Source organism: Euprymna scolopes, chromosome 32 (genome assembly GCF_053919585.1).
Source record: "Euprymna scolopes isolate OS-2025 chromosome 32, ASM5391958v1, whole genome shotgun sequence".
NCBI classification, from domain to species: Eukaryota; Metazoa; Mollusca; class Cephalopoda; order Sepiida; family Sepiolidae; genus Euprymna; species Euprymna scolopes.
In genome coordinates, this window is record NC_136513.1 from 67,490,903 (window position 1) to 67,607,023 (window position 116,121).

At 32.8% G+C, this 116,121-nt stretch overlaps 3 protein-coding genes across 4 annotated transcripts; 1 reads left to right on the forward strand and 2 right to left on the reverse strand.

Moving 5' to 3' along the window:
• Positions 1–3,548: 3,548 nt before the first annotated feature.
• Positions 3,549–6,083, reverse strand: LOC145256405 (delta(14)-sterol reductase TM7SF2-like). Its single transcript, XM_080115268.1, has one exon. It carries the CDS (start codon positions 5,524–5,526, stop codon positions 4,177–4,179), a length of 1,350 nt encoding a protein of 449 aa, XP_079971394.1. The 5' UTR covers positions 5,527–6,083; the 3' UTR covers positions 3,549–4,176.
• Positions 6,084–6,141: 58 nt separating this feature from the next.
• On the forward strand, positions 6,142–85,056 carry LOC145256404 (serine/threonine-protein phosphatase 2A regulatory subunit B'' subunit gamma-like). Of its 2 annotated transcripts, XM_080115266.1 has the most exons (14): positions 6,177–6,513; positions 13,673–13,809; positions 49,662–49,711; positions 54,554–54,608; positions 57,163–57,275; positions 62,559–62,727; positions 63,131–63,175; positions 66,083–66,127; positions 72,554–72,697; positions 74,728–74,864; positions 75,525–75,600; positions 76,244–76,381; positions 81,770–81,897; positions 84,206–85,056. In XM_080115266.1, the coding sequence occupies exons 1-14, from the start codon at positions 6,417–6,419 to the stop codon at positions 84,327–84,329; spliced, it is 1,458 nt and encodes a 485-aa protein (XP_079971392.1). In that variant the 5' UTR covers positions 6,177–6,416; the 3' UTR covers positions 84,330–85,056. The 2 variants fall into 2 exon arrangements, with proteins under 2 accessions (XP_079971393.1, XP_079971392.1); XM_080115267.1 differs by lacking the exon at positions 66,083–66,127 and having other exon boundaries at positions 6,142–6,513.
• A 5,997-nt stretch (positions 85,057–91,053) lies between these two features.
• Positions 91,054–102,294, reverse strand: LOC145256406 (glutathione peroxidase 2-like). Its single transcript, XM_080115269.1, has 2 exons — positions 102,011–102,294; positions 91,054–91,787 (listed from the first exon to the last, which is right to left on the reverse strand). Exons 1-2 carry the CDS (start codon positions 102,233–102,235, stop codon positions 91,437–91,439), a joined length of 576 nt encoding a protein of 191 aa, XP_079971395.1. The 5' UTR covers positions 102,236–102,294; the 3' UTR covers positions 91,054–91,436.
• Between the last annotated feature and the right edge of the window lie 13,827 nt (positions 102,295–116,121).

A 116,121-nucleotide genomic window follows, 5' to 3' on the forward strand; every position in this document is an offset into this window, starting at 1 on the left:
TGGATAGGCTGCTTCATTTAAAGACACTGAGTAACTAGTTTTCAGGCTGCAGTTAAAGACCGGACGTAATTTAGTTGTTGATGTGGAATCTGTTTTAAGGACGGGTCGGTGCATGATCCAAGTATAATTCTTGAAAAGAAGGGGAGGCACAAAGATCTCCTCGATAATGCCTTCTTGCTCTTGCTGTTAAAACACCTCCAAATACTCCTGATAAATCCCCCTCTTCTCCAAATTTCGAGCCACACGGACCAAAATATGCAGAGATACTGCATGGTTTGAAGGAACCCTTGACAATTTATCTGCATGCCATGGCAACTGTACATAATACTTGTTGTCTCTCAGGACAATAGACTTTAGGAACAGAGTTATTTTCTCCTGGTCATAATCGGAGAATTCCTCTTGCTTGGAAAGTCCTAAAGACTTTATGCTAAACATCTGGTCAAGTCCCAGGTGAACTTGGCTGTCAGGAAATAAGTCGGCAAGAGGATCCAAGTTACTTCTTTCTCTAAAGCAAAACACGACTGTGAAGATTTTACCTGTGCAGTATTATGCAAAACAGAAAGGAAGGGGAGACGAGCACCCTGAACAGGCAACATCTGGTCAGGACAGCGGAAAGACTATTTTACCAAAGGGAACCATCCCTGCCGAGATCTGAAAGGCTCACCCCTGCAAACAGGACACCAACTGCAAGGAGCCTAAACATCTAATAAGATCAAGCCCAACTATGCCCTTAATGGACATGTTACTGGAACCCTGGTCAAATCTTTTGGCAAGGGAGTAGTTGGCCTCCTGAAATTCGTCCAGCAGAGAATCCAAGTGGGGTACATGAACAGATAAATCCAACGCTTCATCCACCAATACCGGGAAAGATTGTGCTTGGCCAGTGCCTAAGTCAATATGCAGAACTACCTCTCGGAAGCGCCTCTAACATTCCAGAAAGCCTTAGATCACAGTTAAGGCTGAAGGAATCCAAACATCCCAAGGGTTTTAAAACTTCTCCAGACAAATAGGTGTGTCCACATCCTGGTATCCAACAAACAATTAGCTGAAACAGTCTTGCCGTTTTTACCAAAGTTACACATATTATAGGTGGAAGGTTGCAAAAGGCTCTCAGGTCCAAAGCTACCTGATAAGAAACATCCTTGTGAACATAAGTGGTTCTAGATTTTGGAGGGAGGTTCATGGATGAATTGTGATCGATATCAACAGGAGGCCAGAGCCCCTCGCATCCCTTGATGAGTAATCGCTTAATGGCTTCACAAGTATTCCTTAATATGGAAGACAATGGAGATATCCTTCTCCCAGACAGCTGGATCAACTTCTTTCAATTCTCGGGGAAATTTCGAGAAGGTTATTTTCGCCAAAAGTCGTGCCCCAGCACAAGCAAAGCACCTACCTAATTCGTCTTGTAGCAATCCAGTTTTTGATAAAAATCATCCAAGATCAGAGTACGACCTTTCTCGTTTGAAATATAGTCTATGATATCCTGAAAAATATCATCAATAATTTCATCGATATCCAAGTACTTCCTTTTAAGGATGTTGAGAGCAATCTGATAGTTACCATTAATTACACTCAAATGACTAATCAATAACAAGGGTCTGTCGGACAGGGAACATATGAGAAAATTCAATCTTTTGGCATTTGTCACCATACCTGCCACACAATTCTCAAAGTGCGACAGGAAGTTATGAAATCCCATGTGGTCCTTGTTCATCTCTAGACCACTGAACATTGGTCCCACGATCTGGGGGGTTTCACTATAAAGGAGGAGGACACATGGCTTCCAGACAGGAAATCAGTAGCACCCAAAGAAAAGGTCCAATCTTGGGAAGAATCCACCAGAATCAGAACAGCAGTAATGTCTTCCATTTCCTTGTGGAAAATCATCTGCTTGGCCAACCACTCTTCTTCTATCTGCTCTGCTTCAAATCCAGAAGAAGGAGAAAACTGTAATTTGGTTACGTGAACTTCGATCTCCATCATCTACTCTCGGATTTGGTCCCGTAATATAGTGAACAACTGAGCAATAACCTCTGCTTCATGACACCTCCTTAGTCTGCCGCGAATCTTGGTCTTCAGGAGAGAGATCTGATTCCATAAGTTGTTCACCATGGTGAGTGAGAGAAAAAAAAACAGAGGGGTAACGCTCCTGATAACAGGCAGAATTTTGTAAATGCTGAAATTCTCTGACACTAAAAGAAAGTACATAGATCAGAGTTGTGCCTGGTTGCAAAATTTTGCAAGATTGTGACCCCCAGCTCTGATTAGGAGTCAAGGAACACAAAGCTATAAAACAAACCTGTGCGCGTGTATTCTTGTTATCGGTTACAAAATAACGTTCACTTAAAGTATGCACCCTGCCCCAATGGAAGCAATCCTTTAAGTAGCCAGTAACAGTCATACATATGCAAGTACTTCCATCAGGAGCAGCAGTAGACATATGCAAGAATCAAATGTCAGCAGTTTTGCTCAGTCCAAAACAAACCCGACCCTCCTCCGATCTCCAACCTCCTCAAGTCAAGTGGGTTTAACTTAGTTTTCTCACAAATTTAATCACAACTTTCAGCCAAGTTTTTTGTCTTGTTTTTGGGAAATTAAATTTCACAATTGAACTTTTTCTTTAAAATTTGAATTTTGTAAGACAATAACTTGCTTGTTTTTTGTTTGTTTTTTGAGTACTTGCACAGTTTAATCAAGACATTAAACAATGAAAATATCAAAAAAAAAAAAGGTTATATTGTACGTATCTGTTTTGGACTGAAGATCTCCGGAAAAAATTTTCACTTAATTTGATCGAGTAGTTTTGTTTTTTTTTTTACAGAGGAAAAACACGTTTTTATGACAGCACGTTGAAGGTAGCCATCTTTGAATTTTTTTAACACAGCATAGGGAGATAACAGTTTAAAGCGCTGACACTCCCTCCCCATCTTTAATACTAAAAATCGAAACACGACTAATATCATAAATTGCTTTTTCGCTGTAAAAAAAAAAAAATACTTGATGAAATTATTTTTGGAGAACTTCATTCCAAAACGGATACATAAAATATAACCTTTTTTCAATATTTTCATTTTTTAATGTCTTGATTAAACTGTACAAGTACTGTTTTGTGAATTAAACTTGAAGTTAAAGTTGCTTTGACTAATTAAACCCTTAATTAAACCCTTAACGATTGAAAATTATTTTTTCCAATACAATGTGTCAAATAATTGTCTGTCTTTTAGGATTTAATTAGACGAACATAAAATCGTGTTTAATTTTTAGTAAGCATAATTAGTAAAATCAAGACATGACTAGTTTATTTTTTACAAAGATTTTTAACGAAAAAAGCAAAAAAAGTGGTGGAGAGAATTGGAAAAAAAAAATTGTTTCAGTTTTTAAGGAGTTCGTTATGTAAATAAATACTTATGTATCTATTTACTATCTGCTTTAAGAGAGAATATTTTAAAAAATAATTTATTTTTTGTAAATACTTTTTATATGAATCATAAAATATATTTGTCAAAAAAAAAAAAAACAAAAAAAACAAAAAAAACCCTCTTGACTGAAACTTATGAGTAAATTCATTTTATTGTTTACTTTAATGATAACATAATAGATTTTTACGATATTTTGCGCTGACAAACCCAATAGTTTGTCCGTATCGAAGTTACTTGAATAGCAAATCAGCAGTAGGAGCAAATAATCGTACATAATTTAGTCATACCATTTTAATAAAGCGCCTTATGTACGACAAAAAATCCGGCATGACTAAATGTCCAATTCGGCTCCTGCTGATTCAAGCAACTTTACACATTGCATGATAAAAAGCAGGAGCAGTCAATCGTACATTGACCAGGCATAATTTTGGTCATACATTTTTGTAAAACCCTTCTACTACTTTTTTCCTCAAATGGATAGCCTTTAGAATTCCCTCACTGCTTCTTGACCGTACCAACATACAGAAATTTGAATATAATCTGAACAAACATCTTACTGCACTACTTAGGATGTCTCCTATAAATATAGCTCTTAATTCACAGTAGTCCCTTACATCTCAGTGGTAAATAAATGTTAAAAATTAGTAGTAACTTAATTGCACGCTCAAAATTGGACCATTTAAAAAAATAAAATAAAAGTAAGGCGTTACTTTCATGGCGGTGTGTTAGTAATAAAATCGCGTTTGTTTGAAAATTAGTAAATGTATGGAAATATTCGATACTTCACTTTCTCGCAGTACTTTTGCCAACTGAGTCCATATTTTTTCTGGCATTGCATGGAGTCTCTTTTTTCACGGTGCACAAGGAGGATGATAAAATAAATTGGATAGAAATATGGAATGATGCTACCAAAGCCACAGGTCAACGACCAACAAATGGACATTATGATATCTCCCAAATAGTTGGGTTTCCGGCACATTCCCCACCACCCAGATACTAGCAGGCGTTTTTTACCTGCTGTTGGAATACTTTCCAGGTGTGCAACGGATGGATGCTTGGGATCCTGTCGAAACTGGTTCTTCTGCGAATTGGAAAGCCTGAAGATCAAATAACCGATGCAGTTCACAATTGAAATGCCGATAAGTATCAACAATGGGGTGTCATGGATATAATTCATTAGGTATTTCCCTTGGAGAGTGTAGAGAAATGGAACCCAAACGAGATCTCCAAAGCATAACATGAAGCCAAACCCATCATGGGTTATATCCATTGTGGTGAGGATGGCATCTTCAAACCAGAGGGCGTCGAAAACGTAAAGTCCCTGGAATATGGTGACAAGTAAGTGGGCTGGTGAAGGGCCAACGTTGTCTTTGAAAGATTTTACCACCATGCACAAGTTTATCATCACCCAACCAATAAGACCAGGTCGCATCTCACAAAAGAACTTTAGATCCAAATTTCCCATTTTAGGGTTGAGCTCGTGACCCATAAAAAAATCATAGATTGCATAGCCAGTGTTGCCACCGGGCGCCAATTTCGAAGAGGGCATGCTAAGTGCTTTGATGTAGAGGAACAGACTCATCAGATAACTGAAAACCAATGCTGTTACCATGATCTGAAATAACTTGTTGTACACAATGTCTATCGGTAGATCGTTGTGAATGGCACACATGAAAGCCGCTAGGGAAAGGCACAGGCTGATGAACCCGTTACATCGGTATTTAAGACGGGTTCCATCTTTTAGTGGGAGTCCATAGCGGATTTTACCAACTGGTAAAAGGGCTAAAAATGCTTGGAAAGACACCCAAGAAAAAAATATAAAGACAGCATCCCAGTCAAAGAAATAAGACCAGCCATTGTAGAAGATAGGAAACTGACCAAATTTACACGACTGACCGTTGCACATGAGATTCAAGAAAAGAACGAGCGCTGGTAAAGCAACAATATTAAAGGCGGTTCCCAAAATGCCACCAAATTCCATATTTTCTTCGATTTTTTTGCTAATTTCAGACTCATTTGCGGAGTGATTGTTTCTTGTTTTGGGACAAATACTCGCTATTGACTCATCTTCCTTCATGGTTTCGCTTTCGTCTTTTCTTTTCATTTTAATATGAATAATGGTGTCACAATGACAAAATTTTTAATTCTGCAAAATATTTTTAAGTATTTAATTTTTTCTTCAAAACATTGATTTTTTTTTTTTTTTTTTTACGCACAATAAATTGTCAAATTATGTTTCCTTGTTTCGTTTAGTTTATACTCTTTTGAATTTAGTAGGTCCCAGAGATGCTTACAGTTATCAACAACAAAAAAAAAATGTTACTTTCTTCAAATATTTCTTTTTCGTGGCATATATTAAAAGAAATATCGCGTCGATGTTCTTACAGTGTCCCTCACAAACTGTATTAGAAAATAATTGTGCAATCGGAAAAAAAAAAAAAAAAAGTTAGTGTTGTTGTCACGTTGTTGCGACTGAATGCCAAAGTTTTTGTTGGTACGCTTTGAATACTTGCAAAAAATATAAATGATCTCGATATAACTAACGAGATCTTAAATAATCGTGAACATTTTCTTTTGTTAATCAACTTGGAAGTAACTGTAAGGAATTACGACCCCTTTGACTTGAAAACATGATTGAAATGGAGAAATGTTCTTTGTTTAAGTAACATAGAGTGGTCTCCCCTTTTTTAGTTGAGACCAAGAGGGCGGCGCCACTTACATCCTTTTCATTTTTTTTTTTTTGTATGTTATTTTATTTTTTTAATTCTTCTCATTCTCAACCAATGAAAATTAACTTGATAGGAAATCAAATTCGAAGATGGCAACTCCCTCTTGTTGTTGTTAGTGTTGTCACTTTGTTTTTGTTTCCTTTATGTCATGAAATGCGTTCGTCTTGTTGCCACGGTCGATCCTTCGTCGACGGGCATTCCTGTCCGAACCAGCAGTAGAACTTTAGAGATTTCCTCTCGCCTTGTTGATATTATGTTTTAAATCATGACCCTTACTGGTCAACAGTCGCCCGACAATGTTGTTGGGGAAATGGATTTACGAAATAAATTTAAAAGATGTCTAGAATTAAATAAGAAACTAGGTAAGTTAATTCATGCTTTTTTTTTTTTATTCGAAATGTTTCCTGTTTTTGTTGTCATATTTATTGCTCGACATTTTAAAAATGTTTTCTAATTTTTATTAATTTCAGCGAACAATTCGGACTGATACGTAAACTGTTTTTAATATAATTTTTAGTACTAATACGGACCGTACTAAAATAATGTTATTTAGAAACCCATTCTTAACATGAGGAGGCTGATTTTTTTTTTTCCTGAGAGAGAGAAACATTTAGATATATATTTTAACAGACTTGCTCTTTTTCGAGGAGGTGTTTTGTGAAACTACGTCTCCTTGCTGCCCTCTAAAATGTTTACTTATTCATTGTTATTAATAAATAATAACACGATTAAAATAATAATTATTATCATATCGATTATTCAATTAAACTAAATTTGGTGTCATTAAAGCCACCAAATAAGATTCTAACCATACATATAAATTGTAGGGGAAAGAAGTGTAAGTGAAATTAAATCTCTCTGCCACAAACAAAATAATAATAAAAGGGAATAAAAGAAAATGCTACCTCCTCCTCCTCGTTTAAAAGGCACCGCATTTATTTTTCAACAAAAATAACAAGATGAACAAGCAAAGGTCCAATCGGTAAATGTTCTTGAGAAATCATTATGATTAGAATGTTCAAAGTAGGTGAAAAATCATTTGTGGGATTATTAAGATTAAAAGTCATATTAGATGAAAGTCCTTCGTTGAATTAATAAGATTATGAGGTGAAAGTCTTGTGTGAAAATAATGACTTTATTTCAAGGTTTGTGTTTTAACTGGCGAAGTTTGACTTATTCAAAAGTTCCATGAGGAAAGTAGTCCGTTGTTATTAATTCTTATAGAAAATGTGTGAGTGTGTGCATGTGTGTGATTTTTGAGTGCCCGCGTAGCGCGTATAATTATGGTTTCGACAGCTTTGAAAGCGACGATGAGATGAAAACGTGAGACATGTTCTCATGTCATGTCGGAAGCGAGAAGAAAGAAGGGAAAAAGGAGGGAATGTTTGTTGCATTTAAATACTTTTTGGACCGGCTACAAAACAAGATTGCTACTGCTGATATTTTGGTTTTTGGTTAAAAAAAAAGCATTAAAAAGACAATCTTCTAAATTTTCTCATTGGTCGCTTGTGTCACGTGATACTGTCTTCAACTACGCCCACCAGAAATATGTTCAGTTTACTTTTGTTGTTGTGAGGAAAGCGGGTGGGCATATTTGAAATTATGCCGTTTGCTGGAAGAACTTATTTTTGTGCAAAATGCGCGGGGAAATTGAAATGAATAAACGTTCGTTTATTTGCACGCGAGCGTGTGTGTGTGTGTGAGTGAGTGTGTGTGAGTGACAGCACAAAATACTCTAAAAAGGAAAAAAAATTTACCGGTAAAAAGAATTGGCAGACGTTGAGAGTTCCCCCCCCCTCTAAATTCCACAATTTTCACTTTTTTTTAAAAAAATTTTCCTGTTAATGTCATCAATTACAGACTCCAGTTTCAGATTAAAAAAAACAAAATTGAAATTTTTGTGGATTTCGGTATGCTTAAAAAGAATATGATAACTGTTCCCATCCCAAACACACCATCCCCTCTACCCCTGCAATGTAAACAGAATTTTTGTGAAATGTTAAACGGTACTCTGCTTGATAAATATTGACGCGTTACTTATGGAAAGACGGTTTATCAAACTGCAGGAGCACCTGTTAAGTTATACAAGTTCTATAATTGAATACCCCCCACAAAAAAAACGAAAACCATAAAATGTTTTTTTAAACTGCTTGTGAAAACTGAATTTTTTCAATTAAAAAGCATTAAAAATTATGTAACACAAAGTAACCTAACCCTAACCCACATTTTTAAAAAAACAAACTTTCTTGTTATTTGTAATGTTTGCTAAAGATTCCTCCGCGATGTGACAAGTCACTATGCTCGTGCGTGTACTAACGCATCATGTAAGAAAACGCTATGTGCAGCGTAAACGAAGGCAGTGAAATGGCGGAAAGTAGTCTCAGAGTTCAGGAGTTAATACCACGGAAATGGTAAATTTGCGACAGAATCGGTTATCATATTCTTTTTAAGCACACTGAAATCTACAAAAAAAATGTTTTTCAATACGAATGTGAGACTGGCCTTAAAGACGGGTTTATGAAAGTACAAAATGGTTAAAAGCCCTTTCCCACATTAAGAATTATTTTTAATCTGAGACATTTTCCTTATTTCTGAAGAAGGGATTAATAGGCAGATACGTATGACTTTTGATGCCCTCCCTCCTCCAGCAAAATGTACTGATCCTGAACCATAATCATGTCAGCATCTTCTGACAGTTTACGGTATCAACCGGAAAAGTTGCCATGAATACTGCCAGATGATAAATTCAAAATACTGAAAACAAAACTTTAACACAAAATAAGACTTACCACATGTTTAATTATATGAAAGAAATATATTATTTTTATTTATTTGTTTTTCAACAAATGTTTTAAAGGGACAATATTGACAATTGTATGTCCTATTTTGAAATATAGATAATATGTCCAGCAAAAGTGGACAAGACTTGGGAAAATGCGAAATGAAGTAATATCACTAAATAGGGTTTACAGATCATATGAGAAAAATAAGACATTAAAAATGTTTTTTATTACATGAGGAGTCATTGTGTGTAAAAAGTTAATTTATTTTACTCATCAAAACTCAAGAAATGCACGATAAAAATGTGTAAACATTCAATGAATAAAAAAAATCAATGTGGCTGCCAGTTGCCATTCGTTGACCAAAAAGGAGTCTTAACCTTGCGATTAAAAACCAAGATCGAGTCAAAATAGAACAAATCAACGGGACTTTGGTTAATCTGTTTTGTCTCTTTATGAATGTGGAGAGAGCAAGTGGCACTAATAAATTCGGTGAAATCTTTTGCTGAATCGCATTTGCTGACAATTAAAACAACTTGTATTTTTACTTATGTAAAATAAATGCAAGAAAAAAACATTTAAACAATTTTTATTTCAAATTAGTTTTTTTCTATACTTTAGAATATGAAAACTGCTGAGTCCTTCAGCCTCACACCCCGGAACTCTCTTTTGAAAGGAACTTTTCTCTTCTATCACTGATTTTCTGTTTTGAGCAAAAGCCCCCCCCCCCAATCCATCTGAGCTTGGTCTTTTATCCCTTTGAAGTCTCAGGAATTCTTGTGGTTAGTCTTGCCTTTTTCCCATTAAAACCAACCACGTCTACTGCTTTTTCTTCTTCCAGCCCCCGACAGCAGACAGAGCAGGCCTTCTGTCTTTTAGAGGTGAGGGCATCATTAGAAGAATTACTACTACACTCCCCCCTGATCCTATGATCACACATAAAACACTGGGGGGGGGTCTTTTGCGCCATATGCTTCTTCACGGTGGCACAATCATTGTGTCTTCATAAGGAATAGTACCCACACTCACTGTGTCTTCATCCAGAATGTTATCGAATGAGCTATTATCAGGTTCATTCACATTGGGTGTCCACTCACCCATTGTCTCATTGATGGTCACAAATCTCTCACTTCCACTCCCTGAAGGCGTATCAGAGCAGACCTTTGGTGGGCCCAAGGTCTTTCACATAGCATGGCATTCTGTCAACTGGTATATTCCCAGTCACATGTCCTACTCCATACTTTGTGGTACATCGTCGTTGTGGAGCCTTTATCCACACTCAATCACCCATTTTGAAGACCGTCTGCTGTTGATTGTCTATCGGTGCTGCTGTTTCGTCAATTTCTTTAAGCCGTATGCAGTACTGATAGACCATATTGGCAGGTGCTGTAGCACCTTCGGCATAACGTATACTGTGTCCAGCATGGTACACCATTTTCTGGCTGCAATCCTTTTTACACTTTTATGACATCACTCAATGGCGCCATCACCGGAAAAATTGTAACCTGATTCTCAATTCATCCATGAATTAAACAAGCTGCTCCGAAAGGCAGTGTCATTATCCATTAAAATTAATAAAACGTCGGACCTCGTTCATACAAAAGAGCCTTTAGCTGATTAATTATACTTTTCATAGCTTGCCGAGCAAGGTGTTGCCCAATGGCAAACCAAGCCACAGTCAATCAATGTCTAAAAATGAGCCCCATCGTAATGAGTGATATTCATCGCTATTTTATGTCATGATTTGTTTAACGTTTAAAGCCTCCTTTGACCAGTGTATTGGTGACGGATTGATTGACTGACACTCTTTGTGTTCTTTGATGACGGTTCTCATGGTGGCTTTGAAAACCCCAGCGTTAATTTGTTTCGCAAAGTAGTGTCCGTTTCACATCAGGATGACCACTTTTTTGGTGAACAATTTTGATCTGGTTCAACCTGACTGAGCTCACAGATGCAGTGCAGGCAGGTTTCACAGACTCAGTGTTTCCCTTAATCACATCAAGCCACTGCTGACAAATTGTGCGGAAATTTCTTTAAAATGTTATCTTTTATAGAAATTCAAATCTGCTTAATGGGAAAACGGCTCGCTATGCGCTGACCAGCGCTGAGATGACTAAAGTATTCTCTTAAAAATGGAGAACTGTTTTTCTGCTTTCGTTTTACTAGATTAGTCTTTTTTTATTCTGAGTTTGTCAATTTAAAAAAAATTATTTTCAAGTTTTTCAAATTTTATTTACGAACAATACCGAGCCAAAATTATTTTGTTGTTTTTAACGCTTTTAGTACAATGTACTAAAAGCGTTAAAAACCAACAGAATGTACTAAATATATGCGTTTCTGTTATCATGCTATTTATATTATCTGTTATATATATACATAAATATATTATATTATATATATATATATATATATTATATTATATTATATATTTATATTTATCTGTTATCATGCTATTTATATTATCTGTTATATTTATATATATATATTATATATATTATATTATATATTTATATATTATATTATAAATTTATATTTATTCTGTTATCATTTATTATTTATAACTCCTTACTTGTACTTAAGGTAGAATTGTTTTTAGTGGTCAAAAAACAAAAACAAATATATAACAAATAAAAGGTACTTGTGCACTTATGCTACCATGCTGAAATAATGTCATTATTTAGAAACCAATTCTTAACATGGGAGGGAAGGGTGTTTTGTTAACTATTTTGTACTTTCACCCAACAATTAAATAAAAAAGATATTGTGAAACTTGAATTTAACTTGAAAATACTATTTGAAGCACGGTAGCATAAGTACATAAGCACCCAAATGAATATTACCAAAGGCAAGTTTCTACCTAGTTGGATAAGTTTTTAGTGTATTTATTTAATGTAAAATGTTTGTTTATTTCGAAAATTAGTGTCGAGCGTTACACAAGCACAAGAAAAATACCCACGTGGTATCTCATGTCTTTGAAATCTTGACAAAATATATATATATAAATACTGTTAGAAACCCAACCAATAAATGTCCTCGTGACATTTATTGGTTGGGTTTCTAATAGTATTTTGCATAATTTTTTTATTTTTAACTCATTGTCAAGACCATTTGTTCAAGTCTGTATAACAAAACCGTTTTTTTTTAACTGAGGATATCTAAATAATAACAACAATAATAATTAGGCGGTTCGATAAAGAATTACATTGTGATGTATGTTGTAAATTTTTACCTTGTTTCACTTTAACATTTTTCTTTAAAATGACTACCTTTTAAGATTTTCGGGTATGCTGAAAACAAATATTGCATTTAAATTTTCTGCAAATAAGTAACTTTCCGGATATTAAGTAATGTCATTTCTTATGTTATTGCTGGTGGCCATCTTGGAGCGTGCATTTGCACATAGTTTCTCAGGGTTGCTTTGCACACCAAGATGGCCACCAGTGATAACATAAGAAATGACATTGCTTAATATCCGGAAAACTACTTATTTGCAGAAAATTTAAATGCGATATTCGTTTTCAGCATACCCTAAAACCAATAAAAGTAATCATTTTAAATGTTAAGGTGGAAACAAGGTAAAAAATACTGTTTTATTTCTTTGTTTACATAATTGAATTTTTCAGTAAAACAACAGAATAGAAATGACAAAAATTACCATCAACTGGTGAATATATAGTTGCTCATCAGGATTCCTGGTATCCTGGTACTGTGAAAGTTACATCGAGGATTCATGTAGAGTACGATTTATGGTTGCATCTCAGAAAATAGGGGTATGTTTTGGGCCAAATAGGATTTACAAAATTGGAAATTGGACTGGTTCCAAAATGCATAAGTTCTGGTCGACTATGGGAATTTCTATCTTTTACAGAAATCCAAAATCTATATGAAAAATTTTCTTCAAATTATTTCTGAGATTAATTCATATCTACTCAATTTTTTTTCTTTGAGGGGAATAGTAAAAACCAGCCATGAATGCTCTTTACGCATTCAATGGCTACAACCAAGATTAAGTTCTTTGGTGAGGAGGCAGGAAAATGCCTGTTCTCAAAGCTATATTTAAATACCACTATAATACTTAGTTTTGTTCATGAATAGACACCCACTGTATGATACCATGTGCCAGTTTAAAAACAAATTGCAATTTGTACATCTTAATTTATAATTCATGGTTTATGGTAAAGAAATACATCAAATTTGACTGCATAATCAGAAAGAGCACACAATTTTACATAAGAGCGCCAAGTTTTATGAGAATAGCTTGAAAAATAAATGGTGGCAAAATTACTGAATTTAGCCCACTTTTTCTAAAGAAAAATGTCCATGGAAAAGCCTAAATTTTGGCACTTAAAATCCTCATAACTTTTGAACTACTGATGGTATTTGCATAATTGAAACGGTTTTAAGCATCTTTTACATAGCTCTTTTCATGCAAGTTGATAAAATAACAATTATCTAAAAAGAAAAAAATCAACTTGTAATGGAAGAAGAAAAAGCAAAATTAAAATAAAAAAAGTTAGATAAAGCATAATGCAACAATGTAAATAAATCAAATATTTTCTTTTCGTTTTCTATTTCAGTGACCGGGTTTTCATTTTATGATATTCAGTTTTCATAACTTTTTATCGGCTTTTACTAAGCCAATATTGAAGAGGGTGATCTGTAAACATACTAATATTAAACAAATGGTATAATAGTTTCATCGTAAATCTTGTTTGTGAATGTTTTTCTTTTTAATCTTCAGATCAGCCAGTTGTATCTGATAGTGAAAAGGAGGCAGAAGAAGCTCGGCTGTTTTCTACATATTACCATCTGTGGAAAGGAGAGGATAATTGTTACAACACTGGCACATATCGTATAATTCCAAAATTCTATCATAAGGTAATTCTTCTACTGATATTGCTAAAACTTTGATTTGTCAAATCAAGAAGAAATGAAGAAATGAAATGAGATCAGTGAAAGCTTTATTACCTCAGCTTCAACTACAACGAAAATGATATCCAAACGACAGGAACACGCACGCATGCTTAATGTCTATTCTAATCTTTTTCACTCGTTCCTTTTCACGTTGTTTTACATTTCTTTCTCTTTCTTCTTGATAATCGCTGTTTATTTTTCTTTGTTTTCTAACAGATTTACAGATCTCAAAGTTTCACTCATTTAAAGTAAAAATTTATATTCTGTAGTTATACCACAATTGGTATGGCTGTGAACCTGCATTTGTATACATTCACTCAATGGACGACAATGGTCTATAGGCTATCATCGTCCATTTGTTGTCATTTTCTAAATTTGGTACTTGATTTCAACACTATCCGTAGTGTCAATCATGTGGTCTCTGTTACTCTTGTAACAAAAAGATTTTCTTTCTAAATATAATCAAAACTCAAGTTTAAAACAAGCCACAATGTTTCACTTTGAGGTTACAATGACACTCAGATTTTCCACTGAAAACTTGCAAATTAAAAAAAAAACTCTTTCAACTGAACACAAATATTTTATCAGCTTAAGATCCAAAGGCCTATCTGTCTCTCAGACCTACAGAAACTTGACTGACCCTCTCTGCCTGATACTACTAAACTATATATTTTTATTCGAATAGCAAAATTTTAAAATAATGAGAAATAAATGAACCATAATTGAATGCTAAAAAAAAAAACCATAAATAAATAATACATCAGTCGATTAAAAACTAATCTTATTAAACTATATATAAATTGGTGCCATGTGGTAAACCATACATCCAATCTACTTGAAAATCATGAGCCATTTTATCACTAAACATAAAAACTTATAAGAATGATAACTTTTGTAAGGGTCTATCCTTGGATGTCTATTATTCCTAATATTCATAAATGACCTCCCTGACAAAATTGTCTGTGAGATGGGTGTATATACTGATGACTCCATGCTCTATAACAGACATGACAGGAAAACAAATGAACACATATCTAAAGAAATGGCAAAAACACTAGAGGATGACCTCCGATCTGTAGTGGAATAGAGACAAAAATGGATGGTCACATTCAAGGCTGCCAAGACTAAACTTATTTCCTTCAATAATTACAAGAAACCTTCTTGACCACCAATAGCAATGGCCAATGACTCTTTATCTGAAAGTACATCTTTTAAACTCCTTGGCCTAACGTTCACAGGAAACATGAGTTGGAACAATTACATTGAGAGTATTGCCAGAACCGCTGCGAAGAAGGTAGGTTCTCTCTACCGTGCTAGAAAGCTACTAACGCCCGAAAGTATCCTGTACCTCTATAAGGCCACCATTTGCCCATGTATGGAGTATTGTTGTCATATTTGGGCTGGTGCATCTGCTACTAGTCTCTCACTCTTAGACAAGGTTCAAAAGAGAGTGGCCAATCTGATAGGTCGTGAACTGTCATCTAAGCTTCAGCCTCTGTCCCATCGATGAAATGTTGCATCCCTCTGCCTGTTCTAAAAGTACTTTAATGGTGAATGCTCTGACAAACTGCAAGCACTTGTACCCCCTCGACGTAAATACCCCCGAAAAACCCGACAAGCAGCTAAATCCCACCCCTTCACAGTAGAGATCCCTAGATGTAAGAGAGCCTTCTACTCCAGTAGTTTCTTCCCCAGAACTGCTAGACTTTGGAATTACCTTCCGGGTCCCTGCTTCCCCAACTGTACTGACATTCAGAAGTTCAAGTGTAACGTGAACCGACATCTTGCTGCCCAACTCCCTACATAGTACCCCTGTAGCTTATGTCCCTGATAGTAGCCCCTACATCAAAGTGGCAAGTGCCTTGTTTGGCGTGAAAATGTAAAAAAAAAAAAAAAAAAAAAATCTCAAGTGGCTCACAGCATGGGAATTTTTATCCAAGAAGACAGACTTCGTAGCCTCGTAGGGGATGTCCTTTTCTCTTCTCTGCAGCTCCTTTTTCTCACAGAAGAGATGTTGCGAGTTTGTCTCTGCTTTATCGTTATTGTCATGGCAAGTGCTCGACTGAGCTCCAATCTATGGTCCCCCCCCTCACCAAACTTTTAAAAGAAACACCCGTCTAGCAGAAAACACTATCAATAATTCCCCCCACTCCTTATCTGTGCCTAAACCTAAACGTAGATTCCATGAACAAAACTTCTTTCTTAGAACTGCATGCCTATGGAATTGTCTTCCGTTTTCCTGCTTTCCAGCTGACTACAATATGGTTGTCTTCAAGTCTAACATAAACAAATTTTTGATGAACTGTTCCATATAAGTTAACAAATTTACCGAATTTCCATTACTAACGATTACTTTATTGTCCAATTGTCTACTGTACACTCTTTAACCCTTATCCTCGAGTGGCCTCTTGACCTTGATAAGTGGTGATGCCTCTGTAAAAAAAAAAAAAAAAAAGACAGCCAATTCTTGCTTCTCTGAGACAAACATTTGAACATTTGCAAGCTTTCAACTGTGTACACCACTATTTAGTGCCCTTGCACATGTTTACGCTTCTATTATTTGACGGGGTTATTTTTTGGGGGGGCGGGAGGGGAGAACATTATTCATTCTGTGGACCATCTTTTACTACAAAAGTCGTAAATGTTTGTGGGGATGGGTGAGAAATGTAAGCATTAGGTACATCAATTGTCATGCATTAGTAAGGATTCGAAACTGATTTAAAAAAATTTTTTTGCAATATATCAAAAACTCCATTTAGGTATGCATATATAGTGATGCAAGATGTAAAAACAGCATATTTATCTTCAGATTTCAATTTGTGCCCAAATTATGGCCATTCAAAGTTAGTTTTACATTGCATTTTGTGTGATACTGAATACAAGGTCAACTTAGTGTATAATTGAAGATAAAAGCTTCAGATACGTGAAAAAAATCTTTATAAATAAAAGGCATCATTAAAAAGGAGATAATATAGATGGAATTAACGATTCTTAGAAATACCCATATTACAAGATGAAGACCATTGTGTTCAATGACACATAAGTGTAGTCGTACGTGGTTCCAATTTCGGAACACCCAAGAAAGTTCAATAGTGTGGTCTTGGTCAGTTCTACAATGACAGAGTTGATGCACGACTCCTATATTCCTTGGCTCAACAGTGACTTGCAGGAAAAGAACAAAAATTAATTTTAAAAAAATAATAAAAAGAATAATAAAAAAAACAAAACAGTGTCAACAGCTCAAGTCTTGTGGACTGTAATTCGTGGGTGTTGGGTTGGCCATCCGTCTCTTCTGCTTGCTGTATCCTGAAAGAAATTACTCCAATAGGTATCATTTGTAAGTTGGTCACGAATTCGGCACACAACAAATAATTGAATCCAGACATAAATGTTTGGATTTTCGTTTATAAAGATTAATTATTAAATAAATCCTGGATACAAAAATGTTATTTTACAGTTATGAAAAGGAAGAAAAAATATGCAAAATCTTTTTTAAAATTTTTTTGTTAAACAAGCAGCCTGCTTAGACCATGACTCAACCTCAACAGAACATCTTTTCAACAACTGATTGTCTCCTCTCCCTCTCTTTATCTGATGATCAGTGGACAGAATGGGTTTTACTATGGGAAAATTTGTTTTTTTAAAGGAGTAGTGGCTTTTTAAGGGAAACATTTCAAAAGAAAACAATTTTATAAGTAATACTTAAATGTGAGACTGCAACAGAAATGTTATATGATAAACAAAATAAAGAATTCAAAGACATGTTCACAAGAGATTTTTTAAATAATTTTTAAATGGAAATTTACGTCGATAGGAAAGCATAGGTTTGTTCATATTTTAAGAGTTCTTATGGAACAAGGGATTCATTGGCTGAGATATTGAGGCAGTCAGTCGATAATTTAAGGGCTATGAATTATTCACAGGTCTGAAAAATCATGATCAAAACTTTTGCATTCAATTACAAAATTCACATTTGATTAAAAGTTATTAATAAAAGTCAATGTTCATTTGTTTTGTGAGAAAAAGAAAGTTGTGGGGGGGGTAGAAAGGGGGGAAAAAAGGTCAACACTCGACATTTCCTATTATTATGATGTTCACGGAAGGGGGAAAGAGCGATTATGTTTATATGTGCATTGTGTGTGTGTGTGGGGGGGTGCATGTGAACATGTATATTTTCTACTTTTAAGTTCACTTTTTACTCAACAGATGAAAATTAGACACAACATAGGTTACTTTTATATGGAAGCCATTCAAGAAGTGTTACTAAATTAAAAAAAAAAAATTAATATAATCACATTGACAACCCGGTTCCCATTGGATCACTGAAGTTAAGCAACGTTGAACCTGGTCAGTAATAGTCAGTGACTATTTGGGATTTCCAGGTGCTGTATGTGCTTTCCGCTTATCTCTGCATTGTTTCCAGTCATCCTGGACTTTTCATTACCACTGGACTCAAACAGTGCCGATTCAGGAGAGGTGTGGTTGGAGATTGCGCAACCCTTGCCTCACAATTACAGGAGGCATCGCGACTAAATATTTGATAATTATAAAAATACTGCCTTATACTGTGATATAAGTATCATATTTTTATTAAAATCTCTAAAATTTTATTTATTGAAGTTTTCAACTTTTAAATTCGTTATCAAAATTAGCTTAAAAGTTCTATATTTTGCCTATTAAATTGAAAAATAACATTTTTATGTCATTGAATGATTTTTCAAAGTGCATTAACAAACAAACATTAAAATTCAGAAACATAACAATTTGTTGCTGATATCTTGCATCTGAAGGAGCAATACCAGTGAGGCGGTGCAGGTTGTTCAGGTGGGTAGGCTTCGGACAGCCAGTGATCAAACGGTGGGTGTTGTTCAATGCTGAGTTTAGTTTTTGGTTCCCCGACAATTTTTATAAAACTTTCTGAAAAGTTGTAACTATATAATTTTGTTTGTCTATACTTTGTGATAACTTTTAGGGCACCCATTGTTTTACTATTTTATCATATTTGTCCAAAATTTTCTGTGCATGTCTATTTAGCAGTTTTGCATGGCACTGAACTCAAATTTCAATATGTTTAGGGGACTTTTGGGGCTAAATTGGTGTCGGGGCAAATGGACTTGGTCATTTCTTTTTTTGCATGATGCAGAACTCAAATTTACATATGTTAAGGCCTAAAACTGCACCATTTGTTCATTTTCACCACGATTTGACGTCTCCTGGGGACATTTGGGGCTTAATTTGGGAGGGGTTGGGGCAATGCTAAACTTAGTCATTTTTTTTTTATGCCTTGTTTACTGTGCATGCTTCACTTGTTTTTTTTTTTTTTAGTATGTGTTAATCTCTCCTAAACATGTGTTAATCTCTCCAGGTAAGTACGTTTTGACGGACCGTCTTTTTAAAAATCTACCAAAAATCAGGTAATTATCCGATCAATACGAAATTTTCAGCGATTATTAAGAGAAGAATGAACTTTATAACAGTGTACTTATTTTTCATAAACGATATTTATATATATATATTTTTTTGCTTACAAACCCCCCCCCTTGTTTTGAGGCAGCACAAATATGCTTAAAATAATCATCTGAAACTGAACACAACGTATTGTGTTGTTGTAAGTGACAGAATTATAGATTAAAAAAAAAAAAAATTGTTTGCATACCTTATTTTGACGTCTGAATATCAGAACTTCGATTGTGTTTAATTATCCCGCTTTTGAGTTTTGAAGTGTGAAATTCGGTGAATATGTTAAGTAAAATAATTAATTTAAGTTAAGCAAAACAAAAAAAAAATTTTTTTAATATTTATACGAAAAAAGCCATTTTAAAATCTTTGATAAATAAATTAACAATTTTTTTTTAGCGAGCCGAATAAGGCATGACCATTATTAAACAGGGCATGCTTTGAAGAATCGATACAAAAAAAAAAATTCGATAAATATTGTGCCCTTTGTGTTAAAAATAGCATCATTTTTTCGATCCCGTTTGAAAACGTTTGCCGCCTTTCGACTACGGTGGACCAAACGCGCTGAAATAATTTTTTTTATTCTGCTTTAAATTGCCCCTCCCCCCTATTTTGGGGAGCCTGGCCCCCACACACATACACATTAAAAACCAAACTCATACAAATGGTCACCCATCTGGTACTGGCCAGCCTCAGCGTTAATAATACATTGAAATTTTCGTCACTGAAAAATAAGGGTTTTTTTGGCTTGTTTGGTCTTCCATAGTTTGCTTTTTATCAAATACAAACGTAAACATTGTCGATCTAGACTCTAGATCGACGCAAAGTAACTGGTTACCTATATGAATAAGTGGAATTATTTGAAATCCAGGTACTTATATTATAATATTTTTGCATATTCTCATAGAAAATCATCCTAAATCTTAGTTAGACAACAAATAAATAAATTATTTCAAAAACCTTTTTTTTTTTAATATTTATGTATGTTTTTTGTGCAAGACAAAAAATGTCAATTGTTAACTTTTTGAGAAAATTTAACATTTAAAATTTAATTAAAAATAGTAGAAAAAGTTTTACATTATTCTGTTTTCTATATGATAAAATTCAGGGTTTTATCTTTCTGGAAAAAAAGTTACTCAGAAATAATGGATTTTAATAAATGTAATTTCGTTTTAAAAAACAACAACTTGATTTTTCGGCCATTTTTGGCGGTGCCTATAATAGTATGACAATTTTTTTTTTTTTTTTTTTTTTTTTTTGTTATTAATATTTTTCTTATAGTACTGAGCATTTTATTTTCATTATATCTAAAAGAAAAAAAAAATTAATGTGGGCACATAGACCTTTACAAAACAATGATACCAAGTTCAATTTAACTATTCAAAGTCTGTTGTAGATGGAGGCCAATTTTCAGTGTATAACTAAAAATACAGGATTCAAACAGAATCCTTACAAATGTAAATTGTAGTAAATAAAAATCAATCACAATGGACAAAATAATTATTAGATCAGGCCAGTCAAACATTTTGCAAAATCCGATTATCCCATTGGTCTATAACACTTTAGTTTCCAATGACATTTTTGTCAGTTTTTCATAACCTTTTCCATTGGTCTGTCATGCTTAAGTTTGTAATAACCTTCATTGGTCTGCCATGCTTAAGTTTGAAAAACCTGTAAATTGAATTAATGCCTCACCCTAAATAACCTTTCCTCATTATATTTAATTCAATCTTTCAAGCTTTCATTGCTGATTCTTTAATGTTTTTACAATGTGAAAAAAGTGGATTTGTTTTCTGGCTTTTTCATTGAAAGGCTAATCTCTGTTGGTGGTAATATTCATCATTATTAAAAACAAAATGTCCGATATGTTCAGACAGGTACATTAGGCAGAAGGACCCCCAGCCAAGTTGATTTACTTCTAGAGTTCAGAGCGCAGTAGAGACAGACAACTTGACTCTTTCAATTGTTTTTAAATTTAATTTTGATCATGATCACATTCTTATCATTTTATTTATTTAACTAGCAAGAGTACCTGGTATTGTCTGTGAGAAATTTTTACATTCAATTATTTTTTGAATAATTGCAGCGATTTTGTTGTTTAGTAAGGAGACAAAATACATTTTCATCTGAAACAATTATCCATTCTATGCTTGTGTCCATCTTGTATTGTTTATTTAACAAAGTTTGAAAGATTGAATTAAAAATAATGAGGAAAGGTTATTTAGGGTGAGGCATTAATTCAATTTGCAGGTTTTTCAAACTTAAGCATGGCAGACCGATGAAAGTTATTTCTAACTTAATGAGAACATTTATAAATATTTAAAATCTTCAAAAGTGAAATCAGATTGCCAATTACATTTTTATTAGTGCATAAGGCACATCTGATTGAGTGTAAATAAAATAGTTGTTTTTTTGTTCTAGTATCTTACTTTTTAAAGTTTAATATTAATAGTTTTTGGTAAAATAACTTTCCAGTTAAACATTTTGAACATTTTTCTGTTGAGACAAATCTTTTTTCAAGAAAATACCTAACTTTTTATAATTATATTTATCAAAAACATTAATAACAACAAAAATAATAAAATCTTTATTAATTAATAAAACATGCTCAGAATAACATGAAAAGTATCATCACATAATGTAATATTTGTTTTATTATTCAATAATACAAGAAGTTTTTCCTTTTTGTTTCGTAATAACACAAGATATGTTAAAAATAAAGTATTTTTTAATGAATATATTGTTTTGTTTTTTGTGTCTTGACTCCGTTCCATTCAGTTGCGTTTTACATAATCAACTGTATCCACTTCCGATAGTTTGATTTTTGCTGAACACTGATCTTTAAAAAATATACAAATTTATTTTTTTTTGGAGGGGGGGGGGCTATTTTTAAAACTATATCTACTTCAATATTTTCTTTAAGTTTCTATTTTTGAGTGATTATCGAGATTCCCAAGATGTGATACTCTCATGTCAAACATTTATTTTGTTCTAAAGTAACACTCAACACTACTTTTTTTTTTTAACGAAATAAACGTTTTAAAATAAGTTGAACCATTAAAAACTTACAAAGCTAAGTAGAAAATGAACACTTAGAAAATCGATTTTATATATTTTAAAACAACAGTAAACAAGTAAATATATTTAAAAAAATATATATTATGGGGGTGTAGTCTCTTTTAGAAACAATACCCTCTTCAAGAACCGTCCTAAAATGTGTTTGCAATCGATAGGTATTCAATAATGGAGAATTTTCCTACCTATCAAAAATGGACGAGTTTTCCTAAATTTTACGCTTATTTTTTATTTGTTAAACACGTGGTTAATTAAAATAAAATTATAATCACATCTTTACATTTGAAATAATTTTTATTTGTTAAACACGTTAATTAAAATAAAATTATAATCACATCTTTACATTTGAAATAATAGTGTGATTAAATGCTACCTATTGTTCATTTCAAAATGTACAGAACAGTTATTTACAAACAGCCGAATAACATAAGCATCTTTGATTAAAACGAAAAGATAGCATCAATAGTTCTTACAAGCGATCAGTTAGTATGCATAGTTGCTGCTGGCAGCTATTATGAAAAGTTAGTATTAATAGTTGCTCAGCGTGTTTTGACAGAAAGGTTAGTATAAATAGTTACAGTGGAAAAACAGTAAGAAACAAATCTGTAAAGTATATTTTTCTTTTTAAATTGATATTTCAAAATATATAAAAAAATATCTCAAATAAATCAGAATAACATGAGCATTATTATCATTATTCCAAAGGAATTCATTAAATATTTGGTGAAGAAATTTAAAATGTTTTTTATGCTATACCTTCAGCTTCATTACTTTTCCTCACTCAAACCCCTCTCTCTTTTTCTCTCTCTCCATATCTCTCTCTCCATATATATCTCTCTCTCTCCATATATATCTCTCTCTCTCCATATATCTCTCTCTATCTCTCTCTCTCTTTCTCTCTCTCTCTGTAAAAATCATTGTGCAAGCGATAAGAAAATATAAACCACTTAAAGTGAGAATGAAAAGGGTAGCATCAATAATTCTAGCAAGCAGTCAGTCCGATGCTGTTAGAAATAAAGAGTAGTAGTAGCAGTAATAGTTCCAGCGGACAGTTATTAAATGTTATGTTAGTATGAACAGTTGTCCGGTTGGAAAACCCTTAAGAATCGATTTTGTAAAAAAAGATTTTTTTTTAAATCGATATTATATAAAATAATATTTGAAATGAAACAGAACATGAAGATTATTATTATCACTATTCCATAGGAATTCATTAAATATTTGGCGAGGAAATTAAAAATTTATTTTTTCATGCAGTACCTACGGCTTCATTACTCAATAGTAGTCTGCAAGTAACATTTTGTTTTGCCGAGCAGTTACTTGCTCGACTACTATGTATGTGTGTATATATATATATATATATATATATATATATATATATATACACACATATGACAAAAAGTCTATATTTCAAATTCCAAGATGTTCATCTTATCATTTTTCTATCAGCATGTTAAAATGTTCAATTCTTGACAAGACCTGTTTCATAGCGCAGAAACAATCATATAATTATTATGTAAATTTTTGAATATTTTCCACCCGGACTCATCAGAAGAATAAGAACTCATTAACTTTAAAAAGGAATAAAATAAAGAATTTGGGCTTGATTACATGAATTTGAAAAAATCCAAAGAATAGTAGCAATTGTTTGATAATATATTATACCATTTTTATTTATTAGCAAGAGAATATTAAATAAAAAAGAAATATTAAGTATTCTTTTTGAATGAGTGTATGCAATCATTTTTTATAAAGTGGTCAGTAGGGACCTCCATTGTTCATCATGTTGATGTCATAATTTAAAGGTTAATAAATAGAAAAAAAATGGAAACGTTTACTTAAAATTCTTTGATTTAAACTGAACATTTTGGAAGAATATTTTCCATCATATTTTTCAAAAACTGCATTTTACATATGAATTAATCCTAAATTCAATATGTATACAAAATGTCATGAAAATATGACCAGTAGTTGATTTTTTGGTAGATTTATAAAACATGTATATCTGCATATTAAAAGTGGTCACTACATGAGAAAATAGTTTTAAAGCATTGATAATGTAAATATGATTTTAATGTTGAATTATTTTTTTTTATTAGCAGTTTATTTTAGGATTTTAATGTTGAATGGTACAAAAGTTATGATGATAATATTAACCTACATTGAATTACATCGTGTTACATTTAGAAGTTAATTCTATGATGCGTTTTGGAGGTATCTCATGGTCAGTAATTTAGGAAATGAGTATCCCCCCATGAAATAATAAAGACTTGAAAATAGTAATTTCCCACCTGCATTTGTTATAGAAACGCTTAAAATAAATTTGCTGAGTAAAAACGAAAATGCTGGCACACAAAGCTTTTATAAGGAAATGCACCTCCCACCACACACACACACACACACACACACACACAAAAGATGTTAATGAAGCAATATTGGGAAATGCTGAAACCACTGGTTGTTTGTTTACTATACTCTTTCCATGAACGAGAAATCATTTTAGACTGTGGTAATTGTAGTGAAAAAAATTTGATATGCATCAGGAACAATTGAGTTCTGTAGTGGTGCCTGGAAAAGGGGTAATTTTGACAAGGTAGGAAAATTGTGCAATTATGGAATAACTATCGATTAAAATTGATTTTACTACTGTTCTTGTGGGGATATAGTTTTCAATAGGAGTCACCCCCCTCCCCCCCCCCCCAAATGTATTGTAGTTTTAAATCAAATAAAATCTAGTTTTCTGAATGTTCGTTTTAAGAACATGGTTATCTTTTCCAATTATAATGCATGTTATAATGCATGTTAATAAATCATTTTTATATTTTCTTAATAGTTGAAGAAACTCAATTACTTTGTATGATATTTTGTGATGTGTTAGGTGAAAGTACCAAATAGTTATAATAATCCATGGTCATTTTCCACCGGACTACATATAAAATAAATAGAACTGTTATACTATTAGTAGTAGCATTTAACAATAATACTAATAACAATAAATAGTAGTAGTAATATTAATATAAATAACATTAATAATAATCAAATGTAAAAAGAATAAAAAACGTAGGTTACTCCATGGTCAAGATCAAAGTGTAGTATCTGTTCTTCAGATGCTGCACTTCCATTTCTTGTTCTCTTTCGGTGGAGGAGAAATCCTTCACGACTGAGACAATTTTTATTTTTGTACCTTTTCTCCACGTTAAAAAACGACCCTGGTGTCTAACTCTGTCCCGTGGGGAGGCATAGTAAATAGGTACTCCATGCAGGGCTTCAATAGATATGAATGCTACACAGTATAAGGAGGAAATTTTGCATGTCCTGAGTTTGTCCAAAATAAGTAGGACTGTTATATTATTAGTATTAGCAATGAGAATAATAATAATACAAATATTAATAGTATTAGTCATAATGGCAGCAGCAGTCAATGTAGTGTTTGTTTATATATGAATGCCAGGAAGTGATACAGAATTGTTTTAATGTTCAATGTAATCAATCAAATGTGAAAAGAAAAAAAGCGTAGAATTATGCTGTTCTGTGTATCTGTATTTTCGATGAGTAAATCAAATGGATAATGTAAGGTGTGGTTTTATATTGAATAAAAATAACTAAAGTAAAAGTTGAAGATATGAAACAAAATATAATTTGGTTAAGTATATTCAGAAGCAACATGTTTTTTCTGTGTTCAAAAATACAAACCGTTCATTGGGATTGCAACTAGTAAGTAGAACTGCTGATTGGTGGCTATTCTGTCATTCTAAGAATGAAAAGGAATCATTTGTTATTTCTTTTTCTTTTTTTTTTTTTAACAGCATTTTTGTGGGTTATTTAATGCCGAATCCACTTATTTTGGGAATAGTATTCGATGTTGTCGTAGCTTTTGATTTGGTTGTTTTATAGTGGATTCTGTCATTTTTGTTCTCTGTCTTACAGAATATGATTGGGTTTTGCAATCGGAGGGGGAAAAGGGTTACAGTATTATTAAGTCCTGTATCATGAATGTAGTTATATTGTTGATAGTGTTTTATATTCAAATTGTCCTCATTCTTACAGAAGGTTTCTTGGAGATAAATAACCAAAGGATTAAATTTGGTTTGCAACAATAAAATTTCATTGTAATTTGCTTTCAATCCACGGCAATTCCATTGGATTTTCTTGTAATTCATGAGGATTTTTGGGGGGTTTGAGGAATAATTTCAGTTTCCATGTCTTCTAATTCTGTAAATCCATTTGTAGTAGTAGTAGTAGTAGTGGCTTCTGTTTGTGGTAATTTCTTTATATTATTTTGTTTTTTGGTAGATGTATCTTTTGTTATGTTTTCTCCACCATGGGGAAGATGTATTGCTGACCTGTGTGGTCTTTCTTTTAACTAATTTTGTTTTTCCTTAGTTTTGTCTTTTTCGGCATCTGCACGACGTACTAGTTATTTTTGTGGTCTTTCTTTTGATCGACTTTGTTTTCTTGGATGTTCTGATTTTGGTTGAGAATTTGTTTTATTGGTAACATTAGTTGATGATTTAATGGGATGATTAATTTTTGATATGTTTGGTTTGATTTCATTTATAAATTTGGGCCAGTCGTTTGGTCCCAATTGTAACAATTTGTTTAGTAGTATTTCGTATTTGGAGTCTTGGTTAGTGATGTTGGATGATATACAACTTGAGGTGACTTGAGAGTATGTCTTTTCCTTCATGTATCCATCTACTATTTTCCTGGCTTCGAGGAAGGAGATGTTTTTGGTATGTTTTATTGACACTTCCTTTTCTTTCTTCCAGGTTCTGCACGCTCTAGCATAAGCAGGACGGTTTTCTCCACAATTTGCACATTTGCAATCAAGATTGCAGTCATTGACAGTGTGGTCTGGATCTCTCTGGCAACATCTGCCGCACACTGCTCGTCCATTACATGCATCCTCATGGTGCCCAAACTTCTCGCATTTAAAGCACCAAAGTGGGTTTGGTATAAAGGGTTCAACTTTTTCAACGTTAAACCCAATTTTGATTTCTTTTGGGATAGTGGGTCTAGCTAACTGCATAATGTAAGTGTTCGTATGTATAGTCTGATTCTCTTTTTTTTATTGTAATTCTTTTAACGTTTATTACTCCTTGGTTTTTAAGTTCTTTTGTTATCTCTTCAGTAGTGCACATTGAGAAGTCTTTCTATTTTACTACACTTTTCGATGTATTCAGATTCTTGTGTGGATAAGTTTTGATATTTATGTTGTGGAAAGTTTTCATTCCTGGGAGAAAAGTGGCATGTTTTTCTCTTTTTACATTTCTTTGAGTAATATATGCCGATATAATTTTATGTATAATAAACGATGATAAGTCAGTTATTTTGGTTTCTTTGGTGGATTCCGATACAATAAATTTTAAGGATGTTTGATGTAGTTCATTATCTGAACTATCCGAGTTGACGTGTTGGCGCTTGGAGTTTTTATACTTGGCCATATATATATATATATATATATATATATATATATATATTAAATTCATTGTTTATGCTCCCCACCTACCTCGGAGTCCAATATTGGGGGAAACCCATTTGCCTTGTCATGCCAGAGTTACATTAAACAGTATACATGTTCCAAATGGGAGCCATGAGCACCCATAATCCTTTAGTTACACAATCCAAGTCATTTGTGTTAACTTCCGGCACTATACAGCCATGTCATGACTTTAATCATTTGGCACATTTGACCCTAGCCACCGCCTTCTAACACATGAAAAAGAGGGGAAAATATGTATATAGTTTATAGTGGTACAGGGTAGAACTGTATTTGTTACGGTTTAGAGGAAATTGATAGAAAAGTAGATGTGTTAGGGCTTGACATAACTAGCCGATTGATCGGATCGGGCCCTTCCGACCGCCCATCTAGCCTTGTACGAGGCCAAAGTGGAGTGTTGCAACTGATATCTTTAATTTCCCTAGATATCAGTTGCTCAGCCACCAGGATCCTTTTCCGAGTCTTTATGAGTCGCCACCCACGGCTAACAGGTGGCCCCTTTGAGAGGCTTTTACTCTCTGCAGAGGGACATTCAGTGTATTCTAATGCCCCACTGACGGGGTTGGGAAGTAGGGAAGGAAAAAAAAGGAAGGGGAAGGAGAAAGGGAAAGGAAGCTGTTTTCGTTTTTGCAGAACATAATTAAGTTTTACAAAAGAGAATAAAAAACAAAAACAGAAATTTAATGTAGGTGCATTTCTTCTCGGGAAGCCACAGGGCAGCCTGATCTGGTAGCACCAGTTTGTTATTTCTAGTTTTTAGTCTAACATTAATATGTAGTAAATGATTAAATGTAAGAAGGCAAAAATTTTTCCGTGACATGTGGGTATGTATGACTATGAAAAAAAAGACCCGTGGGTGGACTAAATTTATAGAGGATAAAATATTTGCTATGTGGGGTTATGTATTTGAGAGAATGAGTCAGAAAAGGTAAATTGTAACATTTATGAAATGATGGCGAAGTGTGCATATTCATGCGCGAAAACACGCTGCCATATTTGCTGGAAATGGTGAGTGTGAAAGACTTGCATAAGAATATTTTCCTAAAGTGTTGAACGTTATGAGGGAAAAATCGTTTCCACTTTATTAATATACAGATTTATACTGATAAAACTCTTGTCATTGTGTCCATGTAGGTTTTAAATTGTGAAAGGAAATGCAAATAATATAAATGAGTGCATTATGAGAAGTGGTGGGAGGAATAGAATTATGTAAATAATTAAAAGAGAGAGAGAGAGAGAATCTCTATACTAACATCCCAATGTATTTTGACCTTTTGAAATACTTTTGTGAAAATCTTATCCTTGTGGACACTGGATTACTCGGTCATTAAAACGGTGGTGGGATAACCCTGCCAATGGATGATGTCACTAACAGATTACATCATCCATTGGAACTGAGAAGAGAAGAAATCCTTTATGGCATTTTATTTAAAGAAGGATTATGGATGAACTGTCTAGATCCCTGGTGGTGGATTTTGGATCTTGTTATCATGCTTATTTGTACAGTGGATGACATAAAAAAGGTGACATGCACACTGAGTGACATCACAAAAGGTAAATAAAAGATGATTGATAGAAGTGTTGGGATAGGAAAATAAGAAAAGAAATGGTGAGAAAGAAATGGTATGAGAAAAGGTGGGATACAAGAAATGGTATGAGAGAAGGGAGGATACAAGAAATGGTATGAGAGAAGGGAGGATACAAGAAATGGTATGAGAGAAGGGGGGATACAAGAAATGGTATGAGGGAAGGGGGATACAAGAAATGGTATGAGGGAAGGGGGATACAAGAAATGGTATGAGGGAAGGGGGATACAAGAAATGGTATGAGGGAAGGGGGATACAAGAAATGGTATGAGGGAAGGGGGGATACAAGAAATGGTATGAGAGAAGGGGGGATACAAGAAATGGTATGAGAGAAGGGAGGATACAAGAAATGGTATGAGGGAAGGGGGATACAAGAAATGGTATGAGAGAAGGGGGGATACAAGAAATGGTATGAGAGAAGGGGGGATACAAGAAATGGTATGAGAGAAGGGAGGATACAAGAAATGGTATGAGGGAAGGGGGATACAAGAAATGGTATGAGAGAAGGGGGGATACAAGAAATGGTATGAGAGAAGGGGGGATACAAGAAATGGTATGAGGGAAGGGGGGATACAAGAAATGGTATGAGGGAAGGGAGGATACAAGAAATGGTATGAGAGAAGGGAGGATACAAGAAATGGTATGAGAGAAGGGAGGATACAAGAAATGGTATGAGAGAAGGGAGGATACAAGAAATGGTATGAGAGAAGGGAGGATACAAGAAATGGTATGAGGGAAGGGAGGATACAAGAAATGGTATGAGAGAAGGAGGATACAAGAAATGGTATGAGAGAAGGGGGATACAAGAAATGGTATGAGAGAAGGGGGATACAAGAAATGGTATGAGAGAAGGGGGATACAAGAAATGGTATGAGAGAAGGGGGGATACAAGAAATGGTATGAGGGAAGGGAGGATACAAGAAATGGTATGAGAGAAGGGAGGATACAAGAAATGGTATGAGGGGAGGGAGGATACAAGAAATGGTATGAGGGGAGGGAGGATACAAGAAATGGTATGAGGGAAGGGGGGATACAAGAAATGGTATGAGGGAAGGGAGGATATAAGAAATACTGATTCAAATCATAGGTTGTCTCATATACTAATAAAATTTCTGTGGATGTTTTTATGTGTTTGCCATTGAGCACAATTGATAATTTTTAACCAGAAATATATTTACTTGAAAATGGGTGACAACATAAAGAATGAATGGTAGTTACAAAAAGCAGTGTGACATAATAAAGCCTGAATAGTAATTGCTAAAAGCTAAGTTTGTTTTAAGGCAGCAGCAGTAACTGCTGACTGTTGCTGTTTTATCAACATGTCAGAGTTAAATTATATCTAAAACTAATGATACCCTACCGGCATTGGCCAGAGGTGAAAGTAAAATGTGTGATGTGCATGAATAAACTTTTTTCCAACTCATCCAACTAAGTTTGTCCAATTGTTTTTTTATTAGTTTTGTTTTGTTGTCTTTTGAATATGTAACATCAGTGTTATGTTGCTGTTGAGAAAAATATATATTTAAAATTAATTATGCATAATGCGAAAAATATATATTTAAAATTAATTATGCATAATGAGAAAAATATATATTTAAAATTAATTATGCATAATGCGAAAAATATATATTTAAAATTAATTATGTATAATGAGAAAAATATATATTTAAAATTAATTATGCATAATGAGAAAAATATATATTTAAAATTAATTATGCATAATGAGAAAAATATATATTTAAAATTAATTATGCATAATGAGAAAAATATATATTTAAAATTAATTATGCATAATGAGAAAAATATATATTTAAAATTAATTATGCATAATGCGAAAAAAATATATTTAAAATTAATTATGCATAATGAGAAAAATATATATTTAAAATTAATTATGCATAATGAGAAAAATATATATTTAAAATTAATTATGCATAATGAGAAAAATATATATTTAAAATTAATTATGCATAATGAGAAAAATATATATTTAAAATTAATTATGCATAATGCGAAAAATATATATTTAAAATTAATTATGCATAATGAGAAAAATATATATTTAAAATTAATTATGCATAATGAGAAAAATATATATTTAAAATTAATTATGCATAATGCGAAAAATATATATTTAAAATTAATTATGCATAATGAGAAAAATATATATTTAAAATTAATTATGCATAATGAGAAAAATATATATTTAAAATTAATTATGCATAATGAGAAAAATATATATTTAAAATTAATTATGCATAATGAGAAAAATATATATTTAAAATTAATTATGCATAATGAGAAAAATATATATTTAAAATTAATTATGCATAATGCGAAAAATATATATTTAAAATTAATTATGCATAATGCGAAAAATATATATTTAAAATTAATTATGCATAATGCGAAAAATATATATTTAAAATTAATTATGCATAATGAGAAAAATATATATTTAAAATTAATTATGCATAATGCGAAAAATATATATTTAAAATTAATTATGCATAATGCGAAAAATATATATTTAAAATTAATTATGCATAATGCGAAAAATATATATTTCAAATTAATTATGCATAATGAGAAAAATATATATTTAAAATTAATTATGCATAATGAGAAAAATATATATTTAAAATTAATTATGCATAATGCGAAAAATATATATTTAAAATTAATTATGCATAATGCGAAAAATATATATTTAAAATTAATTATGCATAATGCGAAAAATATATATTTAAAATTAATTATGCATAATGAGAAAAATATATATTTAAAATTAATTATGCATAATGAGAAAAATATATATTTAAAATTATGCATAATGAGAAAAATATATATTTAAAATTAATTATGCATAATGAGAAAAATATATATTTAAAATTAATTATGCATAATGAGAAAAATATATATTTAAAATTAATTATGCATAATGCGAAAAATATATATTTAAAATTAATTATGCATAATGCGAAAAATATATATTTAAAATTAATTATGCATAATGCGAAAAATATATATTTAAAATTAATTATGCATAATGAGAAAAATATATATTTAAAATTAATTATGCATAATGCGAAAAATATATATTTAAAATTAATTATGCATAATGCGAAAAATATATATTTAAAATTAATTATGCATAATGAGAAAAATATATATTTAAAATTAATTATGCATAATGCGAAAAATATATATTTAAAATTAATTATGCATAATGCGAAAAATATATATTTAAAATTAATTATGCATAATGAGAAAAATATATATTTAAAATTAATTATGCATAATGCGAAAAATATATATTTAAAATTAATTATGCATAATGCGAAAAATATATATTTAAAATTAATTATGCATAATGCGAAAAATATATATTTAAAATTAATTATGCATAATGCGAAAAATATATATTTAAAATTAATTATGCATAATGCGAAAAATATATATTTAAAATTAATTATGCATAATGAGAAAAATATATATTTAAAATTAATTATGCATAATGCGAAAAATATATATTTAAAATTAATTATGCATAATGCGAAAAATATATATTTAAAATTAATTATGCATAATGAGAAAAATATATATTTAAAATTAATTATGCATAATGCGAAAAATATATATTTAAAATTAATTATGCATAATGCGAAAAATATATATTTAAAATTAATTATGCATAATGCGAAAAATATATATTTAAAATTAATTATGCATAATGCGAAAAATATATATTTAAAATTAATTATGCATAATGCGAAAAATATATATTTAAAATTAATTATGCATAATGAGAAAAATATATATTTAAAATTAATTATGCATAATGAGAAAAATATATATTTAAAATTAATTATGCATAAGGAGAAAAATATATATTTAAAATTAATAATGCATAATGAGAAAAATATATATTTAAAATTAATTATGCATAATGCGAAAAATATATATGTAAAATTAATTATGCATAATGAGAAAAATATATATTTAAAATTAATTATGCATAATGCGAAAAATATATATTTAAAATTAATTATGCATAATGCGAAAAATATATATTTAAAATTAATTATGCATAATGAGAAAAATATATATTTAAAATTAATTATGCATAATGCGAAAAATATATATTTAAAATTAATTATGCATAATGCGAAAAATATATATTTAAAATTAATTATGCATAATGCGAAAAATATATATTTAAAATAAATTATGCATAATGCGAAAAATATATATTTAAAATTAATTATGCATAATGAGAAAAATATATATTTAAAATTAATTATGCATAATGAGAAAAATATATATTTAAAATTAATTATGAATAATGAGAAAAATATATATTTAAAATTAATTATGCATAATGAGAAAAATATATATTTAAAATTAATTATGCATAATGAGAAAAATATATATTTAAAATTAATTATGCATAATGAGAAAAATATATATTTAAAATTAATTATGCATAATGCGAAAAATATATATTTAAAATTAATAATGCATAATGCGAAAAATATATATTTAAAATTAATTATGCATAATGCGAAAAATATATATTTAAAATTAATTATGCATAATGCGAAAAATATATATTTAAAATTAATTATGCATAATGAGAAAAATATATATTTAAAATTAATTATGCATAATGCGAAAAATATATATTTAAAATTAATTATGCATAATGCGAAAAATATATATTTAAAATTAATTATGCATAATGAGAAAAATATATATTTAAAATTAATTATGCATAATGCGAAAAATATATATTTAAAATTAATTATGCATAATGCGAAAAATATATATTTAAAATTAATTATGCATAATGCGAAAAATATATATTTAAAATTAATTATGCATAATGCGAAAAATATATATTTAAAATTAGATATGCATAATGCGAAAAATATATATTTAAAATTAATTATGCATAATGAGAAAAATATATATTTAAAATTAATTATGCATAATGAGAAAAATATATATATAAAATTAATTATGCATAATGAGAAAAATATATATTTAAAATTAATAATGCATAATGAGAAAAATATATATTTAAAATTAATTATGCATAATGAGAAAAATATATATTTAAAATTAATTATGCATAATGAGAAAAATATATATTTAAAATTAATTATGCATAATGAGAAAAATATATATTTAAAATTAATTATGCATAATGAGAAAAATATATATTTAAAATTAATTATGCATAATGAGAAAAATATATATTTAAAATTAATTATGCATAATGAGAAAAATATATATTTAAAATTAATTATGCATAATGAGAAAAATATATATTTAAAATTAATTATGCATAATGAGAAAAATATATATTTAAAATTAATTATGCATAATGCGAAAATTATATATGTAAAATTAATTATGCATAATGAGAAAAATATATATTTAAAATTAATTATGCATAATGAGAAAAATATATATTTAAAATTAATTATGCATAATGAGAAAAATATATATTTAAAATTAATTATGCATAATGCGAAAAATATATATTTAAAATTAATTATGCATAATGCGAAAAATATATATTTAAAATTAATTATGCATAATGCGAAAAATATATATTTAAAATTAATTATGCATAATGAGAAAAATATATATTTAAAATTAATTATGCATAATGAGAAAAATATATATTTAAAATTAATTATGCATAATGAGAAAAATATATATATAAAATTAATTATGCATAATGCGAAAAATATATATTTAAAATTAATTATGCATAATGAGAAAAATATATATTTAAAATTAATTATGCATAATGAGAAAAATATATATTTAAAATTAATTATGCATAATGAGAAAAATATATATTTAAAATTAATTATGCATAATGAGAAAAATATATATTTAAAATTAATTATGCATAATGAGAAAAATATATATTTAAAATTAATTATGCATAATGAGAAAAATATATATTTAAAATTAATTATGCATAATGAGAAAAATATATATTTAAAATTAATTATGCATAATGAGAAAAATATATATTAAAAATTAATTATGCATAATGAGAAAAATATATATTTAAAATTAATTATGCATAATGAGAAAAATATATATTTAAAATTAATTATGCATAATGAGAAAAATATATTTAAAATTAATTATGCATAATGCGAAAAATATATATTTAAAATTAATTATGCATAATGAGAAAAATATATATTTAAAATTAATTATGCATAATGAGAAAAATATATATTTAAAATTAATTATGCATAATGAGAAAAATATATATTTAAAATTAATTATGCATAATGAGAAAAATATATATTTAAAATTAATTATGCATAATGCGAAAAATATATATTTAAAATTAATTATGCATAATGAGAAAAATATATATTTAAAATTAATTATGCATAATGAGAAAAATATATATTTAAAATTAATTATGCATAATGAGAAAAATATATATTTAAAATTAATTATGCATAATGAGAAAAATATATATTTAAAATTAATTATGCATAATGAGAAAAATATATATTTAAAATTAATTATGCATAATGAGAAAAATATATATTTAAAATTAATTATGCATAATGCGAAAAATATATATTTAAAATTAATTATGCATAATGAGAAAAATATATATTTAAAATTAATTATGCATAATGAGAAAAATATATATTTAAAATTAATTATGCATAATGAGAAAAATATATATTTAAAATTAATTATGCATAATGAGAAAAATATATATTTAAAATTAATTATGCATAATGAGAAAAATATATATTTAAAATTAATTATGCATAATGAGAAAAATATATATTTAAAATTAATTATGCATAATGAGAAAAATATATATTTAAAATTAATTATGCATAATGAGAAAAATATATATTTAAAATTAATTATGCATAATGCGAAAAATATATATTTAAAATTAATTATGCATAATGCGAAAAATATATATTTAAAATTAATTATGCATAATGCGAAAAATATATATTTAAAATTAATTATGCATAATGAGAAAAATATATATTTAAAATTAATTATGCATAATGAGAAAAATATATATTTAAAATTAATTATGCATAATGAGAAAAATATATATTTAAAATTAATTATGCATAATGAGAAAAATATATATTTAAAATTAATTATGCATAATGCGAAAAATATATATTTAAAATTAATTATGCATAATGAGAAAAATATATATTTAAAATTAATTATGCATAATGAGAAAAATATATATTTAAAATTAATCATGCATAATGAGAAAAATATATATTTAAAATTAATCATGCATAATGAGAAAAATATATATTTAAAATTAATTATGCATAATGAGAAAAATATATATTTAAAATTAATTATGCATAATGAGAAAAATATATATTTAAAATTAATTATGCATAATGAGAAAAATATATATTTAAAATTAATTATGCATAATGAGAAAAATATATATTTAAAATTAATTATGCATAATGAGAAAAATATATATTTAAAATTAATTATGCATAATGAGAAAAATATATATATAAAATTAATTATGCATAATGAGAAAAATATATATTTAAAATTAATTATGCATAATGAGAAAAATATATATTTAAAATTAATTATGCATAATGAGAAAAATATATATTTAAAATTAATTATGCATAATGAGAAAAATATATATTTAAAATTAATTATGCATAATGAGAAAAATATATATTTAAAATTAATTATGCATAATGAGAAAAATATATATTTAAAATTAATTATGCATAATGAGAAAAATATATATTTAAAATTAATTATGCATAATGAGAAAAATATATATTAAAAATTAATTATGCATAATGAGAAAAATATATATTTAAAATTAATTATGCATAATGAGAAAAATATATATTTAAAATTAATTATGCATAATGAGAAAAATATATTTAAAATTAATTATGCATAATGCGAAAAATATATATTTAAAATTAATTATGCATAATGAGAAAAATATATATTTAAAATTAATTATGCATAATGAGAAAAATATATATTTAAAATTAATTATGCATAATGAGAAAAATATATATTTAAAATTAATTATGCATAATGAGAAAAATATATATTTAAAATTAATTATGCATAATGCGAAAAATATATATTTAAAATTAATTATGCATAATGAGAAAAATATATATTTAAAATTAATTATGCATAATGAGAAAAATATATATTTAAAATTAATTATGCATAATGAGAAAAATATATATTTAAAATTAATTATGCATAATGAGAAAAATATATATTTAAAATTAATTATGCATAATGAGAAAAATATATATTTAAAATTAATTATGCATAATGAGAAAAATATATATTTAAAATTAATTATGCATAATGCGAAAAATATATATTTAAAATTAATTATGCATAATGAGAAAAATATATATTTAAAATTAATTATGCATAATGAGAAAAATATATATTTAAAATTAATTATGCATAATGAGAAAAATATATATTTAAAATTAATTATGCATAATGAGAAAAATATATATTTAAAATTAATTATGCATAATGAGAAAAATATATATTTAAAATTAATTATGCATAATGAGAAAAATATATATTTAAAATTAATTATGCATAATGAGAAAAATATATATTTAAAATTAATTATGCATAATGAGAAAAATATATATTTAAAATTAATTATGCATAATGCGAAAAATATATATTTAAAATTAATTATGCATAATGCGAAAAATATATATTTAAAATTAATTATGCATAATGAGAAAAATATATATTTAAAATTAATTATGCATAATGAGAAAAATATATATTTAAAATTAATTATGCATAATGAGAAAAATATATATTTAAAATTAATTATGCATAATGCGAAAAATATATATTTAAAATTAATTATGCATAATGAGAAAAATATATATTTAAAATTAATTATGCATAATGAGAAAAATATATATTTAAAATTAATTATGCATAATGCGAAAAATATATATTTAAAATTAATTATGCATAATGAGAAAAATATATATTTAAAATTAATTATGCATAATGAGAAAAATATATATTTAAAATTAATCATGCATAATGAGAAAAATATATATTTAAAATTAATTATGCATAATGAGAAAAATATATATTTAAAATTAATTATGCATAATGAGAAAAATATATATTTAAAATTAATTATGCATAATGAGAAAAATATATATTTAAAATTAATTATGCATAATGAGAAAAATATATATTTAAAATTAATTATGCATAATGAGAAAAATATATATTTAAAATTAATTATGCATAATGAGAAAAATATATATTTAAAATTAATTATGCATAATGCGAAAAATATATCCATTAAAAATTTTGAAATCAAGAAAAAAGTTTCTTCATCTTAAATATATTGCAATAAACAAGTCTGTTTAGTGTTCTCTGAATTAAAATAAAATAAAAAGTAAAAAAAAACAAAATCGCTTGATCATTATATAACTTACGCATCAATTGAACAAGAAATTTATTTAAAAAAAAGAGAAATAATAAGAGACGATGCATACAGATAATTTTATATATGTTTTTCTCACTATACGTACAGCATTCATATTATTTTGCGCATAAAATTGTTAACAGCGTAATCTTACAGAAAGGAAATTTTGGCATTATTTATTATTTTAATTTGTGCATCGTCGGATTTTGAGATTTAATTTTTTTTCTTGACATTGCATGTTTGATTCCATTGTGGAATTTGTGAACTGAGCCTTTTTTGTCCATGTGTCGCAGTTTCAAAATCACCACCTCCATTTTTTCCTTCTCTCTTCATCCCCCGCTGTTTCTCTTCACTAAAACAAAGGACACGATTGGCCAACATGAGCTACACGTATGAACATATCCAGGTTCAGTGAATTCATTCACCTTCTCTTTCTCTTTTCATCATCGATTTCGCTATCAACAAAACACTAATAAAACAGGCAATTGACATTTTTGTTTTTAGACAAAATTAATTTAAATGGAATCAACAAACTCAATCTGCTTTTGATTGCATAAATTTCATTCGAGAATTAATTAGTTTTTTTTTTGTCTTATTGGGAGTGACATCACTAACATCATGCTGGCCAAATGAATACAGCCAGCCTCGGCTCAACCAGATGAGTTTCGGCCAGGTGCCAGCCCTGGCCCGGGGAGTAGGAGGAGGTTCCTGAAGTGACGACTGACGCTACCAGTCACGTCGACCGAACCTACCTGCCAAAGGATTCCTAGCGACACCAGCCATCTCAGTAGCAGTTCAAACAGCTCTTAGCAGGACTAATAAGTTTTTTCACTAATGCGATTCACTACTGCTTGCCTTCTGAGACCCAGTAGCAGAAAACTTCACTCCCAGCATTTCCAGCTCACTCCAACGGCTTCCTGCTCATTCCCGCAGCCTTTCCAGCCTGCTCCAGCGCCTCCAGCTTCCTCCTGCAGCTTTCCTGCACCTCACTCCTCTGGTCTGCCACCTCGTTTGCACCTCGCACCTCTGGTCTGCTACTTTGCTCGCACCTTGTTCCTCCAGTCTGCAACCTTGCTCGACCCTGGCTCCATACCGACCGTCCGCTCCTTAACACTGATCCTCCATTCTCAGTGTCGTCCACTCCTTAACACTGATCCTCCGTTCTCAGTGTCGTCCGTTCCTTAACACTGATCCTCGGTTCTCGGTGTCGTCCGTTCCTTAACACTGATCCTCCGTTCTCGATGTCGTCCGTTCCTTAACACTGATCCTCGGTTCTCGGTGTCGTCCGTTCCTTAACACTGATCCTCGGTTCTCTGTGTCGTCCGTTCCTTAACACTGATCCTCGGTACTCGGTGTCGTCCGTTCCTTAACACTGATCCTCGATTCTCGGTGTCGTCCGTTCCTTAACACTGATCCTCGGTTCTCGGTGTCGTCCGTTCCTTAACACTGATCCTCGGTTCTCGGTGTCGTCCGTTCCTTAACACTGATCCTCGGTTCTCGGTGTCGTCCGTTCCTTAACACTGATCCTCGGTTCTCAGTGTCGTCCGTTCCTTAACACTGATCCTCGGTTCTCAGTGTCGTCCGTTCCTTAACACTAACCCCTGTGTGCTCAGTGTCCACCGTCTGTTCTGGATCGCCCTGACGTCCAGCCGATCGTTCCAGACCCAGCGAGTAACCCTGAACCATGCTACGTCTAGAGTACCTGTTCCAGACCTCCAGACCTTAGCCTTCAGTGACGTGTAACCTTCCAGGCAACCAGCATCCAGATCCTACGATTTTTTGCTTCCTTTGCAAATAAAAGGCGAACCCTCGTCTTTAACCAAACAACCTGTGTCTGTCATTCTTCTTTGCCTTTTTGCTGTTTACTTTTTGCCTGTGTCTACCTTGTTAATTGTTGGGTCGATTGTCTCCGGACGACTGGCTCCACAACACATGAATGAAATTGTAATTGTTGCTAATTTATCGTATAACAGATTTATTAGAATTATCTTTGGATTTACATTGATAATGGATTCCTCTACTGTTAATTTCCTTGTGAGAAGGCGTGATTTTTTTTAAAAGGTGATGTGGAGGCTATAGTAGAGTTTATTAAAACTTCTGATCTTTCAAAGAGTGAGTTTGCCTTACAGAAAGAAAAAAATTAATGAACTTTTAGATTCTATTAACATTGTTAATGAACAGATAATTAATAGGTATATCAGGGAAATGGACAACGATGTCATTTTTAGACAATAATTATTAAACCTTATTTCAGACCAATATAGTCGCCTTTTTAGGTAATATACCCCAGATAATTTGAATTTACGGGACTCCTATTACAATGTAGCTCCCAATTAAAATGTTGGCCAGCATGACGTTCACCTTGTTGTGCATTGCCTACCCCCCTCCCTCCCGATCACAGCACATGCAAATTCGCTCGTGTTTCTTCGCACGAATGGTCCTGAGGCTTCTCCATTTCATGTCAACTGTCTGCCAGGTCATATCATTTTTTTTTTTTTTTTTTTTTTTTTATTCAATTTTCACCCCAAACAAGGCACAGTGCCACTTTGAAGCAGGGGGCTACTATTAGGGAATTAATTTGCGGGGTCATTATGAAGGGAGAAGAGTAGAAAGATGTTTGTTAACATTACACTTGAACTTCTGCATATTATTGCAGTTGGGAAAGCAGAATCCCGGAAGGGAGTTCCAAAGACCCGCAGTTCTGGGGAAGAAACTATTGGAGTAAAAGGCTTTCTTGCACCTAGGGATCTCTACTGTAAAGGGATGAGACTTAGTAGCTTGTCGGGTTTGTCGGAGGTAGTTACGTCGGGGAGGTACAAGTGTTTGCAGTTCGTCAGAGCATTCACCATTAAAGTATTTGTAGAACAGGCAGAGGGATGCAACATCTCGTCGATGGGACAGAGGTTAAAGCCTAGATGACAGTTCAAGACCTATCAGGTTGGCGACTCTTTTTTGAACCCTGTCCAGGAGCGAGAGACAAGCAGCAGATGCACCAGCCCAGATGTGACAACAGTACTCCATACATGGGCGAATGGTTGTCTTATAGAGGTATAGGATACTGGCAGGCGTAAGTAGTTTTCTAGCACGGTAGAGGGAGCCAACCTTCCTTGCAGCATTTGAAGTTTCATCATATGCTCTGCAAAATAGGATAACATTTGTCCAGTGTTGCATGCCCTTCACATGGTATGGGACGCCATCGACAAAAACAACTTGCGAGTTGATCACCTATGTTACCATTCCTTCTTGGAACTTAGATGTGCATCGATAACAAAAGAACTTGACACTTACTGGGTCACCCAAATGGTACTAGTCTTTGCAAAGGCCTGTGATATGGACACTGGGTCAATATTCCTTATCTTAACCTTATATCTGTAGATCTCATTGGCAGGTGCAGTAAACTATGATGTATTGCTCTTGGACGCAACATATCAATATACTGCTGCTTGCACAGAGCACCTCTTTCTTGTTGCAATCCATTTAATCTTGCAATGACATCATTTTGTGATGCTATTGCAGACCAAAACCGCAGGTACACTCCTCAGCTGGTAGAAAACTCTGAATTCCCCACTAGTAATGCAGTGTCCTTGTCAGTAAGCAGTTTCTACAGTGGATAGTGCTCAATAAATATTGATTCGAGATGCTAAATATTTCCAGAGTCCTGCCACAACAATGTCCATGAAATAATAAAATGTGTTGGACTGCAATTGGTGACCGTAGGAAGTGTTTCACATTGTAGGGGGTTATATTCATACCCAATGTTTGCCAATTAGCTTTTATCGCTAATCTTTTTGCCCAATGATTGGAGCTGGATCAGTTGTCTGACATTCTTAAGATACTCTAATAATGGCTTACATTCTTAAGATACTCTAATAATGGCTGACATTCTTAAGATACTCTAATAATGGCTGACTGCACATCTGCTTTGATAGTTATCGGGCGAATGCACTGGGCAAAATACCCTGTATGTTGGATGAGTGGATGTCGACTGTGCTTATATACTTTTATGATCTCACTACTTGTCATTTCATCACTTCTCATGACACAGGGCAGAGATACAGGCTCAGTTGCAGATTTCATCCTCTCCAGCCACTTTTGTGGTACCTGGGTCATGGGATCCACTAAGTTCTGGCTTGACAGGATCAGAGCAACATTCATGGACAGTGCATACTCTTACTCTTCTACCAGTGATTTTATTTTTTCCAATCATCACCATTCACCAAAGCAACATTTTACTGTTAGTCTTTGTGCATATTCTAGTCTTTCCAGTGAGTATCGCTAGTCAGTGATACACACTTAACGAGTCTGTTTTTAAGTACATGACTTTGCACTTCCATTGTAATGCCAGATTGATGCCCTTTAGTACTGCATCAACTTTAGTCAAGTTAATGTGCTGGACGTCGTTTGTGGATCAGAGCTAACATGCATTTTTGAGCACAACATTGTGTTTCAAGAGCACACCAGTCTCCAGAGAACTTGATATTCTGTCCATGCATTGATATTCTGTCCATGCATTGATATTCTGTCCATGCACACAACATAAACCCTGCTTCACTCTGGGTATTGTTTCTCGGACCATTTGTCAAAGTGAGGCATCCTTAATGGTGTTGTTCCATCCTAGGGTGACAGCATCGGCCCTTTCTTAAACTGTTGCTACTCAGAGCCACCCACACACTGGCAAATGCCTGATTAGTTTTCCTGCACAGGGAGAAAATGTCACAACGTGTCACAATCTCTGAGACGTCCAGAATCATACTTCACATTTACATCACAAAGTGCCACGCTCCCTCCAGATTTCTAATCCAAGCACTCATGCACCATCTTTAAGCAACTTTGGATCCTTGCTTTCCAGCCCAAACTAAAGAAAATGCTGCTTCACTCCCTCCACAGGTACCACACTGTTGATATGTATGTCGAACAGCCACATCCTTGGACGGAGAAGTCTGCATAATAGATTGGGTTACATTAAACCCAAATCTCATCCTAATCAGGCAATATCTCTGCCCTTTCACCACCACATTTTAGAATGACCATAAAGTGCACATGCATCTGAAGGTAGGCTTTTCCCAAGTTCAACACACGTTGGATTCTTTCCTATGCCAGTCTCTCAGTTTTGTTTCTTTCCAATGGAAAGTATTGCTTCTTTTACTTTAATAGTATATTCACATTGAATTACTTTTTTCTGATTTAATTTGGTTTCTTACATTTTTTTGTTCGCCCCATTTTATTTTGTAAATTGTTAGGTGAAAGTAAACATTATAATTTCGAAAGCTATTATGATAATGTGGAGGTGTTAAGACACACCTCCACATTATCATAATAGCTTTCGAAATCATAAAGATTTTAGGAATGTGCTCCTATAATAATCCGTTGATATAGGAAACTAATCAAGAATTATTTATTACTTTTTTAATGTTCTTTTTTTCACATGTTTTTTTAAGTGGTTAAGCTGTACTTAATTTTGATTTTTTTTTTTTTAGGCTCGGAAGCTGCATACGATTGTCAAAATTTATACTTTTGGATAATTTTCAAATTATTTGGATTCTTAGCAGTACTTGTGTTCAGTACATTGTTGGATGAGAGTATAAAATAGTAGCGTATCTTGCCTTTGATAAGATTTCATGGGGGGGGGGTGAGTTTATCTTTTTTTTTTTTTTTTTTAAGGGGTTTATGATTTGCGAGTTAACTTTTTATTAGTAGTTGTGTTCATTATATTGTTAGATGAAAGTACAGGATTTCTAATTAGGCACCCATCCATCCTGTGTTAAGAATGGGTTTTTAAATAATGACAATTATTTTATCATGATCCTTGCCTCCCCACAAAATCAAATTTTAACACAAAGTCGGTTCTTAATGTGGAATACATCCAGCTGCTCCGAAAAGGGAAAACTCTGAGTTGGAACAAAAAATAATTGATTTAGTATAGAACGATTTTTGCCTCATAACTCAGAGACACAATAGACTAAGTGTAGCACCAAAACAGATACTACTCTTTGTTCCTAGAAAAATGAATGTTCCTGATGTATAGCACAAGGAAAACACAAATACATTAGTTTCAGCATTTTTCAATATTGCTCCATTAATATTTCATATTTCCATTATGTGTGCTGGTTAGAGGATTCAGAGAATTATTTTCATACGTGATGCTTCCCCTCATATTTCATTTAATAAAATTGGAAAAGTATTACACGCCCTCAGAATTTTGCCATTATCTATGCTGAAGTAATATTTATTTTATCTGTTAATAAACAATGCTGATAAGCAGCTTCAGAAAATATGTAGAAAATGATGACATCAGCAATTCATTCGCAAACATTGGAAATCCCTATTGATCATTTAATACAAAAAAAACATTTTCATTGATTTACAAGACTCAAATAATAATCAGCATGGAAATAAGTCAATAATTATATTCTGGGGTATTTATATGTACGTGTCAACACAAATTAATTTTAAACATATATTCATTAAAAAAGAATACTTAATATTTTTTATTTAGATGTTTTTTTTAAATAACCAAAACAGGAGCCTGCTAATATACTGTTTACATCTATGCATTTCTGAGCATATATAACGTTTGCAGATGCTGCCTGTAGATCTCTTATGATTCTCCTGATAGCGTTGGTAATGTTCTCTTTTAGTTGATCTAGATTGTGATTATTATTTGCATAAACGTTTTGTTTTAAAGTCCCCCAAAGATAAAAATCATATGATGACATGTCCGGGGAATATGGTGGCTATAATCCTTTGCTTATTGTTTATGTACTGAACTCGTGTCAGTGAGCTGTGAGACGTGTGGCATGTAGCACCATCTTGTTGGAAAAAGAATTGCATTTTGTCTTGTGGTGTCAGTTGGCCGTTAAGAGAAAGATTAAAGAGATCGGGCTACTTTAAAGTGAGCCACCCTGTATAAATTTTTTTGGTGTGTGTGTATATATCTCATGACTCTACAACTGAGTCTCTCAAGCAACCAGATGGCCACGGCTGTGAGTGCCTATGCTCCAATTTTGGACTCACAGGATGAGGAAAAGGAGACCTTTTATGCAACCTTTGATCAGGTGCTATCAAACATCTCAAACGAAGATCAGATCCTTCTACTTGGGGACTTCAATTCCAGGGTTGGTAGGGATCTCAACCTCTGGAAAGGCACTCTGAGCAGGGAGGGTGTGGGGAATGTCAATACCAACAGACTCTTCCTACTGTCTAAATGTGCAGAACATGAGCTTGTGATCACAAACATTTTATTCCGTCAGAGGAACTGACACAAAACCTTTTGGATGCATCCCCAATCAAAGCGCTGGCATCTCATCGACTATGTGATGGGCCTGAGATCGCAGAGATGTCAGCATCACCAAGGTCATGATCAGTGTGGACGAATCCTGGACTGACCACAGCCTCATCTGCTGTAGCATGAACATCAAGCGGAGGAGACGGACACAATGGAAACAGCTCCACCCCAGATTCAACATCAACAGCCTGGGAGACACAAACAGAGTGCAACAATTTCAAAACACCCTGCATGAAAGGTTCCTTGAAGAATATCCAGAGGGTGTGGAGGAACACTGGAAAGCCCTTATGACCATACTTGAGACCAGCAAAGACACCATTGGCTATAAAACCAGGAAATATCAAGACTGGTTCGATGACAATGACATCGAAATACAACATCTTATTGATACCAAGAGAAAAGCCTTCTGTACGTGGCAAAATGACATCAACTGTATAGCCAAAAAGAAGGCCCAGTCCAGGGCAAAGGCACTTGTCCAGACTATAGTAAGAGAGTTGAAGACCAAATGGTGAATGGAGAAGGCCCTGGAAATCCAGAGGCTTGCTGACTCAGGAGTCACAAAGAGTTTCTTTAATGCTACTAAAGCTGTGTATGGGCCCAGCTATCGGGGCCTACACCCTCTCTGATCCAAGGACGGGCAAGCTTTGCTAAAAGACAGTGTGGGCATCAGTTGCAGATGGCAAGAAGACTTTCATGAGCTCCTAAATCGAAACGCCACAGTTGTGCTGGAAGTTATCAACCAGATCCCTCAGCGTTTTACCATGGAACACCTGGGTGATCCCCCCTCCCCCTCCAACTGAAAGGAAGATCCAGGATGCCATCAGGAAACTGAGCAACAACAAAGCCTCTGGTTCAGATGGGATTCCTGGAGAAATCCTCAAGCAAGGCGAATCAAAACTCTATTGCCACATCCATAGCGTCCTGAGTAAAATATGGGATAAGGAGGAAATACCAGCAGAACTCGGGGATGCTTTGATCATCACAATCTTCAAGAGGGGAGATAAAGCGGACTGTGGCAACTACAGAGGTATCTCCCTCCTGTCCACAACAGGCAAAGTACTAACCCGTATATTGTCTGACCGGTTGCTGCCACTGTCAGAAAACATCCTACTAGAGTCGCAGTGTGGCTTTCGTCCTGCCAGAGGAACCTTTGATATGATTTTTACAGCTCGTCAACTGCAGGAGAAATGTCATGAGCAATGCCTTCCACTGTATATGGCGTTCATTGACCTCACAAAGTCTTTCGACTGTGAACATGACAGCCCTCTCGTGTATCCTCTCCAAGATTGGATGTCCAGACAAGTACCTAAAAATCTTGAGACTTCTTCATGACTACATGATGGCAGTTATGGTTGGCAATGGTGACTTGGAAACATCTCCCTTCAAAGTTGACACTAGTGTCAAGCAGGGCTGCATCATTGCCCCAACCCTATTCGCCATTTACATCTCCACGATCCTTCACCTTACTAGCCAGAACCTACCTGAGGGAATCAAACTCCTGTACAGGACAGATGGTGGACTCTTTAACATTAGCAGGTTTAGGGCAAAAAGCAAGGTCCTCACATCATCCATCATAGAGCTTCAATACGCAGATGACCATGTGCTGGTTGCTCACTCAGAAACGGACCTCCAGAACATCTTGGATGCCTTTGGGAGAGCCTACCAGCTCCTGGGACTCAACCATAACATCAAAAAGATCCAGATCCTACATAAACCAGCTGCCCACAATCTCTGTGGAAGGCAACACCTTAGAAAATGTGGATCAATTTGCCTACCTAGGAAGTCTTCTCTCCACAAGATGTATCATCAACACAGAGATTCACCACTGCATCAGATGTGCCAGTACAGCCTTTGCCAGGCGATGGAAACAGGTATTTGAGAATCGGGACATACAGAGCTGGGGCCAACTGTTTGTCTATAAAGCAGTTGTCTTGCTCACTCTTCTCTATGGGGCCGACAGCTGGACCACCTAAAGCAGACATCTGAAGGCCCTGGAGCAGTATCACCAGCGTTGTCTCCGCAAGATTGTCAGGATTAGATGGAAGGATTGACGAACAAACATAAGTGTTCTGAAGGATCAACATACCTTCCATCATCCGACACCCGCTGCGATGGATGGGCCATGTTATGCGCATGCCTGACAACCGCCTTCCAAAACAAATGCTCTATGATCAGATAAAAGAGGGAAAGCAGTCCTAAGGAGGACAGAAAAAGAGATATAAGGACAACATAAAGACCCACCTGAGACAGTGTCACTTCAGCCTCTCCAGTTGGGAGGATGCGGCTCTTCAGAAGGGCATGTGGCGCAAGATAGTCCATGAAGGCACACTTCATTCAGAAAAGGACCTCCACAGAGCCGAAGGAAGCAGAGAAAGGAGAGATCTACTACCAACACAGGTCCTTCCGCCTCTTCCACTACTCAGACGACCACTCACACATGCCTCCACTGCAATAAAGTCTGTGGGTCAATGATCGGCCTCCACAGCCATCTGAGGACCCACAAATAACCACACCTAATCTCGTCAACGGGAGAACAATCATACTCGTTATGAGTGATTGCTGATGATTTTATATATATATATATATATATATATATATATATATATATATATATATATAAAATGGTTGCTTAGTAAGTGCTACTAGTATTCTGTACTACCCACTGCATATTTCTAGATCGGGATTGATTATTCATATTATTTGGATTCTTCAGAGTATTGTTTTCATCTTGAGAAGATCAGAAGTTACATCGAGAAGATGTGAAAATAACACTCAAGATGAGAACAGTAATTTAATGGCTTCAAATAATACAAATACCTGCTGTCCTGCAGCTGTAGAAGATTGCTGATCATCTTGAGTTACTCCTTGCAAGTAAATGTTTCTGTTGCATTATGTGAACTCTCAAGCAGGTACTCTAAGTATCCACTTCTGTCTCTTGTTGAATCTGATGACAGGTTTGGACTGCACAGTCATACGAGGGCTCATTGGTAGTGGAGTCAGACACGATGGATAAGCAAGAAAGGATATAAAATAAAGAGTCAAATTCTCAAAAATTCAGACACCAATTTCCAAACTGAACAAAATCAGAACAGCAGACTTTTGTACATATAAACGGTTCAAAATCTTTTTAGATAGAGCTTTATAACATTAATGAAAAAAAAAAATAATTTGAACATTTTACTGCAATTGCATGGTTCTGTCATGTTTGTCAATCATCGTAAGTATCAGATGTTGTATAGCCTTGTTCAGCAATACTTTGTATACTTCTGATGAATTGGATAACAGTGAAACTGTAGTAATGTCTTTCAATGAATCAAATACATTTTTATTCTTATATATATATATTTGTGTGTGTTTAACGTTTCAATGTTTCTGTTTTACTTTTAGCTTCCATCTGAGGATGAAATCCTTTTACAAAAAGTCCGTGAAGAAGCAAGGTAAATGATTTGTATATTTCTCCAAAATGCAAATGACTTTTCTTTAATCAGTACATTGTGTTAGTTAATTGTTTGTTGGATGCTCCAATTGTGAATATCAAATGATTTTGATCTGGACTGACACATGCAACCATGTATGGCAGTGTGTGCATGTTAACAACTTACAAGACATGATTACACTGGTAATATTCATTCTATGAACCAATTTCTCTGTTCTGATAAGTTGTTGAATAAATTCCCCCCCCCCCCCCATCCAGGTTTGCCATGAAGGACAGTGGCACCTTCCTCGGGTCTTCTGTATGCCACCACCAACTGCACTACTTTACTGTTTCAACATGTGAGCTTGTGGTAGAAAAAGTATCAAAAGATGCCAAAGTTTATTGATACATAACTATATTTTATTTTTTTTACAACAACCAAAAGTAAAAAGTTAATAAAAATTCAGAAATGAAGAAAGTGTTGTTTTGCGTGGAGCTTGTGCATACGCTTGTGATATTTTGTGTATTTTTAGGTTTAGTAATCGATATTTTGTGTATTTTTAGGTTTAGTAATCGATAACTGGCTTGGTAGTCAAAGTTAGATTTAATTTGCCCATAATGAGCTTGTGTAGTAGTGTTGTGACTGACAAGGGTCTGCACTTGGGTTATCACTTTTGTAGCCAATACTAGAAGGTGCTCAAGCTTCCAAACTGACTCTTTCTGATTGGTTGAAATCCAGTTTTGATAAGCAATTGAAATGCGTCAATTCTATCAAAATACTTAATCAGTATAAAGTGTTCCAACCAAAAAATTTCTACTGATGTTATGATTAAGCAAGCCAAACTTTTGTATATTACTCATGAAGATTATGCCTCAGGATTGTCTGGTCAGCATGTAGTCATCCTTGTTGGTTGCAGATATTTGCTAGACATGAAAGCTTGCCGCTTATTAAGAGCAGCAAGAAAGAATTGGCAGGGATCACATAAAGGAATGGTACAGAAGCAGATTTATCATTAATTTTTGGTTCTGCACCTGACACACCTGACACATCTTTGCCTGTCATATGCAAAAGCACACATGACCACAGGACAATGGATTCTGATGCTGATTCTTCCTGGAGTTTCACCAGAGCCTGGTTAGCTGGGTTGCGGTCTTAATGCCATTTAGTGCTAAATTTGTATGCAATGGTTAGTCCTTCCAGAAATCAGTTCCAGAAGACATAGCTTTGACTCTACCACATTCCCACCATGCTTACCACAATGAGGATGGGTTGAACCTGGGAGGTGGGGATTGCTGTTGGAATAGGGTCTCACAATAAATCGGAGCTTCTTTCTCAATTCTCTTTTTTTAACAATGATGAACGAATCACTGTTCCTGACAACACTTAACAATAATAATACTCAAGAAACTGCAACCCAAAATAGCTTTTATTCTTAAAGGAGAAATGTTTGCTTTGGAAGATTTTGTTGATCTACCCAGTATTTAAAAATACTAAAGATCTGTCTTCTGCATCTCGATACAGATTGATCCGTCTCCAGTGTAATAAAGTTGCTTGAATCAACATCATATTTTCAAAACTGAACAGTGAAAGACTTTTATTTGAAAATATTTATCAAAATAAAATATGTCATGACGTTCTAACAATTAAAAAACATTAAAACGTTTTATTTTGGTTTTTCCTTTGTATAAATAGTGAGATATTAAAGATTTTAACTTTTTGATCCCGCAGTAGAGTTCAGCATACTATCATGACCACCTATGCCAGTCAAACATCCTCTCATTTGCTGTTGTCACGACACTCCTTCTGCCAAATTATTGGGTGTACAAGTGAAACTTTGACACCATAACTAAACAGAAAAACCAAAACTCCCTTCATAGGGATATACCTGCAGGTTTGGGCACTGTTTGTGAATTTTAAACTGTCTTGTAACTCCCTACTATTAATCCACCATACACCATGAACACAGCATTCACAGGATCCGACATGCTCATTGTTTCAGTGCTGTGAGTGTCAATTCAGCAAACTGGACTATTTCATCGCTACCATCTCTACAACTTTTGCATCCTGGAATTTCTAGAACAATGAAATTTAAAAAAAGGCAAGCACTTACAGCTCTTGTCCTCCATCAGTACAAGTCGATGTTGCCTGCTTTTCAGAAGTCAGACACAGACAGCAGATCAGTTAAAGTCCCTCCAGCAAATGTGTCATATTACATCCTATTGGACCACTGCAGTGGATCTAATGACACAACTCAGGGCGTCATGGTGTTGCATTTGCTCTGGGCAATCAAGCGAATGCTATGCTCCTTGCATAAGATCCAATCTCTCCCTGCCTAACCTGAATACGTCTGTGGCCCATTGTTTAACATATCAGCCATCGCAGTCTTTGCCCCTGCTCGCAATGCCACCGACAGCATTAAGGAGGACTTCAATGATAGTCTCCAAGCTATTATGGATAAAATCCCATCACAAGATCTTGTAGTAATCATAGGTGATTCCAATGCTCGCACAGGTTTTCGAGACACTAATACGATTGTTGGTCAGTTTGCCATCAGGGATTGCTATACAGAGAATTGCAACAACATCAAGGATGGAGTACTGCTGCCACATCTGGGCAGGAGCTGCTAAAAACAGCCTATCCTGCCTTGACAGAGTACAAAATAGACATTGTGTCTTAGTGGGGATGCCCTTTTCTCTTCCCTGCAACTCTCTCCCACAGAAGAGATGTTGCGAGCCTGTCTTTGTTTTATTGTTATTTCCATGGCAAGTGCACGTCCGAGCTCCAATCTCTGGTCTCCCTCACCAATCTTTCATGAAAAACACCAGTCTAGCTGAAACCACTGTCAATAATTTTCCCCACTCTTTATCTGTGCCTAAATCAAAACGTAGATTCCATGAACAAAGCTTCTTTCTTAGAAGTGTACGCCTGTGAAACTCTGTTCCGTTTGCCTGTTTCCCACCTGACTACAACTTGGATGTCTTCAAGTCCAACATAAACAACTATCTGATAAACCGCCCCCTTAAGTAAGACACTTTATCAAATCTCTATTACTAACGATTACCGCGATATTATCCCATTGATTACTGTACACGCAGTAACCATTATCTCCGAGTGGCTTCCAGGTCTTGATAAGTGGTGACTACCATGTAAAAAAAAAAAATCAGCTTTAATCTGAAGCATTTATTTTCAACATTCTAAACACCACCTTGTGACTTCAATGATGAGTCACTCAGAATCAAATCGACGACATCCTCATCAAGTCTTGTTGGGTGTCTAGCTTGCTTGACTATTGTGTGGATCATGAAATAGAAACCAGCAGTGCAATCATGTTATGATCTGTGCAAAACTGTCTATGGCTAAAGGCAGATAAAAATATCAGCTGATGAAATATGATGTATCATGGCCTTAATGTGAAGCTACTCAAAACTCCTTTCAAATTCATTTCTCCAACCATTTCAAATCTTGAAGCACTTCAATCAACTGCCACAAATATTGATGACCTGTGGTAATTCTTCCAAAACAATGTTGATGAATTAACACAACAGATTCTTGGTACCACCAAAAGGCATGTCAAAGATTAGATATCAGTTCACACAATTGAGCTCACAAACCGAACAAAACAAGCTTGATATTCCAACTCCGATGACTTCCAGCAACTGCATTGCAAAACCACTAGCTGAGTGAACGTTGATTGCAACATTTACTGAAAATTGCCCAAAACATAAAACGAGTCTCATCAGTAGATGATACAAAAAAGCTGTACAGTATTCGTCGACCACAAAACCATTCAGAGGTAACAACAAAGTTAATCTTCAATCAACAAGGCGCGCCCATCACAAATCTTGATGAGCGCCTCCAATGTTCGAGTGATCACTTTGCCTCATTGCTGAACCATTCCAGTCAAACTCCTCAGATTCCAATTGTTTCTTTCTATGGTGTATGACTGTTATCGTAACCTCTTCACCATCGCCATCACTGAAAAAAATCCTGAATGCCATAAAAAAAACTGAAAGACAATATGGCAGCCAGAGAAGTTTTCAAACATTCTTTAGACGTATTAGTTTGAATCTGCCACCAAATTTTCGCCCATGTCTGGGAAATCAAAAAGATTGATGCCATTCTGCTTCCTTTTTGCAAGAAAGGTGATAAATGCTGTTGCAGTAATTATTATTGTAACAGCCTTATCTATATCAACTACCATCCTATTAAGACCGTTTCAAAAACATGAACATGGTCAAACCAATGTGGATTTTGCCCAGGTTGAGGATGTGCTGACCAGATTTTCACTCTCTGAAGAATACTTGAGCATTGCTGAAACTACCAGCAAAAGGGTATCGTCTGCTTCATTGACTTTGGTGTGTTTTTCATAAAATTCTTCATACAACTTTGTCTTCTAGTGTAATCTCCTTTCTTCCTTCATTTCATCTCATATTTTCTTAATATTCTCATATATATATATATGTTTGAATCCATCTTTCTCTTCTAATGCTACACATAATCATCTTGTCTGCAGATTCTTTTTCTCCCTTCAATTCGGCAATTTTTCCTTCTCTTCTTGATTGTTTTCAGATTCTAATATCTTTCAAGTTGTTCTTCTTTTCAAAGCCAAATTTATCTTTCCTCTTCTCATAGATCCTCTCTGCTAACTTTCCAATTTCTCTTCTGTATTCTCAATACAAGTGGAGATGCATTGTGGGTAATTACTGTTAAAATATTTTCTTCAACTGAACAATTTAATTTTTTCACATAAAAATTTCATTATCAAACTCCCAATTTTTGATGGCATGATCATACTTGTTTATAATTAACCCAGTTAACCACTTATTTGATAGATGGTTGGATAATTTTTTTGTTTTATTTCAGAGCTCTTTTTTTGCAGCGTAGGAGTAGAGATTTATTGGGCAATGAAGAATTACAGGTAATTACTATCATTTCCAAAATTATTCAGATTATTTGTAAAGCAACTTTTTTTTACAATCTTTTCGATATACAAATAGAGAGGTGTGTGTGTGCATATATATTAGCATGGATGCCCGGCATTGACCGGGTGTTTGGAGGTGTGTGTTGAGCAAAAAAAAAAAAAGAAAGTGGTAGTAGGAAGGCAGGCTCGAACCTGTACTGCAAAGGAGGAAAAGAATGTGAAAAAAAAGTGACATCTTAGTTGTTACGACCACCGCCAAACTGGAAGTGACGTAGGTTTAAATCAAGGCTAGACAATCGAAAAGAGAGGATGACTTTCGAAAATATTTGGCGAAAAAAGTGACCCCTCTCTGTAGAAAAGTGCCCGGTTGAGGGTGAAGAAATTAATGTTTTAGCCAATTTTTCGGTATTTGTTGTTTGAAAGGTCAAGCTTCAAAACAATACTGATTTTGTGAAAATCCGTCGCCTCTGTCGAAAATTTTAGGTAGACATGCAAACATACATACAAAGATTTATATATTTTTAGCTCAAATTTTCGACCCAAACTGATTAAAAAGCTTGCCCTATCTCTTTATGTAAAATTTCAAATGTTTAGACCAGAAATTGTCAGTAATTTGGTAGAGACCGCAGAGGTCAAATTTTTTCAACTTTGACTCCTATTATGACCCTTAACATTTATTGTTTTTGGCTCAAATTAAGTTATTAAGTTAGATCCATATCCAAGAAACCTAAATCTAAAATTTCAAGTGTTTAGACCCAAAATTGGCGGCAGAGTTTGGTAGAGTTTTCAAAGGTCAAATCATTAAACTTTGACCCCTTAACAGCCAAATTTCTGGCCAAAAACCGATTACAAAGATTTTCCCAAATCTCAATACCCCTTATGTCAAATTTCGAGTCTGTAGACTGAAAATTGACAAAAGTTATTGTGTAGGGAAATGTACACACACACAGAAAGACAGACACTTTCACTTTTATAGATATATAGATACACACACACATACACACATTAGTTACCTTGTGTAGCCCAGTAGCATGGACAACGAAATTCGAATCAAAAAGTGTGTGTAACATCTTTTTTAAAACCTCTCTTTCTAGTTCTCTTTTCTCCTTCCATCCTATTATCTCATCTCCTCTTTTTATATATCATTCTCTTTCTGTCTTTTTTAGTCTTATTTAATGCCAAATCCAATAATTTTTTTTAAAGTTTTATGCTACAAGTTTTTTATATCTTCAAATATTTATTAGGTTTGGTTTGGTTTGGTTGCTTTGTGGAGGAAAATTGTTTTGTTTTACAGAACATAATTGAGTTTTGCAAAGAGGAATGAAAAAACAATAATGTCAATGTTTGGTGCATTTTAGATCAGGAAACCAGTATCTTCAGATAGTCTGATCTGGTAGCCACAGGCTTTGAAAATGGAAGATTGTAAGATCCATTTTAGGCACTTAAGACAAAAAAAGTGAAGATAGAAAAACGCTATGGAAACGATTTGTAGAGTTTAGATCTGAAGATTTTCACCTTAATAATGAAGAATACACAGGTAGGACCATCATCTACAAATGACAACCAAATCACAGCATTAATTGAGAATAACACACTTTATAACTGCACAATAAAAACTATCGAAAAGGCTTAACATATCAAAATGCACCATTCATGAGCATTTAGTTGATCTTGGGTGTACAAGTTGTTAGATTTTTGGGTGGTACATGATTTGATTGAAAAAAAATTTTGGATTGCATTTTCATCTGTGATTTGCTTTATAAACGAAATAAAAATGCAGTATTTTTAAATAAAATTATTACAAGTGATGATAAATTGATAATCTACCGTGATATTGTAAGAAAACAATCCTGGTGTGAGATTACCCAAATCAAAATTAAATTCTTAACCTAAGAAAGTTATGCTTCATATCTAGTGGTCTATCTATCTATTATCTATCTGCCAAGTAACAATGACTGGATGAATTAATTAAAAAAATGTCTATGATTGGCCAATAGAAATAGTGCTGCATTCCGTCACAATAATGCCAGATCACATATCTGATTCCCAAACAAAAAATTGTTGCAACTCTGTATTCACTAGATGTTGCTCCTTCATATTACGATTCATTTAGATCTGTAAAATAATCTTAAAATGATAAAACTTCAATTCTTTGAATGACATAAAAACATCTTTGAGTTTTTTGCCATGAAACTATCGCAATTCTGTGAAAATAAAAATGTTAAGTTTAAGAAAAGATGGGAAAAGATTGTGTGATAAAATGGTTTATATTTGGTCGCTTTGATTAGTGTGTGTGTGTATATATATATATATATATATATATATATATAACTCTTCCTTCCCTTTAAAATTCAGCACAAATGTTCTATATAAAGTGTTCATTTTTCAATATCCACCCCCATGAAAATATATTATTTTACATGTAAAAAACACTTTTTTCTCTTTTTTTAAAATTTTTTTTAAATGTGGTAATTGACTATTTTATTAAAAGAAAAGTCTACCGTAAGTTTTATTTGAAAACGTCATTGAAATTATTTTTGCTTATTTGCAGCATTTATGGTTTCTATTGGACCAGCATAACACACCTCCTGCAATTGGTGATGAGCAAATGATTAATTATACAGACTTCTTGAAAGTTGCCACGGAAGCAGGGACCAAGTGCAAGTAAAACTCAATTTCCTTTTTGTACTTAAAAAAAAAATATATATACATGTGTGGTGGTGGTATGGCTAAAACTTTTTTATTGATTTTATCCTTTGGTCCCACCCCCCTGTTTTTGTTCCAATAGATTACTATCAATGAAGCACTGAATTTAATGCATCGAATTTCCTCACATGAATATGAAAAAAAGTTTTAACAGTAATTTAAAAACTTTGTTGTAATCAAGTCATACATTGAATATATATATATTAAAAAACAAAAAACACAACTGAAATTGAGTAAAACCATTTGCTCAACATTTGTTAAGCGTTCAGCCTAAAAATAACATGCAAAATAGTTATCTACTTTGTTCCCATGAAAGGAAGAGTTATTTGCCCTTGGAGACATGATATCGGACATGATAATTAAGACGTAAACAAAAATGTTTGCAAAACCCTCAATAGTTGTTTTACATTAAGCATTTTTAAAATTATTATTCAGCCTTCAAATTTGTTTAATAAATGTGTTAAATAATTTGTCCTCTTTTCTTTTTTAATGTTACAAAACAAAAAAAAGTAATTATCAGATTTAATTTCTTTTTTATAAAGGAATCCCCACTTATCAAAGCCTAGAGGCCACGGGTTACTGAATATACAGTAGTCAATGGGAAAGTGTAGCAATGACTAGTAGTGGAAAATTAGTAAATTGGATTACTGAAGGGGATGGCTCATCAAGAACTTGTTGGACTTAAAGACTACCATATTGTAGTCAGTTGGAAAGCAGGAAAACAGAACAGGTTTCCACAGACATGCAGTTCTAAGACAGAAGCTTTGTTCATGGAATCTACGTTTAGGTTTAGGCACAGATAAAGAGTGGGGGGGGGATTATTGATAGTAGTTTCAACTAGAAGGGTGTTTTTCATGAAAGTCAAGCTGGGGGAACCATAGATTGGAGCTCAGACGAGTACTTGGCATGAAAATAGTTGTCAAGCAGAAACAGGCTCGCAACGTCTCTTCTGTGAGAAAGAGACTGCAGGAAGAGAAAAGGGCATCTCCCACTAAGCTACAAAGTCTATTTTGAACTCCATCAAGGCAGGATAAGCTGTTTCTAGTAGCTCCTGCCCAGACATGGCAACAGTACTCCATCCTAGGTAGAGAATTGCATCAGCAGTGAGCTATCTACTGGAGCGGTAGAATGATCCGACCGTTTTTCAGCAGTCTTAGCAACGGATTTGATGTAAATGTTCCATCTCGGATCAGGAGTAAAAGTCAGACCCAGAAGCTTGTCAAAACATGGAGCCTCCCAGAGACAAGAGCCATTCATTCCAATTAATGCCAGACGGGGAGCAGAGCATTAATGATGTAAAGATAGAAGCTTTGTTTTAGATGCATTAAAATTAACCAGCCACCTCTTTCCCAATCGCACCATATGATCAAGATTAGAGGGGAGAGAATCAGAGAACTTGATTGTTTATGGCCTTTGAAGTGTTGTCATAAATGGTAGTATCATCAGCATGAATGTCTACAAATGATCTTAGGATGTGATTTGGGAAATCATTGATGTAGATCAGGAATAGAGTTGGGCTCAGGGTAGAATTAGCTGCAAAGTTCTTGGCAAAGAGTTTGGCTTTGTCTGATGCTGATGAGATTACCTCTGGTCTATTGATGATGGTTGGGATAGAGCACACACTTCTATTCAGGATCCTGTTTGTTATTTGCCAAAATTGGTGGGAACCAAGCTACTACTCAACTACTTTGGACTTAACAGACTTCTCATACAACTCTCTCGCATTCTTTGTTACTCTTTTACAGTGCTGGTAGTCCTGAGGGTGGCTTTAGTCTCAGTACATCGTACTTTGGAAGCAATGGAAATAATGATTTCTGTGTGCAATGGTAGCTGCACATTCTGGAGAGAACCACAGCTGGCTATTAGGTTTTTGCTGGAATTTTTTGGAGAGTATGAAGAGGTCTATATCTACAATTAACCATTCTGTCAGGTCTGATAATATAGAAGATGCATCCTTTTTAAACATGGAATGCAAAAGTAGACCTGATATAAATGTCCCAGTCACCATAGAGTATTGATATACTGTACAATGGAGAGGTATTTCGAAGGACTTATTACATTTTGTTTTTGTCTTAACTGAGACAACCGAGTGGTCGGAAGATCCCAGTGAGGACAGAACGGAAGGTGAACATAGCTCAGGGCAAGTTGTGAGAAAAATGTCTGGGAGACTTGCATACTGACCATCAGTGTTGGTATACAGGTGGGTTCGTCAACAATCTGAGTGAGGTCATAAGCAGTGGAGAAATCATAACAGAACCTTCCCTCATCATCTGTCTTGTATGAGTGGACTAACCATTCCACATTGTGAACATTGAATTATCCACAGATGTGAATGTTAGCTGAAGGATGGGCAAATAGGATATCGTCAATTTTCTCAGATATCCTCTTAAAGATAGTATGCTGATATGGGGTCGATAAAGAACAAATATAAATACAGTGGTGTGAACAAATGCAATCCGAAAGCACTGTAAAAGAGTAATAAAGTATACAAGAGAGCAATATATATATATAGGGCAATTTAGGGTCTTCTCTGGAGATGTCCCAACCACATGGAACGCCATCTCTAATGTAGACATATGTTCATGCCCATGGCGATCTTGGGGGTCAGATTTGATGTTAAATTAGAATATCCTTTAATTACAAACTCATTTAGGGAAATAGTTCGTCCAGTACCAGTTTCACTTTGGAAGAATAGGTTTGGTTTGCTCTCCTGTAATTGGATTTCAACCTCTGGAAGGTTGGAACGTAGACCCCTATTGTTGAAGATGGAGACATGGTAGTGGGGGAGTATGTTGGAAGTTGGAGTTATAGGTTAATCGTGTATGAATCATATTTGAACTTATTCATAAGGACAAGATATGATGCATGGTTGTTTTATTGTTTTTTCTTTATAGGAGAAAGTTCTGCATCTAAAAGAAAGGGACAGTCTTAATAATCAGTTTTCAAAAATATTCTGATAGTGTACATATATGCCTCCCCCCCCCCTTTTGAATGAGAAACAGTCTAAACTTTGTCCAATGAATCTTTTTTTTATATATACAGATGCCTCCTTACATCTTTTTGTGATTTTTTTTAATTGTTTAAAATGAAAGTTTCTGTTGCTTGGTTTCACACATTTTCAATTTTAAACAGTATTTTCCTTGTTTACCACAACATAGATTGTTTACCACAACATAGATTGTTTACCACAACATAGATTGTTTACCACAACATAGATTGTTTACCACAACATAGATTGTTTACCACAACATAGATTGTTTACCACAGCATAGATTGTTTACCACAACATAGATTGTTTACCACAGCATAGATTGTTTACCACAGCATAGATTGTTTACCACAACATAGATTGTTTACCACAACATAGATTGTTTACCACAACATAGATTGTTTACCACAACATAGATTGTTTACCACAACATAGATTGTTTACCACAGCATAGATTGTTTACCACAACATAGATTGTTTACCACAGCATAGATTGTTTACCACAGCATAGATTGTTTACCACAACATAGATTGTTTACCACAACATAGATTGTTTACCACAACATAGATTGTTTACCACAGCATAGATTGTTTACCACAGCATAGATTGTTTACCACAGCATAGATTGTTTACCACAGCATAGATTGTTTACCACAGCATAGATTGTTTACCACAGCATAGATTGTTTACCACAACATAGATTGTTTACCACAGCATAGATTGTTTACCACAACATAGATTGTTTACCACAGCATAGATTGTTTACCACAGCATAGATTGTTTACCACAACATAGATTGTTTCCCACAGCATAGATTGTTTACCACAGCATAGATTGTTTACCACAGCATAGATTGTTTACCACAACATAGATTGTTTACCACAACATAGATTGTTTACCACAACATAGATTGTTTACCACAACATAGATTGTTTACCACAGCATAGATTGTTTACCACAGCATAGATTGTTTACCACAACATAGATTGTTTACCACAACATAGATTGTTTACCACAACATAGATTGTTTACCACAACATAGATTGTTTACCACAGCATAGATTGTTTACCACAGCATAGATTGTTTACCACAACATAGATTGTTTACCACAGCATAGATTGTTTACCACAACATAGATTGTTTACCACAACATAGATTGTTTACCACAGCATAGATTGTTTACCACAGCATAGATTGTTTACCACAACATAGATTGTTTCCCACAGCATAGATTGTTTACCACAGCATAGATTGTTTACCACAGCATAGATTGTTTACCACAACATAGATTGTTTACCACAACATAGATTGTTTACCACAACATAGATTGTTTACCACAACATAGATTGTTTACCACAGCATAGATTGTTTACCACAGCATAGATTGTTTACCACAACATAGATTGTTTACCACAACATAGATTGTTTACCACAACATAGATTGTTTACCACAACATAGATTGTTTACCACAGCATAGATTGTTTACCACAGCATAGATTGTTTACCACAACATAGATTGTTTACCACAGCATAGATTGTTTACCACAACATAGATTGTTTACCACAACATAGATTGTTTACCACAGCATAGATTGTTTACCACAGCATAGATTGTTTACCACAACATAGATTGTTTACCACAGCATAGATTGTTTACCACAGCATAGATTGTTTACCACAACATAGATTGTTTACCACAGCATAGATTGTTTACCACAACATAGATTGTTTACCACAACATAGATTGTTTACCGCAACATAGATTGTTTACCGCAACATAGATTGTTTACCGCAACATAGATTGTTTACCGCAGCATAGATTGTTTACCGCAGCATAGATTGTTTACCGCAGCATAGATTGTTTACCGCAGCATAGATTGTTTACCGCAGCATAGATTGTTTACCGCAGCATAGATTGTTTACCACAACATAGATTGTTTACCACAGCATAGATTGTTTACCACAACATAGATTGTTTACCACAACATAGATTGTTTACCACAGCATAGATTGTTTACCACAGCATAGATTGTTTACCACAGCATAGATTGTTTACCACAGCATAGATTGTTTACCACAACATAGATTGTTTACCACAGCATAGATTGTTTACCACAGCATAGATTGTTTACCACAGCATAGATTGTTTACCACAACATAGATTGTTTACCACAGCATAGATTGTTGTACTTTGCTATCTACAAAACGAACGTATTCTTTGTATCTTTTGCTTTCTTTTTTGATTACAGATCTTTCTTCACTGCCACAGTATTTGCTAAACTTTATCAAAAAGAACCAAACGGAAGAATCTCCATTATGCAATTCTTCAACTACGTCATGCGGAAAGTTTGGTTGCATCAAACAAGAATTGGTTTGTCACTATACGATGTAACTGGACTTGGTTATCTCAAGGAAATAGTAAGTCTTTAGTTTATCAAACCATTATTTACACTCAAATTGTGTCTCCCCAAAAAAACCTTCTCTGTTAAATGGATTTCTCTTAAAGGATTATGTGAGAATCTGGGGGAACTTGTTGTGTTGTGTTTGCCGACCTTAACATGAATTGACTGCCTGTTTGCACTTGCTGAGTAGGTTATGAAGTTTCATATTTAGCAAAGCAAACTATCACAGATGAATTTATCAAAATTTTGAGGTTGTAAAAATGTTTTCTCCTCGCTCACAAAGAGACAATGTACATGTTTAAGAATCGGATTTCTCTTCAAAATGTTTTGTGTAATAAACATAAAAAAATGATGACACAACAGAAATAAAGCTATCTATTGATAAATGTGAATGTATCTAAATTTTTTTTCTTCTTCAGGATTTGGAAAATTATATATTGGAACTGATCCCAACATTACCAAGAGTAAGTGATTCTAATCTAATTTATTTTTCCATATTAGTTGACAATCATGTGTATCTGAAAATCACATTTTATTGTTATTGGTTGTCCAAATCTATATTACATACGAGGTGTCTTTGGCTGGAGATTGAAAACAAAAGTGTATACTAAGATTATACAATTTGGTTGAATTAAATTTTATGTGGAATTATGGTAATCTAAACATTTGATTTGGATGAATTTACAATGAAATTTAGAGTGTAAAAATTGAAAAATATTTTTACTCCATTATGAAGTAAAAATGAAATCAGTTCTTTTCCTCATTTTTAAATGTAAATTAATTTCAAATAATCAAATTGATGTTTAGCACCACTTATTTTATTATTTATATGAATGAACTTGCTCTCATGAGACAAGCAAAACAGTTTTTCTTCTAATCTCCTTTAGTGATTATTTTTGATTTTTATATTTTTAGATTTTATACTGTTGAGTCATCAAAATGCACCATTTTGGAGACTCTTTTATTCAAGTCTATTTTTGATGAATTATTGTTATGAATGCTATATCATGCAAGATTTACAAAATACAAAAATTAGAATCAACTAATTTAGTCAGAAATTTATCTTAAGACTTTTTTATGAAGGATTTTGAGTTAGTTTGCAGGCTATTTGTAGAAATGTAAAAAAGTTTGTTTTAGCAAAGTGTAGAAATATTAGTTCTTTCAACAATCCTTGTAAAAACAAAGTTTGCAAAGGGAATCCATCTGTTCAGGTTCATTTTTCACCTAGTGAAACGGATCTTCAAAATGACACTGACGAAAAGGATATCACTGTGAAATGTGAGGTGGAATTTCAACTTGCAGGCGCTTGTGATGATTGAAACTCTGAAAGATAGAATCATATTTTGGTTATCTTGTTCTGGTGCTTGTGTGGATGAATAATATTTTAAACGAACGCATTTCAGGTGAAAAACTTATTACATACTTGCGTGTTGAAATTAGTATAAATTTTTAAAATTACAATAGATGTATTAACAAAAATCATCCACAAATTACATTTTGACATATTATGTTTAAAAATAATGGATCTTTAAGTCAAAAGAGATGTCAGTTTGTTATACTGAATTGGTGGCACAACTCTTCCACGTTGAAACATACAATAAAACTTAATAATTTGATAAATTATATTTTAACTGTAATTATTTTTCTACTGGATCAGTTGTTTGTAATTTTTAGACTTTATACTAATTTCAACACAACACATAAGTACATAATATTTTCACCTGAAATGCGTTGTTTTAAAAAATCACTAATCTACACAAGCACCCTTGTTTTTCCTTTCTGCAGCAAATATAAAGACATTATGTCTTGCTTCATTTAGCAGACAATGGGAACTGATATTGGTTTGATAGATGTCAGAAGTTTGGATTAAAGGCAATAATTCATTTTCTTTTCATATAGCTTAGAGTTCTTTTGATAAGGGTTGCTTGTGGCAGGTGGCAGGCCTATTTGGTGTGAATTATGAGTGATGGCCTTCAATGTGAGAATCATGTTATTGGATATGCAACCTAAATTGAATGGTTAGCTCCATCAAAAGCTAAATACCATGGTGAGTTTAATAGTTGATAAATATCATGAGGAAAAGCTGAAAAGAACTTTGCCGGGAGTTCAAGAGAACATGAAACCAGTCAGAGGTTGCTAGGTGGGACCACTCACTATGATCTTGGAAAGACAATACAGTGTTGAGCTCAAACTCGATGTGTTCTTAAATGAGCTGCTGCAGACATCATCACCATTGTCATGTATATGGGGATATGTTGCCTGTTGGTGTGTTGCTGACAAAGGAGATGTCATGCTTATAACAGGAATGGCAATGTGGTGGTTGTAATTCAGAGGTGAGGATATGAAGGAGATCCGTCTTCCTTTTGCCCTTTCAATTGTTGCTGCCACTCTGTCGCGTCTAGCATCACTACTTTTTCCCTTTTACAATGCTTAAATTTTTTATGCATGTTTTGTGTGCACCTGCTCACATCGCTTTTAGCATCTACTGACAGTTCACTATGTATCAAGGTCAACAGCCACTTGATGCTAAGTATTAATGAGATTATCAGCTGGATGATAGAATAAAACTAAGAAACGGTTGAGAACAGTATTTGATTAATTCGGATAATGATTCAACAGATATTTTTTATCGTTAGACTTAAAAAATAACCAGGTTGTAGGGAAAAAGGTGCGCAAGTGGGAAGTTCTTGAAAAGAAACTCTGTTCATGGAAGTTCCATTTGATTTTAGGTATACAGTGGAATAATAGTTCTTTGCAATGTTGATAGAAAAATGAGTTTTTGTTGTGAAGGTTTCTGTGGAAAAGGAGACCAAAGATTGAGCACTTTCCATGATAAGCAAGAAGTATTAGCAATATTTTTTCTGTCAAAAGCTGTAGGGAAGAGCTCATCCCCCTTAGTAGATTTTGTCCTCTGTCTAGTAACATTATTGTACTGAAACAACCTCACTATTCATCTAATATTGCTCGGTGTGACTTTTTTCTTTTCTCCAAGTGTAACAGGATCATGTAGACCATTTTTGTAGGCGTGGAAGCTGTTAAAGTCCTAAAAATAGAAGTGAAAAAGGATGTTGAAGAATTCTTCAAGCAGTTCCTAAAAATGTGGCAGAGAAAGATGGGGAAATCATTAAACTCTGGAAAGATTTGTTTGAAGAGTTTGTTTGATGAATTGGAACAAATCATTTTTCAGACATTTTGATTGTCATCTAGATTTATGAAAAAAAAACTTGTATGGTCATAACAGAAAAAAAAATAGCACATGATTGCCCATGGCCTATTTTTACACTTGCTTATACTCACCAAATTAAAAATTAGCATAAAATATTTTGACAATTCTCTTAAAAAATAAAAATAATTATATTGTTTGCTTCAAGAATACACAGATTCCAACTCGGATTTCTGGTGCTCGTTTTCTGCCGGTAAGTTCTTCCATGTAAAAATCCCCATGGCCAAATTCTCTCTGGTCGATTCTATTAATCTCTTTTGCCAATTCCCATTTCCTTTTCTTACACCAAAATCTTTCTATTAAAACCATTCTCTCATTGAAAAAAAAATGTTTTTAATAAACATGTACAAAATCAGTGCATTGACTTAGATTAAAGTTAATACGAGAACTTACCAACGTATATATGGGTGTGCGGGTGTAACTTAAAGTAATGCAACATTTCTGGCATAATCATTATGTAAACATGTTCTGCAAATTAAAATGAAAAGAGAAATATAGTCTAATTCATAGATAACAAATAAATATAAGAGAAATGCATAAACACATGTAGGTAAAATAAACGCTGTAAAAACATTTCCCCCAAAATAATACACTAAACAAAATGTTTTGAAAGTGTATAATAAAAATGAACGATAGTTTTAGATACAAAATGTTTTGAAAGTGTATATAAAAATGAACGATAGTTTTAGAGAAATCTGCAACAATAAAATCGAATGCAAATATAATTGTTTGAGGTGAAAATGTAATAAAAAAAAAAAATAATTGTAGAATGGAAAGTAAATGCTGAACAAACACGCAAAGACACATTCAATCTCACAATCCTTTATCATTATTTCTGAATTAGTGTAACGCTGTAAAGGGCCGCTATCAATGGAAGTTATCATTATCTCTAGAGTCAGCCTCATTTGGTTACAAAAGAGAGAAAAGTTCTAGTGTTTTTGAAACTCCAGGATATGAAAATGCAATAAAATCGGTATATGTACCGTTTTTCATAGAAGTTCTTTGCTCAACCAGTTGATGTCGTTCACGGGAGAGCCTCGCTTAATGGGTGGATGTGTCGCCATGTGAGAAGAGAAAGAAGCAGAACAAAATGAAAAGGTTCGCTCACTCGCACCCTCCAACAGCAAAATTATAAAATAAATGACAAGCCATTTATATTAACTTTTAAAACATACATATTTAAAGGAAACAATGTTAGAGATTAGGTCAGTGAAACAAAACAATAATAACAAGAAAAAACGTCAGTAAAGAAAAAGAACATGCTTAGTGATAGGTGCCATTAATTTCTCTGTTTTTTTTCTCATTTTTTTTTTTTTCAATCTCCGTCTATAGTAGCCATCACTATTGGAATACGTTATTAAGAAATCGAGTTTTAACTTTTTTTTTTTTTTTTTTTTTTTTTTTTTTTTGCTTTTCTAGAGGTTTTATCATCCAAATCGATGCATTTAAGCTTTCTAATGTTTTTTTTTGTTTTTTCAATACCAAGTTAGTACAACAGTTTTTGTCCTAAAGTTCTGAGTTGCTATTTTTCTTTATTTTTTTTCTTCATCTGTACATCTTTGGCGGAACTGGTCTGCTTACACCAGACCAAACTCTATGTCTGACTTGAGCTTGTCTCTCAAACTCTACTTACAAAAAACAGCTACAATTTGTACTAAGGGCGTGGTCAGTTAGGGGATGCAATCTCCCTTCATCTACCAATTAACTCATGCCACATCGATCCTCACTGAAAGATGATTGGTAAATCGTCCATGCCAGACTGACTGACCTCAATCAGACTTTCCAAGGACAAATATGATTTCATATCTAAACCCTTAGTTAGGGTCAACGGGTCAACTCTTTTGGGTTGACATTTTCTTTTGTCATCAATCAAAATCTTAAAACGAATTGACATTTCCTCTTCACTTGGAAACTAACCTTAACCCCAAAACAAATAATTGTTTCTTATTTTTGGTTGGTCATTGCGTTCATTCTATTATTCAGTCAAACCCAAATATAAATACTCTCCTGATATCTACTAGTGGATGTATCTAATGATAATCAGCTCCATCAATATTATAGCAATTAGTGGATGGCTCCAGTCCCAACCCGCTTGACTAAGGGGTTGAATCTCCTGGGACTAGCTACAATGATGAGACACCAGAGTCCCGCTCAAGCGGTAGTGTCACAATTAGTTTATTTTTTAACTTTCATTTATTTGTACTATTTTTATTTTTAATTTGATAATTTGTTCCAAAAATGTATTGCTCTGTTAGAAAAAGATCAATGTTAGATTTTTTGTTTTGTTTTGATATTTCTATATAAATAAAACAGATGTGTGTCCATCTGTATACAAATATTTAATCAAACTCTTAAACTACTAGTCAGATAACACTGAAATTAACAGGTAATAGTAATCATCCACCAAAGATTGTTTATAATGAGTAAAATCTTTGTTTGGATGAATAACGCACAGAAATATGTCGGCAAGTTGAAATGCAAACTGTTCGTTTCAACTTGCCGACATATTCCTATTAGTATACAAATTCAATCATAGCTAGAAGTGGTTTAATTTTAAATCTTTTTTTTATCTATGTCAGGTTAGCTTAAATGTTAGGGAATGCAGCCGTAGCATTAAATGAAGGAACATGGCTAAAGCGTTAAATGTTTTGGTTTCAATTCTAATTGATGGCACCTAAGTTTTTTTTTTTTTTACTTTTGAAATACATAGTGTGTGTATGTATGTATATATATATATATATATATATATATATATATATATATATATAATATTCAATAGAGAATTGACTTTGTAATAATGAATACAGAATCTGCATGAATCAAAATATATTTAAGCATATTTTATGACCTGACAAGGCTGGGTGCCCTCTGCTAGTCTTGTAATAAATTTCAAATGTGAGAAGAGATATAACCTGTTCATATTTTGAAAATTCTATCTGCCAGTTTCTGATTCTGATGTTCACCCTTCATTTTTATTAAATGTCTGAAAGATTCTGATATAACCTTGTGAACCCTTCTTTTCTCTTATCCTGCATTTCTTGTCCTTAATAAGATAAAATCAGACTTTGTGATCACCCCATTTAAAAACTGTTACAATCAACAAATAGATTGTAACAAACCAACTACCAGCACCATTGCCAGGAATGGAAGAAATCTTTTTGTTGATTTGTAAAATATTTCATAGGAAAATAGTAGAGCTATCCTGTGTTGTCTAGATATATATTTTTTAATACATTTTAAAAAATTTTTTACCTTATTTTCACTTGAATCATTAAAACCTCCTATAGATGCAAGTTTTTTTTTTTTGCTTTAGTTTTTTAAATAAGAAATGGTTGTCTCCTGCAAAATTATTAAATCACTTAATTTTTAGTCACAATTTGACTGGATTTTATTTCTTTCTCCCTCTCTCACTTTATCTTTTTTCTCTTTCATTATTTTTGTTCTTCTTGTCTTGCCTTCCTTTTTCTTATGACAGTTCTCTCTAAAAAATAAAAATGTAAATTTTCCAGTGAAAGCTAAGAATTCAAATGATGCATGTAGAGAGTTTGATGACTTAATTTTGACTTTCGGTGTCTTTCTCTTAATTTTGACGTTTTTAGTGGAAACCGATTGGAGTTGTTTAGGAAAAAAGTTCTTTTATGCTGTCCTCTCTCCATACATACACATGGGGGGCGGGCATGGTTCTACCATTGGGTAATCTATTTTGATTTAAGCTTTCCTTGCTATTATTTACTATCATTCTTGTTATTTTAACACATGCTTTCATCCGAGATATCCCTACTAGTCTCATTCTATCCATGTATATTTTACTAAAGTTGTGTGAATCAATGTATGTTTCATTGAGACTTTTTTTTCCAATTCTACTTAATAACACAAAATACGTTCAAAAATATTCTTTCTTCTGAGGTTGTGTTGTTGTAATTAACCATAATTTGTACTTACCTGAACAAGTCATTAAGTTATCTATTCATTTCTCGTGCACTCTCTCACTCTATGTTCATTTGATCTCAAATCATTTTTGTTTCTGTAAGCAAAGAATAAGCAATTTTTTTTTTCTTTTTTCAGCATTGCTTTTCAATTGCTTTATTTTGCAATTTAGTATACATATTGAGTTCATACACACCGTAAACACACACATTAGATAGCAAAATAAGTCTCTTTACTTCTATTATTATCCATAGATGGAAGTAAATGGGTATATCATTTTGTGTTATGCAATAAGAATGTCTTAACTGATGTGTCACAATTTATTTATTTTTTTAATAAAATCAAAAGTAGAATAGTTTAATAATCCAATAGGTAGTCTAGTCTGTATATATATATATATATATTTGACAAAAAGAAAGCCAAAAGTGGATTTTCCATGCCATTGTGCATATAAAAATGACCACAGATGTCCTGTATTTTTTGGAGTGTTGCATACATAGTATAGTAAAAATAACACGAGACACCATTAAGGTTTAAATAATTTATTTTTTCTCAACATAAGGAAGTTCGATAGGTCTTAATATATATCGTTTCCAATAGTTTTAAATGATAAGTCAAGTGGAACCTGCTGAAAACAGATAAAGAATCCACAATATGCTGTTAAAAAAGTGTTCTACTATTGCAGATCCAGATTTAAAAAAATATGACCTGCAAATTATCTAGACGTGTTATATGATGCGATCATATATACCAATTTTTGCTGTTGAAAACTATTAGAGTATACCTTCAGTTTATCAGAAATTAAAAAAAATGTATGTTTTAATCTGGAAAAAATGATCATATAAAAAATTTTTTAAAATATGATCATATAAAAAATTAAAAAAAATGATCATATAAAAAATTAAAAAAATTGATCATATAAAAATTTTAAAAATTGATTGTGTAAAAATTAAAAATAATAACCATATAAAAAATTTAAAAAAAAATAATCATATAAAAAATTTAAAAAATTGATCATATAAAAATTAAAAAAATGATCATATAAAAATTTAAAAAAATGATCATATAAAAATTCCCACCGGACTACAACTTGGATGTCTTCAAGTCCAACGTTAACAAATTCCTAATGAACCGCCCCCTTAAGTAAACACTTCATCAAAAATTAAAATGATCATATAAAAAATTTTAAAAAATGATCATATAAAAATTTTTTAAAAATATGATCATATAAAAATTTTAAAAAAATGATCATATAAAAAATTTTAAAAAATGATTATATAAAAAATTTAAAAAAATGATTATATAAAAAATTTAAAAAAATGATCATATAAAAAATTTTAAAAAATGATCATATAAAAAATTTTTAAAAATGAGCATATAAAAAATAAAAAAATGATCATATAAAAATTAAAAAATGATCATATAAAAATTAAAAAAAATGATCATATAAAAATTAAAAAAAATGATCACATGAAAATTAAAAAAAATGATCATAACAATTTTTAAAAAAATGATCATATAAAAAACTTGTTAAAAATGATCATATAAAAATTTAAAAGATCATATAAAAATGAAAAAAATGATCATATAAAAAATTTTTAAAAATATGATACTATAAAAAATTAAAAAAAATGATCATATAAAAATTTTTAAAAATGAGCATATAAAATTTAAAAAAATGATCATATAAAAATTTTAAAAAATGATCATATAAAAATTAAAAAAAATGATCATATAAAAATTTTTAAAAAATGATCATATAAAAATTTAAAAAAAATGATCATATAAATATTTAAAAAAAATGATCATATAAATATTTAAAAAAAATGATCATATAAATATTTAAAAAAAATGATCATATAAAAATTTAAAAAAAATGATCATATAAAAATTTTAAAAAAATGATCATATAAAAATTTAAAAAAAAAGGATCATATAAAATTAAAAAAAAAATGATCATATAAAAATTTAAAAAAAATGATCATATAAAAATTTAAAAAAAATGATCATATAAAAATTTAAAAAAAAATGATCATATAAAAATTTAAAAAAAATGATCATATAAAAATTTAAAAAAAATGATCATATAAAAATTTAAAAAAAATGATCATATAAAAATTTAAAAAAAAGGATCATATAAAAATTTAAAAAAAATGATCATATAAAAATTTTAAAAAAATGATCATATAAAATTTTTTAAAAAATGATCATATAAAATTTTTTAAAAAATGATCATATAAAAATTTAAAAAAAATGATCATATAAAAATTTAAAAAAAAATGATCATATAAAAATTTTTAAAAAATGATCATGTAAAAATTTAAAAAAATGATCATATAAAAAATTAAAAAAAAATAATCATAAAAATTTAAAAAATGATCATATATAAAACTTGTCAAAAATGATCGCATAATTTTTTTTATTAAATTGATCATATAAAATTTTTTAAAAAAATGATCATATAAGAAACTTGTTAAAAATGATCGTATAATTTTTTTTTAAATTGATCATATAAAAATTTAAAAAAAATGATTGTATAAAAAATATTAAAAAAATGAAAATATTTTAAACAAGAAACTCTGAGTTACATTCAAATCTCTAGTAATGTCAGCACTAATGAGTTATCGACCCATTCTGAGCTTAAAGAATTCAAATAATAAAGTAATGTTTTCGTTTTTTTTTTTCTTTTCAGTTGAATGTTTTGGAACGATCGTTCTATTCCTTTTATGTGTGTACAGCTGTTAGGAAATTCTTCTTTTTCCTTGATCCAATGCGAACAGGCAAGATCAAAATTTTGGACATTCTTGCCTGCAGTTTCCTTGATGACCTCTTGGAGGTAAGTCAGAAAAATGGAATCATCTTTTTTTACCACTCTGTCTTCATCTTTTTTTTTTTTTCCAGACTTGATTCATTAATAGCTCTCTGTCTTATTTTTTATAACCAGCAGATGACCTGAGTTTTTGCTGCACCGAACTTGTATGTAATGTTTTACCAACCAACATGTCCATTGCAAGACACTTCTAAAATTCTTTCTCCTTCTTTATTCCAATTGCCATATCCATTTTTTTCCATACTCATCCTCAAAATTACCAAAGGTCTTTCCAACATCACCATTTAAATCTTCTGCAACAACAAATATTTCTCTCTCATCAACATCACTAATAAATACAAGTCATAAAACTCATCTTTCACATTTATACCCTAGCCACACTATGATGCATGAACAGATATAGGTGTGAATCACCCTATCAGCAGAGTTGTAGAATACGCTACCCCCTCCCCCCCCCCCTGCAGAGAGTAAAAGTCTCTCAATGTGGCCACCTCCTGGTTCAAGGACATGGCGCTCGGGGTTAAGCACATCCACTTCTCTAACTCACCATTTTGGCCTTTACTTGATTTAAGTAGACGGTCAGAGAAAGGTCAGATCAAGTCCTGACATCAACTTTCAAACATACGTCCAAAAAAAGTGTTAAAAAGCACTGATTTAGGTTGGTTGGTTGTTTTTGTTTTACGGCATATCAACCCTTTTCGGGTTATTTTTTAATAGAGTATATTTGTTGTTTTCACGTCGGTTTCTATTTAACCCATAGTTGGGACCCTAACAGGTACTACCACTCCGGGTCAGAGTGGACCTGGGAGCAATGGTAATTAAAGGGTGGCTCCACACTCCCCAAAGCCCACAAGCTGGGGCCTCACCACTGGATATAGTTTAAGGTCATATCCAGGACCCCCATTGAGGGACTTTTACCCTCTGCAGGGGGGCAGTCAACGTATTCTAATGCCCCACCGACAGGGCCCACTGATTTAGGCTTTCAAGCCAACAAAAAAAAAAAATAAAATAAAACTTTACTGAAATCATGGGAAATCTAACACTTAAACAAATCATTATCAAGTATATACGAGTAGATATTAAATGATGCTGGCTGAGAGCCAATCAATGGCAGAAAGTTCATAGGTCCGAACATGGTTGCAAGCCATCCACCTGTAAACAAAATAGGTTGTGCACGGGAAGAGGTGACAGGTATTCTGGGTCTCTTGTGGCATCGAGTACACTGCAGGTGAAGTCCCTGATCTGGCAGAGTGAATGGCACCCCCACCCCCCCTGTCAGATCCCATTTGCAGGCTCCAGTTTGTAACAAAATTAAATGCCCAAATTTGAAAAACATACGCTGAAAGATGCAAAACTTATAAAAAAGGAAAAGAAGTCATGAAAGTTGCGATACAGAAAAAACTATTCTTCCCAGATGCAACGAACATGGTAAACTCTTATCAAGCACACTTACACAGCACAAAAACCTACTACCAAGATTTACTTAAGACTAGTCCTTGAATTCAAAAACCTAATCGAACTCTAAGAATAACACAAAAAGAGACAAACCAAAATCAAACGACATGCATTAAAATTAAGTCAAATGACCAAAACATAAAATGAATCTTTCAATCTGCCACAAAAAACTCAAGCATAAAAACAACAATAAAAGCAAAAAATACAATAAAAACCAACCCACTTTTTAAATGAATTGTTCTGAAATTGTCATCTCATCGACTAAAACAATTTTCAATAAATGCATTTCAAAAGTAACTTACTGATTTGAAAAATATTTTGTGGGTAATAATTTTACTGTAATAAAACAGGGCATATTGTTTAAAAAAAATAATTCAATTATCATTTCAAATAAATATATAGAAGCAACATATTTGTTTAATTTGAAGAATATTTAGCTGATAATGCCAATTACTTTTATGAAAAAAAAGATTTAATAGTATTGACTGTGACAGAAAATGCTATTCCTACTGTTTAATATGGAAATTTTAAACTTCTACAATATTAATTTCTCTAATGGATCAAAAATAAAATATTTTCAGCTTAGAGATGAGGAACTCTCCAGAGAAATGCAAGAATCCAACTGGTTCTCCGCGCCCTCAGCTCTGCGTGTATATGGCCAGTATTTAAACCTGGATAGGGACCACAATGGTATGCTGAGCAAGGAAGAATTAGCTAGGTAGATACAATCATTTTATTATTGTCTTTGAGATCTGTAAAATTGTAACCAGAAAATTTAACTTTGACTCTAGACAAAATATTATCATGGAAACATCATTTTAATGACGTATCGTTTTCTTTTAATCTCCTACCTATTCAGCTATTGTTTTTAAAGAGATTTTAACTTTTGGATCAAATTTGTAAAGTTGTCTTTCCTAAAATGAATAGCTGTCATTTTTATCCTTCAATCATCTTTTCTGGTTGATGATTTGAGACGACCTCAGCATGTCTTCCATTCCACCTATTTTTGCCTATTGTTTACCATTCTTTTAATTATGGAAAATAAAGTTGCAATTTTTTCTTTGTTCAAGATCATAAAAATTTGTTTATACTTCAATTCTGGTTACATTTCATTTCATCCAAATTATTTTTTTCTTCTTAGATAATATTTTATATTAAATAATTAGATGGATTTAACAGTTCATAAAGATTCGATATCAATAGAATTTCTTGACAAACACAATGTTAACAAAATTATTGAAAAATTAGACAGGTTCAATTTTTTTTTTTCACAGGAATGTACATTTAACGTTCAAGATAATTTATTGTAAAAGACAAATAAAATTTGTTCATTTGAAGGAAACAATTTTATTTCTGAATGTGATTTCATCTTTTCCAGATATGGTACTGGTACCTTAACAGATGTGTTTCTTGACAGAGTCTTCCAAGAATGTCTCACTTACGATGGTGAGATGGTGAGTCCATATTTTTATCTTCATTCTTTTTTCTGAAAGAAACAGAAATTTCTTTATTGAAAAGTCTTTGTTTTTTTTTTGTTTTTCAGCACAACAAAACAGAAAATAAATACACCATTCATAATTTGTAAATATTAACTATTTCTATAAAAGAAACAGAAAATGTCCTTTTCATAATTTGCATTGCTTAAAAGGGAGGGGGAGATAAGCAAGAGAGGGGAAGAGAAGGAGCATTAAATTGAAGAGACAGACTTTTATTTTTATATTTTGCATTTGATTTTTACTTTCCCAATAACTTTTTTGGACACCATTTTTAATCTGACTTTTCCCAGCACTTTTACTTGGTCCTAGTGTGATCAAAGTTTTGCTTTTGTGGAAAACTTCTGTCCAAGTGTGACTTTTTTCAGATATATTTTCTGAACAAAGTGTAATCTTTTTTTTGACCAGTTTTAATGGATACTTTTTCTGGCCAATGTTACCTTTCTGGACATATTTTGTAACCAATTTTATTTTCTGACGCAAAATAATGACTTTTTTCCGAACTCTTTCAGGTGAATGCAGCTTTTTGCTCTTGTTAAAAACTAATTTTAATCCTCATTTTTTTACAAATGCTTATTAAACTTTTTGTATACTTATATTCCAGGATTACAAAACCTACCTTGACTTTGTATTAGCTTTGGAGAACCGAAAGGAACCCCAGGCGTTACAGTATCTTTTTCGGATCCTGGATGTTGAACAAAAAGGCTTCCTCAGTGTCTTTTCATTGAATTATTTTTACAGGGTAAGCATCTCATTTTTTTCTTCTGTGTTCAAATGTGATTTGTGTGTGTCTAAATATACCTTGCAAGAATACCAAATTTATGGCATAATCATTATCATGTAAACATGTTACATAAATTCAACAAGTTGCCAAGACTATTCAGAAATAGTTTGTGTTTTTCATTTTTTGATATGGCTAGGTATGAAAAATGGATTTAGAAACAAATGTTAATATCTCACCCCGCCCCCCAAAAAAAACATGGTGTATCACAACAAGCAATAATTTAATCTAGTTGATTTACAGATTCCATCGTAGATTGTTTAAACAAATAATGTCTGGAAATCTAGTAATTTAAACAAAAGTTTTAAAATACAACAGAACGTCCATTTCAACAATGAAACATCCCTCCATCTTTAAGAATAATTTAAATTCCTCTTTCAAGTTCAGTCTTGTCTTCAGATGCATTGAAAAAGTAAATACATTAATGCTCTCCTGTCACCAAGGAATCGTAACATATAATTTCATCAAGTGTCAATTTGCAGCAGAAATAATTTCAAAGGTAGTCAATCAAAATTGAACCAAATATTAAATGTTAGAAAGAAACCATTTTTACTAAAAAAAAAAGTTTATTCTAAGCAAAAAAAAAAAGGAAAAAAGAAAAGAAGCTATTTATTAATCGATAAGATTCAGAGGAAAATTCCATAAAAATAAAGTTTAATTTTACAGGTTATGCTTATGTTTATGTACTGTTATAATTCTTGTGAATCTAACAAAGGAGGGTGTAATAACCATTCAGTCTCGTAGTCATGTGAATCAAAAATATGTACAGACATGACAGAAAAGAATAGACACTAAGATAAATATTTTTCCTAAGATTAATATATGCTTATTTATATTTACAGATAAAAATAGTGCTGAAATAACTTAGAGTATCTCATTAAAATTGCATCTAACAACATTGAAGCATGGCACGAACCAAAGGAGCATCAGATCTGTTTAAATTTCTGTGAGGACAAATCGTGGGTCAACATGAAGGTGGTCTTAATCAACACAAAATAAGAAATTTTTCAATAATCCTTTTCTATTGTTAATAGAGTGATTGCACAATTCACGAGAGAGGACAAAGAGTGCACAAAACCTCATCTAAGTCACCCTGGGTCCTCTGAAAGAACCTTGTGTCTTGTGAAAAGAAAGGTTGAAAACGATCCTCAGTGCAAAGCCTCTGACATAGCAACACAAGCTGGTGTCCGTCCCAGAACAGCTGTCAGGTATCTTCACAAGCTGGGCTATTATGGTAGAGCTGCAAGAAGGAAACCTCTTCTTTATCCTGCCAATATCAAGCGGAGAAAAGATTGGGCTCATGAGATGGGAGAAAGACCTATGACCTTCTGTACCAATGTCAATTTCTCTGAGTCATGATTTGCATAATTTCCCGACAGTGGAAGGATATGGGTATGGAGTCTCCCTCAACAAGAGTTTAACTAAAAAAAAAATATCCAGCCAACGTTGAAATATTTCTTATGGTATGGGGTGCAATTTGGAGTGATGGTCACTCAGGCCTGGTGGAGTGCGAAAGTAGCATCAATTCTGCTAAATATGTTTCAGTATTACATGAAGAACTCCTACCAATATTCTTGAGTAAAATGAACCAAATTAACTCCCTATTTAAAGAAGATGGTGCTCCTTGTCATTCTACTGGGGTAACACAACTTTGATTGAGCCAAAATGGGATCAACAAACTTCTATGGCCAAATCAAATTCCAGATATGAACCCAATTAAAAACCTTTAGAACATATTAGATTGAAACCTTCACAAAAAGAAAAGGCCATCTTCTGAATCTGACTTTTAGCATTATTGTGGCAAGAAATTCCTCTAGATGATATTCATCAACTGATCAATGCCATGCCTAGAAAAGTCCTAGCATTAAAAACAGCAAAGGGAATGTCAACCAAGCATTAGTTATTTGTGACTATTTATTTTTGATTTTGTTCTAGAAATTATGTCTATTGAAATAAACTGTTTCTATGAGTGTCTATTCTTTTCTGTCATGTCTGTGTACATTGGTTTCCAATGCAACGTCGTTATCCTAAAATACTGATTATCATCAAATAGCATCAGTTATGATGTTGGAAATTAATGAAATCCAAAGACAAATAACGACTCCGTAGAATATTTCACAGAAACACTAATCGAAATAGCAAACGAATGCATCCCTAAAACCTCAGCAAACCCTGGTTTGATGACAAATGTTGAGAAGCCGTCATATTGCAAAAAGCAGTTTTAAAGAAATTCCAAAAATAACCCACAACTTCAAATCTGATTGAATACAAGCTAAACAAAGCTAAAGCTCTTAGGTTAATTAAGGCAACTAAAAAAGAATGGTGGAATAATATTTGCTAAAATAACTGACATTCATCCCCACCTGAAGAACCTAAGAAGTAGTTGCAATTAAAGACCACTATTACTAAAGACTACTATTACATAGAATGGGGAGCAGACCAATAAACTTTAATGAAACTATATAGGTCATTGATTAGATCTAAGCTGGATTACGGTAGTTTTGTATACCAATCAGTTAGAAACTCTTACCTAAAGATTTTAGATCCAATCTGCCATGGAGGCCTGAGATTAGCACCGAGTGCTTTTAGAACATCTCCAGTCTTCATGCAGAGATAATGAGATTCCTTTAATTATAAGGAGTCACAAACTGGGTGCCCAATATTACACTAAATTAAAAGCACACCCAAGTAATCCATCATACGAAATTACATTCAATCCAAGATATAAGGAGCCATTTGAAACAAAAAGAAAAGCTATAAAACCTTTTAGTTTTCGACTGGAATCAATACTACAGGAATCAGAAATGCCTGTTCAAAATATCCAGGAATACGTTCTATCTCAAACTTCATTATGGATTCTCCAAAAACCCAAAGTAATTCTTAAATCAAACAAACCCCCAAAAGCGAAAAACAACTGTAACACTTACCAAGAAAAAAAACGGTGATATTCTTCTAAAATACCCTGACCATCTACAAATTTAAAGTACGGCTCTAAAGACTACAGTAGAGTGTCATGTGCTGCCATTTCAAATAGAACAATTCTAAAAAGGCCTCTCCAGCAGAAAGTTCCATTTTTAATGCTGAAGTATGTGCTACCGATCTCGCTCTTAATATCTTAGAAATAAATAAACGTAAGAAATCCTAATATTTTCAGATTCACTCTTGTTCTAACATCACTAAATAACAAAAACCTTGAAAACCCTAATATACTAAATACTAAACAGAATCAATTATTTAAGAAGAAAGAAATATGCTGGAATCCAAGCTACTTTAGAATAAAATGAAACGAAAGAGCTGATGTAGGAGCTAAATCAGCTTCAAACTTGAACCTCCATACAATTAACATTCCCTACACTGATTTTAAACATAAAATCAACCAAATATTTTATACAAAATGGCAGCAACACTGGAATAACAATACAAATAATAAACTATACCAAATGAAACCCATATTAGAAAAATGGAGATCAAACTCCTAGAAAATTAAGAAAGGAACAAGTAGCCATATCTAGAATACATATTGATTATACAAAACTCAACCCTTCATACTTTAACAAGAGCAGCAACCACAATGTCCATTCTGTCAGAAAACTTGCACAGTCAAACATCTTTTCATAGAATGTAGAGCCTTTGATAGCACTAGAAAACAATATGAAGAAAAAAAAAACATCTTTAAAAAAATATATCTTAAAAAATACTGCTTGGATGAAATTCTCTCCTTTTTTTAGAGTAAAAGACTAATTTCAAAAATATAAAAAAGGGAAAAGTTTTTTTTTTTATTTTTCCAGCATCAAATAAATTAACAAGGTTTGGTATTCTTGTTAAACATCTCATCAAACAAACAGAATAAAAATAACAGCTTTTCTCTACAAAACAACTCAATTAAACCCTATGAATAAATATTTAAGATATAAATACCTTGAAGCCCAAATTCTCTCTCTTTTTTATTTTTTTATATTTTTTTTTTATGATTAAATTCAACATCACATAACTCAAAAAGATTTTGATAAAAAAACAAAACAACTAAACCGAACACCATGAATAGGTGTTTGAACATATAAAAAATCTAGAACATAATAATTTTTTTTTCTTCTTCAAACTCACTGGATTTGGCATTAAATAACCTAAAGTGTTGATAGCCGTAAAACAACCAATCAAATCATCAAGTGTGGATTGTGCCTGCAATGGGAAATTTGAGGAGGAGGAGAAGGAGTGATTTGTGGAGTTCAAGGTGAACTGCTGGACAAGTAATTCAGTATTATCAGATGCAAACATCACGGTTGTTGTTGAATAGTCAAAGAATTGTTGATTGTCCATTATTCACAACACTATTATAGATTTTCCAGAAATTGCAAGTTTCTGTGACTCAATGTGTTTTCTAATTATTTCTGCATACCTACACTTAGCTGCAGCTATTGCACTTTACAATAATTTTTGGATGCTGTTTACTGTTTATTTGAAGTTGATTTATGGCGGTTGAATCCGCGGAATGCTTTCTGCCTATGAGCAATAGCAATCGGATTATATTGGGGAGAGTAGGGGAAATGTACTTCTATGCCTGCTTTGAAGCATTCAGTTGTCTTATTTGCACAGTGACAGAAAGAAAAAGTTTTACTTCATTTGGTGTCTCTGATGTTATCTCTGATGGATTCCCAAATCAGCCAATTTGTAGTATCTTGGCATTTTGAGTAACGGCTGTTTGGCTTTGGATCAACAGTTTATGGCGATATCAACTGTTATCAAAAGATGATCAGATTGGTTATGGGCATCACACAAGCATCGAGCAGAGTAGTAAGAAAAAAAAAAGTAAAAAGTAAAAAAGTTTGCTGATCCTCACTGTCAGGCGAGCAGGTTGAGAACGTGACAATATATGGAAGAGAGTGCATAATACATAAACTATGCAGTTGCATCTGTTTTGCTTGAGAATCCAAGCCAAACGCGACGTTAGACATTAACATCCCTAAATGTATTTGAGTGCTTAAATCTAATGAGTGCTATATTATCAGAAATAAAGTCTAGCAAGATGCAGTCCTAGATCAATGTTAAATGAAATATAAGTAACAATGTGCTGTAAAGTTAATAAAAATCACATGTGGGCTTGATCATTTGTGTTTTAAATTAAACATTAAACCAAATATGATGTTAATGATATTACATTGGCATGATCTGAAAACTTCATGAAAGTATTTAAAGGCACATGACAATAAATTCAGTAAAGAAAGATTGAATAATCTGACGTCAGACATTTTAGTGAAGCAATGGGAAGAAATATTGATTTTGAAGATTGAGGTGAAAATTTTAATTAACTTACATTTTTATTATTAACTTACATTATGTTTTTCTTTTTAGGCAATACAAGAACAAATGCGAAGACATAATCAGGATCCAATTTCTTTTGAAGATGTGAAAGATGAAATTTTTGATATGGTTAAGCCAAAAGATCCATTGAAAATAACATTACAAGATTTGATTACCAGGTGAAGATTCCTATGACCAACGCTTATTTTTTGCTGCTTTCTTAATGTATATTTTGATAGCGAACCATCAGCATTCACACACACACGCATATATTAGCATGAACACTTATTGTTGTCAAAGGGTAAATGAGGATTCTTGCGTATGCTTGCTCCCAGCCCAGAACCCCATATTACCATTTTCATTATTTTATAATTTCTAGAATTTTCAATTTTCAGAAAACCAAAATAACGTTTTTATTGTTTATGTGAGGATGTTGACTGTCACGTTTATTCTTTTAAACATTCTTAATACAAAATTAACACCACCATCAGATTATTCATAAAATTAAACTTGAGGAATGCTGTTTGATCTTTATATAGGGCTTTGTTTTCAACTGCATCACCATTATAATTATAAGATGATATAAAAATAACTAAGAAATCTGTTCCTGTCAATATTATACACTTTCTTCAGCAAAAAAGACAGATGTTTTTGCAAAAAAATGAGAAAAGAAAATAAATTGATTTTTTGATGACCTTTTGCTTCAGAAATATTTTTATTTAAAAATTTACAATCTTTTTGTGAGGATTGATGCGGATCCCTGAGCAGAAGTCAAATCAATTATTTAAATTATGTAAATAACTGATAGATTTTGCTACTCCTATCATCATCGTCGTCACAATTTAACATTTATTTGCATGTTGACAAACTCGTTTACCTCTGGCCAGGTCTTTTATTATCCTTCTTCTCATGTTTATATTTTAGATATGTGAATTGATATTAATGGAATAAGGAAATAGTTTGTAAATGTGTAAGATATGGTATTATTTTTTAAAATACACGGAAAAATATCTGAGAAAGTTGTCGAGTTGAAAATCTGTTAATTCAGTTTCATATTGAAATATATACACATGTAAAAATATCCAGGGTTATTCAAAAAGAATCAACTGATTTCATTATGCAATATTTCAATAAAAATAAACAATAGAAAACTTTAGTCAAGTCACAAGTATTCTATTCACAATTTCTTGTCTTACACATGTTCAATGTGGCCAACATGCCACCTACAGCATGGATAACACCAATACGATAAGAGAATTCAGCTCAAATATCTGGTGCTACCAGATCAGGCTGTCGAAGATATTGGCTGACTTAAATGCACCAAATATTGATGTTATTTTTTTTTTTTTCCTTTTACTAAACTTGATCATGTTTTATAAAACCAGAAACAAAACCAATAATTTTCCTAAAAAAAAACAAAAAAACTAAATACCATTTGACAATATAAACAACTTGAAGCATAAAATCTTTTTCACAAAATTAAATGATTCAAGATTAAATTGCTCGAAAAGGGTTTGTATGCCGTAAAAAAAAAAACAACAACCAAACAAATCCTCTCAAACACTTATCAGCATGTCATGATCCACTGAATTGATTGCTATTGTCATTTGATGCTTAAATTCATCCAGATTAAAGAGTAATGGTGGAAGATAATCAGGATCTTTTACTCCATTCACAACAAAAAAGTCACACATGATGAGGTCTGGAGATTTTGCAGGCGAAGCATATAGAGCATTGAATTGAAAAAATTTCATTTACTTCCTCTTGTCATTATTAGTGTTTGAATGAGGCATAGTCTGTAAAGCTTTGATGTATATAGATGTGTGTGTGAGATAATAAATTACCAGCTCATGGTCTAGCTCGATCTGTGGATTACTTATACAGGGTGACCCCCCCGCCCCCCCCAAAAAAAACGGGCCCAACTCTAATTAGGTCCTGTTTCTTAATATTTTGTCCAAATGAAATGAAACTTTGGTTATAACTAGTTTATTATATTCAAAACATGACATCAAAACACTAGGGTCTTTGGCCTTTTTTTCTCCATTCTACAGCATATGTTCTAGATGGCCTCCATTTAACTCCATGCATTTCTTGAGGCGCAGTCTATAATGCTGTTTTCACAACAATATTTGCATGCAACACAAGTTTGTAGTATCCTAGACAATCTCACCCATGTGCTTTTGATCTAATAACGTTTAAGAACTGAAAAGAGCTGATTGTGTCATGAAATGTTTAAACTCAAATACATTAATGACCCTGGATGCATGTACATGGTGCTAACCTATGAAACAAACAGGCCTGTTCTCCCAATGTGCACTGTTCACTACACACCAATTGATTGCACAGTGCACATCATATTTGACTGCCAATCTGTTTCAGGTTATGACTGTTGTATTGTTTTCAATGTATATGAGGTTAAAAATGGAATATAAAAATGCATATCAATGGTGACATAAATGATTAAACTCTTTTTCCTTTCTTTTTCAGTGGTAAAGGGGACACTGTTCTTAGTATACTAATTGACCTAAATGACTTCTGGACGTATGAGAACCGAGAATATATTGGGCTTGATGCTGCGGCCGCTGCAGATGCCGATGAAGCTGAAATTTGACCAACTTTGGATTTTGCTTTTCATGATTGTTTTAGGATCAATTTAGTATTAAATCTTAAACATTTCAAGTCAAATAAACATTCTTATTTTTCATCTTTTTTAGTTGGAAAACCTGTTTATGCAGGATTTTTAAAATTTTTATTAACTTTAAAGCCAGGTTATAAATTCCACTCAAAACAGATTTTGAAAAATCCTTAGTATGTATGGGCAATAGTTTAAAAATATTATTTTCTGTATTCTTAATTGATCATAAAGTCATGCACAAATGTTTACAATGAAAATCAATCAAAACTATTAAAGAGAGCACGTTATTTGTTTTACTATAAATAATCTCCAAAGTACAATGATGTATAATTGATGTAGGTTTTAGATCTGACGAGTTTTGTTTTTTTATATACTAGCAAGACTTCTTAGACTTGCCCAAGAAAACTACATCATACTAAAACCTATTGCCCCCCCCAACCCTATACTTTTGTTTTATTTTGTAATAGCTGTAAGTATAATTGTTTAATGTAAAAAAGAAAAAACAAACCTTTTTCTCACATACAAAAATCACAGATGTGAATATCATTTATCAAATCAACACATTTCTTTTTTGTAAGATAATGCAGAACAAACATCCGTCGCTATTCAGAATTAACTATTGATTTTGTATAGCTGAATTATTTTCCTTGTATAGCAAAGTTATCTGTTTTATCGCGAGAATAAAAGTAATTGTTTAACTGTGTTTGTTGCTTTTTTAAATACATTTGTTTGTATGTGAATGAATTTGTGTTTGGTAGAGACCTTCAATTCTCTGCATAAAATCTGTGACTCATTTTGTGCATACATTTAATATCGACAAAATATGAATAATGGAAGTAACTTTTTGTTTTGTTAGGATTTTGATTTGTTAGGATTTTGTTTTGTTAGGATTTTGTTTTGTTAGGATTTTGTTTTGTTAGGATTTTGTTTTGTTAGGATTTTGATATTTACACAAATATATTTACTAAAGTTTACAAATTTATTATTTTAAAATTTCTTTGCTGGGTTAATATTTTTCTTATACAATAATTATGTGAATTCAAATGCCTAACGTCTGTTGACTTTGAAAATACATGACGTTTGATGTTCAAAGAGCAGATTTAGTTTTGCCTTGTGCAACTGAAGAAATAAATTGTTTGCTTTAATTGTTTAATATTCAATCTTAATGAAATACACGATTAAACCCGGTTCTCCAACTTTCAACGTAGACCCCTACTACCATGTCTCCTTCTCTAACATCAGGGGTCTACGTTCTAACCTTCCAGAGGTTGAAACCCAATTGCAGGAGACTAAACCAGACCTTTTATTTTTAAGCAAAACTGGCATTGGACAGGCTATTTCCCTAGAAAAGTTCGCAATTAAATGATACTCTAACTTAACTTCTAAATCTGACCCCCAAGATCGCCATGGGCATGGAATATGTGCCTATATTAAAGATGGCTTTCCATGTGGTAGGGACATCTCCAGAGAAGATCCAAACTTACCCTATATGTGCTTCTGAGTTGCACTAGCTCAAACTACTGCATTTATATTTGCTCTCTATCGCCTCCACAACAGCGGAGTTACTATCTTTAAAAGCATATCTGAGAAAATTGACCAAGTTCTATCAGCATATGTTTCAGCTAACATTCGCGTATGTGGAGACCTCAATGTTCACAACGTCAAATGGTTGACCCACTCAAACAAGACCGATGATGAGGGGAGGTTCTGTCATGATTTCTCCATTGCTTATGACCTCTATCAGATTGTCCACGAACCCACCCATGTGCCCGACAATGGCGGCCAGTATGCGAGTCTACTAGACCTTTTTCTCACAACTTGCCCTGAACTATGTTCAGTTTCTGTTCTGTCTCCTCTTGGATCTTCCAACCACTCTGTTGTATCAATTAAGATAAAAATGAAATGTAATAAGTCCCCAGACGTACCTCTCCATCGTACAGTATATCGATACACTAAGGCTGACTGGGATAGCTTCCGTACATTTATATCGGATCTACCTCTGCGTTCCATGTTTAAAAAGGATGTGTCCTCTATAGTATCAGACCTGACAGAATGGTTAATTGTAGGTATAGACCGTTCCATAACCTCGAAAAAGTTCCAGCAGAAACCTAACAGCCAGCCATGGTTCTCTCTAGAATGTGCTGCTGCCACTGCGTACAGAAATCACTTTTTCAACATCTTCCAACATAATAGATGTATGGAAACTAAAGCCGCTTTCAGGACTGCCAGCAACCATTGTAAGAAAGTAATAAAGAACGCAAGAGAGTTGTATGCTCAATCCGTCAAATCCAAAGTTGCTGAGCAACGGCTTGGTTCCCACCAGTTTTCGCAAATAGCAAACAGAATCCTAAAAAGAAGCATGTGCTCTATCCCAATTATCATCAATCGACCTGAGGTAATCTCGTCAGCATCAGACAAAGCCAAACTCTTTGCCAAGAACTTTGCAGCTAATTCTACCCTTTGCGACCAAGGCCGCCAACCCCCAATATTTCCTGTATCAGAAAACACGCTATGTGATATACATATATCTGTACGTGATGTTGCCAAGCTAATCAAAAACCATGATTCCAGTAAAGCAACTGGCCCTGACGGTATTCCAATTATAGTACTAAAAAGAATACAACCTGAACTAGCGGCCATACTTACAAAACTGTTTAAACGTTGTCTTAAGGAGAATAGCTTCCCATCCCCCTGGAAAATCTCATCAGTATGCCCTGTATTTAAGAACTCAGATGATCACTCATCCCCCTCTCAGTACAGGCCAATAAGTCTCCTGTGCGTCATGAGTAAGTTGCTGGAATCTGTTAAATACAGAAGTAATCAACCATCTCAACAAAAATAACCTTTTTAGTGACACTCAATATGGTTTCCGTTCTGCTAGATCTACAGCAGATGTGCTTACAGTTATATCTCATAGGATTAGCAAATCTCTCGACGGAGGCAACCTTTCTAGGGAAATTGCTGTTAACATATCTAAGGCCTTTGATAGGGTATGGCATAAAGGTTTACTTCACAAGATCTCCAGCTATAGTATAGCTGGAAAAGTCTTCTCAATTATTAAATCATTTCTTTCTGATAGATTAATAAGAGTAGTAGTTGAAGGGCAAAAATCAGAAGCTCACAGTATTAATGCTGGTGTCCCTCAAGGGTCCAACTCTTTTCCTGATCTACATTAATGATCTTCCAAATCACATCCTTTCATCATTTGTAGACATTTATGCTGATGACACTACCATTTATGGTAGCACATCTAAGACAGTAAACGACCAAGTTCTCTCCGATTGGTACAATAGGGAAAGGAGTGGCTGGTTACTTTTAATGCATCTAAAACCAAGCTTCTCTCTTTGCATCATCAACATGCTGATCCACATCTAGCATCAATTGAAATGAATGGTTCTCGCCTCAAGTTTTAACAAGCTTCTGGCTTGACCATTACTCCTGGTCTTAAATGGAACATGTACATCAAATCTGTTGCCAAGGACGCTGGAAAAATAGTGGGATCTTTCTATCGATCCAGTAGATATCTCACTGCTGATGCAATTCTCTATCTATATAAGAGCCAGGTATATCCAAGGATGGAATACTGTTGCCACATCTGGGCAGGAGCTGCTAGAAAGGACTTGTCCTGCCTTGATAGAGTTCAAAATAAACTTCGTAGCCTTGTAGGAGATGTCCTTTTCTCTTCCCTGCAACCTCTATCTCACAGAAGAGATGTTGCGAGTTTGATGTATCGTTATTTTCATGGCAAGTGCTCGACTGAGCTTCAATCTATGGTCCCTCCTCGCCAAACTTTCACAAGAAACACTCGTCTAGCTGAAAACACTATCAATAATTCCCCCCACTCTTTATCTGTGCCTAAACCTAAATGTAGATTCCATGAAAAAAGCTTCTTTCTTAGAACTGCATGTCTGTGGAATTGTCTTCCATTTTCCTGCTGACTACAATATGGTTGTCTTCAAGTCTAACGTAAATAGGTTCTTGATGAGCCATTCCAAATAAGTTAACAAATTTACCGACTTTTCATTAATAATGATTACTGTATTGTCCAATTTCTACTGTACACTTTTTAACCCTTATCCTTGAGTATCCTCTTGGCCTTGATAATGTGGTTATGCCTGTGCAAAAAAAAAAAAAAAAAAAAAAAAAAACTGAAAAATGATCAATGTGGATTTTCTTTTTTCATCAGTGATTTTAAGCAGCAGAATCTGTCAACAAAATTTTCCATTGTAACTAAATCTGAACATGGATTCCATGAATTAAGTTTTTCTAGAACTGCTCGCTGGCCTGCTTTCCAGCTAACTACAATATGGTTGTCTTCAAGTCCAATCCCCTTAAATAATGAAATTATTTAAAATTCCCACAACAAATGATTGGTGTACTGATGACTATCATACACTCATTAACCTTTAGTCTTCAGGCCTCCATAATGTGGTGACTCTTAAAAAAAAAAAAAAAAAAAAAAAAAAAAAAAGTACCTTCTAGTAGATATAATTAAATCAACAAATTATCTATTATATAAATCTTATCCGTCTGTTTAACTGTATGTATGCCTGCCTAAAATTTTCGACAGAGGTGATTGATTTTCACAAGATCAGTATCGTTTTGAAGCTTGACTCAAATATCGAAAAATTGATCAAAAAAGATTAATTCCTTCACTCTCAACTGGGCACTTTTCTACAAGAAGAGGGGCGCTTTTTTTCAAAAGTCATCCCCGTCTTTCCAATCAACTAGCTTTAATTTAAAACTTTGCTACTTTCAGTTTAGCGATAGACGCACTGGCTAAAATGTCACGCTTTTTTCTTTCATGGTACGGGTTCGAGCTTACACTTTTTTTTGCTCAACACGTACCTCCAAACGCCAGGCACCCAGGCTAATATTTTATAAATGATTTCTTATAAAGAATCTCAGGTTTGAAAATATATTTTTATTAATTGAAAATAAAAATATTAATTTATTGTAAAGAACATGATGAAAGACAGAAAAATCGACAATTAAATTTGTGCTCATTCTTGCATGAAATGCTAATCCCTATTAATTCCTAACTGTACATCGAATGGATATCATAATTCTTAGTTTGCTTAATCAAAAGCCTATACAAAATTTCCGCCAGATCGGTTCAGTGATTTCCAAGAAAAAGTGAAACAGACTAAAGGAAATATAATGGATTTAAATTAAGTTTGGAGAAAAAGGTTTAAGTAATTTTACACATGTTTCATTATGTATTATTCAAAGACAGTAGCGTTTGAATAGTGATGTTTTCTAAGGTTCTAAGAATCCAGGCTTGGGAAATCCAAGTAAATCAGTATGGTGGAAGGTATCTTATATAATTAGGAGCTGACGAGTAAATATTGTAGGTAGGGGTTTTCTGTTTTGATCCCTAAAACGTCTGAAACAAATGAAAATATTTTAAAGTAATATCAGTAGAAAAAAAGTAGACAGAGCCCTAATTATTAGAAACAGCCACGGGAGAGGAAGGATTAAAGGAACCATTGGACGAGGGGTTGTCAAGTTTTGTGGAGAGGCAAATAGAGCCTCTTATTGTTATGGTAAAACAAAGGTGCTTGGAAATAACAGCTAATATCGGTTATAGGGAACGCACCTACATCTAAAATGATAGTGCCATGAAGCCGGAATGGAGATCGAGTCTAAATAAAATAAGGGAGCAGTCAGTTATTGAAGACTAACCAAAAGAAAAAAAAATTTTTTATGGATAGCCAAGATGGGGTGTGGAGAATTTAGGGATTGTTGGCTCAGGGATAGGAAGAAACAAAGAAAAATGTACAAACACTTGTAAAATGCGTACATGTTTTAAAAATAGGATGGAAAGAGTTGCAGATTAGCATACCCAGGGTATTGCTGAATTATCTGAGCCAGAAGATTATTATTAGGTAGATTGAATTAGATTTGTTTAAAAGAGAAAAAATGCAATATGGTTCAAATGACGTTTTAGGAATTTAACTTGACTAGAAACAATAACAAGAAGGAACGTTAAAAACAGGTTTTAATAGAAAAGTATGTAGTGAGCATAAACAAACCTACAAATAAAAGCAATAAAATTGGGCCAGAAGAAACTTGTTAGGTGTTTGTGTAGTCAAAAGGATTAGTTTGAATATATACAGGCAGAGTTGAGTTTTGAGCAAACGTGTTGGAAGGAGTAGACAGGTAAGTTCTCAGCTGGTTGAGAATCGTTCAACTATGGAAGCATTCATCTGGAAAGATAGTAATATGTAATTCCTGGAAAATGAAACGGTGTGCAACCCCAGAACGAAAAGTCGCAACAGGAATAAATGTAAATGTGGAAAAACAATTTGGTTGTCTGAGTTTTTGGGGTAGAAAATGATTTACATTTTCAGAAGTGCGTCTGGAACAATACAGCAATGGTTTAGGCCAAAAAAGTACGTCCTTCCCTTATCTGGACAAGCAGACAATCGTGCTATTTGTCGCATTTGTTGAAGGCATCTATATTTGTGTTAAAAATGTGCATGCACACACACAATGAACATTACAACATACGTGATTATATAACATGTACAATGGTTTGAAAATCCATTTAGCTGATATAGAAAGGAGATGGATGGTAAAAAAAAAAATTAAAAAAAAAAAAAAAATGAAACGTGAAGAGAGAAAAAGTAAATATTTGTGGGGGAGGAAGCAATACAAAATAAAAAAAATGGGAGAATAAAAAGAAATAAGACAAGTATTGATAATTAAAATATTTTTATTTTATTGTTTTTGTAGAAAAGAGTGGAGAACATGAAAAGTGTTGCAAAGACTTTAAAGCCAATATTTATCGAGTGAAGATGAAAGAAAATCTTTTTACAACTCCACTGTCATTTAGGCCCGCCATTGTAGAAAAAAAAAAAAAAGAAACAGGTTTTCATTGCTTCCAGTCTTTTCTTTACTCATGAAAGGGGGAAGGTATTAATTGTATAAAAAAAAAAAAAATTGACTAAAATAAAATATGCCCATAAAATGTTTTTGAAGTAAACAATTTTATCCTTTGAAATCTAAAGTTTTGTTCAGAGTTTAATGTGTCACTTAAATAAAAAAATCCTTTTCTTATAAAAAAAAAGAAAAAAGAATTTATGAAAATTTAGCAACAAGTTCTTCAATGTCTTTTTGAAGATTGATTGTCAGGAAGTTTCGGCTGTATCGCATATATGGTTTTCCATCAGGAGCCACCAAAAACTTTTCAAAATTCCAGGAAATGTCATTTCGCTTTACTGGTGTCCAAGTAATGAACTGTGGGTTGTTCATAAGCGAGATGGGATCATCACTGGGGGCTGGAAGGTGGTCCTTTAGAAAATCAAATATGGGATGGGTCTTATCACCATTGACGGAAACTTTCTCCATTATTGGAAAGTTGGGTTGAAAACCATTTCCAGGACGGACATGGCAGAGAGATTGGATAATCTCTGCTCCATTGGCATTTTCCTGTTCAAAGAAAATTGAAATGTAAAAGTTTTTGTTTTACTTGGTCGGAACATACTTTGAAAGTGGCAATATTTTTTTAAGCGTTAGGTATGACTGCAGTGCTTATATATATATATGAGTAAATAAAAAGATATTTTAAGATAAAATCATCTCAAAATAAAAAAGGAAAACAAGTAGGTCATCACTAGGTGTGTCAGAAATTTCATGAAAAATACTGAATAATTCCACCCCGTCTTTTCAAGCTTATAACTCCTCGAAAAATGTAATTCAAGCCCTAATTTTTTTTTCAATTAAGGAACAAGGACCAAGGGTTTCATTAGAAAAAAACAAAAAAAAAAACAAAAAAAAAACAAACGTGTTTTTTTTTTAAAAAAAGGTTTTAAACTTCGAACTTTACAGGTAAATTTCTAAAAAACACCACTTTTTTTTGTTTTAAATTTGAATATATTATTTATTGATCATTTATCTTCAATTTGTGATATATAAAACTTTGGTGAGTAAATTAATTATTTACTTTTTAATAGACACTTGAAAATGGGGGAGGCATGAATTTAAAAAAAAAAAAAAAAACGTTTGTCTAAAATACATTCGGTTTATTGGAAAGAGCATAAAATTTCACATTGACTCTGAAAATATCGTAAAAATTGAATCAATACAAAAATTTTGATAGATTTTTAAATTTTAAAAAATTGAAAAATACTGAGCTTGTAAAATTCAATTAATTTCATTAGTTTAAAAAAAAAAAAAAATATATATATATTTCTATTACTTTTAAAACAACTTTATTAGTTTATTTTGGAAGCATAATCCATAAAGAAAATAAACCACCCACTTTTAAAAGAGAAATTACGAGTTTTTTATATTTTATTCGCAGTTTCGTGTTAGGGGTGTCAAAAATTCCTACAAAAATTCTGATACACCTAGGCCATCACTGCCTTGCAATTTTTGTCAATAAATTATTAAAAAAAAAAAAACTTAAATATATTTTCAATTTTTAGATTAGCATTTACATCAAGATTTACTTTCTTTTATTTTCATGCACAATCTTTTGTCTAGTGATCAGTTTGTGGTTTGTTTTGACTACAAACCGGCATAATTTTAAAATTTGCATAGAAATACAAGATTGTTCACATGCAAATATAATAGAATTTCTGAACAGATACTGTGGAAACCAAACGCTAAAAACATCTCATTTCTTGTCATGAGGTGTGACAAGATAGATAAACTCTTGAAATCTATTTTCTTTCTTTGGTTCAAGCTTGACAGTTGCACCGAGATTGAAAGTGAAATTGTAATGTCATACTGAGAATTGGTTCACGATAGTTTAATAAAATAATGCATGACATATCTATTTCTTCTATGTGTATGCGCAATCCTTTGCATAATGTTGAGTTGTAGTTCACTTGGTGAAAATAGGTGTGTTAAGAATTGTGTAGAAATACAATTCGAACACTTCTGCAAATGTGAGACTTTCAGCAAACATGCATTTCCATCCAACTCGTTGGAAGAGACAAAATAGTCCCTGAAAGATGTTATGAAGATAAGATGCAAAGGAAATATTCTCGTTCTTTGCCAGAAAATGGTAAGACAAGATGAGACTACAGAAATCAACATTCTGTTTTTAGCAGAAGCTTGCCGCCCGAGCAAATACACTTTATATTCATTTGTCCCTGTTAAATAAAGTTGATTTTATGATAAAGTAGCCACGGCCAAAAAAAAAAAAAGAAATTTTTTTAAAAAATGAATAAAAATCTAATTTTTAAAAGGAATTAAAATATAAATAAAATTGCTCAAGAATAATAAATTTTAATCCATTATTCTTGAGCAATTTTTTTTCCAGAAAGATAAAAGCCTGAATTTTTTTTACCATTTTTAAATAAAATTCTAAATTTTACAAAAAAAAAAAAAAAAAAAAAAAATTAAAACACCATTCACTGTGATTTTGTCTCGATGGGTAACACATTTAAAGGTTTTTAAAGGTTTTTCAATCAATTTTTTACTTTTTGTCTAAATAAGATTTAGGATGATTTGCTGGATATGCAAAAATATTAAACCTGAATTTCAAAGATACAGATGTTGCATGGCAAAATTTAAAGTTACTTTTAAAGAAACTATGGTAGCCTTTACAAGACAAAATAAATTCATTTAGTCATAACGTTTGTTTTGATGATTAACTGAAGAATAAGGGCATGGGAGGGTGTTAATCTACAAATTTGTCAATTTTTATATTTCAATGAACATAACTAAAAACTAAAAAATTAACCAAAATAAATTTTATGAAATTAATGTTAAATTTTTTGGATGGAAAATGACCTTTAAAGTCACAACAACTGAATTCAGACAAACAGGATTTATGGATATTATCCAGATATTTCAGTACTGTGATATTTTGAAAAATAAAATATAAAACTTAAAAAAATAAAAGGAAACATTGTAAAGTCAGCAAGTACTGGCAGAAAATTAAACAATGGTTCTTATTTTTTTAATGTTCAAAAAAACAGACGATTTCTTTTTAAATTTAAACAGTTGCCATTGTTAATTTGTCACCTGAGGCAAATCCTTGATTGTGATTGGTGTTGGGCAGTTTTGGGTTCATTTTTAGTCGCTTAACATAATAGCTTATAAAAACTAAACAATTGCGTGTAGGCAATAATATCTCTATTATATAAAAGTCACTTTGTGTGTATGCGAGTTCCTTCCTCATAGGTTCCCAAACGGCTGAGCCTATCTTTTGCAAATTTCACACATAGGTAATTTATATGTCTGGCAGTGTTCTTAGATATGTTTTGTATAGAAATTCATCCGATAAGGATCGAAAATCAAAAAAAATCCAATCCTAAAAATATTTATTTTCTCATAAATAAAACAAACATTTTTGCAAAGGAATTTTTATACGTTACCCTGGCAAGGGAGATAAAATCTTAGCAATGATTTCTTCTTAAAAAAAAAAAAAAAACAGAATTATTGGCATCTGGAGATATAGCTTAGTGGTAAACTACAGATCGATTGATGATCCAAAATAATAAATGTTAAGGGGATCAAAATTGGGGTCCAAGTTAAAAAAAAAAAAAAATTGACCTCTGCACTGCGGTCTCTACAAAATTACTCAGACCGGGTCTAAACATTTGAAATCTTACATAAAGTGTATTCACATGAAGGGCAAATTATGAACAGTGCATAGGACCTGAGAAGAGACGGGCTGAATTGCTAGTATATATATATATACACATACACACGCACTATGAGAAATTCCATAACCAACGCCATTTTATTAATTAACTTGTACTGTGAAAAAAAGTAATGATTATCCATTACTTTTTCCTCCTCCTTGGCAGTGTGTGAGAAATTCCATAACCAACGCCATTTTGTTTGCCTGCCTAACATGATTTGCTAGACGGTCTTTGATTGGTTCAATTTGAATGCGTCAGTTTGGTGTCAATTTTGTATTTTTTTTTTTTACACAGTGATCACCACTTATCAAGGCCCGGAAGCCACTCAGGGATAAGGGTTATTGCAAGTACATTACGTTAGTGTGGAGATCTGATGAAGTGTTTAATTAAGGGGGCGGTTCATTAGGAATTTGTTAACGTTGGACTTGAAGACATCCAAGTTGTAGTCCGGAGGGAAGCAGGCAGACGGAACAGAGTTCCACAGGCGTGCAGTTCTAAGAAAGAAGCTTTGTTCATGGAATCCGCGTTTTGATTTAGGCACAGATATAGAGTGGGGGAAATTTTTCACAGTGGATTCAGCTAGACGTGTGTTTTTCGTGAAAGATTGGCGAGGGGGGACCAGAGATTGGAGTTCAGACGAGCACCTGCCATGGAAATAACGATAAAACAAGGATAGGCTCGCAACGTCTCTTCTGTGGGAGAGAGGTTGCAGGGTAGAGAAAAGGGCATCCTCCACTAAGCCACGAAGTCTATTTTGTACTCTGTCAAGGCAGGATAGGCTGTTTTTAGCAGCTCCTGCCCAGATATGGCAACAGTATTCCATCCTTGGACGTACTTGGTTTATATAGATAGAGAATTGCATCAGTAGTGAGATATCTTCTGGAGCGGTAGAAGGATCCCACCATCTTTCCAGCGACCTTGGCAACAGACTTGATGTACGTGTTCCATTTCAGATCAGGAGTAAAGGTCAAACCCAGAAGCTTGTCAAAACATGGGGCCTCACCCAAACGAGAGCCATCCATCACAATTGATGCCAGATGGGGATCAGAGCGTTGATGATGTAAGGATAGGAGTTTGGTTTTGGATGCATTAAAGGTAACCAGCCACATCTTCCCCCACTGAACCACGCGCTTGAGATCAGAGGAGAGAGAATCAGAGAGAACTTTGTCATTTACAGCCTTTGATGTGTTGCCGTAGATGGTCGTGTCATCAGCATAGATGTCAACGAATGATTTAAGTATGTGTTTAGGGAAGTCATTGATGTAGATCAGGAAGAGAGTTGGGCCCAGGATTGACCCCTGAGGGACTCCAGCATTTATATTGCAGGCCTCCGATTTTTGTCCATCTACCACTACTCTTATGAGCCTATCGGAGAGAAATGATTTAATGATTGAGAAAACATTTCCAGTTATACCGTAGCTGGAAATCTTGTGAAGTAGACCCTTATGCCATACCTTGTCAAAGGCCTTTGATATGTCAAGAGCAATTGCCCTAGAAAGGAAGCCTTTGTCAAGAGATTCACTAACCCTGTGGGATATAACCGTCAGCACATGTGCATTATTTTGGAGTCTGACAAATGAACACGGAACGGTAAAGACTCACACAGCCGTGCTCTGTTATAGAGTGCCAGGATTTTACCTTCATTGGACACCATGCAGTGGGCGAACGAAGGACATTTCTCTAAATATGGAGACAACATAATTTCTGAATTTATTTTACCCAATGAGGATATTCTCCAGTGTTCGGCTTGATATATTTGATTCTAGGAATTATTCCCATTTCTTTCAGAGACCACAAGGTCCTAAGATATGCCATATTGAGCGACAACATTCCCGCCATGTTCAACCATGTACAACATGGATCCTTCTAAAAGGAAAACTGAACTAACATTCCCACAGGGGAATCATAACTACCGGCTCCATTGCAATGGACAGCAAATTCAGCCACTGTTTTTGGAAAGGACTTACCGTGACCAAAGAACTTTCATTTCTGATACATCTTGAATAAAATTTGGCTTTTGTTTGTGGAGTTTCATTTGCTATCTGCAGCGAGGAAATTGGGTGTGTATGGAAGAAATTTATCACAACACACGCCTATAATATTTTTGCAAATAAATATAAAATGAGAACATTATGTATTTTCTTATGCATTATAATTGTTTCATAACCGTTTGGACAATTTTAAATATTATGCCATTCAAAATATTTTAAAACAGCTATTCTGCAGACGGCAAGAAAATATGAGTGAGATGCTGCTTGTTCTTTCAAAATAGAGATAAATCACATCACAGGATTTCTCGCATGTTATGCACCTTAAATTCCCAACATGGAAAAATTATCAAATCTGACAAGATTTAGTCTTCTCGACAACCGTGTTATTTCAAACTGCTATTTTCATATGCATTAAACACACCCACACATGCATGTCACTTAAACATACAAATTTGTTTGACTTTGTAGCTTAGTGGGATGGGGGCGGGGGGATGCCCTTTTCTCTTTTCCGCAACCTCTTTCCCACAGAAGAGACGTTGCGAGCCTGTCTCTGCTTATCATTATTTTCATGGCAAGTGCCCCCCCCCCCCTCGCCAAACTTTCACGAAAAACACTTGTCTAGTTGAAACCACTGTCAATAATTTCCCCCACTCTTTATTGCTCAAGTCAAAACGTAGATTCCATGAACAAAGCTTCTTTCTTAGAATTGTACACCCGTGGAACTATCTTCCGTTTGCCCGTTTTCCATCTGACTACAATATGGTCGTCTTCAAGTCCAACATAAACAAATTCTTGATCTGCCCCCTTAAGTAATCCAATTTACCAAATTTCCACTATTAATGATTACCATATTATCCCATTGACTACTGTACACTCAATAACCCGTATCCTCGAGTGGCCTCTGGGCCTTGATAAGTGGTGCCACCTATGTAAAAAAAAAAAACAAAAAAAAAAAACTCCGCCATGAGTCCTATAAAGGTTCTGATTTTCGGTACTCCTTGGGCGTTGAGTTACATGGCGACCAGCAGAAAAAAATAATAATCGCTCCCTTAGGTGTTTCAGAAATTTCGTGAAAAATAGTGAATAATTCCACTCCGTCTTTTCAAGCTTATAACTCCTCGAAAAATGTAATTCAAGCCCTAATTTTTTTTTTTCAATTAAAGGAGCAAGGATCAAGGTTTCATTAAAAAGAAAAAACAAACAACGTGGTTTAAAAAAAAAAAAAAAAAAAAAAAAAGGTTTTAAACTTCGAACTTTACAGGTAAATTTCTAAAAACACTACATTTTTTTTGTTTTAAATTTGTATTATTTATTGACCGTTTCTCTTCAATTTGTGATATATAAAACTTTGGTGAGTAACTTAATTATTTACTTTTTAATAGACACTTGAAAATGGGGGGGGGGCGTGAATTAAAAAAAAGTTTGTCTATTGTTTATTGGAAAGAGCATAAAAATTCATATTGACCCTGAAAATATCGTAAAAATAGAATCAATAGAAAAATTTTGATAGATTTTTAAAGTTTAAAAATTGAAAAATATTGAGTTCGTAAAATTCATTACTGTTTTTTAAAAAATAAAAAAATATTTCTATTACTTTTAAAGCAACTTTAATAGTTTATTTTGGAAGTATAATCCATAAAGAAAATAAACAACCCACTTTTAACAGAGAAATTACGAGATTTTTTATATTTTATTCGCAGTTTCGTGTATTCCTACAAAAATTCTGATACCCCTATCTCCCTTAGTCCCCCACCTCACCCCGCACGTAACATTTTATTTACTGACGTTGCCGTAACTAAACGATTATTTGTCACATTTACAAACATTTATTTATTTATTTTGAAAATAGTTTTACTGGAGGGGGGCGGATGTGATGTTAAGGCGCGCGCTCCCCAACATCACATCCGCCCCCCCCCCCGCTCGTGCCCCCAATGTAAACAGTAAAATCTTCGGAAAATGTTAAATGGTGTTCTAATTGGTAAATGTCGGTGCGTTACTTTTTGAAAATTCTATGTTCCAGGTAAAAAAAAAAAAACAGATAAATTAACCCCCCCCCCCCTCACTCGAACTTGGAGTGTTTTCCTTTTCTTTTTCAGTTAATTTTAAATTTTCCACCCAAAAGGTGCTATAATGTATTTTTGAAAATTAGAAAATTCTATGTCCGGGGAAAAAAAAAAAAAAAAAAAAAAAAAATTCCCTCCCCCAACGTAGTTTGCTTGGTGAAGCCGTCGTTTATGCTACAGCGTGCATGCGCGTAGCGTAAACGGAAGCTGCAAAATGGTGGAGTGTAGTTCGTGGGTTCAGGGGTAAATACCATGCAAACGGTAAATTTGCCCCAAGTTTGACTATCAGATTCGTTGTCAGCGACCTCAATTACCTAAAAAGAAAAAAAAAAAAAAAAAAAGAGTGGTCGGTGTTCTGTAGTAGCGGATCTGGGTATTTACCAAAACTTTTTTCAAAATAAATGTTTGTAAAAGTGACAAATCGAATCGTCTAGTTACAACGGCAACATCGGTAAATAAAAAATGTTACGTGCGCATGCGTCAAGCTTGACTAGGAGGGGGGGGGGGACTAAGGGAGCGACTATTATTTTTTTTCTGCTGGTCGCCATGTAACTCAACGCCCAAGGATTACCTGATTTTCTTTTAAACTTAATGGTTCAGACGACATTAAACATGTGAACCATTGGTTCAATGGTTCACATGTTTAGTGTCGTCTGCCGGGTTTGTATTACTGTACACAGATTCGAAAAAGTTGTCAAAAAAACAGATATATAACAAATAAATGTTATCAAAGGCAAGATAAGTTACTTTTCTATCTAACTGGATATGTTTTCAGTGTTTTTATTTAATGTAACATGTTTATTCAGCTCGAAAACTGTGCTTACCGGCGATGTATTGGAAAATTCAAAATGGCACCCGACTCTCTCTCTTTAACAGAGTAAGTTTGGGAAAAGGTGCTATAAATATAAAACTAGACAAAATACTGTTAGAAACTCGCTCAATATTATGTTACCGTTAGACTGACATGTATTCGGTGGGTTTTTGCCAGTATTTTGTCTAGTTTATTATTTATAACACCTTTTCCCAAATTTACCGTGCTAAAGAGAAAGTCAGGCGCCATTTTGAATTTTCCAATACATCGGTAAACTGTGTTTTTCGAGCTGAATACACATGTTACATTGAATAAAAACACAAAAAATATATCCAGTTTGGAAGAAAAGTAACTTATCTTACCTTTGATAACATTTATTTGTTATATATTTGTTTTTTGACAACTTTTCAAATCTATGTGTACTACTGTACAGTAATACAAACCCCGTCTGCCCTTTTTTTTTAATTTTTTTTTTTTTTAGCTTTCAAATTGTAAATTGTAAACTACTTCAGTCATTTTCGGGATGGACTGGTTTCTCCGGCAAAATATTCAGGGTACTAGTGCAGTGCACTTATTGATCCGTGCTGAAATAACGTTATTATTTAAAAAGCCATTCTTAACATAGGGTAGGGTGTTTTGTACCTATTCTATACTTTAACCATTTGGCCTTTTGGTCAAGATCAAAGTGTAGTATCTGTTCTTCAGATGCTGCAGCAGTGCTGCACTTCCATTTCTTGTTCTCTTTCGGTGGAGGAGAAATCTTTCACGACTGAGACAATTTTTATTTTTGTACCTTTTCTCCACGTTAAAAAAACGACCCTGGTGTCTAACTCTGTCCCGTGGGGAGGCATAGTAAATAGGTACAATTAAATAATAATTAAAAAAAAAAAAAAAAAAAAAAAAACTTAAATTAAACTTGTAAATACGATTTAAAAAATAGCGCGGATCCGTATGTGCACTAGTACCGTATTCAGAAATCGTCTAAGTCTCAAGAAATTGGTCACTAATAGGCGTTTCCATTGTTCCACTTTAAACTGAAAAACTTTCGTGTGTGAAGAACAAAAGAGGGATGAATAACAAAAAAGAGAGGGGGAAAAAAAAGGATGGTCATATTTTAATGCTTAATAATGGATTAAAAGTTTTGCATTTTTAACTACAGGTGTTGGTTTTGGTTTCCTTTCTTTATAAACCACCATGTGTGTGTGTGTATATATATATATATATATATATATATATAAGGGAAAGACAGAAGAAATCTAATTAAGTTAATTACTAATTAACTATCCAACTTTCAGTACTTACTCAGTCCCGAGTATCGACGGAGAATCAGTCCAGAAGAGGACAGAATTATTTGAAAGTAGCGAAAAATAAATAAATAATAATGCAACATTAAGCAATGCAAAGGGTCAAATGAGAGAATTTGGGTTTGTATTACTGTGAGGTTGTCAAAAAACAAATATATAACAAATAAATGTTATCAAAGGCAAGATAAGTTACTTTTCTACAAAATTGGATATATTTTTTGTGTTTTCATTCAATGCAACATGTTTATTCAGCTCGAAAAACATGGCGATGTATTGGAAAATTCAAAATGGCGCCCGACTCTCGCTTTAACACGGTAAGTTTGTGAAAAGGCGTTATAAATAGAAAACTAGACAAAATACTATTAAAAAACCACCGAATATATGTCAGTCTATGTCACGGTAACATATATTGAGCGAATTTCTAACAGTATTTTGTCTAGTTTATTATTTATAACACCTTTCCCCGAACTTACCGTGTTAAAGAGAGAGTCCGGTGCCATTTTGAATTTCCCATTACATCGGTAAACACTGTATGCTTTTCGAGCTGAATAAACATGTTACATTGAATAAACACACGAAAATTATATCCAGTTTAAGTAACTTATCTTGCCTTTGATAACATTTATTTGTTATTTGTTTTTTGACAACTTTTTCGAATCTATGTGTACAGTAATACAAACCCGAGAATTTTAGTCCCTTGATAAAAAAATTTAATAAAATAAGAGTTGAAAAAGAAAGAAAAGAAAGAAAAGAAAAAGACAAGGATAGAAAAAAAAAGAAAAAAGAAAACTCTTTAAGAAAAGTGTTTTTCAAATCGTAAACTTCTTCGATCACTTTTGGGACTGACTGAGTGAAAAAAAAAAAAAAAAGTCTGCTCTTCTTACCTGGTGTCCGAATTGATTACACGGGAAACCCAAGACGACGAGTTTATCTGCGAACTTGGCGACCAACTCATTCATCTGAGTGAAATCCCGTGTAGTTGTGCCTCACAATGAAGCGACATTCTCCACAAGAACCACTTTACCCTTAAAACGACTAAAATCGACATTTTCACCGGCCAAAGTTTTGGCCGAAAATTCGAAGAAACTTTTCATGACAGCTCGTGCCATTTTTGGTCGTGGAAAACCCAAAAAGATTTCGAGAGTTATCTTCCCCTGAACAACGAAAAACAGTTTTAATTTTAAATAAAAACAAGTGATTTCCAGTGTTGCCAATTTAGCGGTTTTCCCACTAGATCTGGAGCTTTCGTTTGCAATCTTGCGAGTGGACATTTGATCTAGAAAATATGACGATATTTGACATCCACAAATCTACAATTTAAGATTTAAAAAATAAAAAAAAGCGCTTCAAAATATTTTTAAACATAAACAAAACTTGGCAAATATGTAGTTTAGCGGCGTAAATTATTTGACAGACAAAAAATTACAAAAATTATTTATTTTTATATAAAACACATTAGACCCTAAGGCTGAAATAAAACCATTTTTATTATTTTTGCAACATTTTTATTAGACTAAATGTATGATATTCGAGGTCGCCGTTTTGCTTTTAAAATTGGGCCTTTCTAAGGTTGGACAGATTGGCCTTTTTTTGACATTTTTTTTTAATGGAACCATGTTTTTGGCCGGCATATTTTTTTGTAATGCTATCCTGCCTTGACAGAGTTCAAAATAGACTTTGTAGCCTTGTAAAGGATGCCCTTTTCTCTTCTCTGCAACCTCTTTCTCACAGAAGAGACGTTGCAAGCCTGTTTCCGCTTTGTCGTTATTTTCATGGCAAGTGCTCATCTGAGCTCCAATCCATGCCCCCCTCGCCAAACATTCATGAGAAACACTCGTCTAGTTGAAAACACTATTAATAATTTCCTCCACTCTTTATCTGTGCCTAAACAAAAACAGATTCCATGAACAAAGCTTTTTTCTTAGAATTTGCACACCTGTGGAACTCTCTACCGTTTTCCTGCTTTCCAGCTAACTACAATATGGCCGTTCTCAAGTCCAATGTGAACAAGTTCTTGATGAGTCGTTCCTTTAAGTAATCCAATTTACCAAATTTTCACTACTATTATGATGATATTGTCCCATTGACTACTGTACACTCTTTAACCCTTATCCTCGAGTGCCTTCTGAACATTGATAAGTGGGGACTTCTTTGTAAAAAAAAACAGCAAAAAAACTTATTCCAAAGGCAATAGAATTTAATGACCTACCGACATGTATACTTTTAGCACATTAAAACTATTTTTTCTCATTTCTTTTCTTTTTATTCCATTTTCACCCCAAACAAAATACAGTGTCACTTTGATGTAGGGGGATACTATCAGGGACACAAGTTGCAGGGATACTATGTAGGGAGTTGAGCAGCAAGAAGTCTGTTCACATTATAATTCAACTTCTGTATTTCAGTACAGTTGAGGAAGCAGTGTAGGGGTGGGACTTTGCTGGTTTGTCAGGGGAAATTACTTTGAAGAAGTACAAGGCTAGTAGTTCGTCGGAGCATCCACCATTAAAATACTTGTAAAACAGGCAGAAGTATGTAACATTTCGTCGATGGGACAGAGGTTGAAGCTTAGATGATAGTTCAGGACCTATCAGGTTGGCGAATCTCTTTTGAACCCTGTCCAGGAATGAGAGACCAGCAGCATATGCATCAGCCCAAATGTAACAACAATACTCCATACATCGGCGAATTGTGGCCTTTTAGAAGTACAGGATACTTTCAGACATAAGTAACTTTCTAGCATGGTAGAGAGAGCCCACCTTCTTTGCAGCAGCCTTGATAATGCTCTCAATGTATCTGTTCCAGTTCATGTTCCCTGTGAACGTTAAACTGAGGAGTACTTTCAGGTAATGTATCTTTAGCCATAGCTATTGGTGGTTGAGAAAGTTTCTTATAACTATTAAAGGAAACTTGGCAGCATTGAATGTTACCATTTTTGACCTCATTCCACTACAGACTGGAGGTCTTCCTCTATGGTTTCTGTTATTGCCTTGGATACGTGTTCATTTGTTTTCCTCTGGTGTTGTCAGCAACTATACGCATCTCAGTCTATTTTATCAGGGAGGTCATTTATAAATATCAGGAATTATAAAGGTCCAAGGATCGACCCTAGAGGTATACTCGCATTTATATCATATTGTTTAGGTGTACAACCATCGAAGACAACCTGGATTTTTCTCTTATTTAAGAAGGATTTAATTATGTTGAGTATTCGTCCAGTCCATAGGATCTGATTTTCATAAGAAGACCATCGTGTCATATCCTGTTAAAAGCTGCATGGTATATAAGTTCAGAGATTGCAGCTAGAATATCTGCAGTAGGACGGGCTTGCCTAAATCCATATTAATGTTCGGACAGAAGTTTAGCAACTGTAAGATGGTGGACTAGAGCTTGATTAATTATGGACCCAAAGATTTTGGTGAAAAGAGGGAGGAGGTCAATGGGGTGATAATTTAATGGGTTAGTTCTTTTGCCAAAATTCTTGTAAACTGGTACCACAGAAGCAGTTTTCCAGCAGTCAGGAAAGCATGATTCCTTAAGGCATTTATTGAAGAGTTTGGAGAGAACTGGAGCAACCTCAGCAGAACATTTTTTTTAATAGTACAACCGGGATGAGATCAGGTCAACATGGTTTTGAGGTGTTTAGGCTTTTTATAATATCATGTACTTGAGAAGATCATCTAGTGTCTGCAAAGGAAAATCAGGGAGGGAGTGGTTTGCTGGGTCCAAAGTAGTTTGAGACAAACTGATAGGCAAGCATGTTAAATTGCTCGGTTGCCGTGCAAACAACTTCATGATTGTTGGACAGTGTGGGAATTGTTGATTGATTATTTATTACACTGTTGTAGATTTTCAAAAAATCACAAGTTCCTAATTTCTGCGCTTAATGTGTTTTCTGGTGATTTTAGTATATTCTCTCTTATCTGTCATTACTTCTTTCTCACAATTAATTCTAGCTTCTATAAACTTTTGTCTGTTTGTACTGAACCTATGCCGGATAAATCTGTAGTATGCATGTTGCATCTGAGCAATGGCAGCTGCGCATGTAGAAGTAAACAATTGGGGAGAGTAGGGTTTGCATAGAACTTCTGTGTGGGAGCATGTGCTTCAATTGCTGCTTTGAACCATTCAGTGGTCTCATTTACACACTGTTCCGCAGGAAGAGCAAAGATATTTCCCCATGGGGCATCTCTAATGTGATCTCTAATGGCATCCCAGTCAGCCTTACCTTGTCGTTTTGAGCAATGGCTCTTCAACTTGGGGTCATAAGTTTAGAGTGATGTCTATCATTATCATAACATGATCAGCATTCCCGAGTGGGTAATGGGCATTTGTTACCCAATCCTCAAGAACTGTCATCAGAAATAGATCCAGAAGTGAGGCTTGTTCGTCCTGACGATCTGGAAGAGGGTCAGAAATGTTACTGTCTGTGTCAAGGAATGGGATATAGAAAAGCTATGGATGATGCTACCAGCTGTGTCTGCGTTTTGTTTTTTTTTAATTTAAAAATATCTTGTTCAAAGTGGTTTTAACACACTGAATTAAAAAAAATAAACAAATGGCCACTTATCGTTTAGCGGATGGGGAGGCTTAATTCCTGAAATGTTGTAAACAAATGACCTATTCTACCACTAACACTAAGTTCGAGGTACACTCCCAAATTTAAAATTAGTGGTAGTCATAGATTTCTTTTTTATACAATATTGCAAAAATGTAGTCCCCAATGGTTTTGTAAAAACAGCTAAAAGAAATTAAATAAAAAGAATGTAAACACAATTTCAGCATGTACAAAAGTACTTGAATTTTATTGCGTTTGATATCAGGTGGTTTTTGGTGATTTTTGTTATTGCTTACAATTTCTCAACTGTTAACTATTCTACACTTGAACAAAAAAAGCTAACATTCATGATTTTACTTATTTTTACTAACTTTTCCAATGTTTATTGTTAGATTTTATTGTCAGCATGAACCAACTATTTTAAAACACAGTCATGTTAACAGCTCAGCGAAGTTTATTGCCTTTATTTTTGAACACGCATTAAAAACAGAAACAAAGTTTTCCACAGGTGGAAAAAAATTTACTTGCCTTTCTACAATGGCAAAGTTAGACATAAGGTCAGTTTTTAATGTAGTGAAAACCCTGCTACCTTTGGGATTGGGGTAACTATTTTTTAATCTGTAGATGTAATGCTGAAAGCTTTTAGTGACTGAAAAAATCCTCTGAAACCGAGGAAGTTATTATTGTTAGCGTAATTTTACAAAGAAAACTTTGTGAATGTGAAATAATAGGAAGAAAAAGGTTGTGAGCATAGAATATTCGTTCATTGTGGCTTGCGTAAACTTCTTTGGTAAGAGATAGTATTTTGTCCATTTACAGTTTTTTTTGTAACACTTTTACTTGTGCCACTTTTTTATGCAAGAAGTTGAGGTCCACATGGCGATAATTTCGAGCAGCAGTTAATCACTCTGTGAAAAGCTGGCTGGAGATCACAGAATCGTTGCTGGGAATTTTTTTTTTTTTGTTGGTGGGGAGTCAGACAAAGTTAGGTGGTGACAATGGTGACTTGTGGAAACACTTTCTAGACTGTTTTAATTTTGGCGTACTAGTACTTTTATATTGAGTTTCTAGAACGTTCTAACCTGTTTATTGTCTTCATATGCGAAGAGATAAAAATATAATCCCATGGATTTGTGTGTAACAGTGACGCATTATATCCTCATTTCCAACACGCTACAGGTTTTTGTGGGTGACTGGTGACAAAATCAAATTGTTCCTGAAATAAATAGATTCCAGCCAAATAGATTTTTCTGGTTATGTGACGAGTGACTTGATTTAGCTGGTCACTATAAACCCTCAATCTTAAAGGATTTCTCTTTCAAGGGACAGAAAAGATAAAGAATAGTATCAGAACATATACTATACTTTAACGTTAATTTTATTTGGAAAAGTAAAAAATAATACACATAAACTGAAAATAAAAAGATATTGTAAAATTGGCAAATATTTAAATCGTAATTTTTTTTTCATTTTTAAAATATTTGGAGCGGACAAAAATGTACTTGATTGTGAACAGTGGTGATCAGGAAAAGTGCTGTTCAATTTGATGTAAAGTAACACCCTTATTTCCAAGCCTTTTTACCGGTTTAGGATTCAAGACTGTTAAGCATTTTTTTTTTTTTTTGCTATGGGAGATAAATTCTCCATGTTTTACTTTTTAAGGTGATTTTGTATGGTGTTATGTCAGACTTCGAATTAGACAGACATTAAAGATTAATTATCGGTCCCAAAAGTTGGAATGTCTTAGAAATAAGGAATCATTTTAATAAACATTTATATGAAAAATGATCCCACACTTTAAATTCTAAATTAGTTTTTCAGAATATTCACATGTAATCGCCTAAAAAAGCAACACCTAAGTTTTTGAAGGGGTCTAGCTAAAGGTCTTTATCTGTTTTAAATATAGATATAATTTATTTTTTAAATTGACAAACTACTTAATGTTTTCCCTTTATATATATGTTGCAATTGCTATGCTCGGCTGGAACAAATGCCCAGCAGGAACATTTCACAGCGATCATCGCTTTGAAACACCCATATGTATGAAAAATCCATTGGAACATGACAATGCGATGCAACCATCAAACACATAAAAGAAAAGGAACTATGTTACACTCCCTCGTGTATGAATACAGTAAACAGGCTGGAACATTCGAGAGAACTTGTATATAAAGATTTACCCGCGAAAACTTAAACAGTCAAGGACATAGTTCCACAAGTAAGCGTCACTGCTGCCTGTGGTTGTCACATACGCCAGACCCCTTCTATTTAGACGTAAAACAGCATCGCCAAGGATGCAACAAAATCAAATTGTTTTTTTCTTCGATTTCTCCAATGCAACATATGTCAAAGAAATTCTATCCATGGGAGATGTTAAAACCCCGTCATGATTTTATGTACGACAGACATGAACTTTAATACCCAGCATGGAAAATTACCACATTGAGCAAGTATTTAAATCTCCTTTTTAATCACTCTTATTTCAAACTACTGTTCTTATGATATGAATGCACCCACACGCACACACGCATATGTACACATTCACATGGATTTATGGAGTGTTTTTCTCAAAAACAGCCACATGCTGCACACTTGTCATAAAAAAATCAGTAATTTCAAGCCTCATGCGATTCTCAAAAAATCCTCACTCTAGTAATCTTTCATTATGAACATTCAACACAAGAAAACACTTATGTTGGAACAATTTATTTAAACTAGTATTTCTAACAAGTAAATAAATGTTGTTTATTCCATGTTAATACGGCGATTCCATGTTCTTTGTTGAGTGTCATTATTTTCTGAATTTCATTTTTATTTCTTTATTATGGGATGTAAGTTGATTAACAACCTCCATTAAATTTGCCTTTAATGTCCCCGCTAAAATACATTCCTGAAAATCGTGCATAATAGGAGAGAACTTGAATGCCTACTGGAGAGAACTTGAATGCCTACTAGACGCTGTCCTCGAGTGTCTCTCTGTACAATGGTTTGTCAGAACAACCTGGCATGAGGATACTTTTTCCATAGAAAATCACATAATAAGATAATAAGATTTCCTCACTATGACTAACCCACATTAGCTTTTCCAAGGAATGGTGCACCTTCTCCAAGTGATGTTACCTCAAGTAATAGCACGAAGCTGGATACTCCACCAGACTAGATAAATTCTTGTCCTGGAATCCAGTAAGACCAAGACACCAAAATGAAAGATATACTACAACGTATAAAAATGGTTAATTGGGGAGAGGAAAATTATGTTCTCAATTTCTTTACTAACTCAGTTTTTGAGAAATAAAGAACTTAAATGGAGCATTCAAATATCTATGTATCTCATATAGACTTCAAGTGTTAGCCCCAGGTAGTGGGCCCCTTGACTTCTGAGATCGATCCTGTAAATTGGTGACTCCGTCGTGAATTTTAAAACACATCCTATAGATTGGTGACCTCCCGACTTGCATCCTACATATATTCTCAAGGATTTTCATCTTGTGCTATTTTCCCTATTTATATATTTGTGTCATTTTTATTTACCCTCCACAATCTCCTTTTCAAAATGGTTCTAAAATCTATCAATTAATTCATATATAAATGTGGTGCCTGTATTTTTGTTTTTAATTTTTATTTTGTAAATATTAATTTTTTTTTGATATTTGAGGAGAATTTATTTGGCAATATTAAATATTTAGGCATGTCATTATTGTGATGTTTAATTTGTAATATATTTCAATTTAATTTTTATTATATTAAACACTGTTTGATTTTATGAATTCTTTTTTGCAAAACAAAATATACCCACTCTGCAAAATAAATAAAATTAGGTAATAAAATTTGAAAACCTTCAGTGGAGCCAACTGCTCAATATAATTCCAAAAATATATAGTGATAAAACGCGGAATATTTTGTATATTCATAATATTTTTATGTAAGGTAAGAAGTTAAAAAATAGTGATTTTTTTGTTTCGAATTAGCGGTTTTTGAGAATTTCAGACAACAAAAGTAAAAAATCTAGCGATTTTCTGGATATTTCTTTCCCCTGATCTAACGTTTTTTTTTTTGTTTGTTTTTTTAATATCAGTTGGCATTGGCCACACTGGGCATTTCAGGTGATAGGCAGTAAAGATATGGTTGTAACGACCACTACATACAGCCGGAACAAATCTTCATAGCGAACACCATTTTCAATGAACCTTAAATCTCATCATGGAAAATTACCACATCGAACAGGAATTAATTCTTCTTTTAAAGAATGTTTTCGAACTGCTGTTTTCTTATGTGACGAACACACACACACACACCCACACACACACACACACACACACACACACACACACACACACACACACACACACATTTCGTTTGCATGCTTTAATGACTCTCAAAAAATAATCATATTAATTTCAACCCACATGTGACACTCTGTTCATAAAAATCCTTAATTTTAAACTCCATGTTCACAAAATATTCATTTAGTCCTGCCTTTTTGGGCAGAAGATCCCACACTTTGCTTTGCACATATTTAAGGCCCAATTTAATATGCAAAGGATCCACAGCAAGCTTACCAAACTGAACCATGTCTCGTCGCATCACATGAAGTACTGGCAGAAGTGCATGATTTAATTATGGTCCTTCCTGGACCGGTTACATACGACACTTTTAAGTCAGAATTGATTAAACGGACGTGGGATTTACAACAAAAACGCCTCCATCCTCAAAAACTGCATGATAGGAAGCCTTCTCAACTTTTAAAAAGATGAAGCAATTACTAAGCAAAAACTCACTCCAACCAGACATTTTGAAATAGCTATTCGTCAATAGACTGTCATCCTGAGTCCAAATGATACTCATGTTCACTTGGGAGAAGCCTTAGATATATCTAGAGCTACCTCTCTACCCTCCCCTGCTTTGTCAAGTGAATGGTATTACATCTACGGCAACACATCAAAGGCTGTAAATGACAAATTTCTCTCTGATTCTCTCTCCTCTGATCTCGAGCATGTGGTTCAGTGGGGGAAGACGTGGCTGGTTACCTTTAATGCATCCAAAACCAAACTCCTATCCTTACATCATCAACGCTCTGATCCCCATCTGGCATCAATTGTGATGGATGGCTCTCGTCTGGGTGAGGCCCCGTGTTTTGACAAGCTTCTGGGTTTGACCTTTACTCCTAATCTGAAATGGAACACGTACATCAAGTCTGTTCACTGGAAAGATGGTGGGATCCTTCTACCGCTCCAGAAGATATCTCACTACTGATGCAATTCTCTATCTATATAAAAGCCAAGTACGTTCAAGGATGGAATACTGCTGCCATATCTGGGCAGGAGCTGCTAAAAACAGCCTATCCTGCCTTGACAGAGTACAAAATAGACTTTGTGGCTTAGTGGAGGATGCCCTTTTCTCTACCCTGCAAGAAGAGACGTTGTGAGCCTATCCTTGTTTTATCGTTATTTCCATGGCAGGTGCTCGTCTGAACTCCAATCTCTGGTCCCCCCTCGCCAATCTTTCACGAAAAACACCCGTCTAGCTGAATCCACTGTGAAAAATTTCCCCCACTCTATATCTGTGCCTAAATCAAAACGCGGATTCCATGAACAAGGCTTCTTTCTTAGAACTGCATGCCTGTGGAACTCTGTTCCGTCTGCCTGCTTCCCACCGGACTACAACTTGGATGTCTTCAAGTCCAACATTAACAAATTCCTAATGAACCGCCCCCTTAATTAAACACTTCATCAAATCTCCACACTAACGTAATGTACTTGCAATAACCCTTATCCTTGAGTGGCTTCCGGGCCTTGATAAGTGGTGATCACTGTGTAAAAAAAAAAAAAAAAAAGTTAGGAAGTCTGCCATGGAACGGGCTTTCCTACATCCATATTGTTGGTCGGTCAGAAGTTTAGCATCTGTAAGGTGATGGACTAGAGCTTGGTTAATTATGGACTCAAATATTTTGGCAAAAAGTGGTAGGAGGCTAATGGGGCGGTAATTTACTGGGTCAGTTCTTTCGCCAGAATTCTTGAAAACTGGTACCACAGAAGCAGTTTTCTAGCAGGCAGGAAAGCAAGATTCATTAAGGCATTTGTTGTAAAGTTTGGAGAGAATTGGAGCTACTTCCGTGGAACACTTTAATAGCAGAGCCAGAATGAGATCAGGTCCACATGCTTTTGAAGTGTCAAGATTTTTTATGATAGCATGCACTTGAGAAGGGGTGATTTTCAGATTGTCTAGTGTGGCGTCTGACTGCAAAGGAAAGTCAGGGAGAGGATGGTTAACAGAGTCCAGTGTGGAGTTGAAGGAAAACCGACTGGCAAGCATGTTAGCCTTCTCGGTTGCTGAGCAAACAACCTCATGATTGTTGGATAGTGGGGGAATTGTTGATTGCCCATTATTTACTACACTGTTGTAGATTTTCCAGAAGTGACGGGTTCCTAATTTCTGTGCTTCGATGCGTTTTTTGGTGGTTTCAGTAAATTCTCTCTTAGCTGTCGCTATTTTTTTCTTAGACTTATTTCTGGCTTCTATATACTTCTCTCTGTTTGAACTGGATTTATGTCAGTTAAATCTGCGGTACGCATGCTGCCTTTGCGTGATGGCAGCTGCACAAGTGGAAGTAAACCATTGGGGAGAGTAGGACTTGCTATAAAACTTTCACATGGGAACATGTGCTTCAATTGCTGTTTTGAACCATTCAGTGGTCTCATTTGCGCACTGTTCAGCAGGAACTGAAAAAATATTTTGCCATGAGGTGTCTCTGATGAGATCCCTGATGGCTCCCCAGTTAGCCTTTTTATAATATCGCATTGTTTTGAGCAATGGCTCTTCCGTTTTGGCTGTAGAGTTTAGGGCGATTTCAACTATTATCACTACATGATCAGCATTCCCAAGTGGGCTGTGGGCATTCGTAATACAATCATAGAGAACTGTGGTGAGAAATAGATCTAAAAGTGATGCGTGTTGTTCTTGCTGGTAAGGGAAACAGGTTGGAAACGTAACAATCTGTGATAGGGAATGAGATATAGAGAAGCTATGTGTTGTGCTACCAGCTGCATCTGTAAGTAGAAAATCCAAGCCAGTTGTTGTGGTGGATATTGAAGTTACCAAATACATGCACTTGTGCGCTAGTGTTGAGGGAAAGTGCTGTATCTATGCTGTCAAAGACTTTGTTTATTAGGGCGGTAGAGAAAATAAAAGTAACTAATGTTATGTTGCATGTTAAGTCTAAAGCACATAAAGGCTTGACCGTCCAATTCTAGTTTTGTTTCTCTAGTCAAGGGGAAGGTGTTTCGAATATAGACTCCAAGCCCGTGCATATGTCTGTCAGAGTCCTTACGTCAGAGTGAGAGATATCCAGGCATGTTAAAGTAGTTAGAGGGGATGGAGGAGTGTAGGTTAGTCTCACTTAGTGCTAAGATATCCGGGCTGTTTTTAGGAAATGCTTCAACATCATTTAAATTAGTTCTTAGCCCATGGATGTTCGTAAATACAAGCCTCAAGGGAGAAGGCAATTTGGTTGTTTGAGTTTTGTCCTGGTTTAAGCATAATTTTAGATTGTACTGTCATCATTTTTTTTTTTTTAAGAGTTTCAGTTTAGTAAGGGGTGTTGAACAAGTGGTTATGCAGAATACTGTTAGGCCTGGAATGTGTTGTGTGGAAATTTAAGAATCCAATTTTTCTGTACACTTGCCTTTTATCTTGCTACACTTGCATTTGATTAAAAAAAATGAAATTGGTATTTTGTTGTGATTATTGTGTACTTAACTTAGAGAATTAATTTGTACACAATTGTAACAACAGTTTTTTTCCCCCAATTTTTATATTAAATAAAACCACTGAAAACTTATCCAGATAGGTAAAAGAGTAACTTATCTTGCCTTTGGTAATATTTATTTGTTATATATGTATTTTTTACCTCTTTTTTGAATCTCTAGATTGTAAAGCTCTTTGTTTGAATTTAATTTGTTTTCATTTTTGTTAACTTATCGTTTGTTTTTCAGTTAAACTAATTTATAATTCGTTTTTGCTTAAAGTTTATTGTTGGTTCTGATTTTTCAAAAAATATTGTTTGTTTTGGTTTAAAAAATATTGTTATTTGTTTTAGTTTTTAAAAAATATTGTTTGTTTTGGTTTAAAAAATATTGTTATTTGTTTAATTTTTAAAAAATATTGTTTTCATTTTTAAAAAATATATTGAAATGAAAATCTTTTGTGCATCTTTATTCAGTATTGTTGGATTTTGTCTTTGTTTCCACTTTTTGAAGAAATAAAATGCAAAAGGGTAAAATATATATATATATAAAAATAAATATATATATGTTTTATTTTTTTTATTACCGTTTTATCTATTTGGTTACATGTTTCAGATGTTGGACCATGTTTACCATCCAACAACCTTACAGAATTGGTTGTAAGTATTAGGAAGAAGTTTTTTAGAAGAAATACTAAAAAAAAAAATGATAAAAACGGGAGGGGGAGGCAAGAGATAACAAGGGGGGTAGGGAGCCGGGTATTGACAATATTTCAGTTTTAAGGATTAGGATACATTAGATTGTATTGTGAGTGTGGGGGGGGGCGTAGCAGATTCAGGTACGTGTGGGTGGAGATATATGGATATAGGAAGGGGGATGTGTTGAGAGGATAGTAAAGAAAAGAAAAAGGGAGGGGGGTGAGGGGGGGGAGAAAGTTTCAATTTTTAGGATTTAAATTTTAACTGCCTTTTGCTTGTTCAGTAAGGTATATTAAGTAGATGAGAGAGGGAGAGCGAGAGGGAGAGAGAGAGGGGGAAAGGGTTAGTGCAGACAAGTACAGGGTTCATTTAAAGTTTTCGTAGTAGCTATACGTCGACTTGTCGATTTCAGTTTACAATGGGTTGTTTTTTTTATATAATACATAAGTAAAGGCACGTGCAAATACGCATACATACATGTACATATATATGTACATTTCTACACATCCATATTCAGACACATATGCACACACACATATATATAAACAATGTATATGCAGATCTACACACACATACACACAACTCTTATACACATACACATATATATATACGACGAGTTATTTACGGGCGTCGCCTTCATGGTCGAGTGGGTAAACTGCCGACTGTCAACACGACGGCTCTAGGTTCAATCCTTGGCTAGGGAGAGATGCTAGTCTAGCGGCACTGATGAGTTGTGATACAACGAAACAGGATTGTATGTCGATGACTACAAATATATTTTAAGCCCCCCTCTTTGGGTAGAGTACTGTCATAAATAATCTCACCCGCTACTTAATTGGCTGAAAATGCGAAGCTCGTTGTTTGTTTACAAACAGACGATTTGAGCACTATAAAAGTGGTGGCGGGGGCCCATTTAAATAGACTTTCCGACGAGTTATTTACGGGCGTCGCCTTCATGGTCGAGTGGGAGAACTGCCGACTGTCAACACGACGGCTCTAGGTTCAATCTTTGGCTAGGGAGAGATGCTAGTCTAGCGGCACTGATGAGTTGTGATACAACGAAACAGGACTGTATGTCGATGACTACAAATATGTATATATATATATATATATATATATATATATATATATATATATCTCCTGATGCTTTCGAATCGTTTAAGATTAACCAAAATATATTATTAAAGGAAATCCAAACCATACTAGTAATGTATAAAATGTACTTATAATAACATAAAAAAAAATATGTATATAAAAAATATGTATATAAAAAATATGTATATATGTATGAATATTTTTAACCTTTATATATTTAATTTTAAATAAATATGAATGTAAATATTACAAAATACTAATCATAGTGGAGGTGATAAGTAGTTAAATGGATGATCTCTAATCTTATAAATACAAGACTGGTAAATTAAAAAATATATCCATTTTAAAATTTGGAAATTGATGAATCACACAGGTAAGAAATTCATTTTTATAGCATGAAAAGGTTAGATAATGCAATTAAGAATAGGAAATCAGATTAAATATTTGTAACATGTCTTCTTCCTAAGATACAGGGAGGTGGTGTTTGAGCAACACTGCTGGGGAGCCATGATGTAATATGCTGTTTTGTTTTGTTTTTAAATCCCCAAAACAGTGTTTCATGGTAAGCAACTGATGATCCCTTTAAAAACATAAATTATTAGTGCTATAGTAAATTCTGGAGCAATCTAATGCAGTGATTGCATGACTTACTGACTAGATGGTTTTCTAACGAATAATAAAATGTTATATTTTTTTGTATAGTTTTAAAGGTTAAAAACTTCAAACACTATATATATATATATATATATATATATATATATATATATATATATATATATATATATATATATATATAATGAGTGTGTGTGAGTGTTTATATAAAAAAAAATTTTCTTCATATTTCTTCTAAAACCCTTCTTCCTAATACTAACAACAACTTCTGTGAGGTCTGACGAGGCTGT

What these genes read in the sequence shown, in the direction of transcription:
- LOC145256404 (XM_080115266.1), top strand. Translation starts at nt 6,417, where the DNA reads ATGACCCTTACTGGTCAACAGTCGCCCGACAATGTTGTTGGGGAAATG. An exon ending in TTGGTTATCTCAAGGAAATA is followed by an intron (nt 62,728 to 63,130) that starts GTAAGTCTTTAG and finishes TTTCTTCTTCAG; the next exon opens with GATTTGGAAAATTATATATT. An exon ending in TCACTTACGATGGTGAGATG is followed by an intron (nt 75,601 to 76,243) that starts GTGAGTCCATAT and finishes CTTATATTCCAG; the next exon opens with GATTACAAAACCTACCTTGA.
- LOC145256405 (XM_080115268.1), bottom strand. Translation starts at nt 5,526, where the DNA reads ATGAAAAGAAAAGACGAAAGCGAAACCATGAAGGAAGATGAGTCAATA.